The following is a 105,055-nucleotide window of genomic DNA, read 5'->3' on the forward strand; positions in this document are numbered from 1 at the left end:
TTATTTATCAGTGTATGAGGGTCATAGGTTCTCTTCTTTTTTGGGTGGTATTTTTTCTTTCTCAGCGGGGTGAATTTAATTTTTATTTTTATTAAGTAAAGGTCTGATGTCAGCTGCTTGTGGTCTCATGGTAGTGTTCTTGCTTCTTGAGCACGGGGTCCCGGGTTTGATTCCCGGCAGGGTGAGGGCCCCGAGATGACTGGGTGGTGGTGTGTCATCATCACCACCATTCATCCCAATTACCGTCAGAGGAAGGCAACAGCAAATCACCTCCATTAGCACCTTGCCTAGTATGGCAGTGCAGGTCTCAGACATGATCCAACTGCCATTCCCCTTCTGTCCAGTCTAGGTGTTCCCAGGTTTTAAGTTTATTTGGTCTTCTCATGAAGTATGTTGATTTTGAGATCATGTCATGGTTTCTACAGAATTTCACCAATCTCAGGCCATTTTGGTTTGTTCTGTATTGTGGTGGCCATTTCCCTATTACATCTCTGTACCTCTTTTCCCTTCCTACTTGGGCATTAATGTCTCCAATTACAATTTTGGTGTGATTTTTGTTGATGTTTGTTGCTGTCTGATCTAAAAGCTCCCAAAATCTATCCACATCTTCTCTGTGGTTTTTTCTATTATTTTTGTCATTAGTTGGGGCACTGGCATTTTTTATTGTGTATGTACTATTTGCCGCTTTTATAGTTAATGTTCAGAGCCTAGGAGATTGTGCTTTGAATTCTATTGTGGAATCTATCATTTTGAGGTTGACCACGAATCTTGTTCCAAATTGTGGGCATTGCTTCATTGCTCTTTTCCCTGGTATTCCCTTGTAAATTCTATGTCCTTGTGATTCCATTGGTTCTTGATCAGTGTTCCTCATTTCTTTAAGTCCAATTATCAGAATCCCCTGTCAATCCATTTCATCTGTCAAAATTTTGAGTTTATCTGGTTGAATGAGAGAATTTATATTGTCCACCTCTATGTTACTTATATGTCCTGTATTGGTTATTTTCAGATCCTCAGACTCATTTAAGTTATCTTTTAAGTGACTGCCCTCCATATCCAAAAGCAGTTTTACCTGGCTGTTGACAGGCGGTGGAATTTTCCTTAAAAGATTTCCTTCCATGGTTGACTATCAAAGGCGTTCAACCTTGTGTGGAGCAAGCTCCGAGTTACAACTACGGTTGTGAACTGCAGAGGGGCCCAGTTGTTTGGGGTTTATGTGAAAACACTTTGCAGTTCACAGTGTGAGATCAAAATTTATTACTACTTGTGGTTATTGGTTAGCTTTTAATTTTTTGCTTTTATCTTGCTTGTTAACATTTTTAGCATCAATTGCAGCCGATATGTGTCAACCCAATACATGTCAACTGATAAGCTAGTAGTTAAAGTACAAGGCTATATATGTACATCATTTCTTCTGAACAGCTAAGGTACTGCAATTCAGATGATGTTTTTATATGAATTAAGATGGGCATGTTACATTAACAGATGAAAATATAATAATAATTATTGAGTTTAATTGGTTACTCTAGTTCTTTATCAATGTAAAATTTTATAAAAACGTTTTAAAAGTATTAAATCTTTCCACATGTATGTAGTGGTTAATTCTCCACAATCTCAATATTTTTTAATTTTTATCATGTAACTTGCTTTATGTCAATTTTAGTAAAGGTTACTTGATTTTTGTTTTTTTTCTTTTTTTTACATGTAATACAGATACGAATTTTGTAAAAAAAACTGTAATAGTAATTTTAAGTTGGTGTTAGTGGTACAGAGGGTGTTGCTCTAACTGTATGATGCAAGCTGAGGCTGTTTGTACAGCTCTGTAAACAACAACCTCAGTTAGAAACAGGCAATTTACATCGCAAAGTCATATAATAATGCATGGTCAAAAGCTTGCCGAATCTACAGAACTCAGTTTTAATGGTATGTTACCAAACTTTGTCACTACAATTGTACAATGTGGTTGTAATTTATATTTTGGAAGTTCTTGTTATTTTTTTGCGCTGAAGACAGAAGCTCAACAGCTGAAATCTAAGTCCGGAATAAAAATACAGTCTGGACCTGCGACTGACTGCTGAAATCTTTTTCCTTTTTTGAAATTTACCATAGTCACTGTGCACAATGGTTCTGTTAGTATCAGATACTCTTTTTTTTTACAGAAGTCTTGAAACAGTAGGAATCTACTGGCTTCAAATTCCTCTGTATGTAAATGTGTGCTTTCTACTTCAGGGACAAATACCTTGATCTCTGGGAAGCAACCCTAAAACCATCTAAAATTGCTATTTCTTGTTAAGGTTTGTACTCCTTTTACACAGTGATACAACTACTCTTGGTTTTCTTTAATATTTATCATTTGCTTTTCTGTATGCCATAAACTTATACTTGAGCTGAAAGAATGTTAAATTACATCTGGAGTCACAATTCAAATAATCAATAAGTGAGATACGATTGAACGCATTATTACCAACCCGAGAAGATGGACTGCAGAACCTTCATCTACGTCTACATCAGTACTCAGCAAACCACCTGACAGTGTGTGGTGGAGAGCACATCTAGTACCACTAACTGAATAATCCCACCTCTGTTCCATTCCTGAAAAGTGCATGGAAAGAATTATTGTCATTGAATCTCTGTGTTAGTGTATGTTGCACTTGTTGCTGGGAGCAATCTGATATTTAGTAAATAGCAATACTTGGCAGCCAAGATTGCATGCTGTAATATTTCTATTTTTATTTGATGTCCCAATGATCAGTTTTCACAAAGTCAAACTGTCATTTTCGGATTGTCTGGAAATAACATTACCATGCACAAATCGCACAAATGTAATGAAGATCACACTCCACTTACAAAGCAAAGGTGCCGCATTAGCCTGTCAAATACATTAAACAGAGTAAACAAAAAGTCCATAGCACCAACAGCGTGCCCCAGAGTGGAAGTGAGTTCATCAGTAGAGCCATTATAGCTACAATGAAAGACTTCTTTCCTGATGTGCAATAGCTATAACAGCTCCAATGAGTTGCCTCCACTCAAGGGCACACTGTTGGTGCTATCACTTTTTATTTACTCTGTTTAATGTATTTGACAAGCCAACTTAGTGCCTTTGTTTTCTAAGTGGAGTGTGGTCTCATGTTTGTGCAATTCCTGCACAGTAATATTCCCAAGAGATCTGAAGATGACAGCTAGACTGTTGAAATCAGTCATCTACATCTACATCTACATCTATACTCCACGAGCCACCTTACGGTGTGTGGCGGAGGGTACTTATTGTACCACTATCTGATCCCCCCTTCCCTGTTCCATTCACGAATTGTGCGTGGGAAGAACGACTGCTTGTAAGTCTCCGTATTTGCTCTAATTTCTCGGATCTTTTCGTTGTGATCATTACGCGAGATATATGTGGGCGGTAGTAATATGTTGCCCATCTCTTCCCGGAATGTGCTCTCTCGTAATTTCGATAATAAACCTCTCCGTATTGCGTAACGCCTTTCTTGAAGTGTCCGCCACTGGAGCTTGTTCAGCATCTCCGTAACGCTCTCGCGCTGACTTAATGTCCCCATGACGAATCGCGCTGCTTTTCGCTGGATCATGTCTATCTCTTCTATTAATCCAACCTGGTAAGGGTCCCGTACTAATGAGCAATACTCAAGAATCGGACGAACAAGCGTTTTGTAAGCTACTTCTTTTGTCGATGAGTCACATTTTCTTAGAATTCTTCCTATGAATCTCAACCTGGCGCCTGCTTTTCCCACTATTTGTTTTATGTGATCATTCCACTTCAGATCGCTCCGGATAGTAACTCCTAAGTATTTTATGGTCGTTACCGCTTCCAATGATTTACCACCTATGGCATAATCGTACTGGAATGGATTTCTGCCCCTATGTATGCGCATTATATTACATTTATCTACGTTTAGGGAAAGCTGCCAGCTGTCGCACCATGCATTAATCCTCTGCAGGTCCTCCTGGAGTACGTACGAGTCTTCTGATGTTGCTACTTTCTTGTAGACAACCGTGTCATCTGCAAATAGCCTCACGGAGCTACCGATGTTGTCAACTAAGTCATTTATGTATATTGTAAACAATAAAGGTCCTATCACGCTTCCCTGCGGTACTCCCTAAATTACCTCTACATCTGCAGATTTTGAACCTTTAAGAATGACATGTTGTGTTCTTTCTTCTAGGAAATCCTGAATCCAATCACAAACCTGGTCCGATATTCCGTAAGCTCGTATTTTTTTCACTAAACGTAAGTGCGGAACCGTATCAAATGCCTTCCTGAAGTCCAGGAATACGGCATCAATCTGCTCGCCAGTGTCTACGGCACTGTGAACTTCTTGGGCAAATAGAGCGAGCTGAGTTTCACATGATCTCTGTTTGCGGAATCCATGTTGGTTATGATGAAGGAGATTTGTATTATCTAAGAACGTCATAATACGAGAACACAAAACATGTTCCATTATTCTACAACAGATTGACGTAAGCGAAATAGGCCTATAATTATTCGCATCTGATTTATGACCCTTCTTGAAAATGGGAACGACCTGCGCTTTCTTCCAGTCGCTAGGTACTTTACGTTCTTCCAGCGATCTACGATAAATTGGGGAAATAAAATAAAAATATTAGAACATGCGACCTTGCCTGATAAATATTCTTATTTGTCACCATATTAGCTCTAATTTCACGAATTTTCTCACTGTGGTCATTTCAAGAGTTGTATTTGGGAAGAAGTAAAATGTTGTCCAACACTTTCTGCAAAGTATTCTCTCGAAATTTCAATAGTAAACCTTTTTGTGATGCACAATGGAGTTTGTTGAGTGCTCTGTAATGCTTTTGCGGGGACTAAACAATCCCGTGACAAAATGCACCACTCTTTGTTGGTCCCCCCTCCCCACAAATCTGTCCCACTTGGTAAGGGTCCCTAACTGATGAACAATACTCAGATTCTTTTTATGAGTCTCAGTCTGGCATCTGCTTTTCCTAATATTTGTTTTATGTGGTCATTCCACTTAAGGTCACTCCGGATAGATACCCCTAGGTATTTTATGGCAGTTACTGTTTCCAGCAATTTGTTATTGGTAATATAGTTGTACTGTAGTGGGTTTCTTTTCGTATGTGCGTACAGTATAAACTCATTGGACAAAAAATTAGTCACCCCTAGAAAAATAATTACAAGCATCATTTAATAGTGTGTAATTGCACCTGTGGACTTCACAATCGCAAGGATTCAGTTAGGAAGTGAGTAAACAAGGTTGCGCCGGTACGTCACATAAGGTTGAGTCACTCACTGAGAATTTGATCACTCAGTTCCACCAAACTGCAGGGATGCTGACATCTGTGTTTTACCCAGAGTTCCAACATGTGCCACAGATTTTCTACAGGTTTCAAATAAGGTGATTTTGCAGACCAATTGAGATGTAATAGGGTGGGTAGTATTCAGAAAACCAGTCACATATTCTTCCAACCTGATGAACTCTGCTGTTGTTGCCTCAAAAAATAGGGGCATCAATAGCATACTCTATGCAGATGTTGACTGAAAGGCAACACCTTATCATTCAGAATGTTTAAATAAACATGCTGGTTCACGTTACTGTTCACTTCAGTCAGTGGGCCTAATTGATAATGAGAAAAACACCCCCAAAACATCATAGATCCACCCCTGACCTACACCAGACCTTGCACACATTCAGGACAAAATGTTTTATTTGGCTTTCAGTGCACTTGACATGTACCATATTGGCAAAAATGTGATTCGTCAGACCACACTGCGTTCCACCGTTCAGCTATTGTCAACATTCAACAATTTCCAGCCCACTGAAAATGTGCAGCTTTAAGTGCCTGTGTGAGCAAAGGCCCCTAGTAAGATGACCAACTCAAAATGTTCTTGTCACAATGTTTTTTTTTTTTGCTAACACATAGGGATGGAACTTCATACACTGCCTGCAGCAATTCCTGTCGGTTTGGAAGCGATTTTGATTCAAAAGCCGTGAAATGTGTCTCCAATCCCGCTCAGTCAAGATTTTTTTATGCCTACAATTCTGATGCGTTTCATGGCCACATGTGTTACACCACTGCATGTTGAACAGTCCATCGCAAAACACAAACAAATCCAGCAACTTCACACACCTCATGGCCGTGGGCATGGCGAAACAAAATTGCCCTCTTTACCACTCTACAGGGTATAGAAAAATTGTGTCACGAAATTTTAACCTTGGTAGCTGATGCCAGTAGGAACCAGAATTACTTACGCTGTGTAGGTTGACAATGCACAATTTTTAAACTATGGAAATTTAGCGCCACGCACTCCAACTGGCTGCAGGATTGTCCTGTTGCTGGATGCTCTGGACAATGCAAGACCGCGAATGCTTTGCCTGCCGGAGATTGCGATGTATCCAAGGCAGCCCGCATGCTCGGTGGTAGCACACCAGCCTTCCACTCTGGGGATGGATCGGCTGAGGTCCCGACACATCCATTGTAGTTTCATGATAAGACGTACTGGGAACAAATCCATCAACAGCTGTTAGTTCGGGTACAGAAATTCTTTTACAAATTGTGTCGGCCCTGAAAAGGGCCTTTTTTATAGCTTTGACATTGTTCACTTAAAGCAGGTGCTCGAACTGGCGACTCTCTGATGCAACAAGCTTGGTAACATTGCACAGTGTTTTGCCAAACTCTTTCAAAGATTCCTGGCATTGCCCTGGTGTGATTGGTGGCATGTTGAATATGATCCATTAATTCCTCTTCGTTTCTAGGTGGTTCGTATCTGGGGGTGAACTAGAACCTTGAAGAATCCCCACAGGAAAAAGTCGGTGGGGTGAGGTCTGGTGATCGCGGGGGCCATGTCCTACTAGCACCTCCGCCAATTATCTGGCTGTCGAAGAATTCATTTGAATACCCGCACACAGCAAGATTGTTACGTGCAGGCGCCCCATCATGCTGCAACCACATGACTAGCCATATTTCCAGGGGAACATCTTCTAGCAGGCCGCGTAGAGTTTCTTGCAAAAAGTTAATGTAATTTGCCCTGGTAAGTCGAGAGGGTAGATGGACTGGCCCAATCAGATGGTCACCCACAATGCCTGCCCAATGTTGAACGAAAATTGTTCCTGGTATCTGTGGACGTTTGTGACATGAAGGTTTCCCCTTGCCAAGTAATGAACGTTTCGAGTGTTGTGAAGGCCATCCTGATGGAAGGTGCATTTGTCAATAAAAAGCACAATGGTGGGAAAGTCAGGATCTCATGCAACACGTTGCAGAAAGCACCAGCAAGTTGCTGTGTTCATAGACCGCAACAGGATTTAGGTCTTGGACAGGGTGGAAAGTAAATAGATGCTAGTCGTCATCCCTCAATACCTCCTAGACTAATGTCATATCCAACTGTTTGAGTACTTGTTGTAGGTGCTTCCTCGAAGTACGCGAGAACAGCCTCTTCAAATGCAGCTTCCCATCATGTTAGAGGGCTTCCAGCATCACCATGGTGATGAGCCCGTTTCACCAAGTCACCCGTGAATTGCTGTAAACTTTTGCGGGCGTGGGCGGCATCTTGCTGGGTACCATTTCTCACACAACCATCGAGCTTCATGCACATTACCATCGGCTAGTCCATAAACAAAAACCATATATCGTTCTTCTAACAAATACTGTGCCGCCATGCCTACTGTATGACTTAATCGCAGGTGATGTGTGTGTGCTCTGAAGCGAAGCTTATGTGTGAATGCCTCTGACATGAGGTGAAGACAAACAGCAAGACCTATTAGACATGTGTACTTATCACGTTGGGGCAGTCACGGGGTGAGTGATGTTTGTATGTTTGAACCGACAACCATAGTGCTGCCCGTCAACTGATGAATGGCAACAGGGAAGTCCCACGGCCAATCGGAGCACATGGTGCCAAGTTTCTGCAGTTTAAAAATCATGCATTGTCGACCTACACAACATCAGTAATTTTGGTTCTTACTGGCATCAGCTATACAGGGTTAAAATTTCATGACAGTTTTCTCCACCCTGTATAATGCCCTTAAATTTTACCATATTTATGTACAATGTTTGCTTGAATCATGTGTGTCTCAGTTATCACTAATTCCTTATGATCGCACAGAAATGGTGTGCACACGGTTGAATACGTGACTTGATAGCTGCACCATCTGTAAAGACTTAATGAGTCATGTGCATGCACATTGGGGTCACTAATTTTTTTTTTTTTTTGTCCAGTGAGCTTATTTCATTTATTTACATTCACAGTCAACTCCCAGTCAGTGTACTATTCATCTATCCTATGTAAGTCTTGTGAGAAGGTCAGGATGGGAGCTGGCACTATTTTCCATCTGTAAAGTGGCTTGTCCAACTCTCAATCCTGAACCCTGAAAATACAACACTTTGGCCATATGTTGTGCAATCCTGCATGTACCACAGGTAAGTGCTACAAGAAACTAATTCACATTCCTTCATGGGGGCAGGAGCAGTGTCTGAGGCAGACTGAGCTCGGAATCTCCAACAGCATTGGCGATGCTGCTTATACAGGTTGGAATGACAAGCCTCCCATGCAGCCACACACTGTCCTCCTGACCTCAGTTCTTTCCAAAAGCTTCTCTGCCACAAGTCATGTGGCCCATACTACCCAGACCACAAAAACACAGTTTCTCCTGCTTCACATTTCTGCTGTTATTAGGTTACTCTTTTACCCACACACATTGTGCAACATTACAACTCTGGCTCCATACTCTTGACACTTCGTGCATTTCATTCAAGACACCACCTTCCATGAGGGAACATTTAGCCGTCTCTGTCCTCAGAGACGATGCACTAACAAACTGACAAAATTGCGCCGTCCTGCATGTACCCTGTGTGGCTAAGTGCCACGAGAAGCCAAATCTCACCCCATCCTAGTGGCAGAATAATGCAGACTCAGTGCTCTGAAGCAGAATGAGTTTCAAATCTCCAGCAGTGCTGCTTATAAAGGCTTGCATTATGTGCCTCCCATGTAAAGAGGCAATGGCCTCCTGCCCTTGACACTTTCCAGAGGCTTCTCTGCTACCAGCTAGGTAGGTAACTCTGGCTACTCAGTCTTAATACCTTATCCGGCTCATTTCCAACACTGTCTCTTCTATGCAGTCCATCTATTTTAATGTGTTTCATTTTCTCCCACTGTACACTGGATAATCTTCTCACAGCTACACCAAAAACAGGAGACAGCGATTCTGTCACATAATTTTTATTGATTTCTCAGATGAATTTTCCTTCTGATACAGCACCAGGAAGTTAAGCTGAGTCAACTGTTGTTTTTCTTTGTAATGTACGTCACTATGTTTTATAGTTTACTATCTATTTTTAAAGTGATATTTTCACTTCATATTGACATGATAAATAAAGAAATTACTAGTTAGCTCTAGAGATAAAGCTGCAATGTTTTGCAATGTTTGGTAGAGAGAGAGAAAGGGGCAGAGGGGGGGGGGGGGGGGGAGGGAGAGGGAGAGAGGGAGGGAGAGAGAGAGAGAGAGAGAGAGAGAGAGAGAGAGAGAGAGAGAGAGAGAGATCTGAACCACTAAGCTGTTATCAACACTGTCTTAACAGTAAATGCCCTGGTTTCAATTTCTAAACCTTCAACACAAAATATGTATTTTCAGTAGTTTTCAAATCCATCCAAGACAGATCTGCAAGAAGTTGACATTAAAAACTATAAGAATATCAAGTACAACCAAGAACGTTGATCATTAACAGTCAAGTACTGACATGAAATGTCTTGCGTTCTCAATGATGGCTTGGGCTTGTAATTGAGTAAGTCTAAATGAATTGCTCACAATAGGATTCCATTTATTTGTATACACATGTCAAGTAAACATACATCCATTTGATATAAAAGATCTGAAAAAGTAAAATTACAGAAGAAGTCTTAAATATGCAATGAACATCAATTTGCAATTTGTTTGGTACTCAGCCCAAATATCATGGGACCATATAATTTAAGTTAATGCTTTGAAAACAACTCTTGATGTCACAGGCAAGAGAGCTGCAGTTAGGACAAATCCTGCTTCCACACAAACTCTGCCTTGTATGGAGGTCCCATGTCACAGCTGGCAGCACAGGTAAACACAGCCAGTGTTCCCCAATCCACACTCCGCTCACAACTGTCAAGTCCAAGGTGGTTCAGGAGTTGAGGGAGAATCTGAGAACAGAAAAAAAATCCAAAACTTCAATTGTGAGCAAGGTGAGAATGTATTACTGCAAATATTAAAGTTGCAGAATTGATGTATATCAAGGGTGTCTGAAGCAGACTGAGCTCGGAATGTCCCACAGCATTGGCAATGCTGCAGGATGGGGGGCAAATCTTTATATCACAGCAGGGGGTAAGAACTAGCTGCCTATCAAAGGGGTTGGGGTGAGGGTGAGACAGCAGTGTAGCCCACAACACACAAATACCTACTTACTGACTTGCAGCAAACTTTACACATAATTTCAAAGCTTTATTAAACTCTTTCTCACTGACAATCCCCGCAAAATAATGAAAGGAAAAAAGTTTATCACTTACTACATTTTCAATGTTCATGCAATAAAACTGCAACATGAAATTGATGTTTTTATTTATTACTTCTTTACTACTAACGCTATTCACAACACATTTTGCAGACAGTATCCACCTATACTGCTGAATGTACCTGGAAAAATATGTCATTGTATGACACACAGTTCAGGAGATAAATTTCATACCATGACCTATGTGGAAAAAAGACAGCAGGGCAAAATTTGCTAGAGATACAGGTAAAATAACTGAACAAATACAAGTGAAATAGTTTAAACACATGTTGAATATGCATGTGCAGACAAATCCACAGGCAAAAAGTTCATTTCAAACCTGTGGAATGATTTCAACTAAATTTGGTGCACATATTAGTTATGACATGGGCAGAAATACTGTGGGTAAGAACCACCAGCCTCCTGTTCAAGTGGAAGTGGTAAAGTGAAGAGAGAAGGAGATGGACGGACAGAGAGATGGCAGAGGGGGTGAAAACCACAGGCGGGTGTGGCAGGAGGAGGCAGACAACACAGGCGGGTCTGCCAGGACGAGGCGGACACAGGTGGGTCTGGCTGTAGAGAGACAGACACAGCTGAGTGGTAGGAGGAGACTGACACACGGAACACAGGAAGACAACATGACACTGGCTCACTGAGGCAGAAATACTGGCAATGACAAATGTCTTGGACTATATGTTATTTCGAAACATTTGTTCACATTGTGAAGAACCAGTGTTAACAATGGAACAGTATACTAGGATAGTCACCCAACAGATAAACCTAAATTTATATTTCCCACCATACTAATCCTCTAACTGACGTCGTCGTCGGTACTCTACTGACTACTCTGTCAGCTGTCTCTAGTAGACAGTCTTAATCTCAAAATTGCCAAGGCACCAAAACAAAGTGCAGAGAGTGATAAAAGAGGTGTGATTGTCAAAGGCCTTCATACTGGATAATCAGCAGCAGCTGCAATTCACTTCTTTACATATGCCATACCTCTAGTTTATGATATATTGCTTCAGAACAGTTAAACCAAAATTGCAGTGTACTTTTGAGAAAGCACCTCCAGAAAGGTGCATTGTGAGGAACCCCCAAAGTTGGCAAAAAAAGCTCAAGTGCCGATTTTTGCAGAGTCCGAAGCAATCATTACCGTAGTTGGTTGTTCACATTGTGAAGAACCAGTGTTAACAATGGAACAGTATACTAGGATAGTCACCCAACAGATAAACCTAAATTTATATTTCCCACAATGACCACTGCCCAGCACATAATCATGGTTGCCACAAGTTTTCCCAAATAAAATTCCCTGATATTTCCCAGATTTCCAGACAAGTTTTCGCATTGTTCCCTGACTAATTTTGAGATCTCAAGGGTAAGTAAAGCCATAAATTGACACGAAAAAAAGGCTTCTTTATTTCTCTCCGATGTGAGCAAAAATCTCAAGTACTAACATCAACATCTCTTGTAATGAACTATTTTTAGATGTAGAAAGCAAGCCAAATGGTATATGACCACTGTTGTTATTTTATTTCAATAAAACTAAACACATTTGGTGACAAAAATATGAATTTCCTTGGAGCTGCAAGACAGATTTAAAACACCTTCACCAATTTCAGAAATAACCCCAGAAAATAGTAGGCCTCTTGAGGGCAGTGTATAAGGCAGGGAAGAGTTGTATAAACCAACACTACAGGTGACCACCAATAAAATGTTGGTTCTACTATGTTTGTTACTGTCGGTTATTACCCACTATGTTATGTCTATTATTTTACAGGTATTGTGCGATTTTTCTTTTCAGAAATATAAGAGTACATAGCTTACAAACCGCTGGCGACTTCCACAATTTTCTTCTTCCTATCACCCATACTTTCTAATATATAAATTGTTTTCCTAGTGCCAAAATGTAATAAAATATACGAAAAATGTCTTCGACAGCACTTCTTGGCATTTCATGTCGCGGACGAACAAACATGTAAGTCTCTGTTCCTTTCATGGATTTCACCTCAAATGTGTTGGTTGTTGTTGCAATTGGCTCCTTTGACAGATCCTGCGTCTTTGTCCTTTGCTGAAATGTGCTCACTTCTGTCCGTATATTTTCAAAAGCATACGCATGTGGTAGCCTCTCGTGTTGCCTTTTATCGTTGTCAAAACCAACCAAATCAGTCCTATCGCGCTTGGGCTGCTGAACTTCACGGCCTCAGTAGAAAAGGTCAATTTGTTACTGATGTTCACAGAGAATCCTATGCTGATTCCATATTACAGGATGCTATTATCCGGTCGGCACCCGACAAAGATGTTAGGGAATGTGCCCTTCAGTTGGCAAATCCGACTCTAGATGAAGTCCTATCCATCGCGCAGTCTTTTGAGCGCAAATAGAGGCATGGGGTGACCTCGGGGAAGTCCAACCTCTGTGCGCTGTTGACAAAGCGTGCAGCGTATCCCACCGGCCGACGTGGCCGCAATACGCTCCCAAGTGCAGCCTCGGCCTAACCATAAACAAACCTCTACGAAACTGCAGCAAAACACCCGGCAACTTCCTTCATGTCCGTGGTGTTTTATGAAACATTCACGGGAGGATTGTCCCCAATGTTGGGCCGTGTGTCACAAATGCAAAAAGAAGGGTCATGTGTCATCCGTTTGCAAATCAGACCGCATACCTGATGTTCATGAACGTGACGCTGATTCTGCTTCTGTGTTGTCTGTCAGTGGTACTTCTTCCCTTTCAGGGAAGTTATTCCTCACTGTCAAAATACTTGGTCGGGATGTTCGCATGCAGGTGGATACTGGTTCTGCTGCCACTATCATCAATTCTCAGATGTATCTTCAGTTGGGTTCTCCAATCCTATCACCTGTCACTAGGCAATTACAGACGTACAATAAACAGAAGATTTCTCTCTTGGAACAATTCGATGCTGAGGTATCTTACAAATCCATTGTTCGCACTGTTCCCATATTTGTGGTCGACCATAGTAACACAGAGAATCTTTTTGGTTTCGATGCCTTTCGCGTTTTTGGGTTCTCCATAGATGACTCTGTCAATATCGTATCTGATGATATTCCTTATGCTCAATTGGATTCCTTGTTTATGACATTTTCGTCCCTTTTTTCTCCTGGGTTAGGCCGTGCAAACGACTTTGAAGCTCATATCACGCTTAAACCCACTGCTCGTCCTAACATAGAGGAAGGGAAGAGGTGGAGATGTGGGGGGAAGGGTGGGGGGAGGATGGGGGATGGGGAAGGATGGAAAGATGTGGAAAAGGAAGGTACGCAGCCCAGAAAGGAAAGAGAGCCGCACTATCTCGGGGTCTTGGCTCGCCACGCACGTATCCACAAAAGAGTTGTGGATCCCCTGTAGGGTCTGATTTTGATAAAGGCCTTACGGGGCTGAAAGCTATATTTGACAGTCTTTTTGTTGTGCCTATCTGCGACTCAGCATCCCTGCTATATGTGAATAGCAACTATTCTTTTCATAATATTGTCACATTCCATACTGGATTTTCCTTTGTTTAGCTTTCCTACAACCTACAACATTTGGCTCTGTCAGTTGCTGGTGGGTGGTTGACTGCTAGTCTGATTTGTCCCGGGAAGTGGGGGGGGGGGGGGGGGGGGATGGGCTCCTTGGCAGGTGACCTCTTGTCTAACAACACTGGAGGAGGAGGAGGAGGAGGAGGAGGAGGAGGGACAACAGTCTTGTGGGTGTGGGGGTTGAGGGCGCTGGTGTCCCCTCCCTTAACAAAAAATAGAGACTGACCTGCTGCTAGGGCCAGGAGTTGCTGTTGTCGTTACGTTGGGTGTGTATTCTGTCACAACTTTTGCAAAGTTTGACATCATATCAATAGGTTGGAGTCATCCAACCATTTTCTTAGCATCTTGATAAGACAAGGATGAAGTGTTTTGTATTCCTTGATTTTCTTCTCCCTCATCAAAACTCACCTTGGCAGCACATGAGTGGAATGGTGCTCTGGGAGGGAGGGATACTGTAAAGGCTTCTGTCATGTGTTGCCCTGCCACTTGCCCCATGAGCACACTCACTGGTACAGCAGGAGGGCATATGTCCACACCTATGACACTTTAAACAGCTCATGGAAGAAGGTAAATGGTGCTTAACATCACACCTATAAGCTATGACCTTAAGTTTCTAAGGTAAAATATTTTCATTGAAGGCCAGGGTGAAAGCTTCAGTGCCCACCTTATTGTCCTTGGGTCCTCTCTGGACATAAACAAAATGGACTCCACACTTCTCAAGGTTAGTTCGCATTCTTGATCTGTTTGTAGCATTAGGTCATGATAGAAGATGACACCTTGAATCTTGTTGAATCTGTTATAAGGAGAGGGGTAACTGGTGTAACCCTGAGCTTGTCGCAGGTGGCATTCAATTTTTTGATCAATAGAGATCCATTTCTCATCTCCTCTACTCCAGCAACTTCTCTAGATCGATCCTCAATATTTTCAATGAAGAAGAGTGACTTTGTTGCACAGATACTCCATCTATTCTGAAGCATACCAAGAATTTAGTTATTTGTCCACCTCCATTTCTCCTAGCCTGACACTCATGCAATGGTGTGATCAAACACGGAAACATAATGGGATTGTATGGCTCTGCACTAAAATCTTGCTTTCTATCTGCTGAGACAGCTGGCACAGCCACCAGTATGGCTGAGTTTGATTCATTCTACTGTGGACTGTCCACCCTAATGGCACTCACTCTGACTGGAGGCTCTCCACACAGGCACCACTCTGGCACAGCGAAGGCTACCAGTTGCTCAGAGTCCCGGTGCCCAAGACTGGACAAGCACCTACTCCTTGGCACACCTGGGAAGGTAATAACTTAGGCAACAGCAGTGCAATTTCTGTGTTGTCAGGGGGCTACAATTGTGGTGTACATGCCGACCCCTCCCCAACAACAGATTGGCTATCACACTGGATTTTGGACAAGAACAGAAATCCATTCGAATAGTAAGTACAACAGATCACAGCGTATGGTGAAACCATGTAAGGTGCCCTTCCTCAATTGGCCTACACTTCAGTGAATTTGGCAAAGTGGATGTCAAACTTTAAAAAGCAACCACAAATAACTAAGCCAAAAAGGTTGAGTGAAAGGTTATGAAACAAGAGGAATAATAATGGTGGAGGTTTCAACATAAAAGCTCCATTAGGTATAAGACTCGTTTTTATCACCTCTTACAATATTTAAGGAGTGACTGCCAGTTTATTCTAGCCCCTGACACCACAGGAGGGAAGGGGGGAGGGGAGGGGAGTGGAGGGGAGAGGAAGGAAGAAGGGAAGGGACATAATAGCAACACTGCTGTGTTCCCAGTTTCCCTTTGACAGAGTACATGTTTTCTCATGTGGAGATGGAATAAACATGAATACAGCCATTTTGTTGGCACTGGATGACCTTTGTACATTTTTTCCACCTGAAGTGTGGACTGTAGCATCAAACTTTTTCCAGACGTTGCTCTTCCTCTACTAGAGCACAAATGCAACTCTATATATTGCAACAATTTTCATCTTACACTCTACACAGTATTATGAAACACATATTTGTTAGAGGCCATTTGATGTTGACAATCTGTCTTTTCACTCTGTCAGTGCTACTTCACAACAGCATGATTATGACTGCAACTTCTGTACTAAGTGATGACTACAATCACTCCAAAGTGCTTCAGTACGAGAACATTTGGGCATGCATAATTTCCTGGAAATGTAGAGCGTGCAACAAGCACATTGCTTCCCGCCATCAGTGGGAACCTTTGCACTTTTTAGTGGGAGACAGGCAACTGAGGCCCATGTGTATTTCATTGTGTAATGTGTTGAGGTTATGCTGTGAACTGATTTGTGTGCAACAATGTCTACTGACTCCAAAGGAAGCACACTTCAATTTATAGATGGCCACAGACAAAGAAACGTCTGTACGGAATGTTACTTCTAAAGATTTTTGAATAAAAATTTTAGATGTGATGCTCTGAACATCAAGTATTTGATAAAAAGTATAAGATCAAATTACTGTCAGGAATAAGACACCGTTAAGTTTCAGAAATAATAACTGAAATCCTTTGTTTTGAAATGCAAAATAAATAGTTCAAACTGGTATATAAGTCGACGGTTACTAGCTAGCAAAATGTTATTTCCAGCCTTCTCACTGCAGTTTTGCAAGCAGGAAAACTAAAATCTCGCTGTGACCTCCTCCTGAAATTTGCAAAACAAAACATTGTCACTTTGTATTTCCCATACTGGTGCATTTGCTATTTAGACACTACTTTTTTTCTACAAATGCTTTTGCATTTTCTTTTTCAGTCACCTTTTCATCTCAATTAATGCAGCACAAGGTTCCAAGCAAAGAAGGATGATGATGATGATGATGATGATGATGATTGGTTTGTGGGGCACTCAATTGTGCGGTTATCAGCAATCCTACAAATCCCCAATCTTTACACAGTCCAATCTCGGGAGGTTCACAAATGATGATGAAATGAAGGACAACACAAACACCCCGTCCCCAGGCAGAGAAAATCCCCAACCCAGCTGGGAATCGAACCTGGGACCCCGTGATCCAGAGGCAGTAACGCTAGCCACTAGACCACGAGCTGCAGGCAAGCAAAGAAGGGGATATGTAGCAGACTGCCTGTCTGGAATGGGGCAACGCATGGACATGTGAATATCCTTGCTTACTTGTGTTCTTTCCACCAATTTTTGTGTGTGCCCTTTTAATCCTGTATGTATGCGACTGCACTTGAGAAAAGGGAGATTGTGTGGACATGCCTTTAGATTTATGCTTGCTCTATTGATGATATTTGTTTTATGTCCATTACGCCATGATCCAAAACATAATTCTCTGCCTAAAATTTTGTCTTCCAATACGGGAGACATCATCAGAGACTCCAATGAATTATGAAGCAGTTACAGTCAGAAATAAGCTCAACAAGCTGAACTATTTATACACATCCATGCAACAGTTGGCTTGTGATACCAGACCACTGCCCAAGATTGCAGAGTCATGCCCATGTATATTGTGGAGCTTGTAGTGGAGCAGAGTTTAACAGAAAATAAAAAGGATTAAAATTAAACAAGTTGTGGACCTTAGGATTACATAAAATAAGCAGCACTAACTCTTTCCCAATACAAGCTCCGTAACACACCAGCGAGACACCATGATTTTAGGCAGTGGTCTGATGTCACAAATCGATCATAGAATAGATAAATATAATCAGTTTGTCTTCCTGAGTTTCAGACTAACTGCTTTCTAAGTTTTTAAAACCTCTGATGATGTCTCCAGCTTCGGAAGATGAAATGTCAGTCAGAGAATTATGTCTTGGACCACTTTCTCCTACCTCATTTCTAGCCTCCAGTGCACATGTGTACGCTTAATAACTGACACATACCTGAAACTCAAACTTCCTGTCTGCTCCACAATACTGACAGGGTGGTACTGTCAAAGGGTCTGCCACATTTGCAATCCACAGTGGCTCCCCGCCCCTGTCGTAGCGAAGCACTTGGCGTGGATGTCGATTTGTACATTTCTTGAAGTGGTGGAAAGTTCGGTCATCCGATTGCTCAGATCTTGCCATACGTAGGAGGTCTTCATCCACTTGACTGTTACCTGCACAACAGTCATTCATTTAAGCCAGATCCTAGTTTACTTCCAGCCAGTAAAATGTACACGTGTGTGTGTGTGTGTGTGTGTGTGTGTGTGTGTGTGTGGAAATGGAAAGCTGCAAAAACAATTAAATACAAATATAATTGATCCCAGGTTCAGTTCCAAAATTGACTACCCATTCTTTGGTAATCAAGATATTCACAAAGTACTTTTGGCTGTAAAAGATAAATAACCTCACCAGGAAAAACATTAGTTATCCCCTTAAAAGTAGACATAGTAGAATTGGCACCAGGTGTTTCTGTGACCCTCCACTGTGAAAGTAAAACATGGCATTCAAGTGGTGTGTATGTACCAGTCAGATGCATGAAATCAGCACGGTAAGAGGGAGTCATGATACAGTCACACAAAGGAGCTATTGTGTTTGGACGTGCCTACAATCACATCATGAAGGAACCTGCCCAATGTGTTGGTGCATCGACGTGGTCTTTCCTTAGTGTGTACAAGTAGTGGTGTAATACTGTCACAGTGAAAGAACATTGGTTGTAAAAAAGAATCCTATCTGATTGGGATCGAAGACAAGTGCTACCTCTTGATAGTGACAAGTGGTTTCAAATCCAGCAGGAACTGCTGCTGTCAATGGATGCGCGTCTATCTCAACTACTTTCTGATTGAACATTCCTACGGGAACTGCATGCAAAGGACATTAGGAGTTTGGAATGTCACAAAGCCGCTGCCCATAGTCACACAAGAAGCTGTAGGTCTTCAGTGGACCAAACAATACAGAAACTGGACAATATCTGACTGGAGGCATGTAGAATGGTCTGAGGAGATTCGATCTGTCCTATTTTCAAATCATACAAGATGATGAGAGCCTGAGTTGAGGCCTTTTTCAAGGCTAGAGGCAATGTTAAATGACACACCAGCCTAAAGACTGTGCTTTCATTTCATAGTACAGAGAAAGTTTAGCCTAGCTCAGCAGGTGGCGCCAAGTCTGCAGTAGTTCATTGTGCCACACCAGCACCACCTGGAAGCAGCAGGTGAAAGTCTGTGATGATGTGTAGTCAGTGATGCACCAAAGGAACAGTGGGGTTTAAGAGATGGCTGACAGCTGGCAACAAAAATGAGCAGTCCTGAAGGTTAGAACTATGGGCCAGCCATTGCTGCCTTGGTGTCAGAAGAGCCTTTTCCTCGTTGCTCCTTGACAGCACAGATAGTGGAGGAATTTTGTGCTGCGATGTATGGATCCAAGGTGAACCAAAGGCCAGAGCAAGTTTGTTTTGTCTGCCCACAGTGTGGCTGGCTGTGAGCTGACAACAAGCAGAACAGGTATGAGTGTAAAGGAGTTTAATTGGGTACTGATTTTGTACTATATACTGCCTTTAACTGACTTGTGTCTAGCTGGTTCTGCCTGGATATCCAATGATCAATGTTATATTATGAAACTCCCTGGCAGATTAAAACTGTGTGCTGGACCGAGACTCGAACTTGGGACCTTTGCCTATCGTGGGCAAGTACTCAATCAACTGAGCTACCCAAGCACGACTCACTCTGGAATGTTATATCTTCATTTAATTATATACCGTCTCAGAGCTTTTATGCATGTCTGCCTAGCACTCCATTTTTGTGGAATCTTTGGGCTAGTATCTAATGGTATTAATTTTGCTACTTTGGTACTATTGTTATTGACATTTTATTCTAAAATTTTGTTCTGCTCACTGGATTTTAATTCTTTGAATTGGTCTAGTGCAACTCTGTAATTTTGATACTGTCCTTTTTTTCTTTAGATCTTCTTCTCTCGTGGTTCCCAAGTTCTTCCCGGCTTGAATTTTGCAATAGTTTGTTATTAAGTGATTTCTATTAAGGTTCTGCCTATATATAGTGAACTTTTATCACTTATAGCAGAATATTTTTGTGATTCTAGTGTAATAAATTGCACAGTCTGATAAAGGTACATGCCATCACAACCCTCCGTCACTTCCATTCCTCAGCCTAAGCTGCTGTTAATACTACCTCCCAGGATCCACCCTCCTCTGCTGTTTCACACAGAGGCTAATGCAATGGCATTAGCTTTCCCATGCCATTCAAAAGTTTTGTCTGTAACATTCCTTTTGTTTGTTTGGCAGTAGTTTTTTCAAGCCAATTTTTAATCTTATGTTGTTGTTGTTGTTGTGGTCTTCAGTCCTGAGACTGGTTTGATGCAGCTCTCCATGCTTACAGTAAAGCTGCATGTCCTCGGGAAAAATTACGGCTGTAGTTTCCCCTTGCTTTCAGCCGTTCGCAGTACCAGCACAGCAAGGCCGTTTTGGTTAGTGTTACAGGGCCAGATCAGTCAATCATCCAGACTGTTGCCCCTGCAACTACTGAAAAGGCTGCTGCCCCTCTTCAGGAACCACATGTTTGTCTGGCCTCTCAACAGATACCCCTCCGTTGTGGTTGTACCTACGGTACGGCCATCTGTATCGCTGAGGCACGCAAGCCTCCCCGCCAACGGCAAGGTCCATGGTTCATGGGGGGAGGTTAATCTTATGCAAAACAGATAAATCATTTTCTTGTACAACACCACTAGCTCTTTCTACTGAAACAAATATAAATATTCAGTAATGGGTCACCAAAGTATTCATAAATTCAACAAAAAATGTTGGCAACATATTTACTTATTAATGAGTCTAGAATACTTTCAAAATAACAGCTTCATCTGTTATAACTGATAACAGTTATTTTTCTGTGGAACTACTAAAGGACACTAGGCATACTACATAATTCGTTTGCTGAACAATTGGTGCAGTCACAAAATGGTTGAAAATTTGTTGCAGTTTATTATTTCCCTAAATCTGACCTCATGTCACACAAAAACTGTGAATGATGCAGCCTTGAAATTTTAACTGTTTGAAGGGCATAAGTTTTGCATCTGACCCCAGTAAATCCTTTTGATAACTATTAGTTTCAATTCTAAGCATCTTAAATTTAGCCAAAACTGTAATAGAGATCAAGATTTAGCCACCCCCTATTGAAAGCCTCCTATAACCATGCTTTTTTTATCTATAGCTTAAATTTTTCACACATTGGTTTTCTTATACAGCAAAGTTCAGTGCAAAACTTCAACCAGAGTGGAGATGGCCACGTGGGGCCAATGGTCCACGTGATGTGGAACGATCAATATGCACATGTTTTGTCCCCTCCCACCAGTTCTCTTTAATCTACACTATCACACTAAGACAAGACATTGTTTAATGTTGCTACCAAAAATCTCACAAAGCTCTCAAAAAATTTACTCCAAATTCATGCACAATGCTCTAATAAACATTCAGATGTACACGGACTACATTTTTAACAATAATATACCGGTTTTCTGTTACAATCAATTGCGAGGAAGAACATTCTCTGCTGTGAAAAAGTATGGTTTAGTTTCCTTTCTCGCAGTCATTTTTAACTATGATAGCAGGACAATTAAACCAGTTGACAAATTGTTTCTCCCATACATATTCTCTCCCCTTACATATGATTTTAAACAAAGATTGTATACACAACAATGTGCTGTTTTGTTTTCTTCCTCTCAGTCAGTTTTAACAGAAAACAGGAAAGCTGTATTTATGGCTTACTGGATTGCAATTAGAACATTACTACAGAATCTGAATCGCCCAAAAATTTGTAATCATATCCATTTGCAGATTAAAACTATGCAAAATACCTTAGCATCATTGAAGCTACTATCATCAAACATTCAGCTGTTGGAGAGGTATCGTTCCCACCCCATATACCGATCAGCCCAACTGGTTTACCCACTCATTTTATGTGACTTCAGTTCCCAATCAAGGTTTTGTTTGCAATAACAATAAACAAGATTCAAGGAGGGGGGCGGGGGGGGGGGGGGGGGGAGAGAGAGAGAGAGAGAGAGAGAGAGAGAGAGAGAGAGAGAGAGAGAGAGAGAGCGGGGCCAGAGGAGGAGATGGACAGAGAGACTGGGCAAGGGAGGGCGAGTGGGAGGGGGAGGAAGAGGAGGAGATAGAATTAAAGGGGGAGGAGGAAATGGACAAAGAAAGGAGCGAGGAGGAGGAGGAGGAGGAGGAGGAGGAGGAGGACAAAGAATGGGAAAAGAGAAGGAGATAAGGATGTGTATCCAATTCCAACACTAATATAGCAATAGCCAAGTATTGCCGGGTTCGCTAGTCCACAAATATTATCGTCAGTCGTTTGACATGCACAGCTCCATAAATGCTTCCTCTAGACTTTTTTTTGCATTATGGTCTACGGTGATTCATGTCCAAGCCACTCCTGTATGTTTGCTGAGCAAGCCTTAGTTTTTGATAGTTTTCACGTTAAAAGCCCGCGCCCCACTTCCATTTGTCAGAACTTTTAATACACACTGAATGGAAAATTTCTGTTTCACACACATAACTATAGTCTCAGACACACTATTCACCACTACATTCTTTTGTTTACCTCCTTTCCTTTCCAAACCTTTTGCTACTTGGGACAGTGTAGACGCAGAATTGTTTACCTTACAGGCACCCAACTTTATAGGAATGTTCAGACTGTGCACTACAGGATTTGCATTGTTTGTAGTATTTGTGTCATGTCTTGCCTTTAGGTACTGGTACTGCTACAGGGACATGGGGCTGAAACATTAGCTTCAGTGTGCAGAACAGTTACAGACAATTAATATGGGTCTGGACAAGGTGAGCAAAGCTTAACTCATAAAGCTGTTTTATCAAAACAAGAGCAATAATGCTGCTGCACCTCATGAGTGTCAGCATATTAAAGGAATATGGAAGGTCCTCTTTACACATCAGGGTTGAAGAACATGATTAGAAAGTTCAAATTAACTGGTGATTTGGGAACTGCCCATTGGAGAGGCCACACAATATGTTGTTGAAGAAGTTGCTGTTGCAATGGCTGAGAATGCTGGATGAAATTTGTGATCTTCAAGCAGTGCATGGGCTGTGTCATGACAGCTGAACATTCCACAGTCCACTATTTGAAAAGTTCTGTGAACAATTGTGAAATGGCATCCATACAAATTTCACATTACTCATTCACTTTTGACATGTGACATAGACATTCATGTTGTCTTTGGTCTTACATTTTTTGCAAGTGTTGAAGTTGTTGATGTGTGACCTTTGAAAACTTTTTGTAGTGATGAAGCACACTTTATGCTCGCTGGGGCAGTGAACACTAAAAATTATCGCTTCTGGGGATCATCACCCCCAATGAACATTCCCGAACAGTTTGTAAGTCCACACGTGGATACACTGAAACAACGGTCATGTGTGCACAAGTGGGTACCAACCAACAACTGGGAATTGTGTTCTTTGTTCACAGGGTTATTGCTAACAGGCATAATTTAGACACCTCATTTTGAAATTTATTACTAAAGGATAGAAATTTTAAAAATACCAATTTTCCTAAAAGAAATGTGTATGCATTCACTCACTACTCCAATAAAATCCTTCATGAGATATATCAAAATAAATCAAACGTAACTTGTTTCCTTTCATTGGGCACATTAATTCTGCACTAAGCTTAAAATTGTTGGCAAGTTGCAATCCCAACAATCACTTGACTAGAGTAATGTCCACCAAAACCTATCGCATTACTCTCCACTGCAAGAAAGTGCCTTGAGGCACAGGAAGAATTACAAAGGTGGAAACAGGTAGTGGTGCAAGAATCAGTCAGTTCAAGAGGTTAATGGCAGAAAGACATCCCAAGCACAGAGGTTGGAAGCGACAAGGTAGGTTGGACTAAAATAAAACATCAAAAAGGTTGGATGGGTAAGACACATGTGCGCACCACTAGCCCACAAACAAATGTCCATTAAGTGTCTTCCGTCTCAGAAACCATTTGGAATAGAGCTCATTTCCATAAGAAGCTTTTTGCTTCACATGAGCATTCCTGTCACTTCTCTGAATACTGACCATTTCTCCTGGGATACCCTGCATATCTGAAAATACTATGCATGTTAAAACTGTGCTGATTTTTTTAACACACACACACACACACACACACACACACACACACACTCTCTCTCTCTCTCTCTCTCTCTCTCTCTCTCTCAGGATACAAGAATTAGGACTGATTATCATATACAAGGAATAAGTCTTCATGCAACTGATAAAATTCCGATAACTGCTTTGTTACAATGAACTCCCAACTGGCACAAAATACACAGGTGACATCACTGTTTGGAAGTAATTAAAATGTCATTAAAGAACATTGTGTCCATATAGTATTAAAGAGTATATAGGAGCTAGGTAATAAACCTTCAGAATAAAATTATAAGTGCATTAGTCAAAGAATGCAATTACTACTAATAAGTTTTTGTTCCTGTGTGCAAATATCTTCTGCTTTTTAAAATCTGTTTCATGCACAAAAGGAAACAAATACAGTGGTAACAATAGAAATGTGGACAAGTTGAAGTGCTGACAGCAGAGGAGAAAAGAATGTACAGCTATGAGTAGAAAACTGCATTTCTGGTATTGTGCATTAGTGCTAATTCACCTAAAAAAAAAAATAGTGTTTGCATTTTGTATAAAATTGTTTCTCAGTGATTTTGTTGTACGGCATACAAGAATATTTGATCTGCTTTGATATGACTTATAACTTATTGTCTAAGGTTTCCTTATCCCTAGCCAGAACCCAGTCCCACATAGTCATCCTGTGTTGTTGCTTGGCTCATAAAACCCTCCAAATGGCATTACCATCAAATTACCCATATCCAACTGCAACACCACCCCTTCCAAAATGACATCCAGCCATTCATGTTTGCAAAATCATGTCAATCAGGCCCAAACTTCCTTGCAATACCTCCTCTGCATCCATACAATTCTCCTGCTATGCAATGCTAAATTCGTGGATCCCATATCACATACAAACTCCTGCCCTTCACAAACTAGAGCAGCATGACCACCACCTCAAAAAATACTCTCCTCCCTGCTCACTTCCCACTCCCACCTTGGGAAAGCACTATCCACCATCTCTGCAACAACCTCCATGCCTCCCACACGCCCCCTCATAGCTGAAAAATGGTGCCTTCAAACCTACTACATTTACCCCATGCTCAAAAACTCCCTCCCGCCACCATACAGAATCTAGAACCTAAACAGACCGAAAACACAGTCACGAATCTATCCTGCAAAAGCCTTAGCCTCACAGATAGATCAGTCTCTTCCAAAGGTCTCACCTTTTGTCTGACTCCCAAATTCAGTCTGGCAGGACTTGCTAAAGACCTTCTCTCCTTTTCCTGGTCCTTATAGTGGAAACAGTTTCGCCACCAACTATACCAATCACACTAAACCAAAGACCAATGTTGAACCCTGCCTGACTCAGTTCACTCCTCCATACAACCTTGATCCATCCTCACTGTCCCCAAGAATCACCCCCTGTAAATTTTCCACAATATCTTAAACTCAAGCCTTGCTTCACCATCATTCCCCAAATTACTCAACATGCCAGCTAATCTTACATCTGCAGAAAGAACTGCAATCCACCAACTAAAAACTAACCATGACTTTATAATCTTACTTGCTGCTAAAGGCTCCACCATTGTTGCTTTGAACCGCAAGGGTCACCTGGCAGAAGGACTCCGCCAGCTGCCAGACTTCTCTCCAGTCACTCTTTAAATCCTTATGTCTATCCCAGAAGCTCTTCCCAAACTCCATCTCTCTCTTTACCCTTACCACTCCCCACACTCCTACCTTCTACATGCTTCCTGAAGTCCATAAACCCAACCACCCAGGACACCTATTGTGTCAGGTTACTGTGCCCCAAAAGAGAGAATCTCTGCTCTTGTAGGCCAACTACTTCAGCCTATTACCTGCAAACTACCCTCCTACATAAAAGATACCAAACATTTCCTCCACTGACTCTCCGCCGTTACTGTTCCTTTACCGCATGGTGCCCTGCTCGTCACTATTGATGCCGCTTCCCTTTACACTAATATCTGTAATGCCCATGGCCTTACTGCACTGAACACTACATTTCCCAATGCCTGAGAGATTTCAAACCATCAGCCTCCTTCGTAGTCATCATGACCACCTATATCCTCACCCACAATTACTTCTCCTTTGAAGGCATTACCTACAGACAAAACTGGCACCATCCTATGCCAAGCTATTCAAGGGCCATCTAAAGGAATCCTTCCCAAACACCCAGAATCCCTAACCCTCACTTGGTTCAGATTCACTGGTGACATCTTCGTGATCTGGATTAAGAATGAGGACACCCTATCCACATTCCTCCAGTACCTCAATACCTTCTCCCCTATTTACTTCACCCAAGCCACATTTCTCAATGTTGACCTCCACCTCAAAGGTGGCTACATCAGTACCTCTGTCCAAATCAAACCTACCAACCACCAACAGTACCTCCACTTCGACAGCTGCCACCCATTCCACACCACGACATCCCTTCAATACAACCTAGTCACCCATGCTGTCGCATCTGCAGTGACAAGCAGTCCCTCTCAAAATATACTGAGGGTCTCATTGAGGCCTTCACAGACCACAATTACCCTTATAACCTTGTCTCCTGGACCTTATCTTTCCAGTCACCCACCATCTCAGAAAGTCCCACTGTCTAGACACAGAGGAGCATTCCCCTCCTTAGTACCACCTAGGACTGGAGCAACTGAATTACATTCTCTGCCAGGGTTTCAACTACCTCTTGTCGTACCCTGAAATGAGAAATCTCCTATCCAGTATCCTCCCCACCCCTGTCACAGTGGTATTCCGCTGCCCACCTAAATTACACAATATCCTCATCCAGCCATACACAACCCCTGTTCGCAAGCTCTTGCCTAATGGGTGATACCCCTGTAATAGACCTATATGCAAGATCTGTCCCATACATCGTCCCATCACCACCAGCTACTCCAGTCCAGTCACAAACATCACCTATCCCATCAAAGGCAGAGCTACCTGTCAAACCAGTCATGTGATCTACAAGCTAAGCTGTGATCACTGTGCTGCATTCTACGTGGGCTTGACCACCAACAACCTGTCTGTCCGCATAAATGGCCACCGATAAACTGTGGCCAAGAAACAGCTGGACCACTCAGTTGCTGAGCACACTGCCCTCACAACATTCTATTTCAATGACTGCTTCACAGCCTGTGTCATCTGGATCCTTCCAGCCAACACCAGCTGCTCTGAACAATGCACATGGGAACTCTCCTTGCAGTATATCCCACATTCCCATACCTCTCCTGGCCCTAATTTAACTTGTCATTGTTTACCCACCTATCGCCTTCCCTGTTGCCATTTCAGCACTACACAGCCCCCTGTTCTACCAACTCACACACAGTCTATTTACTTATCTCCTTTTCCACTGCCCCCCCCCCCTCCCTCTAACCTTCAAACTGTACCTAGGTGTCCTACCTCCTCTCCACTATGTCCCTGTGTGCTCCACAAGCAGAACTTTCTGTCCCTCCACCTCTACCATGCTATCACTCCCCCATCCTGCCCCTGCCACCTCCTTACTCCCACCACTCACAGTGCTTCTCTCATCATGCACTGCTACTCACAGTCTAGCCTCGGCAGCCAGAGACAGTGGTCATGAGAGTGAGAGCTGCAAATGCGTGAGTGGATGTATATGTTGTCTAATTCCAATGAAAGCCTTTGTGACCAAACGCTTACTTGTTTGATAGACTGTTTGTGGTGCCTGTCTGCGACTCAGCATCTCTGCTATATGGTGAGTAGGTCTCTTACGCTTTTCATAATACTGTCATTATTCCATCCTGAATTTGTCATTGTTGTACATTTAGAATTTCTCCATAACATGAGTACCTGCACATGCACCCACACCCTGCCTCAAGAACTGGTTCATGCATGCTGAATTGCCTGCGACGGCCTTCTGGCGCTGTGGTGAATATTTTGGACATTGCAAGTTATGCGTTGTACAATCCGTACATCCAATCTCTCCAGTTCATCTGTGCTCTTAGTGCATGGTAGCATAATAGTTCATTCACAAAAGTTCGCAAAGAAAATGTGCTTGCTGTAAGACACTTTTGATGTAGATGAAAAAGTTTCAAGTACATAAAAAAATTAATTTTTCCCATAAAAACTTCAAGGACAAAAATCAGTGTTCTTGAATACAAAATCTTTCATTTACACTGAAACATTTATCAAATAGTGAAGAGACAAATCTTCACTATTTTTTATTAGCTGGCACTACGTATGCAGTACAGTTACTTCAGGCATGGAATATATATTGTTGCACATGAAGACTCACATCTATCTGTTGCCAGCATACAATGTCTGGAGAGTTACTTCAAACTCTGAATCTTTAAGTGTTTAAATAGCTTTTATTTTCAATTCTTTTTGACATCCCTATGCACCTCTCATGATCAAAGATCTTGATACTCAAATATCATTGTTTCTGTTATGTGGGGATAATTTTAGCATATTGTAAGCAGAAGAGTATGTACAGTTTTTGTTTCACTGGCCCTATGAATGCTGTTGTTAATTAATCATGAACAAGGAAAATATACAGCATCATCTGGAACAGCAAGTCTGTTTCTTGCCAGCATATTTCATCATTTGGAGAAATGCTCCACAGTAGGAAATTTAATTGTTTCAATATTTTTTACAATACTCAGTATGCATTTTCAAACCGTGTTTGCATTCACACACAACTTCCACAGTCAAAAAAATCAGAGTACCCATATTTAATTTTCTGTCATGTTGGAATAATTTCATGACATAATAAAGTGATTAACATTTTCAGTTTTTATTTAACTGGTGGAATGAATCCTGTGCATTTATGTCACATGCAGAATAGATATTTTAGCATCAGAAACATACAGTCTGTTTTCTGCCAGTGAAATGTATGAATTTTTTTACACCCACTGTACCTATTTTCCATCCTTTTTGATCCAGGATTTGTACCATCACTGGAAAAGTTAAAAATAGTTTTTGTGTTGTCCTTTTTGTACATTTTTTTGTTTCTTGTATTTTTTTCTTTTTTTAAAATAATTCATCCAGAAGTGTAAATTTCAATCATTAGGTTTAGCTCTCAATGATTAGTGATGCTTCTTTGTGTGGTAAAGCTTGAAACAGGTAACAACACATAATGGTACATTGCAAGTTTTGCCGTGGTATCTGATTTCCTAGTGCACTTTCTATTTCATCCAAACTACTCATCTATGCATTAGCATACTTTTCTTTGAATTTTGACCCACAACAACATCTAAAAAAGGCCTGCCTGTAAAATGTAGTGGATTCTCATTACTGGTACTCCTTCCTCTATCAGCTTTTTTCAGTTCTGTTGCCTACTTTTCCAAGTGTTTCCCTAAAACAAGAGAGGTGAATCTCTGAGTGCCTTTTCTGCCCTGTAATCGATCTGTGAAGATCTTGAGCATTTAAAATGCTCTAATCCAGGATGTAAAAAAATTACTTTTATAACATTTCACAATCTTATGTACTGATCCTACTTAGCTCTGTTGACTGCCACAACAGTCAATTGCACCCATAATAAAGTTATAATCTACACTACATAGGGGTTTCTCAATTTCTTTCACCAATATTACTATCAATCTTCCCTGTTTCAATCATTTGTATTATTTTGGATACTGACAACATCCATATTCCTCTTTTATTGCACCACTTCATAGCAAGCATCTTATTAGTTGACAAACCTGATTTCTCCTTGTTTCTATTTCCTCTGTAATTCTGGCATGCTACATCTATTTGTAAGGAGAGCGCCACATGCTGTTGTTCCGTGGCTGTAAAACCAAAAGAATAGGTCTGGGCTGGAATACCAATTTGACACACAAAGCTATGTCCTGTTTCATCTATAGTCTCATTAGTGTAACCCCTATATTGCCACTTTTCCCTAAGTTGTAGAACCCAATTTCTGTTGTTGCTTCTGTATATACAAGGAAATCCAAATTGAAACCAGTCTGACAATCATAGAGCACAAATGTGTTTACTCTGAATCGACATTCTTGGATAGAATAAATTGTTTAAAAGATAATCAACATTTCTACAATACGAGACTCATCAATGCAAAGTTTCTGATATGGGATAAATGTACTGTGAAACGTCTTATGAACTTTATCGACTACATCACAAATTTTAAACAGTTACCTCCAGTACCCACAGTGTCATTAAATTGCAGCATTGTCAAAAGTAAAATAAAATGATTTCAGGACATAATTTCACTGTAAACTAGACCAATGCAATCACCAGTTAGTTCCAGTTTTTTAACTAATCAAATAGCAACAAAACAATAAAGTTCCTCGAATGCAGTATCTTTCCATTTCGGCAGTTGAGATATACACATTCTGGAGTATTTGTGCTGGTGTATACATAAAATCAATTCGTTTCATCTGCTATAAACAGCAACAGATCTTCTGACAGAAACGTCATAATGAAATTGGTCAAACGCGAGTAGGACTTGCACTCTGAGGAATCCACACAAATGTAATTGTTTATATAGATTGATCATCAATCCCAGGAATTGACGATCTTGACAATTTTTGCCTGTTATCGATATCGATACCAGCAAGTTACCAGTCCCGGAAGTTCCAAGACATTCAAGAATGTTTTAATTTTAAGTTTAAATTTTTTGTGTAACGTAGCATTTGCTATTGTAATTCCTGAGAAAACGGGATCTTAAAACAGGGACGGACGGACGGACAGACAGACAGACAGACAGACAGACAGTCAGTCAGTCAGTCAGTCAGATAACAACCAACAAAAAATATGCATAATTTTATGTGATAATTACACATAAACAGTTTCTGTATTCTTCCTTTATTTATGCTATGAATCCTTGCTTATTGCCAAATTTCATGATTGTAGGTCATAGGGAAGTACCTATGGGTTTTGGTGAAAGTTTGTGAGTATCAAAACATGTGGCATAAATGGCTGTATCTTTTGATTGTATTGACTTGGCAGCTCATATTTTTTTACCTGTTAAGGGAATATATACCAGTATGTGATGTAAATTTCAACCTGATACGTCTACCCCTCCTGAGAAAAATGGTTCTTGACAGACACGTAGACATACAACAAAGTGAGCTTATAAGGGTTCTGTTTTTACCGACAGAGGTACAGAATCCTAAAACTGACAGAATGCTTATGACATTAACCAGTTGACATTTATGTCCTAAAGTCAAGTCATCAAACACATACTTTAATGGTTGGAAATTTGTTTGTTTCCAATCAAAAGTGTCACTAAGGGATGCTCTTTCCCATAACATTTTGCTGTCACTTTCTAATTCAGATCCTGAACAATTGTCGACAGCACCTCTTGCAGAAGCATCAAACTGGTGTGCTGTACCAGCCGATGTGCATAGAATGCTGAGAACTAATAATTCCAGATTCTGCTGAAGATTAATCACTGCTACAGACATGTGAAAATTCACACCTACTGTCTCCAGGATATTTCTATTAGTGCTTGGTAATCTGACATTTCTCTCATGGGCAAAAGAATGCAAAATTAAGTCTGATGAAAACACACAAGGTGAAGTCAAAATCTGCAACAAGTGATCACAGCAGCAAATGCAGATGCACATGCAAACTATGCAGCTGGAACTCTGAACAGCTACTGAAAGAATGGTGCAGAAATTCAGTTGTGTGTGTTAAAACATCAGATGTATGCACTGAAACATGTCCATAGCACTTGGGGAGCAACAGAACATGAGTTAACTTTTCCACAGGAGTGAAAAGGTTAAAAAAATGTTCTTGAATTTCTGTATGTGATGCTAATGTATAAGCAAATTATGTAGCTACCTAAAAATTGTATGAACTTGCTGGATATTATATCATTGTAGAACATTATTAATGAACAAATAAACTACTACTACTACTACTACTACTACTACTACTACTACTAGTTATAGATCTACATCTATACTCTGCAAACCACCATGAAGTGTATGCAGAGGGTACGTCCCATTGTAACACTTATTAGGGTTCCATCCCATTCCAGTCATGTATGGAGTGTGGGGAGAATGACTGACGGAATGTCTCTGTGCAAGCTGTAATTATTCCAAAAATATCCTCACAATCCCTATGTGAGCGATATGCAGGGGGCTCAATAATGCATATCATGAAGCAGAACGTTCAGGGATGTGGAACCACTCTAGTAATACAAGCATTACTGGCTGCTTCTGCATAGTTGTTAACAACAAATTATGACTATGGCTAATCTACTTAAATTATAATTATGGTAATTATTTCTTGATTACTTTGTACATATATACATACATGTAATATATTTCCACCCCAAGAAACTCAGAAACACACCCCTTGTCAACCAAGTACCACCCAGACTCTGAGTACCTCAATAATTTATTCCATCTATGCTATGACTTTCACAAGTCAAGTCTTGAAAAGAGGTCCTCCATCTCCCATCTTCCCCAAAGCACCTGTTGCCACCTTTCATCAGTTATCTAACCTCCATAACACCCTAGCCAAACACTGTGACATTTCCAAACCATTATCCTGATCCCTGTGCAGGTTGAGACATAGCAGTGTGCAGTCATAACACAGTGATTGCAAAAGTCAATGATTAACAAATTAAACAATTACACATGATAATTAAGAAAATAATTAGAAGAAAAACATATTAACTGATGTAGCATTTTTTATTACACTAAGAATGGTGAAAACTACATTATGATCCGAGTATATATGGAGATATTTGAGTTTTAATTCAGTAAGCCTATCAGAATTAACTCGGAGGAGGCTGGAGTGTGAGGAGGCCAGAGAGCACATTTGGGAGTACCAGAGGCGGCAGCCTTAAGTATTGCCAGTAAGCATGGCAAGCGAAGGCGGTGGGGTCTGGAAAGTTGGAGAGTAAATGCAGGGACACAGAAAAAGAACCTGAAGCAAAAGTTAAGATGCAGTTTACAGAAGGAGACATTCCTTCATTTACGTTCCTGTGTCCTTAGGTGGGCCCAGCCCAAAGGAAAAATAGTCCACCTCACATTTTATTGTAGCAGATACTAAAGAATTTCCTGTTTTAGTTAGTAAAGCTTAGAATTTGATCCCATGTCAGTAAATCGAGGATAATGATACAGACACAAGCAGAATTAATATTTTTTAACTGACATTATGGCCAGCAAGAATCAGGAAAGTGGGGTGATACACGATTGTTAGATGCTGCTTGGCATCTGGACCAGATAGACAAGTGCCAAGTGTCACTCTGTCATGGTTGCACAATGAGCTTTGCTTGTGCACATACTGTGCTGGTAATGTTGTCTAAGTAAAGTCACACAGGCAGTGATATTTAAGACTGTGTTTTAAGCATATTTCTGCTGGTTACAAACTGCTGAGTCTTAGATACAAGTAGTTAATCAGTAAAGATTATGGTATGTGTAAAGTATCATTAAACAGTCCTGCCAAAATGTGATAAGTCTCATGTGGCAAAGAGCATTAACTGCATATCCCCCAACATAGATTAGCTGTGGTGTGGTACTTACAAAAGAAAGTTCCATGTGTACCCTTTGCGCCACTCTCATTTGAGCAATCTCTGTAAATTTGGAAAAGCATCATTTTTTATTTTGTTTCAATGTAATTACGAATGTACAGCCACTTACTTTGAGGACACTGGGCCTCCACAATACAGATAACTTTTACAAGAATTAGTTTCTCTTTATTTGTGATTGTAGTAAAATTCCCCAAGTGTGCTTATGCTGGAAACTTAAGTAGACAGAATCCACATGTTGGATGGCAGCAGTTGCCCTACAGGTGAGTTTGACAGATTGTAATTACGAACACAGTACAGGCAGGTAGGTCAGTGTCTGTATATGCACATGCACCCCTGTAAAATGCTGCTTACTGTAACAGTGTGTTATGTCCAACAGTATGCCGTAAATTTGGGCTTGACATTCTAATTTCTCCCAGAGTATCCCAATGCATTTGAGTTGCGTTCATCAACAACATAAGTGTTGGATTCACAGTAAAAATTAATCTGACCACAAGACGATATTGGATATGTTTCAAATCATCATCAATATGAAACTTGCCCTGGACATCTGCACACTACAACCAACTCCAGCTCCACCACTTTTAAGATCCCACAATACCAAAGGCATGGTAACTTGTGAAACAACACATTATCTATCAGCTAAACTGTGTCCACTGCACACCATTTAATGTATGCATGAGAGCCATTAAGCTGGCTGATCACACAAAAGGAAAACTGTTCTGTCTTGGTCACATACGGTCCCGTTGTTCTGCACAATGTCTCAAAGCACCTGAGTGCCAGCTACTGCTACATGACACACAACATTTGTATGCTCCCATCCAATACTAGCTTCTCCCAAACTTTGGATATGGGAACTTGCCCTGCAACATGTCCTCACATTCCAACCCTCTTCACTGACATCCCCCAACCCCTTGTTGAGAGTAAAAATAAATTTGGCTCAGACCACTATTAAATGATCTTCCACTTCATTTTAATAATTTTATGTTAAATTAAAATTTAAGATCATTTGACTGCAGTCAGACATGAACTCACTCTTACTTTCAATTTACCATTTGACTGTTCCCACAGTTCCATCATCGATGGAAAGTTTGAACACCCTCCCTCTGCCCTAATTCTTAATTGCACTCTTCATCTCTATTCCCCTTAATCTTTCTTTACTTCTCACTCTGTTCTTATCACTGGACAAACAGGTAAAGTGGTCACCAAGGAATTGTCTCTTACCTCCACTCTCTCTGACATCCCCCCTCCGTCTTCGTCTATCTCACCCTGCTACAAGGGGTGGGGCCTGTCCTTACCCTGAGAACTGAGTGACCTGCCCTTCCTTGTAGCTTTTAAACCAGTCCCCATCATCTCTCTCTGTCCACCCCAATGACAGAACTACTAGTAAGGAAAATTAGGTAGTGTGACACTTTTTTATTTGTCTATCGATGGCACTACATATTTCGGCTCCCAATGGTAAGTGCTTGCCAACAATTCTGTCTTGTAATTTATACATATGTATATGGAGAAGAGATTGACATAAATCGTTAACTCTTCTCTATGTCATCTTTCGTGAAGAAGAAAAATTATAGCATGATTCACATTTTGTGGAATTGTCTTCCATTCAGACATTCTGTAAACAATTTGAAAAATCCTTCTGCATTAGTATGCCTCTCACTTTAATGATTTGAAACACATTCTCCAGACACATTGTCTTCATAGCTCAAATTGCTTATCATTTTATCTGACAATACTTCCAAAATGAAATTACTTCCATAATTCTTTATCCATGTTTCTGATTCATCTTCAGAAGTTTACAAAGATTTAAAGAACTCTGAATGAATGCTTGCACTATTTTCTCTCGTTACTGTGTCATTTTTAATAATGAAAGAAGTTGTTTTATTATTTTCATCATACTTGTATTGTTTCTCTAATCACATTTTCATTGTAACAATTTATTTGTACACAAAATTGAAGTACTTCATCATAATAGTCGATGGGACCAGTGGCCAACAGAAACAAGCATACTGAGTGACAGTTTGGAGCAGCTATATTGTTATCAGAATGGTTTTTCTGCCTCCAATTAAAAATCTGATGGGAAGAGAAAACTATAGCATGTGGCAGTTTGCTGTTTGAACTTACCTAGAACACAAACTGTTGTGAGATGGAGTTAATGGCAAAATACAAATGTAACTGAAATGTACACAAAAAGAGCTTAAGTTCTACTCTCTGTCCACCTTTGAATATATGTTTCACCTGCAAGATACCAGTACAGCTAAAGAAGCATGGGACAAGCTAAAGCAAGACTATGAAGCCTCTGTCCTCTTCTGACAAACAGGGTTATTAAAGACCCATCTGACAACCAGACCTGAAAATTGTTCATCATTAGAACAGCAGCTTGAAATTTTGCCAAATAAGTTCTGGGCAGAAGGACTATACCTAGGACAAAAAAGAAGCTGAATCTTTGACATCTCAAAATGTTTTGAAGCAGTGCATGTGTTCACATTCCGGGAAATCAGCTGGCAAAGTTGGGACGGATGTAGTACTTAGTGTGCATTGGTAGGATACTGTGAAGAATCAAAGGTACACAGGATTTTTTAACCAATTTGCAGAAGAATCATAAAAAACAGGGATGATGTTCTTTATGAAGATACTTCTAAACAGTGTAAAAAAAACTGAGTTACATGAACCAAGTTGATTGTACAGCTTGAGACTACTACATCAAGTTACAGGCCCAGCTCAATGAATACTAGCTGCATTGAGGTATCTAGTCCAGATGATGCAAATGATAATGAGCAACTGCAACAACACAAGCCAGTACAAAAGTCAAGAATTTCAAAGCAAAAAATCTGTATAACTTGAGTACTTGCCCATCTAAACAGTCAGCTGACTCTGAACCTTGGTCACTGGAAGAAGCAATGATGTGAGACAACACTGAAAATTGGCTGAAGGCAACAAAATCCCAAGCTGCAATCCCACAAAGGGAACCACACTTGCGACTCTCCCTGTTTCCCTTCGAGCAAGAAACCAACAAAAGCAAAACGCATCTTTAAAACTAAGAAAGATCTGAAAGGCTGCATTTTATATAATAGAGCAGGGCCAATAATAAAAGGTCATCCTTAGAAACAAAGCCTTAACTATGATGAAATGTGTGTTCCAGATACAGGGTACAACTCATTAATGTATTTTATTTGCTATGGCTTATGAACATGACCTAGACACTGATCACCTAGCTGTTGTCACAGCTTTCTTACACAGTGACTTAAATGAAGGCATCTATGTGAAAGCTTCGGAAGTAGCACCAGTTATGAAGACAGTGACAGATACTGGTATTAGAAGACTAAAAATGGCAGTATATGGATTGAAGGAACATGGCCACTGTTGAAATCTGAAATTAGCCAGAAAACTGTTGAACATAGACATTTTAATAAGTGCTGTTTGTGTGAATGGTATAGTTATTCTTAGTCACAATCAATAAAAGAAAAATATCTTCAAGAAGAAACAAGTTAATAATTCAAACTGAGTGACTCTGATAATCCACTAACTGTTTAGGTATCTGATTACTAGGAACTACAATGGATGTTTTCTGTGGATAGATCTGACAAACTGTGTGGGTTAAGTTCTCAACAAATTCAATAAGAACGACTTTAACGCAATCTCTGTGATTGCTCATTAGTCCAAAAAAAGAAGAAGACCAAGAAGCTATGAAAGATCATAACCTGTCATCAAGTGACAGGAAGCTTCTTTTCTGCTCAATTACGTACAAGTCCTGGCCTATCTTTTGATATCCCCAAGGTACCAAGAACATGAAGCTAGTGCTTTCTAAAATGGAGGACTACCACATAATATGTCACTCTGATAGGTTGGGCCAGACAGTCCAAGGGCAGAAAGTTGACAGCTGGGTATCTGTTTAAACATGAAGGAGTGGGAGGATTCTGAAACACAAAGGGACAGCCAACTCTAGCTTTAGGTGCAACTGAGGCAGAATATATGCCCCGACCACAGTGGGTCAAGAGGTTCCATGGCTTCAAAGATTAGACAGCTTGAAATACCTCTGAACCCCATGGAGGATCACACCAAATTACTGTGTGACGAGTCAGCAACTGACGTGTTAGTTGGTTGGTTTAAAAGAGGGGGGAAGGGACCAAACAGCTAGGTCATCGGTCCCTTGTTCCGAATAAAACAATGTCACAAGGGTGAGAATACAACAAGCAAGACTGACAACACAAACTGGAGAGAAAGGAAAAACCACAAGAATGTTGGAAGGGCAACAAACATTTAAATGGAAAAAAGGGGAGAAGAAAACCACAGAAACGCAAGAAACACGTAGAAGAGATTAAAACAACAAAGCAGATTACATGGCTGGCTGACCATGAGAATAAAAAGGAGAAGCCAGCCACTCTGCAACACATTAAAACCTCCACCCTAAAAGCACTGGGGTGGCGGACACAGAGGGACAAAGGACATGTGTTACAATTTAGATCAAATGATGATAAAACCCACCCTCACGAATAAAATGTAAAACGAAATCAGCCGAAGAGGCATTGTCAGATAAAATTGGCAGCAATGAGTCCGGTAACTGAAGATTTCGACGCAGGGCAGTCAAAGTGGGACAGTGCACCGGAATATGGGCCACTACAACCGGGCGCTGCATCAACACTGAGGCAGGTCTTCAGAGTGCAGGAGGTAGCCGTGGGTCGCCCGAGTGTGGCCACTGTGGAGCCAGCAGATAACCACAGAGTCTCTGCGAGAGGCCTGCATGGAGAACTGCCACACATTCGTAGTCTCCTTAATGGTGATGTAAAAACAAATGCAGGTCAGTTATTGGAATGCTCATCTCCATAAGCAGTTTCCGTGTAACCTGTTTGGCCAGCCTGTCAGCAAGTTCGTTGCCTGGGATTCCAGTGTGTCCTGGGGTCCACACAAACACTACTGCACCAGGGCTTACATGGACTCCTGGATGGTCGCTATCAATGAACGATGCGGGTAACACTGGTCGATAGCTTGTAGACTGCTCAAGGAGTCAGTACACAGAAGAAACAACTCCCCAGGGTATCAACGGATATGCTCAAGAGCACGAGATATAGCCACCAGCTCTGCAGTGAAAACACTGCAGTCATCAGGCAAGGAATGCTGTTCAATATGTCCTCCATGGACATACGCAAAGCCGATGTGACCATCAGCCATTGAGCCGACGGTGTTAATCACTTCATGGCCTCGGTACACATCAAGAATAGAGATGAAGTGACAGCGGAGAGCCACGGGGTGAACTGAGTCCTTTGGGCCATGTGAAAGGTCCAGGTGAAGCAGCGGGCTAGGTGTACACCATGGAGGTGTACGCAGTTGGACTTCGAGTATAAGTGGTAAAGGCAAGGACTCCAGTTCAGATAGAAGGGATCAGACGCAAACTGCAATTGTAAGCTCTGACCTGGGCCGCTGAAGTGGGAGATGCAGCGCCGTGGGTGGGAAAAGGAGATCGTAATTTGGATGCGCAGGAGAACTATGAATGTGTGCAACGTAATTGGTGAGCAGCTGAGCATGCCTGACCTGCAATGGAGGAACTCCAACTTCCGCAAGGACGCTGGTCACCGGACTCGGCCTAAAAGCTCCCGTTGCTAGTCGAACACCACAGTGGTGCACTGGGTTGAGTAAACGCAATGATGAGGGCGCTGCCAAACCATAAACCAGACTCCCAGAGTGAAGGTGGTATTGAACAAGGGCTGCAGTTGGTGTTGCTCAGGCAGCGGAGGGCATTGAGGTGGTGCCAGCACATCCACTTAAGCTGATGAAGGTGAGGAAGCCAAGTCAAATGGGCATCAAAAACCAGTCCTAAAACTCGATACGTCTCCACTACAATGAGGGAATCATCAGTAAAGTAAAGTTCTCGTTCCTGATGAACGGAATGATGCCGACAGAAGTGGCTCCCAAAACTGAAAGCTGTAGGCTAGAGCCCATGACTGTGCCTTGTGGGTGGCTCCCTGTAAGTGCCGCTCAGCAACACCAGTGCTGGTGGAGCAGTACGAAATGCAGAAGTCGTCTGCATACAGACAGGGTGAGATGGACAGCCCTACAGCTGCTGCTAGACCATTAATGGCCACTAAAAATAGAGATACGCTCAATACAGAGCCCTATGGGACCCCATTCTCCTGGATATGGGGGTACTATGGGAGGCACCAACTTGGACATGGAAAATATGAAGCGACAGGAAATTCTAGATAAAAATCGGGAGCGGGCCTCGGATATCCCACTCGTATAATGTGCTACGGATATGTTATCACCAGGTGGTGTCATACGCTTTTTGTAAATTAAAAACGACAGCAACAAGGTATTGGCATCTGGAAAAGGCTGTTCGGATGGCAGGCTTGAGGGCACAAGATCATCAGTCGTAGAGCGGCCCAGGCGGAAGCCGCCCTGGCATGGAGCCAGTAGGCCACGTGACTCCATGACCCAACCTAAATGCCGACACACCTTACATTCCGGCAGCTTACAAAGAATGTCGGTGAGGCTGATGGGCCAATAGTTATCCACATCAAGTGGGTTTTTGGGTTTGAGCAATGGTATGATGGTGCTCTCCCGCCAGTGTGATGGAAAAACGCCATCGCACCAGATCCAGTTGAAGGTCACGAGGAGATGTCGCTTGTAGTCAGACAAGAGATGATTAATCATCTGACTGTGGATCCGATGAGGCCCAGGAGCTGTGTCAGGGCAATGTGCAAGGGCACTGAGGAGGTCCCACTCTGTAAATGGGGCATTATAGGGTTCACTGTTGTGTGTAGTGAACAAGAGGACTTTCTCTTCCATCCGCTGTCTGAGAGTGCGAAAGGCTAGGGGGTAATTCTGCAACGCAGAGGCGCGAGCATAGTGCTCAGCAAAGTGCTCGGCAATCACGTTTGCTTTCGTAGATAACATGCCATTTACGTTAACACCAGGAACACCTTTGGGGTCTGACACCCAAAAACTTGTTTGATCTTTGCCCAGTCTTGGGAAGGTGACGTATGGCACCCAATGGTCGACACATACCTCTTCCAACACTCCTGTTTCCACCTTTTGATAAGCTGGCGAACGTGGGCATGGAGCCATTTAAAGGATATGAGGTGCTCCATGGAAGGGTGCTGCTTATGCCGCTGTAGAGCTCGCCGACACTCCTCAATTGCCTCAGCGACTTCCAGTGACCACCAAGGGACTGTCTTTCACCGGGGGCACCCTAAAGAATGAAGGATAGCGCTTTCCGCCACAGGAACGATCGTTGTAGTTTCCTGCTCAACCACCACATCAATGTTACCATGTGGGGGAGATTCAACAGTGACAGCAGAGGTGAAAGTTTCCCAGTCTGCCTTGTTTAAAGCCCATATGGGCAAGCATCTGTGGGCCTGATGCTGAGGCAATGACAGGAAGATAGGGAATTGGTCACTACCATACAGGTCGTCATGTGCTCTCCAGTGGATAGATGGGAGAAGGCCAGGACTGCAAACCAAGAGATCAATGGCCGAATATGTGCCATGTGCCATACTGAAATGTGTGGCGGCCCCAGTATTTAAGAGGCACAGGTCGAGTTGTGACAGTAAATTTTTGACATATCTACCTCGGCCAGTATGAACTGTGCCACCCCACAAGGGGTTCTGAGTGTTAAAATCTCCAAAAAGTAGGAAAGGTTTAGAGAGATGATCAATCAGTGCAGCCAACGCGTTCAAGGTTACTGCATCATCTGGAGGAAGATATACATTGCAGATAGTCATTTCCTGCGTCATCCATATCTTGACAGCCACAGCTTCAAGAGGGGTTTGAAGGGGCACAGGTTCACTGCATACTCAGTTCAGGACATAGACACAAACTCCACCTGACACACTATTATAGTTGCTACGGTTCCTGTAATATCCCTTATAGCCACGGTGGGGAGGGGTCCGCATTGCCAGGAACCAGGTTTCCTGGAGGGCAATGAAGAAAGCATGTGAAAAGCTTAACAGTTGCCATAGCTCAGCCAGGTGGTGGAAAAACTGCTGCAATTCCACTGGAGGATGACGTTACTGTGAGGCCGGGAAGGCATGAAGCACGCAAGAAGGCAGGTTATGCCTCAGGGTCACCTGCTGCCATTGATTATTTGTAGCCATTTCTATGGTGGATGAGGCATCAGTGAGATCCAGGTCTGCAGGGGACACTAAGATCTCCACTGCATCCTCAAGTGCAAAACTGATAGGGAGTGGTGGTTTTGGGGCCACAAGAAGGTCCTGTTTCTTAGCAGACTACTACTTAGTTTGCTTGCTCTCTCATTTCTCTTTAGGGGCTTGCTGGGAAGATTTCTCCAAAGCAACTTCAGGCACGGAGGAAGACCATGAAGCTCTTCGTCCAGCAGCTTTTGGCTCCTTGAGCCACTGGCGAGTGTCTGCCATGGCATTAGTGGAGACCTTGGAAGAGAGGGCCCCAAGGGACCCCTTCCGCACAAGAGGAGCCAGAGGAAGCTGTTGCTTCTCTGGCAGGGGGGAGGGGACCGATATTCCCTGCATTTGGAGGGACCTTGCTCCCAAAGTAGGTGCTTTGGGAGCAACAGAGGAAGATTTGCCCCCTACCACCAAGGGGCAGATGTATTCTGGTGGCCCGGAGGGACCACTGTTTGTGGCACAGAGTAAGGAACCACAGGCACTTGGGATGGCGACGGTGTTGGTGATGTAGCTGCAGCGTATGTTGACGCCAACCGAATGGGGTGTCATCTTTCGAATTTACGTTTAGCCTCTGTGTAAGTCAACAGGTCCAGGGTCTTATACTCCATAATTTTCTGCTCCTTTGGGAGTACTGGGCAGTCTGGCAAGCAGGGGACGTGGTGCTCTCCACAGCTGATGCAAGTGGGAGGTGGCGCACATGGAGTATCTGGTTGCAGTAGATGTTCGTAGTCTCGACATGTGGTGCTGGAAGTGCAGTGGGTAGACATTTGCCCAAACTTCCAGCACTTAAAGCACTGCATAGGGGGAGGGATGTATGGTATAAAATCACAGCGGTAAACCATCACCTTGACATTTTCAGGCAATGAATCACCCTCAAAGGCCAAGATGAAGGCACCGGTAGCAACCCTGTTGTCTCTGGGTCCCCAGTAGACCTGCCAGATGAAATGAACACCCTGCCATTCTAAATTGGCGAGGAGCTCGTTGTCAGACTGTTCGAGGTGGTCACAATGGAAAATAATCCCCTGGACCTTGTTGAGGCTTTTATGGGGAGTGACAGAAACAGGTATATTACCCAGCTTGTCAGAGGCGAGTAATGCTCGGGATTGGGCTGGGGATGCTGTCTGAATCAAGACCGCGCCATTTCGCATCTTGGACAGCACTGTCACTTCTTCAAACTTATCCTCAAGGTGTTCAACGAAAAATTGAGGCTTTGTCAGTAGAAAAAAAAGAGTCCCCATCAGTTCTGCTACAGACTAAAAACCGAGGCAAATATGGCTCTCTCCATTCTGTAGCTCTACATACCTCTCATTGTGTAGCAAGGGAGGGAAACGATTTAGGGTCATACCTGTCAGCATTGTATTCTATCTTGCCCTTCTTAGAGGCTGCTGGTGCCGTACGATCACCAGCAAGATACGACTTAGTCCACTTCACTGCGGGTCATCCGCACTGATGCCACCCACTCTGATTAGGGGCTCTCCCCACAGGCGCCACCCAGCCACAGCAAAGGCCAACTGGCATGATGGCCGTTGCCAAGAGTCCTGATGCTCCAAGACAGGCATCTACTCCTCGGCATACATGGGGAGTTTACAGCTCAGGCATCAGCAGTGCAATCCCTGTGTTGTCAGGGGGCTACCACCAAATGGGTACATGATAGCCCTACCACAACAGACTGGCTACCATGCTGAATATTGGGTGCAGAGAAATCCAATATTGTCATGGGGGCAAAAGAGGACAGGAGACAACGGAAGAAGATGACATACCCCGGAAAGTGTCCTCATACAATTAGTTGACTCGCAGATGGAGATGCAAAGCCATGACAAGAGATTCAGGAGTTCGAATCTAAGGGCATTCGTGCACCACGTAAGGCCTCCTTCCCCATATGGCCCGCACTTCTGTAGAATTTTGAAAGTGGCAGGTCAAACCATAGAATGGGACCTGAACTCAAAGGGCCAAAAAGTGTGAGACTCCTTTTAGTCACCTCTTATGACAGGCAGGAATATCTCGGGCCTATTCTAACCCCCGAACCCACAGGGGGAAACTGACTTATATAAGGTTATTTGCTACAATAGTTGAACAAAAAATACAGGCATAAAGCACCACTTTACACTTTATATGAGAGACAATAGTCACCCCAGGTGACTGGAGACAGAATGCTGACAGGCATGACGATCAAACCTCAGGCAATGTCTCATCATCCTCTCCTGCAAAAAGATTTTGGACTACATCCCCCTGCCCCACCTGGAATGATTCCATTGGGGGTCGTTTGTTAAAGTATCTTTCGCTTGCTAGAAGGAAGTATGGATACTTCGAGTTTTAACTTCTTGTATCAGAAGTTCACGATTACAGTTCTATCTCGTTACAATGTGTGTTCAATGTGCAATCAAAACTACAATGTGCATTCAAATCAAATAATACTTATAAATGACTTAACACAGATTGCTTACAAAACAGTCCTAGATTAAACCTTTTGCTAAAATGTATGCGACCCTAACCAAGCAATATTAAACACACCATCACAAATAACAGCAGCACAAAGATTTCTTACACCCACAGAAGAGGGTTATGGAAATGCTCAAAGACTAGAATAGGCAGATGTTGAAGGTAGACGTCAACAATCCAGCAAAACTCAGGGTTGCCACAAGTTTTGTCAAGTGAAATATCCTGATATTTTTCTGATTTCCACACAAGTTTTAGCATTTTTCTTCCCAAATTATGAGAGTTCAAGGGTAAGTTAAGACGTAAGTTGACAATCTGTCTTAGCAGCTACAGTACAAGAAACAACAGTGCAAACAAGGAAATATCTTAGAAAGCTTGCAAGCAGATGCATTTCCTGATGAGAGCAAAAACTTAAGTACTAACATCAACATCATTTGTGATGAACTGTTTTTCGATGGAGAAAGCAAGCCAACTGGTACATGTGTTTCATTAAGACCACTAATGTTATTTTATTTTAATAAAACGAAACACATTTGGTGACAAAAATATGCAATTCCTTAGCGTCAAAAAGACGGGTTTAAAATACCTTCACTGATTTAAGAAATAACCTCAGAAAAAAAGCAGGCCTCTTGAAAGAAGTTTATAAGTTGGGGAAAAATTGTGTAAACCAACACTGTAGGTGACTGCCACTAAAATGTTGGTTCTACTATGTTCATTATATCTACTATTTTTCAGGTTTTGTGTGATTTTTCTTTTGAAAAATATATGTCACATAGCGTAGAAACCACCAGCGACTGACAACTTTCTTCTTCTTATAATCTACACTTTCTAACATATAAGCTATTTTTGAAGTGCCAAAATGTACTGAACAAATAAAATTTCTATAAAACGCCACACTGTGCAACATACTTGCAGTGAGAGTCACAATCACTGAAATCCAGCACCCATGGCCTATAGCCTGCTCAGGAGCACCGCAGTCGTTGGTCCGTGGATAAACCACGCAAATCCGCTGCATTATGCCGCACACAAACAGACCCGACCTGCGGGCAGATCAGTGAGACTACATCTGACGAGCAGGTCCTGCTCATTAGTGGGAACTGAATGGCTTCAGATCAGGGCCAATCCATTACAGATACCCACAGAAATGATCTGTGGTTTTGGCCTGTCACAGAAATCCAGTCATGTGGCCAGCTATTCACAAGCCACAGACAGCATGTTGATGAAGTATGACCACAGTGATCAATCCGTGTAACAGATGACTTGTTCAAATACTCTGAGAATCAATAATAATGAGGATAGGTAGCAACTCACCATAAAGATGATTGCCGAGCCACAGGCAGGCATGTAGAAAAGACAATCAACTCTCACAACTAAAATTCCAGCCAGTTTTTGTCAGAAAACGAGAGCAGACACACAGTTACACAATCACTCAGACACAACTCATGCACACATGGCCACTGTCTTCAGCTGCTGTGTCAACATCTCTGAAAATCTGATCCAAAAAAACCATTCCTCATAACTACCTGCCTCTCGTCAGCAGCTGCTAGGTTAGTGGCAATAAGAGGCAGTAGCACTGACTACAAGCTGAGGGGACTGGCAGGAAAGGGAGAAGCAATAGTCATGAGGGAGTAGGGAAGTGGCGCACATACTCAGCTGCAACCAGCCAGCGACAATGAATGACACCGCAGTAAACAATTTCAGCTATTGAGACAAGGACGAGATTTTTCCAGCCCCCCCCCCCCCCCTCTCTCTCTCTCTCTCTCTCTCTCTCTCTCTCTCTCTCTCTCTCTCTCTCTCTCTCTCTCTATTCCCCCCCCCCCCCCCAAAAAATTTCCCTGACATGTTTAACTTCCAGACCTTGTGGCAACCCTGAAAACTGTACTTACAAATGTTCAAAAACTGGTATTAGGTGAGGAATCGAGAAATATACTATATCTCCCTACATATTGTTCCCACAGGAACCACAAAGACAAGCAAAGACAACACAACACTAATTACAGTGCACACAGACACATTTGAGCAGTAATTCTTCCCACACCCTACATGGAAACGGAATGGGAAGAAATCTTAAAACGTGGTACAATGACAGGGTCCCCTGCCTTACAGTGGTTTGCAAAGTATGGATGTATATATGTACCTCCAATCATCATCCGATATTTTAAAACAGCTTTGTTTTAATCAGCAAATTATTCTGTTACGTTTTAATTACAATTTGTTTGAAATGGTTTCCTTTTCCTCAACAGCAGCATACCTGCCATGACTTTAGCTTTAGTACCTTAATTAAATAATCACACTTGAATAAATTTTTGCTACATTTCCAATTTCTTGCCCAATGCAAATGTTTATTTCTAGTTTTGTATCTATTATCGCCTTACAACCACATGCAATTTTAAAGCAGTTAATGACTATTGCATTATCACATCTTGTAGAAATTCACAGTTGTTGCAGTAATGGCTAATGTATAACCTAATTTCTGTATCATACCTGAAACTTCCCACTTTTTGGCTTACTTTTACATTAAAAACTGCCACTATGATACTGTAATACGATCTGATGCCAGTTTTACCAGCTTCCATAACACTACATTGAGGTCTTCTACTTTCTCATCAAAATGTGAGCAAACCCGTGCACTCTTGAATGATTTCCATACAATGACTTGGTCATATTTTAAAGAGGTATTGATAATATTGCTTAGTGCAATAGACTGGTGATTAATTATTATGACTCTAATGGACTTAAATCTTATCCATCACTTTTATATAAGAACCCACTGCAAACGTCAGTTGCATTGCTTTGATAGAACAGTACTCTACAGCTTTTCAATTAATTGTTATAGATCTAAGAATCTATCATCAGGAGTAAAAAATTAAATAAATTTAAACTGAAAGTTATCACAAAATATCGTGGCAGTTACTTGGCTCTGTGGTAGATTATCATCTGCTAACCCTAACAGTTAAAAATTGCAGTGCATCAGTCAACTGAGGCTTCTGATCCCACCCATCTGCTTTGACCTGTGGCTGTGTGCGATGGTGCCCTGTGGTGGTGTAACGATTTCATTTGAACTTTTGTTTTGGTAGAGCGGAGTTGTTGGCAGTGTCTGTGACTGAAGGATTGAAATTGTTTTCCGTGAGTAATAAATTTTTCTGTGCGTTTGCATTTTCAATAGGTGTTATTGGTTTGCTGTTTGTGGTGCAGTAAGACATTTAATTTATTGGTGGCTGCTTTTGTTAGGTATGGATGTGACGATCCAGTTCAATAGCACAAGGTTGTGGGCAGAGATGGGGGAGGACACAATGTCTCTGTTTCTGCATATGTTTGGATTGATAGCAGAGATTGTCAAATTTAGTATCTACTGAAAAAATATGAGGTCGGCAAGAGTTCCGGCATCTCTGACCAGGGATGGGTACATGTGGCGGGGTCGAAAGGACAACCTCGCTCCATTACATGTGGTACCTGGTTCAAGAAATCTAGGTTGGCCACGAGATTGTTTTGATGACTTACTATTTTTGTTATTGGTCCTCTGGTGCACAACAGACTGGAGTGAGTGAGAGGACGGTGTTAGATTGGTTTTCTTTTTGTAGCGAAGTGTGTTCTCAGTATGTGAAGTATAGGGATAAGTTGGGTGTGCTGGGGGTGGTGGTTGAGATACACTAATCACAGCTTGGGAAGAGGAAATATGGGAGGGGTAAGTCTCTGGTTGTTTATGGGTGTGGGGGGTTGTTATATTTGGGGGGGGGGGGGGGGGGAGGGGTGGACTGATATTGTTTTCAGGGTTTGAGGGGGGGGGGGGTGTACTAAGAGGGAATTGGTGGGGTTAATTGAAGAGTATATTGAGGAGGGGAGTAGTGTAGTTTCAGATGCTTTTGGGGAAGAGGGGTTATGATCATATAGTTGTAAACCATAGTTTAGAGTTTAAAAATTACAAAACTGGGCATGACTAATACAATAGAGGGATTTTGGGGAGCGGTTAAATAACTGGTACAGAGTGGGAAGTGTCACTGTTCTAACCTGCAAGCTCATTTAGATGAGTACTGCTGGCAGGGGAGTGTTCTTGGGCGTTGTTGTATTTTTCTGAGGGCAGTGAGTAAGACGTATAGTTCAAGGGTGGTTAGTTGAGGGGGTTTGGTATGGGGGGAAGGGGGGGGGGTTGTGTGTAATGGTTGTGGATTTAGGTGAGCGGGTTGCAGGTGGGGGGGGGGGGGGGACATTTCATGATTATGTTGCAAAGGATCTTTTTTGTTGCAGTTGTTTTTGAACTGTAATATGTGATAGAGTTTTGTTTAGTTCGTGGCCTTTACTTGTTGGCAGATTTTTTTTTTTGGGGGGGGGGTTAAGTTTGGGAGAGGGAGCAGGGGCTGGAGTTGGTAGATTGTGGGTGGTTTGTGCTTTTCTTTGTGTGTGTGTGTGTGGTTTTTCTGTGGGTTATTGGGGTGACCAAACTAGTGTGTAGCTCGGGAATTTGTTGGTGGTACGTAGTTCCCCCCCCACCGCGAGTTGTGATGTTGTGTGGGAGTTTTGAGGTGCTGTGAGTTTTGTTTTATTTATCGAAGATGTAGGTGTTTGGTTTTTTGGCATCGTCAGCTGTGGTTGACCTACATAGCTGAAGGGAAGTTACAGATTCCTGTGGATTTTGTGGGTGTAGCGGAAAGTGGGAATTTTGTGCTGTGTTTCCTTTTTTTGTCGGGTTTGTGGCCGTCGTGCGCGTTTTTTATGTTTATATTTGCCTTGTCGCCACCCTAAAACCCATAGTTTCCTGCGCTTGCCACGTTAGTTGGATTATATTTTTGGAGGGAGATGTTACTGTCGTATTTATATGTATGTACGTTTTTGTTGTCGTGTTTATGTAGTGACGTCATAAGCGCCATATTGGAGACGCTGAGAATGGTCATTTCCGCCATACTGATGGCATCATGGGTCAAAGGAGATGGGTGGAATCGGACGCTTCTGTAATCCCGTTTTTGTGTTTTTCACTTATCTGGCGTGTTTCCAGCGACAGTCTCTTCGTCCTCCTCTTATGATATGTTGACACCCCCCCCCCCCCCTACACACACTGTTCTGCACACGACCCAACGGTTAGAAACGCTGTCTTCGTAGATGGCGAGAAAAGTATAGCAACAGAAAAAGACAGTAACGCATTAGGCGTACTGATAGTAATAAACACAAAAAAAGAAAAGCGTGTAACAATATATGACCGTCATATTATATTGGACATGAAACACTATTCCCAGGTTACTTGCCTTGGAAGGTGGCTTCAACTTTGTCAACTGAGGTAGGGGTCTCCTCTCCGTTCTCTTCGTCGCTGGGCGACGAACTACTTGAATCGGAAGAACCGGCCTCCACCCCCACCAATAACTCGAATTCTGGTAGTAACAATTCGCTCTTTGCAACTACTACGTTGTTTTCTGCATAAAAGAGTGTCCATTAACAATTTAATCTCTTTAGGAAACGAAGGATTGTTTTTTTTTTTCCAAATTACTACTTGCCTTCACATACTTCTTTGTGACCTGCTTTCCAATCCGAAACTTGGTGCTGCCTACTACAGTAATTAGCTTTCTTGCACTTTGCACAATGACTCGTACTTTTACACCCACATACGATGCACAGTTTACAGTATGTACTCGCACATATCTCTTTACACCAATTCTCTTCGTACACTGGTGGGTCATAGGGGTAAAAAGCATTTTTCCGTGGCAACTGACACCGAAAAACTTTGAGATTTACGTTGGTGTTATTTTCGCAACAGTCAGGACTCAAACATAAAAATATGAATATTGTACGATGAAAGCAATTTTCCTGCTCCTCAATAGGGGCGTACACTTGGCACAGAAAAATACAGGGATTCCCGCACTTCCGACACTTTAAATCTTCTGCATCTGGTATGTTAAAATCAAGCCAAGCAGGATATCCGCCAACTTTGCTCGGGAAGAATCTACTATCTAGTTTCCAACGATCAACACAAGTCTCAACATAACCTACGGACAATTCACACGAGTCTTCGCTGGAAGCTGACATCTTCACATTTCAAAGATTTTCCGCAGACGTCTGGAGATTAGAGTTGTGGCGATTCGTGAATGAGTCGTTCATTTGAACGACTCTAAATAAAGAATCGTAAGAATCGAATCGTGATACGGACGAATCGTCGTTCAAAAGAATCGTAAGAACGATAGCGTGTTTCCGAGTCGTGACAATTCCAAGTACCAACGATTCATCGATTCTTAGTACGCTATGCTTCGAAGGCAACTTCCCGAATCATGCCGGGTCGTGCCGAATGATTACGACCGCCAGATGACAGTCAAGTGGAGGTTGCGTGTGAACAAAGGAAGCTCGGAACGAACCAACGAAGTTCGTGGGTCGTAATATTACTCGTGAAAACCAAGCTGACATTTGGCGGTGGCTGACGGAAACGAGCGTAAAGGCATTTCCCATTGACTATCCCTATATAGTGCGCATACGCGGATTCGTGTCATCCTACGTTTTTCTGTGCTCTTTCCAATTCCACAGCACCTTATATTTCACAATAAAGCAACTGTCAGCCCTCACACACTGCAAATTTAGCTCAACTTTTGTTTCGCCAAAATACAAGGCATAGGTATTTTGCTTTTAATTTGTCTGAGAACTTGCTTCTGCCACTACTATTTATGTGAGAAGACGACATACTTCTAAAGTGTAGGATACAATCGTATACAGCGACATTACTTCACTGCTAATTTGCCAATTCTGTTAGTTCCACCAGTCCCGGCACTAAATGGCTGTCGCTCTAGACCAATATTACAGAGCCTATATAGAGAGAATGTAGGCACTCTAACCAATACCTTTCTTGGCGGATCGCCGTGTAATACCGTCTTTAAACAAAAGCTTTTTTATTAATAATTTCCAGTTCGAGTTTTCGAATGTTATCCTGTTCAGATTCATATTAAATTTTAGTGAAGTAATGTCGACGTATACGATTGAATCCTGTTGTTTAGAAGTATGTCGTCTTTTCACGTAAATAGTAGTGACAGCGGCAAGTTCTCCGACAAATTAAAAGCCAAATACCTATGCTTTGTATTTAGAAGAAATAAAAGTTAAGCTAAATTTGCTGTGTGGGAGGGCTGTCAGCTGCGTTATGAATTACAAGGGTGATGTGGAATTGGAAAGACATCTTAGCACAGAAAAACTTAGAATGATATGAGCCAAACCACGTCTGCCTCACTGCTAGATTTTATTATAAAACAGACGTCAGTAGTTAGGCGCGTTCAAGCCACACAACCAAACTGGCATACCACGTAATTTTGCACCACCTTCCGCACAAATCGACTCCTCTTTCCTGGCATACTGAAATAAAACAATAGATGCAATCAAATCAAACGTGACCTTTCAACAATTAAGGCATTACACGTATAAATCGAGAATCACACTTGTAACGTCATATGCATGTTTACTCATAAATAAACTATTTCTGGCATATCTTATCAGTTCGATTCTAACCCCATTGACAAGTTTAGACCTGTCCTGCCATCTGTGAGTAAGATGTAGAACTTTTTGCATTCAGTAAGAATCGTGCCATCGCAGACTAGAATGAATCGTGAAAGAACCGTGAACGAATCGTAGGAATCGATTCGCAATGTGAGATTGAATCGTAGGAATCGAATCGGGAAAAAGAATCGTGTTGCCCAACTCTACTGGAGATTGAGAACTAGCGTCTATGGGACTATCGAATGATCCGCCAGATGTCCCTAGGTTCGTTCGAGATACAGTTGCAATCCTTGGAACCACGCTAATGCGCTCGATGGAGGCATTCTCCCAGTTCCCGTGGTTCGTGACGGCGCGAAAGCTGTTCGAGTTGCGGCCAGTGGGCGGTTCCAACTAGTTTCGACTGATCAGAGGAAATTCTTCTTCCTAGCTCCAAAGCATTTCATAAACCTGCTCCAAAGAGACCATCCCTCGCATGAGCAGAGTTTTTTGTGTTCAGTCTCGTAGCATTCTCGTCGAAGGTTAACAGTTCTAGGTTCCTGCTAGCCTTGTAGAGGAACTGTATATTTGAAACTTGTGAAAATTTAATGCAGCCTTGTGCAATTTTATTCCCTTTAGGGATTTTTCTGTAGAAATGTGTTGCATATACAGAAGGGTCCAAAAAAAAGTATCCACTGTTCAAAAGTCCATAACTGGCAAACTAATTGACAGAGTTGTCTCATCTTTGGTAGTGTAATACCTGGGGTATCACAAGTAAAAGGATCTCATTATCCTTTAAACATACTTTCAAAATGAATAACTTTTTTCTCTTCCACACAAGGCTCCGATCACAATAGCCGATAATTGGGGGTCACACACCACAATCATTGCTATAAATGACACGCACACATTAAGTTGGCTCACTTTATAGAGGGGAAGTGGCATAGGTAGAAAGACGCATGCTATGCTGGTACACATATATTAGGGAAATGAAGCTGCATGCTAGATTCTTAACCAATGGACACATTGCGGCAATTGCCTACCAAATAAACCAATGATATTTTTTCTTCAAATCAGATAATTTCCGTCATTTGTAAACTTTAGGCATTTGTTACGTCGTCGTTTATTAACACTGATACTAATTATCTGCAAAGCATTGTCAAGCAGCAATAAAAGATGGGTAACCAAAATCAGTGAGGCAAGCGGATCAATTTTTTCATCATATGCATATAATCAAAATTTGTAAAAGAAAACAGGATCTTTATGAAGAAAGTGGTAATTAAGAAAGCATTCAGTTAACATTTTGTATCACTAGTTCTCCAGGAAGTGCCGATAACGAATGAAACACGACACCACTCACGTATTTTTTTATGCTTTGCACAATGCATTTCGAGAATTACTCGTCATCATGATCAAATATTTACATTAGTATTTTTGTGTTGTGCTGCCTGTCTTGCACTGTAGCCGTCTTTTAGTGGTTTTATGATACAGTCCCTTCTCTATTATGCAGAATACAAGACACAAACCAACACTCTTACTGATTGTTAAATTTCACAGTGTGTGTGTGTGTGTGTGTGTGTGTGTGTGTGTGTGTGTGTGTGTGTGTGTGCAGTACCATAACCTCGAAAAGATGACCCAATACAGCGCGAGAGAGGCACAACACACATACAAACAGCACACAAAATGTCCGCCCCCGGTAGCTGAGTGGATACCGAGCGACGCGGCGCAGTGGTTAGCACACTGGACTCGCATTCGGGAGGACGACGGTTCAATCCCGCGTCCGGCAATCCTGATTTAGGTTTTCCGTGATTTCCATATAGCTCCAGGCAAATACCGGGATGGTTCCTTTGAAAGGGCACGGCCGACTTCCTTCCCCGTCCTTCCCTAATCCGATGAGACCAATGACCTCGCTGTTTGGTCTCTTCCCCCAAACAACCCCAACCCCCGTAAGTCCAGGATGGCATGCCATGAAGGGAACCAAAACTGGGCGTAAAATGTAGTCACACTGCTTTGGGCATAACTTTTTACAGTTGCCCGTTAAGAACAATGGCTGCTAATTGGAAACAGGTGTTAGGAAAAATCAGAGGCAGCTTAATACTGCATGAAACGAGAGACTTAAATATCAAGCAAAGAATTAAACTAATAAACTGTGCAGTTCTTTCGAAAGCTGCATATGTCGCTCAGATTTTACCAACACCTCCAGACGTAGTGAAATCTATAATGAGCACAATCTGTCGATACATATGGAAAGGCCATATTTTTAGAGTAGCAGTAGGAACGACTACATCGAGACCCGAAAACGGAGGCCTAGGGCTGACAGACCTTCGGAGGAAAACACTGCCCTCTTCATTAAAAGAACGCTGAAACTTATAGAGACACAGCCGAACAGCGTAACTGCCGCTCTATTTGACCTTCTCGAACCCGGAAAAATGCAGCTGCCAGTAGATGTTCACAACATAAATTACAACCTGAAGCATATTAAGGATTTTTATGTAGAATTAAGCTACTTGACACGCATTTTATCAGACAAAAATAAGAGGACAAGTAAATATATAGTAGAGAACTTACGATCACGCGAAAACCAAAATAAAATGGAGCTGAAGTATCCCAAGAAAAACTGGGAAAAAATATGGACAAATATAAATAACAAAACACTGACTACGGAAGTGCAAGCGTCATGGTACAGAGTTGTCAACAACATTATTAGTACCAATGAAAAACTGTATTCAATAGGACTACAAACAACCAATGTGTGCCAAAAATGTCACAATTTGGACTCCTTAAAGCATCGCTTCATCTGTAATGGATACAAGAATATTTGGAATGAGATTGTATTGCAAGTCGCTTTTCTCAAACGGACCGATGGAAGAGAAATCACATTAAACGATATACTCTTCCCAGAAGAAATTTCCTTTCCACCACAAAAACACAATGTCATCTTGTGGCTATTCGGATTTTGTTAGTTATGTTGTTAACAACAAAGGCAATGATAATCTACAAGAATATCGAGAATATATGAAAGACAAATACTTCAAAATATACTGGAACAAAGACCATAAAAAGAAGTTCGGAAATATGATGCAAATTTTGTTTCAGAAACAAGGCATTGGTTAATATCTAAATTATATGAAATCGACCAAACAAGATAGACTGCCAAAGTAGGGGATTGCTGTTGAGGGTGAAGTACAGTGGGGACTTCGTGTGCCCCGGGACTGATACGGTAGCCGTGAAGGCCTCAACAGAACTCCAAAAAAGCATGTTTTCCCAAGAAATAACAGGAGTCATGCCACAGCACAAGAATAGTAAGGTAAAACTATTCTCATGCAAAAGACGCGCATCACTGAAGAAGTTTAATTTCCAATCTTACTTTTTATTTTTGCTTCTCTCTCACTTTTGTTTAAATTCTAATGGAAGAATATATTGCGTTCCGTTAATGCAGTCAATAGTATTATAGAGAGAGTTATTTTCACCGTAATCAATTCGGATTACAATTTACAATTTTCTAACATTGTCTTCAAGATGCAATTAAGTTTCGTAACCCATTAAAAACAAAGCAAAAAAAAGTGGGGCATTGAAGCTCGCCGAAGAAGGCGCATGAAGGAGAGCGAATGGAAGGGCTAGAAGGGGAGATGGGAGGCCCTAAAAAAAGAAAAGAAAAAAATATATAAAAAAAGGAAAAAAAGTGGTCAGCGCGACATAATGTAATCCTAAGGGCCCAGGTTCGATTCCCAACTGGGTCGGAGATTTTCTCCGCTCAGGGACTAGGTGTTGTGTTGTCCTATTCATCATCATTTCATCCCCATCGAGGCACAAGTCGCCGAAGTGGTGTCAAATCGAAAGACTGGCACCCGGCGAACGGTCTACCCGACGGGAGGCCCTAGTCACACGACATTAATATTATTAGCACACAAAATACGTATGCAAATATTTCCACAACCATGAAAGAATGACATACCTGTCGCACTATTTCATTATTTGAATCAGAAGCATTTGAGCAACGCAAAAAGAGTATTATACAGGTGTCAATTAGCACTGCCACGGTCAGGAAACGAAACATGCGAAATGTACATTCAATTTTACGTAAAGGGTTCCGACGGTCGATGTTATGCATTACTCAAACACTTATTGAGTATGTTATCTTGTTTGGTCACATTAGCGCTAGCAGACACCGATGCTCTCTTTGCATTGCTCAAACGTTTCTACTTCCCATTTGTGGTAGGCACTTCTTGGACTGATCACCTAACACCATGAGCAGCAGTGAAATAAAATAGTAACTGGAGAAGAGGTTGAGAAATCAGCCAAATGGTTACAAAACAAAGACTTAGTAGCCCCTGACCTAGATTTCTATATTTCTAAAAATATCTTCTTCAGAAGGAGAGGGTCTTGTTACACCACATGATGGTACATTAGATTAGATGAAGCTGAGTGGCCCTTGTCATACATAAAATTGACAGATGTCTTCAGATTTACACAGTTGCTGTTTTGCACCTATGTTTAAGATTTTTTTAACTAGAGAAATTATGAATTATTCTTGTTATTTACCATTTTCCTCAGTAACATCTAGTTCTTTTACATATTTTAATTGTAGGCACATGCCGACAAATTGGATAAAACTGTCTCATTGATACATATGATTTTGTTGTGGTTGCAATGAGTACAGTTTAGAAACGTATCACTAGTGCTAATGGCATTAACTATATTCATGAACATTGTTGCAGACTAGTGTCAGTGAATTAAAACCTGTTTCTTAGAAAACAACAACCAGAAAATGTCATATCAGTTTATGGGGTCAGTACCAACATGCTTGAGACGTACATTAGCACTTGCATGTCCTTCGACATTTTGTCGTTGCACTGGTAGGGCTTTGATAACAGGTAAATCAATGGCACTTTAATTATAATTAAGAGTGAATAGGTATTAGATCTTTCATTTTTGTGTGTTTCACTGCTGTAGCTTTAAAAGTGGGCATTAAATGTGCCCTTTTACACATCCAAACATTTTGAGGAGATAGTGCTTTGTGGCTCAATACCAACTGTTATTATAAATCTGAAGGCAGCTTCATTTCACCAGCATATAACGCATTGCTTGCATATTGATATAAATCGCGTTACTGGTCATTTTTGGCCTTAGGCCATTTTTAATGGTCTGAAATAATAATGCCAAACGTTCAGTAAAATGTGTAAGATACATCAGTGAAAAGCATTATACTAACACAATACTGCACAGTTCTTGTTTAAATTGGTGATGTGTGTGCTTCACTTAAAAAAACGTATTTCCAGCCACTTGTTCCTACACGTAAGGATGTTAAATGTTGCAAATATAATCTTGCACATACAAATTAACTTACTAACACAACTTTCACACCACTTCATGTAATCAAAAACATTACTCACATCTATTGTACTAATATCTGCACATTCGTTTAACAACGTATTAGTACTTTTACACACTTATACATAAATATAACTACAAACAATCCTGCCAGAGGAACATCCACAATTGAGCATTATAGTAGAGGCTGAAAATGCCACTTTGGTTGTAAGGTTACATCTAAAGCAGTACTTTGAACCTCTACTACAAACATAACTGTAACAAATCGTGGGAAACGCGCATCGTCCAAACAGTGTATTAAGGCCTGTCATTTTGCAAAGGCAAAGTTGTCGCCAGAGGAGCTGTGGTCATATGATCACAATATTGTGTATGTGACATTAACTCTTACCAAACTTCTTACATAATGGACTTTGACATTACTTACAACCATTACAGACAGAATCAAACATTCGTTATGGCTGCAAAGATACTATGAGGTCTTATCAAATATTTTTAAGAAGTTTCTTCCACTTTATATGCCACTGCTGAAAATAACTTCTTTGGCATTTGTCATTTCACAAAACACAAAGTGGTACAACGAAACTGTCTCTTGTCACTATAGTAAAATAGTGTGTATATTTGATTTAAGTCCAATGTGACACTCATCTGTGAATTGTTAAAATTGTTTTCAATGCTGTAAGGGTGTGTACAATACCGTCAAATGCTGAAATAATTTACATTCATTATTACTGTATACATATATGCATCATTATGGTAATATTAGTTGCTCACATGTTCATTTCCCTAAAGTAGTACAATAAAATTAATAGTTTTCATCATTAAATGAATTAATGACCAAAAACTGTCGGATCTTGTCATCCAATCCTTCTATAGCTGAAGGAAAAATTATTCATTTTGCTTTTCATACCTGTAATTCATATGCACAACACATTTCTACTGTAAAATCCCTAAGGGGAAGAAAATTGCTCTAGTACATCTGAAATGTTCACAGGTCTGAGATATACTGCCCCTTCAACGAGAGGGCTTCCAGCGTGAACACAAAAAGCTATGCATATGTGTGAACTTTTCGCTTTGCAGTAAGATTATTAAATGGTTTGAAACTGTTAGTAGAAATTCCTGTGACCAGTCGAAATAGGTCATGACCATCCATTGTCCAGCACTCAAACCACTTGTGGCTAGTCACGATGCGCAGTAGCTGGGAAAAAGTGTCGACCAAATGCATTCGCATGATTGTGACTGGTCCTGATCGTGTATCAAAAGAACCTCTTACGACAGGCAGAGATCTCTATTTGTATTATTATTATTATTGTATTGATTTAGTTTTGACTTCTAGCATACATACATCTTAGCAATTACAAATTAAAAGGATTTCCAAATATATTAAAGTAATATATTACCATATGCATACATACACTATAGGGAACACATTCCTAAATTTTCCTTCAGACTGAAGCTGTTATATGTATATTCAATTATATCACTCTAAAGAAGCTGTAAGCTAACCACATGTTTGCATAAAAATGTTTGATTCAGTTATATTAGAACAAATAAGCCCTCGGTCACAAATACTACGTCAAAATTGACCAGGTTTCGATGCCACTATGAGCATCGTCTTCAGAATTAGACTAACTGTTCTAAAACATATTAAGTATATAATACATTTCCAAAAGAAACTACTCATCAATATGAACCCTCAGCCCCCTAAACTTCGGTCCCAGTTCAAAATTCATAAACCTAATCATCCAATACGTCCAATCTTCAATAGCATGAATAGCGCGTATCACGATTTGGCTCGATTTCTACATGAAACTTTGAAAAAATCTTTCGTTTTCGAAAATAATTGTTCTGTTCCTAACAGCCACGTTTTGGTCCAAAATATTAAAAACTTAGTGTGCAATTCAGGCACCAAGCTCTTTTCCTTAGATATTAAAAATCTTCATACCAATGTCCCGGTACATGAGACGCTCATCATTGTGGAAGAAAATTTACGACAATTTAAAAAAGATCTATCAGATGAACAGATTACCGATTTATGAATCTCATTAATGTCATTGTCAAGTACAACTACTTTGAATTCAACGGACAACTGTACCAGCAGTCTGATGGGCTCGCTCTGGGCAAGCCTTTAGCCGGCATCCTTGCCGACATCTTTATCAATTCCTTGGAAAAAAGCTGTTTAACCGTGTCTCAGCCGCTTCACTAGGTATCCTTTGTTACACAAGATACGTTGATGATATTCTAGTCATCTATAACAGTCCCGCCGATAGAATTGATCATATATTTAAACTTTTTACCGACCTCCATGAAAAAATTTCTTTCACTATTGAACTCGAAAACGAAAACCTCTAACTGCATTATTTAGACTTGCCGCTTACAATAGAAGACAATAACATCACTTTCAATATTTTTCTAAAAGAAACGTATACTGACCAAATCATGCCTGCTTCCACCGAGCCACCTCTATACCACTTTCAACAGAAAAGTTTAATGAGGAGATCAATTTACTTAAAACCATAGCAGTCAATAATGAATATATGCCTAACATAGGGGACGATATCCTAAAAAAGAAAACTGCAAGAACTACCATGCTCAACACCTCATGCAACGAAATTAACCCAAAAAACGTTTTTCTATTCCTTTCATGGGATCCATTTCCTATCAGATTCAGCACATGCTTCGCAACAAATACAACTGCAATCAAAACTAGACATGATTGTCTTAATGGGAATTCCGCGATCGTTCATTACATAAAATATGGCGTTTCAGTCTTCGATCGCTATTCTTTATTTTCAATTACCGGTTTCGGGCTAGCTGCCCATCTTCAGATCATATATCGCAGTTACAGAGTAATTTGTCCGTATAGAACAATCGGTTCGCTGTCATAACCGATTGTTCTGTACGGACAAGTTACACTGTCACTGCAATACATGATCTGAAGATGGGCAGCTAGCCCGAAACCGGTAATTGAAAATAAAGAATAGCGATCGAAGACTGAAATGGCATATTTTATATAACTGCAATGTTGCTTTCTCTACTAATAATAATCTAAAGAGAAACTCTATTCATAATTTGAAATCCATTCGCTCCCCTACACAAAGTTCCGGCGTTTATAAGATCATCTGCGATACCTGTTCCTCCTGTTATATATGGCAAACTGGACGTGCTTTCACCATCAGACATAAAGAACATCTTTTGAGAAAGAACGGCACCAGTCCCCTAACTTCATCCTTTGCCGATCATCTCTCAACTACTGGACACGTGCCTAAAGCCATAGGCGATAACAATATTCTGCATACCGAAAAGAAGGGGCGTAGGTTACATGTTTTAGAGGAACTGGAGATTTTCAAACATCTCTCTCGTCATGATGGTCTCATTCTCAATGAACAGCTGCAGCTGCGAAATAAAAACTTTTTCGGCTGTATAAACCGATTGCTTGATCTTTGATTCAGATTTCCTCATGCAATTTACCGAAATGTTGTTTTCCTGTTACATCTTTGCTGTTTTCTTGTGTGTCATAACTAACGTTTTTTACGTTACGAAATGTATCTCTGTTTAAAGCAGATAAATACGTAACTTCATCCTATTATTATTAGTACTTATGTTATGCCTGAATCAGCTGCATCACAATTTCATGTGTCTAATTTTGAATGTACAGTAGCCTAGTTGTTTCTGCAGCTACTAGATAGCGCTCGTAGCAACACCCTGTTTACTTGCCCACACTTTCTAACCTGGGCACCTCAGTCTTGTTGCAACCCTTGTTCACTAAAGTACGAGCAGCCCTTAGCAGCTCGCCATCTTACTTACAACTATTCATGACGTCGCCTTTCTGGCTTAGATCATTTTTAATGTGTGACTTGTAAGTACTGCATCTTCTTCCAGACAGTACAAACTTTAATGTTATTAATGTATTATATACTTAATATGTTTTAGAACAGTTAGTCTAATTCTGAAGACGATGCTCATAGTAGTGTCGAAACCTGGTCAATTTTAACTTAATATCTGTGACCGAGGGCTTATTTGTTCTAATATAATTGTGACACGGTCACTGAACCTTAGCAGCTATGTTCAAATGTTTGATTCAGTTCTATAATTAATTTTTTGAGTCCATTGTTTGTTTTAGATTTCTGTTTTTTTTTTTTTTTTTTTTTTTTTTTTTTTTTTTTTTTTTTTTTTTTTTTGCTGTAAACCTGTGGTGGTATATGCACACCCTGTCGCATCTTCAAGATCTGGAATAGTGCAAAGCAACAAGCAGTAACAAGTCTTGGGACCTCCTTTAAAAAATTGATTCTGCTTTTCTTCCAGCGTTTGCACTGAAACAGGATGTGAACAAACTATGTTCTGCCCACTCTCCATTGTTGCCAAATTTATTCAAGATAGCGGCTCCAAGCTGGCAGTGGTAGATATGACAACATCGCAATGATGTTATGGCTGGAAGTTCAAATTTTGGTGGGAAGATAGGTCAATGGGGCTACCTCCACTGACATAACCCCCTCTCCTCCCTTCTCCCCTCCTCCATAAAATTGCGGGAAGTTAGAATTCCAGCAGGACAACACAACACACCACGGCTACCTCCACTAACCTAAGAAAATGGCGGGAAAATAGGTCACTTGGGCTACCTCCACTATCCTAAGTCATCCAACCGCCACCTCTTCCTAGGAATTGGCTGGGAAAGGACTGAGACTGTGCTGGATAGGATGGATGTAAGTGTTTATTTTGCACACAGTGTTTATTTAAACAATTTGAGGCAGTAGCTCCATCCAGTGTGTCCACCATAAGGTCCAGAATCCAACTGACCTAGCACACAGTACTGCCACCAGAGGGCATCATCGCCCCTCTGTGATGTAATCCAAGATGGCGGTCTGGGGGGGAAAATGGCGAGAAAAGGACTCAGTCTGCGCTGAGATTCTGGAGAGAGGAAGGAGTGTACTTTATTTATTTTGGAACAACTTATTTAGGGACGGATTTCACATAGTTCATTTATTACACTGATACAAAACACTCGCTCTGATGTGCTTGGGGTCACAATACATAGTTTACAGACTTGCAGACTACTCATAAACTGTCGAAATAATGCAGCACACTGATGTACAGACACGCAAACAACTCGTAAATTACCGAAATAATGCAGTACACAGCATATAGACCTGCAAACTACTCATAAAACATCGAAATAATGCAGTACATTCATGTGCAGACACGAAAACAACCCATAAATTCTAAAAAAATAATGCATGTAAAAGGCTCTGCAAACACGCTTGCAATGCTTCAACAGCCGAAAATAATACACTGGAGAAACACACATTGCATGTAAGAAACACTTTCGAACTATCATCAACCGCAACTATCAGAGGCTCCAATGCCCGCACGTGCAGACGCCGCTATGAGCCACCGCCAGACGCAAGCCAGCGCCGGAGTGCAAGCCACCACTCTCATGCTGCTGCCACCTACAGCAAGCAGGTGAAAGTCGCATCTATTTTCGGGTATACAGTTAGAGTTCTTCAAGTGTTATACTGACGTCACATGTGTGTGTAAATAAGAGGCAAGTCACACTCTGGGCTGCACACATGTGTTTACTGTTGCTGGTGTGAAACCTCTCTACCTATAAATACTGATGTCATAGGTCGCGCTATACAAATCTGTTCCAATACTTCGCTTGAATAGCACAGGGTGCATCGTTCCTAGCGATCCTAACAGGAGATACGAGCTGCGTCTAACCATGCACACATTTACCTGCCAAGCATGGCTGACAAATCGCCGTGAAATGTTCGCATGGTGACTCATCATCTAAAAGGTTCTCCATGTTATACTCACGTCACATGGCTATGTAAATAAGAACCATGTCGACCTCTCGGAAATTGTAAAGTGCTGCAGAAATAGTTAACAGTCACTTTTGTAAGAGCTTTCGTGATGTCTCAGCTTGTCTGCATGGAAATTCTGGTCCTAACAGGAGCTGTTAACAAAAATAGCCCAGAATAACACCGAATGCTTTCTCCCTCGTGACCATAATAGGACACCCTGTCCATTATTTATCAGTCCCTTCTAGGAATTGGTAAAGTGCTATCCCCATCGCTCTGACCCAGTAGCACTGCAACATACTCCTCTGTCATCATCATCATCATCATCATCATTATCGTATGAGCCTCGTCGGAATCAGTATAAACGCAAGGTATGTTTGCCTCAGTGCATACCGACTTGCCTCTCCCCAACACCATCATCAACTGGGAGGACTCAGAATAGTATTAATACTAATATAGATGATCCTGTGGCTAGTGGCAGTTCTCTCTCCTGTCCTTTTAGTGAAGGACATCAGGTCAGTGATACCATACCACAGTTAGAATACTCGTTGATTGCAGATGCTTTTGAGGAGCGAATCTTGTTCACAAAGATCGAGAATCTGGCAGGAGGGTACCGCGACTCTAAGGGTGTGCCTTCCTGTCGCAGAAACGGAGGTCTGCAGTATGCCGCCATTAAATGCAGTGCGGTGCTTTGCATCGAATTATCGCATGGCCCCCTCCCTCCCCCGCCCCCAAAGTTGAGTCTGGTGTTGAAGAGAAAACTCTTCATTATCTTTATGGGGGGAAATGGTGTGATAACGTGGAGCATGACAATCACAGAATGGTTTCGTAAATCCACCTTGAATGCTAAACTGGCCCGGTTTTCCGAGATGGAGGTCAGAGGGTTAGCTAAAGCACTCAGCCGAATATTACACCTGGACATCCATACACATGTCTATGATCCGGTAAATGGAGGGTCAAGCTATATCAAGCTCCCTAAAGGTATAACTAACAAGAAGACATGCATTAATGTAGAAAATAGAACCGATCAAGCTTGTTTTGCATGGTCAGTCCTGGCTTGCGAAAGAAATCACGATTGTAGGGATCATCTTGAGCTTCCCAGTACATACCATGTAGGTGATAATATTCCTTTGTGTTATAAATTTGATGCTATAGACTTCCCCCTCAAGATCCAGAACATACCTGGCATATCGGTTCGTATTTATGGCCTGTAGAAGAAAAGCAAGTCACATGATCAAGACAAGCATACTGTTATCGGCCCCCTCCATTTCTCAAAATATGCCTTTGAGTGTGAGCTGCATGTAAACATGTTGGTCTTCTCCGAAGGTCTAATTATCACTATGTTTGGGTCAAAGACTTGTCCCGACTCTTTTCTTCCCAACTATCAACAGATTGTCGTGTAAAACATATTTGCTTAAGGTGCCTGAATTATTTCTCCTCAGACAAGTTATTAGCGGCGCATCTAGTAGACTGTGCTTCCAAGGACCCAGTATGTGTTCTTATGCCTACTGAGAAAAACTAATTCATAAAGTTCAAGAATGTTCACCACCAGGAGCGATGCCCATTTGTAGTGTACACCAACTTTGACTGCTTCCTCGCTCCTGTGACCTGCTGTGAAGCTGACCCTACAACCTCACATACCACCTTTACAGAAAAACACGTACCATATGCGGCAGCGTACCAAACTGTATCGTCCTATGATTCCAGTCTTAACCGCTACAAATGTTATATCAGGGATAATCCTGCAGTTTGGCTGCTCACTGAGCTCGAAAAACTTTCATGGGAGGTAGATAAGCTTTACAGCGACAACGTTCCCGTGAGCAAATCGAAGGAGAATAAAGATTTGCATAATAACGCCGTTGATTATCATATTTGTGGACTGCCGTTAGACCGAAAAGCGGAAACTCCTCATAGGGACCACTGTCATCTTACGGGGAAGTTCTGAGGCGCAGCTGACAATGCGTGCAATTTGAAGTACCAGCTACCAACACACATACCTGTTTTCTTCCACAATTTAGGTTGGTATGACGCTAACTTTCTAGTTGATCACTTGGCTGATTTCGGTTTGGAGAAGTGTTCTACCTGAGAGTGACGACAAATACATTTCATTCTCCAAACGAATGACGCCAAGAATTATGCTCCGCTTCCTTGATACGCTACATTTTATGCAGGCACCATTCCAGAAACTCGTTCAAGCTCTACCTGGGGGGGATATGCATGTCACTCGAGCTGCATATCCCGACGAGGAAAGGTTTCAACTTGGGACTAGGAAGGGTGTTTCCCCATATGAGTATGTGGACAGTATGGCGAAACTCACGAAACCAGGCTACCTGTCATAGCTGCATTCTCCAGCAACCTTACAGGTGATGCCATAATGGATGCAGAGTATGAGCATACCATGAATGTCTAGCAGGAATTCAGTATTTCCACTTTAGGAGAGTATGCACGGCTTAACATGGACACAGACGTGCGCATGCTTGCGGACGTTTTCGAGAAATTCTGGAGTCTGTGCATGGCCACAAACGAGGTGTGATCGGAAAGTTTTAAGAATGGGCTTGTAATTGTACAATGGTGGAACTTACATGCTACTGTGATGCATCTCCTTCAAAATAGTCCCCTTCTGACTGAACACACCGACTCCAACGGCGTTTTCTCTTTTGGAAACATTCCTGGAAACTTTTTTCGTGAAAAGTGTTAAGGATGCTCTCCGTATTTGTCTGTATGTCTTCAATCGAGTAAAGCAGCTTTCCTTTCATGAAAATTTTAGATTAGGAAATAGGCAGAAGTCCACAGGGGCCAAATAAGGGGGCTATGGCAGTTGTGGAAGCACAGGAATTTTGAATTTGGTCAAAAATTCGACGATGGAGAAGGCATAATGAGCCAGAGCATTGTCATGGTGTAGCATCCAACTCCTGTCTTTCCGCAATGCAGGCCTTTTCGTCTGCACCTTTTCGCACAAACGCTGAAAGATACATTTGTAGTATTCCTGGTTAAATTCTGTCCTCCAGGACACCGGTAAAATAAAAAAAAATCACCAACACTGTCTTCACCTTCGACCAACGTTGCGGTGTTTTCTTCGGTCATGGTGAACCTGGAGTTTTCCACTCCTAAGACTGCATTTTTCTATCTGGATCATATCCATATACCCACGATTCGTCACCTGTAGTCACCCTATTTAACAAATCTGGGTCATTTTCAGTCCGATTAATCAGTTCTTGGCACACTTCAAGTCGGCATTGTCTCTGGTCACTTGACAACGCTTTCGGAATGAATTTTGCGGACATTCGATGCATGTTCAGATCTTCAGTTAAAATTGCTTGAATTGCATGCAAACTTAAATTACGTTCATCAGCCATCTCCCTAATTGTAAGTCTACGCTCAGAGCGCACTAAGTCGCGAACTTTCACATTTTCATTCGTTTTTGAGGTGGAAAGACAGCCGGACCATGTTTCATCTTCAAATGATTCGTGGCCATTTTTAAATCTGTTGAACCAGACCAAAAACATTTGACTGGCTCATACAGTTATCTCCGAAAGCTATTTTTAATAGTTTGTAAATCTCAGAAGATGATTTATCGGTTTTAAAACAAAATTTCACACAAACTCGTTGCTCTGTTTTTACATTCATTTTCACACAGACAGAATCCAGCAACAAGCCCTAACAGACCTGCACACAACCTGCTGCCACAACGAACTGAATAAAGGAAACGCAGTTTCCTGTCAGAGGGCGTTCAAGGACAAGGCAATGACTCACTCCCCACCATACATGTACCTGCCCGTCAAACCAGTAAGCAGTAGCGGATCCATTCTTAAAACTTTCAAACCACACCTCGTATTCTCTGGATCCCAACTTTTATTACAAGGCACCTGGGTTGTCTTGGGATGCAATGCTCAATTATTGACCAATGCTGACATGCTTCTTTTCTTTGAGTGAGGGATCCATGGGGGACTTTGCCAATGCGTCCATAGGCACACGAAGGCAAATAACCTGCAGATGGGTGACAGGTTCAATGCATTCCCTGATTCGAGTTTCATAATGTACCTGGACGTAAATAACTCATACAGGTACTCCATGCAGCAATCACTGCCGATTGGTGAGTTTCGATGGGTGCCTGAAGACGAATGCAAGGGATCAGGTGGAAAAATCATGAGGGGTATGGCAGCTGATTCTGATGCAGGGTATGTGGTGGAGGCAGAACTCGTGTACCCTAATAGTTTGCATGATGCCCACGCCAATTTACCACTGTGTCCAGAGCAACTAGTTCCGTGAGGAGTCTCCACGCCAAAACTGATGACAACGCTGGGGGATAAGCAGAGATATGGTATTCATACCGTAATCTCCATCAGTGTCTCATCTTGGGTATGCTGGCCACGGTGGTCTAGCGGTTCTAGGCGCTCAGTCAGGAACCACGCGATTGCTACGGTCGCAGGTTCGAATCCTGCCTCGGGCATGGATGTGTGTGATGTCCTTAGGTTAGTTAGGTTTAAGTGGTTCTAAGTTCTAGGGGACTTATGACCACAGATGTTGAGTCCCATAGTGCTCGGAGCCATTTGAATCATCTTGGGTATGGAGCTGGTTAGAATCACCTGGTCAATCTCCTTCAAGCAGTCCCTCTGGTTGAAGAAGTATATTGATTTGAATATGCAACAGAGAGCTTCCATGACTTTGAGAAAGCGTTTTATAAATTAATGAATAATTCAATTTTCGTTAAAACAATGAAGAATTCGAGGGAACGACGTGAAATTTTGATTAGAACCGAATGGATGGGTGTTATGGCGTAGAAAATGCATTGCCAGACCAAATTTTAAGTGGGTCAATATATTCAATAAGAACTTTGTTGCTGTGGAGATGGCGAAGACTGCAGTAGAGTTTACAAAACCTATTAAAGTGGGCATGTTCATACTAGATCTGTCCAAACTCCACATGTACCGCTTTCATTATGAGTTTGTGAAAACTCATTTCACAGATCCTAAACTACTTTACATGGATACAGATAGCTTCATCTATTGGATGAAGAACTGTGATCCATATGAAGCAATGAGGTACCACAGTAATGAATTCCACACACCCTCATACACGGCCGATAATTCTTATGGTATTATTCCACAGAACAAGAAGGTTATCGGTCTTATGAAGGACGAGGTGAATGGATTGCCGATTGAGGAGCTTGTAGGTCTACGTTCAAAAATGTATGCATATCACACGTTGGAAAGTGCCAGCCAGAGGTGGGCTAAGGGTGTGTGTCGTATGGCATCGAGAACCCTCTCTATTGAAGACTATTCATAGTGCCTGTGTAGTGGTGCTGCACTGCAGCCACCACATATGGTATGGCAGACCAGTATTCGATCGAGAGGACAAGAGGTGTACACTGTGCTGCAGTCTAAAATGTCTGTCACCTGATGACGATACAAGGGTCATTTGTGATGATGGAACTGAAACTCTCCCATACTCACACTACTCACTTGTAGCAAGAGAAGGAGTGGGGGACTCTGATTGAGAGATAGAGAGTGTCTGCAGAGTAGTAGTATGACCCATTTATATATATATATATATATATATATATATATATATATATATATATATATTAGCTTGTAAGTTTTTCACTTGCCCCTAGTCATCCAAGTTAGAATAGTTTTGAAATATATATATATATATATATATATATATATATATATATATATATATAGTGTGGTCATAAAATGTCTGAAACGCTTGTAGGGATGTTGCAGGGCAGGTTGTACTGAGATATGAATGTTACAAAAAAAAATCGATACATTGTGCCGTTTCCGAATTATTTAGCATTGATGTTGACCAATCAGATAGTCGAGTGTGTGAATTAAAGTTTCAGCTAACGAGACAAAGCACTCATTGGGAAACACCGCCCCTGGCAGGCTGCTTGAATGTGAGCACGCGACGCCCCGATTGGCTAAATTCTATGCTAAATAACTCGGAAACGGTGCAACGTATCGAATTTCTTTCTTAACATTTATGTCTCAGTACAACCTGCCCTGTAACATCCCTACAAGCATTTCACACATTTTCTGACCACGCTGTGTGTATATATAGCTCGCAGTCAATCAGAATTGTTATTGCAAAAACCTTTGCTGTTGGGGACTGTTGAAATTAGATTCTAAGCGTGCAGAGTCCATCATAATTATTGTAAAAGCTATGCTACTGGCGCTGTGGAATTTAGTTGTAGTAAAGAAAGTACAGCAGAGTCCTGCTAATCCGAACCCCGGTAATCTGAATGTTCGGTTAATCTGAACACGAAAAATGTTAGTCTAAGTATGGAAAACTGTGCGGTAGACTGCTGTACATACACACTATTTTAATTTACACAGTGCAGTAAACATGTATTAGAAAAGCTGACAAGAAAATAATGCATAACAATGAAAGAAAAGCTGTCAAACTTACTAAAATACAGCGGACATTGTATACCTATTTTTTAGATGACAAAAACTCAGTCACTGTTTTTTGGCGTAATGAAGACAGTCTGTTATCTGACGCATAGTTGCGCCATCGTCTCATAAACGTCAAATCAGCAGGGGTAGAAGTGGCCTGTTGCTCCACATAACGTAGCGCGAGGTCAAGGCGTCTGCTGCGTCAATGTGTGGCACCAGATCTCCTCTGTCGCTTTCAGGCCCATTGTCACTTCTGTCACAGCAGTCCACTTCTTCCTGGTTTTCAGTCATAGCAGCAAGTAAATCAGCGTCAGAAAGGTTCTCCACACGTGCCCCATCCGCCGCCATCCACTCATCTACGTCTCCTTCACTAGCTTCTTCACATCCAGGGAGTGTCTGTGTCATTTGTAGTAGAATGTCCTCTCCATTTTCAACTAGGTTGTCCTGAAATACAAGAAATGTTCACTGCTTTCTCCACAATTTTCTCAGAGTGTTTTCTGAAATATTCTGCCATGCCCCAGTGGCCCAATGAACAACATTCTTCACATTGGTCTTTTTTATTTTGTCCACTAAAGGAATGCTATCATCTTGGATCAGCATTCTTAAAAATATTGTCTTCTGTAAATCAGTTTTAATGTTTGCAGTACACCCTGGTCCATCAGCTGTAGACGTGGTGTAACATTTGGTGGCAAAAACTTTGCTACAATTTCTCCATAATTCCTCAGTGCTGGGGTGAGATGTCGTGCTATCAAGCAAAAGGACTGCATGGGGAGACAAAATTTTCCTTAGAAACCCATCGAACAGAGGGAACAAAGCTGGCCATTGTGGCCGTCCGGTTCTAGGCGCTGCAGTCTGGAACCGAGCGACCACTGGGGTCGCAGGTTATAATCCTGCCTCGGGCATGGATGTGTGTGATGTCCTTAGGTTAGTTAGGTTTAATTAGTTCTAAGTTCTAGGCGACTGATGACCTCAGAAGTTAAGTTGCATAGTGCTCAGAGCCATTTTGAGGGAACAAACTGGCCATGAAACCATTCTTTGAAAAGCTTACCATCCATCCATGCTTTTTTCTGGTTGCGATAAAATACGGGCAGGGACTTCATGTTGCAATTTTAAAAGCTCTGGGCCTAGCAGATTTGCCGATCAGCATTAAAGACAGCTTGTGATTACTAACAGCGTTGCTGTGCGCTAATATAGTCACATGTGTTGAGTAGTGATGTATTCCGTACTGCTGCATCACGGTCTTGAAATACCTGTTGTAAAACGTCCCGCCGTGATCGGTTTGGAGGTTGTCTGGGCATCGATTCATCCCTGTCTGTAGCAAACGCTCAAAAACATCCTCGACATTTCTACCCGTTTTTGTTTTAACAGGTAATGCCCAGGCAAATTCGGAGTGTGTATCAATAACCATTAAAATATAATTGCATCCATTCTTCTCATGTGAATGTTCCCTCATATCTACAAGATCATCTTGCCATAAATCATCCAAACCTTTAATCATAACATGCCTACGAGAGTATGTTTTGCGTGCTGGTTTGTGCAGTTCTCAAGCTACTGTCTCCATGCTTATTCGATGATACCTCTATCTCTAAGCTCAGAGAATATTAAAAAATCCTTATTCGAATGAGGTGTATTACCTGCAGCAGCTGAAGCTATGAGCAGCTGTAGTCTGTCTACTAGCTTGTTGGGGTCGTCATAATATATATACTGCGGGATTCGATTGTTCACTGCTTTATTTTCAATGTCAATACCATCACCACTGCTACTGCTGCTGTTGTTATTGTTTTCGCCATCGGGGTTTTATATTTCTTGTTGCTCAGGCTTTTCGAGATCTTATGTACATCAATCATGTGCAGTATTTCACGGTATGTTTCCCTATCATTAACTGAATAAATTATAGGTTTTTTGGTAGGTCTTATGAAAATAAGATTAATTAAGCCAAGTGTTCTTTCAAACCGCCTGTCACCAGTCTGTATTGTGTCATCAGTTACAGTCACAAGACGCGTGCCCAACATGTACGTTCTTCCCCTGCTAACACCGAATGTTATATCTATCTGACCAGGGGCGTGACAGATAATGAATTCGTCAATGGCAACATCATCGTTATTGCATGTTTTTGTTTTTGCTGAGAGCTGTCTGAGAGATTCAGTAACTGGCTTAAAGGTCTCTCTTAGTGTTTGCTGTCGATCCATATGACCTACCGTCAGCAACGCTTGAATCTCTTTCTGCTTCATTGACATCTCGGTGTATACTACTGAGACATCTCCGCAGCGTTAGGCTTTATATATCTGCTCATCTTCTTCCTCTTACTATGTACTTGCTCCCCCTTCTCAACAACAAGGATCTCTACATCTATTTTCCCCTGAGTAGCCTCGACCTTTTCAGTTAAGTCGGCTAGTTTCTTACCGACTTCATTAACTACTTTATTTAATGCAGTCACCATTCTCAGGAGAGTCTAGCAATACGTCTCTAGTTCCCTGCGCATACCTCCAACTTTATGCACAACAGCCTGAATTTTCGCATCCATGTACATGTGAATGTTCTGTCTGTGTACACCCATCCTATCGGGTTGAGAGCTAGACATGAGCGCGAATTTGTCCATGGTGCAGCATATACTGATGAACTAACCTCTCTTACCATGCTATACAAGCAGAAACTTGTGAAAGTTTCGCCTCTACCTACCATAACTCAGTTTACTTGTTTTATCAATAACGGGAAACCCATACTGTGAATGATTCCAGCAATCAGCACATATCTTTACAAAATCATTGAATGACATGTCACTTCCTACATGTGCCTGGTAAATGTGTTTTAAATTCAGATTGTCTTGTTTGAAGGCTATAATGTAGTTTGCATTTTCCCTAAGCAACTATTTCGGTATTATGGAATATGTTTGGCTAGGATAAAATACATCAGCACCTATATGACGACCGAAACAGAAATATTTTTGAATTTTGTCTTGGTTTTCCACAGAAACATCATCAAATATGAAGACAGCGTTTGGCTTTGCTTTTTCAGGTGGATGAATATCACCACTTTCACTGAATGTTGTGTATGTAATGCCATCAACACCGCGCAATGTCTCCTGTAATACTTCAACTTGCGTTGAAACTGTGTTTTTGAGAATATACAAACATGTTCAAATCGGACTCCACCTACATGTGTTTGCAGCGTCATGAGGACATTAGTCTTGCCATAACTGGATGGTCCTACAATAATTGCATGTATATTATCAGGATGGAGAATTCTATTCTTCTTCTTCTTCAGGTCTTCTTTTGCATCTTCACAGGACCAGTCACCAACAAGAAAGTTCTTGTGATAAGGACGTTTCACCCAACCTCCCATGATACTATATTATATATGTAGCTGATTTCTCTGTGCACACAATATAGCTCAGTTGGTTAAGTGATGAAGCTATAGTGGCTACATATCCCATGAAGAGTAATTTGATCATTCATTATGTCAACAACTGGTGAGGCCATGTTTGGGGTAACTGTCTACTGCTGCATCGTTATAGGTATAGCATTGAAAATATAATGATATAAATAAGCTTTATATTTTGACTATAATGAGAGCAGTATGAAATAAAAGACAAACACAGTCTGAGTGTATATATATATATATATATATATATAATTATTTATTTAAATATCATACTTAGGATGCAGTATTCCAAGAAAATCTTCTTTATCTTCTTCTTTGCACCTGTACAGTATTTCCCAAACAAAGCTTTTTGACATGCAATATATTCTGTATTCTGTGTGTATCTCCCTCAAGACAATGGATGCCTCACAATACTCATGTTTTTCACACCCACATTTAATCTGTTTATCTTTCGATTCAGTGTTCATGTGCAAACGAAGATACTGCTTCAAATCATCAACATGTACACTGTACACACATAGGAAGTTTACAACATCATTGTATGCAGAGTATATGATTGGCAACCAACTCTCTCTAATGCAATATGTAGTTCAGTATCCAGATCGTATAAGTTCATAACTGAGGCTTGCCTTAGATGAACACAGCTGTCACCCAATTTCACACAAAGTGCATAGTCATCATACACTGTTGTAATAGATAGTGTCACACCATTTAGGCGAATGCCTGGGGGAGAACGAGTTGGATAATACTCTGTAGTCACCTGCTGATTGATGTAGCCCTCTGTAAGACATATTTCGTCTCAGTCGAACTCAGAAACTGGCACTTTTACACCTTTTGATGCATTTTCAATTTCTATTCTTGCATGCAAGCCCCAGACATGAATTGCTTCTATACCAACGTTTACACGTTTCATTCCACTGGACGTTAAAATGTATGTAGAACTGAAAAGCATGGGTACACTCGATGCCTTCTTATCCACAGCATCTGCACTCTGTGGCTGCACTAGCACAGGGTTGTTCTGCTGGGATGGGTCATATGTTGGTGACCAGTAGTGTCCTCCATCTTGCTGTTGTTTAGGACCACCAGCAGCATTCAGTGTGTTGGGAGCAGACTGCATGTCCTCATCACACAAATCGATGAGTGGGACAGACAACAAAAGCTCTTTGTCCTACTCCAACAAGTGGGCTATGTGCGTTACAAGACCCCATGTGGTCGCTACAGGCTCAGACTTGATGGAGGTTGTTACTGCCACAGGTCCAGAGGTCGGTGCAGGTCTCAACAAGATGACAGCCAAGTTTGCTACAGGTCTGGACGTGGCAGAGATCGGCATGTTGGCGCTCTACCCTGCAGGCTTGGACACATCAAGGACTACTGCTGAACAAAGACGAAGAAGCATTACATGTGGACCAAGATGTGAAAACAAATAATAATAATAATAATAATAACAAAATCAGCATGGCAACACAGGCTGCAGATCAGAATAGAAAAACTGCGAAAAGTCATCGGACAGCCTGTAACGTTCCCTGGCAGCACACACACTATTAATAAAATGAAATGACATTTAATTGTACTATGTACGCCACTATGAAGCAATTCGTATGTACTGTAATTGTTTAACAAACAAATATTATTTAATTTTGTATAAAGGACATTCGTTATTATTGTAATATTTTCTGTAATAATATTCTCGATGTATTGATGATGGTAATATTTCAATACTCATAATTTAATTACGAAATATATTAATATCTGCGATAAAAAAAATGTAAAATACAGCCACAGAGGGAAATAATGTTGTAAGATTACAAAGAGAAATTAACAAGCAGCAATAGTATAAATAGGGATACATAATGTGCATTCTTTGTCGTCTTCCTCGAGAGCTGAGAGAGAGAGGAACCTGTGACGTAGCATTTTATGAATGAGTAGACTTCTTTTGTCTGTATCTATCTTTAACCGCCATTAGAGGAGAAATTACAAAGTAATGTAAGTTTAATTATTGTTGTGGTCTAAATACATTATAATTTATCAAAATTGTGTATTACTAATGTAAATTAGCTTGCCCATGTCATCTATAATATTTCTTTAAAGAATTTTCAGCATTTTTAGCGATTATCGTTGGTGTTGCTGGGCTGTGCCATGATGGAGCGATTTGCAGCGGCGGCACATTTAAAAAATTGTTCCGCTAAAAAAATTAACCAAACCCGTAAATCGGGAGCACATAAAATTAGCAGTGAATTACGAAATATTTTTCTTTTACAGCGATCCTCAGGCTGATGGAATTTATTACTGGTTTTACATTTGTGCATTCATAGGCGGATAATTAACGTTGAAGTAGTTAATCTGTTGGTTCTTTCAATTTCTAAAGCAAATAACTTAATGTATAGTGAAGTATGTTTTGTCAATGATAATTAAACGTTCAGGTCGGCTTGGCAATATTTAACCATTTTCTGCTAACAGAGACAGTCTTTTGTTCCATAACTAATGCCGGGAAAGAATTCAGTAAATATTAAAAAAAAACCACTGCATTTAGAAAATGTGTGCCAAGGACGAAATATGTAAAAAAATTTAATTTATATGATTTTCAACTAAATGTTATTAATCAGTTAGTATGAATTTATCAGCATGGGAGGGTTGCTAAGGTTCACGTAATTTTAAATGTGCTTAATTCTGTCTAAATGAATTTTTATTACCACACGTAAATAAGGGGTTCTACAACAAAGTTCGTACAGAAAGAGCGAATAACAAAAATTTTCAAATCCATTTTCGATTGATTTTGATTTTTTTACTTAATAAATAATAAATAAATATTTTCTTTTTTTATTTCATTAAAAGCTAACACAATTTATAAGAAATGAAATATCAGAAAAAAACGAAAAAGGTTAGGTAAAATCTCACAACAAGAAGCGATAGAGCAATTAGATGAAAAGAAGCAGAAATTACAAGCATTGGCCAAACGACTTAGAAGATACAAAAAAAGTGAAAATAGAAGGAAACAAAACCAAACATTCAACACAAACCAAAAGAAATTTTATCAGGCAATAGATAACACACACTTTAAAATAGACAACCCATCAAACATAACAGACATGGTACACTTCTGGAGCAACATATGGTTAAACCCGATACAACATAACAGGCATGCATGTTGGATACAAGCAGAAACAGACACATACAAGATGATACCACAAATGACCGAAGTGATAATTTTGCAACATGAAGTCACCCGAGCAATTAATTCTATGCACAATTGGAAAGCCCCTGGAAAAGATAAAATAGCAAATTTCTGGCTAAAGAAGTTCACCTCAACACATTTACATCTAACTAAATTATTTAACAGTTACATTGCAGACCCGTACACATTCCCTGCTACACTTACACATGGAATAACTTATCTGAAACCTAAAGATCAAGCAGACACAGCAAACCCAGCAAAATATCGCCCCATAACATGCCTACCAGCAATATAGAAAATATTAACTTCAGTCATTACACAGAAATTAATTACACATACAACACAGAACAAAATTATAAATGAAGAACAAAAAGGCTGTTGCAAAGGAGCACGAGGATGTAAAGAGGAACTGATAATAGATGAAGAGGTGACATATCAAGCTAAAACTAAACAAAGGTCACTACACTACACATACATTGATTACTAAAAAGCTTTTGATAGTATACCCCACTCATGGTTACTACAAATACTGGAAATATACAGAGTAGATCCTAAACTGATACAGTTCCTAAACATAGTAATGAAAAACTGGAAAACCACACTTTTATCCAAACAAATTCAAATAATATCACATCACAGCCAATACAGATTAAGCGTGGAATATACCAAGGAGACTCATTAAGTCCTTTCTGGTTCTTCCTTGCTCTGAACCCACTATCCAACATGCTAAATAATACAAATTATGGATGAAATATTGTAAATAGTGAGAGCACATCCAGGCTGACTAAAACATCGTTTGCGCCAACACTAATCTGTTTAATTTTCTCTATGAACATCTGAGAATTTTTGATGCGATGTTCATAGCGGTCGAGTATCGGAGTCATCAACTTAGTTAAATATTTGTCCAGCCTTTAGGTAGCAGTACCGATGGCGCTAACAATTGGCTCAGAGGAATACCTTCCTGGTGGACTTTAGGTAAACCGTAAAACTGTACAGCCTAGGATATCTAGGAGCTTGTGCTCTAAGATTTTTGATTACATCCTCTGTTAGACCAGAAATCTTCAGGAGCTCCACCGTTTTTCTACTGGATGACAGAGTTGGGTCCCGTTTTAGGCATTCGTACGTCCTATCTTCCAACAATATTTCCACTTTGCCGTGATATTCAGTGGTATTAAGAACAACCGTGTTATTTCCCTTGTCAGCTGGAAGTACCACAAGATCTTCATCTTTCTGTCTCTCTCTCTCTCTTGCTCTTCTCTACTAATGTTAGACGATGACGATGATGGAAATCGTCGAATGCTCGAGATTTTACCCTGATCTGACGTGGCAAGAAGTCCGAGAATGTTTTATACATCCGACAACTCTGTCAATCAATGCCAATCCGAATAACTGCTTCCACAAGGGTGGAGATGGAACAATGCATTTTTGACTTGCTCAATTTGTGAAGCACTTTCTCTTGAATAAACCATCCCGTTTTTCTGAAATTGTACTCATTTGTTTGTCTGTATATGTACACCACATCTACCGATTTACGTCCCCTTTGAATATTCATTCGTTGTGCGTTTTTTTTTTGTCGCGTATTATTTGATTATGTCTGTCCTCTTTTGTTACAAGTACAATGTGAGTGAAAATTGTTCGTACCCTTTTCCTTTGCTGAAACAAAGGGACATTAGTGGGAAGAAGAAAGCATAGCTCCATGACACATGTGTAGGCTGTTTCTACAGTAATCTGTCCAGCAGTCCTAGGACTTTTTATCGGTGTTGTGGTAGACCTTGCGTTCATAATCTTTACGTCAACTTGTAACCCCGCAGTACAAAGGAAGCAGAATATTGGAGTGAGCTCCCAAACATTATATTGTCACTGATCTCATAAGGTTCAACGCTTTTCATGAGTCACTAGAGATCGTTTTTATACATAGTCCCCAACTAACTCGTGAATCAAATGTAATGTAAAGAAATATAGCCCAGGATTTTATTTATTTTCAATGAACAGTCTTACACTATTCGAAGAGCATGGTATAGCTCGTTTTGCGAATGGAACAATTACTTACATTTCCGTTCAGATCTTCAACCCTCAACTGTGGCATGTCTTACCTAGTAGGCTCATTGCTTAGATAGCGCACATCCTGCCTGATCCAGAATGTTGGATGAGACGTAAATGCAAACATCATCTGCACAGTGGAAATTTTCACATGGGGAGGAATAACTTTCTAGATCATTAGCATAGAGAGGAAAGTATAGTGGACTAAAGTTGGTGATACACGACACATGTATCATATACAAGTCTGCACCAGTGCCTCAAGTCTACAAGTCTGAAACTGCTGACTTTTTCGTTACCTATATTGTACAATACATCTGACGTTTAAGTCTGTACCAGCGCCCAAAGGGTGCATATTTGGAACTGCAGGTTTGTTTACGCCATTGAGAGTGAACGCTGATACTTTTGTAAAGCTGCTATTTACTCATACTGGAACTTTTGAGAGGTTTAGGTTCGTATTTATTAAGCAGTTAATCTTGTACAAGGAGAATGAAATTACGTTATGATTATACAGAATTATGGAATTACGTCATGCTGATGAAGCAAGTGATTATCTATGTTTCCGTTTCACCACATTTTAGACATGGAGGACGCAATTATCTGGGCAGTATTTGCTGCGACAGTGTCAGTCTAAGTCGTTAGAAAAAGGGCAGAACATCAGTGTAATGCCAGGAACAGAAAATGAGTTCGTCCCTTACTGGGAAGAAATTGTGAAGGCAGGGACATATACTTCCTATTAACGAAGGAGCTCAGGCCCATAGATCCACAGGAATTTAGGAATTTCGTCAGAATGGAGGTGTCTTGTTTTCACAAGCTGCTGTCGATCGTTCATGACGAGATTCGCGGAAGTTCCACGGTAATGAGGGATCTATTTCACAATGTCGCAACCGCAGAGATGCGAAACAGATTTTACGGTCCTCATTGGTCACGTCCACCACAACTGCTCTGAGTGTCATGTCTAGTCTCTCAACACGTTCTTCCTGCCATGCCGAACTAATACAAAGGATGCAACCAAATCAAAGAGGTGTGGCACTTTCTCCAAGTAAGGTGACACATACACATTTCGACAGTAAAATTACAAGCACATTTACGTAAAACATATAAACTCAGAGTTAAACATTTGTAGACATACCTTATTAAGGTACAGCGTACCTAGAGGTTCAAATAGACACCTTTCCTTACTGTATGCCTCAGTCACCAAGCTTATACTTTCTTTGTTTTGTTCCATAGGATGCTATCATTAGTACACAGCTTTTCTAAATGGCAATTCGAAAAAGAGAATGTTTATTTGTTTTATTACAGTATTTACAAAAAATTACTCACTTAAAAATGTGTTGAATATCTCGCTCAATAACCAAAAGTGTCCTCAAGAGCTCATGTATTGCTAATCTGCTGACCACAAGTGAAAACAATAATAAGCAGAAAGCCCACTCAAAAATCTGCGTTCTGCACATGTGCACATACTTCTCTTCTCCAGCACATGTGCAGATCCATGGCAAAATAGGCCAGTTCACATTTCTCCCCCGTCAATGAACCATCCACTAAAATCGCAGCTCCAGGCCGCCTACACCTGATTTGTACATGTTATGTGCTTTGTGTAATACTGGCTTAATGATGACTCCTTGTGGGAGACCTTTTGTAAGACTATGTGAATCAATTCATTCATTCTGGATGTGCACTCATATGTTTCTTTTGGCGAGAAAAGTGTTAATTTCGTAAATGAAATGTGGCATGATTCCATTAGTTTACAACTTCCTAGCAAAACAGGTATGTGAACATTACCACATGCTTCAATGACGTCAAGAAAGACAGATGTTACATTATCTTTTCTTGTTGCTGTATTGTGTCAGAAGCCAAGATATTTCAGTCATCGATTATTCACTTGCCTTTTATAAACCCAAACTGACACGATTGCAAGATATTATTTGAATCCAGTCACCAAACTAAACGATTTTTCACCAGATGCTCTAAATTTATGCCTATGCATGAAGAGAGAGAAATAGGTCTGTATGATGTGCTTTTCAGCTTTATGTGGTTTTAATGTAGGTATCATTATATGAATTTCCAAGTGCTCTATTAATTGTTCATTCATCCATATTTGTTTAAATACCTGTAAAATTTTTCTGAGCGTTACATTAGAGAGATTCCCTGTCATTTGTTACCGAATTCTGCTCATACCAGGTGAGGGACTTCCCACTTCATTGATGACTTTCATCAGTTTTACATTAAAAAATTGTGCCACAAGAGGGTAACTGTAATCCGTTTGCTTAGGGGACGAAATGTCTGCTTGACTGTGGAAGCTATAAACGATCATTTCAAAAATTCTTCAAGTCATGTATCATTTAATGGCTGGTCATTATTTGAACCCCTGGTTTTTTTAAACGTTACTTTCCTTCATAGTTCAGCTATACTAATATAATTACTTAAGGATTCACAAAAAATTTCCATGTGTTCTTTTAACATTGTTTTAACTTTCTTCGAACTCTCTAGATACTCTGCTGTCCACCATGCTGTAGGCTGTTGAGTCAACAGAATGACTTCCTTTTTTCTTGGAACTGAAGTTGATACGACTTTTTCAGGAACTAAAATGAGCTGTTTATACCCATCATTCGGACCTCATAAATTGTTAAAGGGTTTAAAGTCCTCCTGGGTTGTAGTTACATAAGTCAGCTTCTTTGATTTTACACATACCTTTGGACAGATAATTTTAACTGGATTTTTATTAAATCTATTACGATTTCCAGAGGGGGGGGGGGGGGGTCTGAGACAAGAGAACCACATTTGACTGTCGACTCCATTACACATTGGAGGTGAGCTGAGAAGAGCGTCAGATCCATGGTCGATATTCTGTGTGGATTAGGTGTAGTGGTAGAAGATCCACCGTTTACAGTTGTCAAATTGAATTTTTGTATAAGTTCAGTCAAATCTCCGCCATTTGCACATCCCCATGCTGATTGGTGTGCATCGAAGTTTGTGCAAATGAGAAACGGCGTTTGAAGGTGGGTAATAATTTGATACAGTGCAAAGTTTTGTATTTTACTGTTAGAAAGTTCGTAAATGGGACGATGGTAATTGCATCTTTAGGAAAATAAATTACAGCAGCTACTACTTGGTAGTCTGCCATCCTAAATTTGATGTCATATTTTTAAAGTGGATTGTTTCTTTAATTAAAATGGCTGTACCTCCTTTCCCATTATATTTGTCGTTTCTAACTGCTGCATTACCTTTGGAATGTATTCGACTGCATGGCTTAAGTTTCACATTTACAAACAACTGACATCTAGCTGCTGCTAAGTTTTATATAAAGGCTTTCTTTATTTGAAATTGCTCACCACACATTCTAGTTGAGCATTTTAAAGACCATTGTCTTCAATAAAGTTCTATATAAGAGATTAGTTGTGTACATACCACTTTAATTTTTTTAGGGAAAGAAAGATTTGCATTATTAGAACACAAAAACTATTAACAGCAGCTTCTCAGTCAGGGTGAAATGTGGTAAAGACGGCTGAAAAAATATGAATTGTTTTGTATAGAACCATTTGGACCCTGAAATTCATATTTCATATTGTAATAGCCAAGCTCATACAGACTGTGAGCGGATGTTTCAAATCTGTCAGATCTGGGAGTTGTAACCAATGTAACTGCATGCTTTCGTCCCTGCTGCAGCTGTTTTTCTGCCATATTCATTCCTTCTGGTTTCTCACGTACTTTAAGTGAGTTACAAGTAGAGAGATGTCATGACGTAGGAACATTAGCAGCAAACTGAGCAAATGACAGTCACAGTGATGAGGTGTCACACATGTAATAAATGCTCTAGGCTTCAGTGACCATCTGCTGTTGTGGGTGTAGGATAGTTGAGCGGAGGTATGGAGGTGTGGTTCTGTGATGAGCCAAAGCTCTAATAAATGGCCATTCAACTAACAGTCATTTATTTCCGAGAGTTTTACAATCGCTCTGCCTTCTTCCCAGTGCAGCCAATGCCCATACTGCACAGAGGTGCAGTAAGGTGTGACAGCCAGAATGTCTCTGAGCCTGCCATAGCTGTGAATGGCTGTTGGAGCCTCAATGCTCTCGTTTGCTTGATCCTGCTGTTGGTTGTCATGATGGCATGTAAGTGGACGACCCAACAGCAATGCAGAAGGCAGGCCGAGAGGCAATGCGAGCATACAGTTGTCAAGGCAGTATATGTAAGTAATGGGGCAAGGCCAGCATAAGGACAATTTGCTAGTGAGGGTTGCCTACATCAGGGGCAAATGTACATTCAAGGCCATCACTATAGTTTTCTTTTGATTGACAGGTCCTTAACCTATTGTTCTGCTAATTGGACTATGGTCTCTGGGGATAATCTGACCTTCTGAGAAACATCCCCCCTCCCCCACACCTTCCTCCTCCCAACCCCTCTGTAAACCTTCAAACCACCCCCACCCCCCACCAGTACAAGTACACTTTCAGGCCTAAGTTATTCGAATAGCCCCCTCCTGCTCTATTAATGTGATTGAGCAGTTAATTAAACTGATCGATTAATTAACCCCTCCCATTTGGAAAGAACCCCAGCCCACCCCTCTCACAACCTACCTGGAAATTTATTTATTTATTTATTGATCCTGACAAGATTAGGGCCATCAGGCTCTCTCTTACTTGGTGGGTGTGTGCTGGAGAGGAAATAACTCAAGACAGGAAACTCAATTACATAGCAGAGAGTATATTATTTATTTACAAAAAATTCAATCTGCAGAGTTTGGATCTCTCTTGCTCATCATTCTCTGCTATCTGGGAAGATGTAGTTCTTGTAAAACACATCAAAAATCGATCGCTTTTTTTACTCCGATCCCACAAGGAATACTATTCTGAAACACACATCACACACAAGTACACTGTTAAAAATACTTCAGTCACGAAGCACACGCCGTCTAAAGACGCAGCAGCTAGCTGGAACGAAGAGTGTGGTGTCCAGTAGACTGCACTGATTCTGCTTGCGATCTCGCGACTGCTGTCATCCACTGCCAGCAGCCTCACAGACTGGATGTCATGCTAATCCCTGAACAAAAGCGTCAGGTGGCGGCATAATTTTAATATTTGATGCCTGATAAATTTCCATTGAAACACATACTCTCTCTCCCTCTCCTCAAGCGGTCACGTACTGTAGTGTGCCACAGCTGGCCTTGGACACACCATCAGTCGTGATCAGACCGAACTGCAAAAAAGTCAACATGTACCTGGGAAACTCTTTGCTGTGGATATCTTGGAAATATCGCTTCACTCTATCAGATTGATTGACTAATTAATTAATCGATACCCTATGTGTGGGACACTTTTTCCATACTTCCTACTGGTGGACACTAGGATGGGAATATTTGGTGGGATTCAATCCTGCAACCACACGGTTTCCAAACCCTACTGGATTTCTTTTCCCTAGCTTCCAGTTGGTGGATACTAGCACAGTCAGGTCATTTGGTAGGAAGTGCATTACTTTCAAATTTCAACTTAGTTGCTTGCTATGTCCTTAAACAATTTGCAGGAGAGGCTGGACAGATACGTGCTCATAATGCAACAGAAACAATAAACTGGTCAATCGGTAATTTGATGTGGAGATAGGGTTTTAAAGCACTATAGAGTTCCCAACAATAGATACCTCCGTAAGGCAGAGTCCACTGTGATGTATTGAGAAGCACTAAACATGACACACTTAAGCCGTGGTCCAATCCGTAGTAATAAGTTGTCATGGTTACATGTCAGAGATCGCTATCAATCGGGAATTTGATGTCGCGATTGGGTTTTTAAAGCACTATCGAATTCCTAAATTATTTCTATCCTCTACATTCCCAAGGGGGAGGAAGGATCTACCACGTAACCGGATAGTGACAACAGCAACACATACTTCTGCAAGACAGAGTCCACTGCAGTGTATTCAGAAGCACTAAACACGACACACATAAACCACAATCAAGTCCATAGCAGTAGTTGTCATGGCTAGATAACAGATATTGCTGAAACACTCGCGCATCCCTCACGCTCACGTATCAATGTCCACACGCAGTGTGCCAATCTCCTCATATCCCGCTGGTGCTAACACTCAGAGTCCTGTCGAAAACTACCACCTCCGCCGCAGCCTGACTCGTAAGGGGACAAAGCAGGAATCTGGGCATATTGTGGATTGCCTACATCAGGGCCAAGTATACAGTCAGGGGCAAACCTGCTGGTCTCTTTTGATTGACAGGTCCTTAACCTATTGTTCTGATAAGAGGATTGAACCCCCATGGGGATAATCCATCCCATTCATTGACAGGCCCTTAACCTATTGTTTGGTTAAGTAGTTTTTCAAGTCACCCCTAACTCTCCTAACCTCTTGGAAGTGTAGCAACATTTCTGATATCAAATTCATTGACAAATTAGTTAAACTGATTTAAAAAAATTGCTGAGAAATAGCTCAATTGTGTCACTTCCGGTATTCATGAGCTGCTTCAGGTTATTCAAATACCCCGCACTGCACCCCTACCACTGTAACAGTTTGATTGACTAATTAATTAATTAAATCGACATCCCTCAGTTTTCCTTGCCTCTCTCCCCCTTCTGGAAATATTGATTGATCGATTGCATTGTGCCAAATATTGTTTAAACAATTTAGACAATGTGTGAAATATTGTTTATTTTAAAAAAATTAGCAGTACACAGGGTGGTGTATGGAATATAACTTATTTAAAGAATTTGTCAGGAAATCGATTGCAGTGTATGGAATATATAAGCAATTGCATTCTGATCGCATAAGGAAACACGTAATTACACCTTCACAGATTGCTTAAACATATATGAAAAAGCTTCTTGCGTCTCGTCACCCACACAGGTTGCCACAGCCATGCCCCGCCGGGCTGCGCCACATCAGCGAGAGCCTGAGAAGCGGCAGCGTGCTTGGGCATACACTAATCCTAAGCACACTTCCTGTTGGCATCAAAAGCCATCTGTATGCATGAATCTACTTGTCGTTACCAGCGCACAGGAGAGTCGCCTTCGTTCCAGAGCAAACGACTGACTGGGAATCGATCCAAAAATACTGCTAAAGTTAATAAATAATTAATTCCTGCTCCATTAAATTTCGGGAATGCAGCCGCATAAATTCTGCTTCTTCTTCTAATATTTCGGCTGTATATCTTTCAGCCATCTTCAGAGAGAGCCGTACGACAGTCGTACGGCTCTCTCTGAAGATGGCTGAAAGATATACAGCCGAAATATTAGAAGAAGAAGCAGAATTTATGCGGCTGCATTCCCGAAATTTAGTGGAGCAGTCTTTGCGCCGCGAAAACCTGAAGATTCACAATTAATTCCTGGTCACATAATCGTGATGCAGAGGAAATAAGGCGGACATGGCAGCTATATCAAACAAGCGAATTGACGATGTCACAAAACTTGTAACAGACTGATTCGAAATAGACTTTAAAAAAAGATCGTTGCATACAAAGAGAGAGACAGAGAGAGAGAGAGAGAGAGAGAGCTGTAGTTTGCTTTGCATATGACGTAGGAACTAGCATGAGGTATTTCATTCCGCCATGGACTCTAAACTGCCCCAGCTTTCCTGGTGCACTTTTCATATGGTACACTTCACGAAATGCTTGAGGAGTTATTAAATCTGGTGCGGAATATCACATCTTGAAGTTTTCACAAATGTTGCTTCAGAAGATGTGCCACAGGAAATGTTAATTAAATCGTTAATATAGGCATTTAAACAATTTGCTTCACACAGTTTAAAATTACTCGAAATAAAAACAATGTCCGACGCTGCACAGTAGATTGCGTGCATAAACAACAGCGTTATGTTTTTTTCACGAGAAATTTCATTGAATAATACAAATCTATTATTATTTGACGTCACGACTGGAAGTCTCAAATGATAGTCGGAATTTATACCATCACGGTTATTGAGTTCCCGACCACTACAGATCTGCTAAGTGTATTTTCCTATTAAAAGTACTGTAACATTCCTAAATTGGTCACTTCTATCTGCTACACCAGAACAAAGAAGGAGAGAGAAAAGGGTCTACCGCGTGATAGTATAGTAACAGCAACAGTACCGCTACGAAGTATTGAGAAAAACAATCCATTCACGGCTAGATAATCAAGACCGTTCGAAACACCCTTCCGGACACCCACGCGAACCGTGCCCTAGTACGGCGTCAACAGACGAAACTGCTGCCATAAACGCGGCCCAGCATGACAGCTGCACAAGTGTGTCAGCCAGAGAGATGCCCGCCAGATGTGGAGGGTCCCTATCCCAGGAGGACCCAAGTGGTAGGAGTTCCAATGCTATCAGTAGTCCCAGCGCGAACACTCATCCTATTGAACTTTCTCAAATTTTCACGGAGATACACGCGATCCCGAAGACGGCGCAACACAATCTGGGTATTAGTTCACTATTCACCCGTCTAGGAGGAGTCGGAGGCCAAATCATCATAAGCCGAAAGTTCGCTCTGAATCTCTGAACTGTTGTAGAAAGGATGGGCCAGTCCCAGTCCAGAACAAAGGCGTCCACTGAGATATTGTTTCGGGCTCTGACCTGCTTGTTTGCTGGTAAGCTTTCTACGTTCATCTCCAGACCCACAAGAATATTGGGAACCAGACACATACTTATCCGTGTTACTACAAGTAAAAATTACGAATGCTGCTGCAGCCTGACACCTGTCGATGTACTGGAAATGTTTCCTCTTCATAGCTGTGGCTCTGGAATTAATCTCACATTGAAATTGCAATATCCATAGCGCACATAATTTTCTACATAAAATCTATCTCATATCCTTATGGCTATCAATGTGCTGAATCTATACCTCCCTCATCATAGAACATACACTCATTTTCTTTGGACATGCCGGAACATAAACCACAGTAACTTTACACTGCAAAATAGAGACATTTCACACTAGCAGTGCAGCTATCGTTGACATGTTTACAACACCCAAAAACATTATGGCATGCCCACACTCACACCGGCTGTGTGTCTCGATTCTCCTCAGTTCTAGGAAATTATTCTGCGATGTGCTGCATCCTGCCAAGACTCTCTCAGACAAGTGCTCTAAAAGCACAGGCATCCAGAACTATGTGATAATCAACAGCGCTCCAGCGGACGAAAGGGTTCGAAAGATATCACCACTACAGGTTGGCGTACTGTAATCAACGTCGGAGTCGATAGCGCAACAAAGAAAACGTGAGGATACACTTAGGGGAGCTGATGAGGGGACGTTCTTTGTATCCATTTAGTTACAGCCATGTTGCCCATCCCGTTTGTGGACTATAGCAGATCCAATTGAACCCTCACATTGCTTTATTGTGCAGCAGAAATGAATCTGTCTCTCCTTACATTCGGATCTACCCTTCAATGCATTGAAATCACAATTCACCAAGTCAAATCAATCATTCCCTTATGACTAGACATGTGTAATTATTTTTACATGCATAGTGGCCTGATTACTTCCCATAAACGTCTGGCAATATGTCGGAACATAAGCCTCATTATCTTTATGTTCAAGCAGCAACATAACATTTCTGACTATCTGTTGTAAGTGTATTAAGTGGGATAGAACGTCAAACGTGCCGACTTGGAGCAGAAGAAGCACAACAGAAGACTTTAATTTCCACTGTCTATACTTTTACAAATAAATTCATAAAACTTTGTCAGCATGGCCAGGAAGGATTCAAGACTCAGACTCACAGCAGTAGAAGTTCAAAAACATAACAAAATAAATTTGTTACATATGAAATTTCATCATTTTTTCTGTTACTATTGGCTGCATTTGTTGCTATAGGTACACTTTTCTTCATAAGTAAGAGAGATTCTTCGATGAATTTTGCACAGTATACAAACCATACTTACAGGTCTATAAAACTCTAGAATTTATTTAATTTATGAAAAACTGAATGAGCTGTTATATTTTAAACTTTATGTTCAGAAAAAACTCAAATTTTATAATTAATTATCTCAATTTTTACCACGGTTTTTAATAGACTTGGTAAATTCCAGAGTTACAAACAGCTGTGAGTATGGTTTGTATGCTGTTCAAAATTCATCGAAGAATCTCTCTTACTTAGGAAGAAAAGTGTACAGCCAATAGTAAGTGAAAAAATGATGAAATTTCAAATGTAAAAAAATTTATTTTGTTATGTTTTTGAAATTCCACTGCTATGAGTGTGAATCCTGACTCCTTCCTGGTCATGCTGACAAACCGTTACGAATTTATTTGTAAAATTATAGACAGTGGAAAATAAATGTCCTGTGGTGCCTCTCCTGCTCCAAGTCAGCCTGTTTGACGTCCTACCCCCCCCCCCCTCCTCTTAAAAAAGCTTAAAAAAGTAGTGATACGTTCACACTTGCACCAGCTGGGTGTTGTTTTCACACTGCAAAAAAGCCTCCTGCCATTACATTTTTGTCGATGGATCAAGAACGTTACTACAATTTAAAGAAGCTCTAACATCTTTTGCTTTGCCAATTTCATCAAGTCCACGAAACCTTTTCGTAATTTTTGATGCTTATAATCCAGCCAACACATTTATTTTATTGTATTGCGAGTTCCGTTGATCCTGATATCAATGGAGTTGCAAGAATATGAAACGAGTTAGTATTTTTACAATGTTAGCAATACAGCAGCACACTATATGGTTAATTCATGACAAGAATCATAGTAACAACATGGGACACTAGAAGAAATAAAAACATATTACATAAATCAGAATTAACGCATATGTGTGTACACTCTCAGATTAACATGTCAAAGTATTTGAGGAACAATATAACATTACAGCAACATATAGTTCACATTTATGCTTACATTGCATGGCTAACTGGGTTGTATAATAAGAACTTGCTCCTATGCACTAAAAATTCGCTAATTGAATAGAATGACTTTTGTATTGGGTATTCCTTCAGATTTCTCTTGGACTTTGGTGTTTCAGGAGCAAGGCTTTTGATGACACTGGGAAGAGCATTGTAAGCTTTGATGCCTGTATAATAATTTACTAATTTGTGTACAAGGGTATGGTTTGACTCGTTACTATGAAAGTCCTCTTTTGATAGTGTGTTGTGACCATGATATTCACTAATGGTTTTGAAGAGAGAGTGGTTTTTATTAATGAAACATACAAGGGAGTATATGTACTGAGATATCATTGTAAATACATGTAGTTTCCTAAACAGATACCTGCATGGGTGCCTTGGTTGCACACCACTCATGATATGTATAGCTTTCTTTGAGCAATAAAAACTTTTTTTGCCAAGGTCTGGATGCCCCAAAAGATAATTCCGTAAGACAAAAGTGCATGGAAATAACCAAAGTAAGCACGTCTTATGGCCTCCTTATGTGTGGTTGATGCAATTGTGCATAAGGCAAATGTTGCAGAATGTAGCCTTTTTTCCAGGTCTAGGATGTGGTTGCACCAATTTAGTTTGCAGTCTATGTACACGCCCAGGAACTTAGCTGAGTTGACTTGCTTTATTTGTTGTCCATTACATTCTGTATTTACACTATGTGGTCAAAAGTATCCGGTCACCCCCAAAAACATACGTTTTTCATATTAGGTCCATTATGCTGCCCCCTACTGCCAGGTACTCCATATCAGCGACCTCAGTAGTCAGTAGACGTCGTGAGAGAGCAGAATGGAGCGCTCCGCGGAACTCAAGGACTTCGAACATGGTCAGGTGATTTGGTGTCGCTTGTGTCATACGTCTGTACGCGAGATTTCCACACTCCTAAACATTCCTAGGTCCACAGTTTCCGGTGTGGTAGTGAAGTGGAAACGTGAAGGACACATACAGCACAAAAGCGTACATGCTGACCTCGTCTGCTGACTAACAGGGAATGTGAACAGTTGAAGAGGGTTGTAATGTGTAATAGGCAGACATCTGTACAGACCATCACACAGGAATTCCAAACTGCATCAGCATCCACTGCAAGTACTATGACAGTTAGGCAGCAGGTGAGAAAACTTGGATTCCGTGGTCGAGCGGCTGCTCATAAGCCACAAATCACGCCAGTAAATGCCAAATAGTGCCTCACTTGGTGTAAGGAGCGTAAACATTGGACGATTGAACAGTGGGAAAACGTTGTGTGGAGTGACGAATCACGGTACACAATGTGGCGATCCGATGGCAGGGTGTGGATATGGCGAATGCCTGGTGAACGTAATCTTCCAGCGTGTGTAGTGCCAACAGTAAAATTCGGAGGCGGTAGTGTTATGGTGTGGTCGTGTCTTTCATGGAGGGGGCTTGCACCCCTTGTTGTTTTGCGTGGCACTATCACAGCACAGGCCTACATTGACGTTTTAAGCACCTTCTTGCTTCCCACTGTTGAAGAGCAATTTGGGGATGGCGATTGCATCTTTCAACATGATCGAGCACCTGTTAGTAATGCACAGTCTGTGGTGGAGTGGTTACACGAAAATAACATCCCTGTAATGGACTGGCCTGCACAGAGTCCTGACCTGAATCCTATAGAACACCTTTGGGATGTTTAGGAATGCCGACTTTGTACAGGCCTCACCGACCGACATCGATACCTCTCCTCAGTGCAGCACTCAATGAAGAATGGGCTGCCATTCCCCAAGAAACCTTCCAGCACCTGACTGAACGTATGCCTGCGAGAGTGGAAGCTGTCATCAAGGCTAAGGCTGGGCCAACACCATATTGAATTCCAGCATTACCAATGGATGGCGCCACGAACTTGTAAGTCATTTTCAGCCAGGTGTCCGGGTACTTTAGATCACATAGCGTATATCCTCCAATTCTTTACGTGCCATATGAAACTTTATGTAATGAGTTCTTTTTTTATATTCAGAGAGAGTCCATTACTGTTAAACCGTTTCAGAATGTCATCAAATGCATTGTTTACAAACGTTTCCCAGTGTTCCCTGTTTCTTTATCAACTAGAAGAGAAATTTCTGCAGTGAACAGGATGAACTTGCTCACTAACGTGGTGCAGTGTGGGAGGTTATTTATAAATATAAGAAACAGTAAGGGTCCCAGTACCAAGCCTTGAGACACTCCAGTGTTGACTGTGCCCCACTTGGACAAAGCTGAGGTTCCATTACTGCCAGTACTTATTACCCTTTGTTTCTTATCTGTTAGGTAGGACTTAATCCATGTCCCCATTATTCCACTTAACTCATAATAGTCTGCTTTATTTTGCAGAATTACGTGGTTGACACAGTCAAAAGCTTTGGCTAGGTCACATAAGATTCCAGTTGGTATCAGTTTCCACCTAAGAGATTCGAGAATTTGGTCAGTGAAAGAGAAAATAGCATCATCAATTGACAGGCCTTGCCGGAAACCAAACTGACATTGACTGAGAATGTTGTGGCTGTTCAGGTGATTAACAATTCTCCTGTATACCAGCTTCTCACAGACCTTTGTAAAACTTGTTAGCAGGGATATTGGGTGGTAGTTTGTTACATCATTTTTTTCACGTTTCTTGAGATGTGGTTTCACACAGGCATATTTTAATCTAGGTGGAACAATACCTTTTTTCAAGGATTCATTAAAAATGTGACACAAGACTGCACTTAGCCATGACAGTGCTTAAGTATCTTAGTTGTAATATTATAAACCCCACAAGAGTTTTTTGACTTCATCTCTCTGGTTGCTTATTGATCTCACTAATTGTTGTGGGGTTATCTGCATCTGGCGAACACTGGCATTGTTAGCTTTATGCAGAAGTGCTATCACATCACCCACTGAGCCTTCACAGCCAATTTTTTCTGCAGCTGTTAAAAAATGTTTATTGATGATATTAGGAACTCCTCAGCATTTGTACAATATTTCCATTCTGAACTGATTCTATGTCAGTCATGTACTCTACTTTTTTTACCACTCTTCCTTTTTATAACTTGCCAGATTGTTTTTGGTTTGTTGATTTATCAATTTCAGATGTTATATGCATCGTTTTGGTTTCTTTTACTCCTTTTAAAATATTACAATACAATCTATAGTCCTCCTTTTTGATGGGATCATCACATAGCCTTAGGGATTCATGTAAATTTCTTTTGTTCTACAGGAAATTCTGATCTCTCTAGTAATCCAAGGTGTCCATTTCGCGGCCTGAGGATTGTTTCTCAAAATTATTTTTGGAAATACAGTTTCAAACATTGACACAAATTCATTAGAAAACAGATTAAGTTTTTCATTAATATTCAGAGAAGTTTGAAGATTTATAAGTTATCATTATTGACAGGCCTGACAGTTTTAAAGGAGTGTTTCGGTTTATCACACAGTTTGATATCGTTAACTGTAAGCAGCTGACCATCATGGTCAGTGGCTTATGTGTACACGGACCGCAAGTCAAGGTATGGTTCAGTACTTTCCATTCATAGCTACCATAGATCTATCTAGCACCATCCAGATCATACACATTTCCCCTGACTAAAGAATGTTTGCAAGTGCAATATACACTAGAGTACGTTCATTCAAAGCTAATTTTCGGGGGCCAAGCGAATGGGTGGAGAAACTGCAAAACAGTTATAATTTAATCACATTTTTAAGTTCCAGTTGCTAAGCATTGTACCCCTTTAACACTTTGGATCAGGGGAACGACCATCACGAGACTGGTATGATGTTACAGCTGGCAAAACTGAGTTTTAAAAAAAAAAAAAAAAAAAAGAGCCAAGAGCCTGCTAAGGCGTCATACAAAGATTTTGTTTGTTATATGTGTCAGAAACGGTGACTTAACGATACAGACCTGTTTAGATCATGTAACATTTGTGTGTGGGATCCGGATTTTCGAAAAGGAATAGCATGTTATGTGAAAACTTCCGTAGACTTGAATGCAAAGAATGCTTTATTTCACTTTATTTCAAGCATATAATGGGCTTCTGTTTGTCCCTTTCAGTGCACCAGCTGTATGTAAGTGAATAAACACTATGAAGCCATCGTCATTCAGTCATTCAACTTCAAGTATGTGCTGGATGTCTGTGAATAAGGTAATGCCGTAATTCTGATGATGAATTTGGGGAGTTATAGTTAGTGCATTGTGGGAAATATTGTCATGCTTTAGCTATCACTACTAAAGGGGGGAGGGGGTTGTGACTGTTCAACTCTGCCTATTCAAGAACAGCTGTAGCCACACATTGGTTACTGCTTACCACAGGTTTGAGCGGCTGAAACCAAGAAATATGTGTGATGTGCTCTCAGATATTTATATGAAACTGATTAAGAGTCGTTGCCACATGAACGCTTTTGATTACGATATGTTCCCTACACAAGTCGTACCATTACTATGTGATATATATTTTATTTTCTACCCAGCGTATTTAAAAGGGATGAACTCATTTCAAGGTATGTGCCCTGATTCAAACATTATCACTCGAACGAGCGATGTGATGCTGATGGACCACCATCAATTAATATGTCTCGTATTGGGTGTATAGCTGAAGAGGTCAATAATAATAATGTCTGTTCCACAGCCAAGTGAGATGCTAGTACTTTTTAATGATCTAGTTCTTTACTTCATAGTTTCTATGATGATGAGCGTAGACAGTTCGTATTTAAAGGTGTGGCATGCACAGAAGATGCTAGAATAATAGACACACTCTCAAGTAACTTCGCATTGCCGAGGTCTTTCAAGGATGTGAAGTGCGCTAAACAACAGAAGAGTGCAATGTGGTTAACGCATTTCTACCATGGAATTCACTGGGATGGTCCTGGTATATCCTGAAAAGATATGTTGACGTCGGTTCGATTACTCGACCATCAGTTATGTGAAGGGGAAGGAGGAAATCTCATGGATGCGTCGAATCCTAAAGATTCCTGCTACTGAAGACCTGAAATTCTACAGGTGTCCCGCTCTCCAACTCAAGAAGAAGAAGAAGAAGCAGAAGAAGAAGATGTCTGAAAATAGTGTTGCTGATTTACCTGCTTATGAAAATATAACATTACTTTGAAAAAACCGAGCGAGGTGGCGCAGTGGTTAGCACACTGGACTCGCATTCAGAAATATGAAAATACAGTTATCCTAATTTAGGTTTTCCGTTATTTCCCTAAATGGCTTCTGGTTCCTTGAAAGGTCATGGCAGACTTCCTTCTCCATTCTTCCCTAATCTGATGGGAGTGACGGCCTTGCAGTTTGGCCCCCTTCCCCAAATCAACCTACCAACAAACTTTGAGAAGTAAATGAATTTCTACCTCATAATATACACACCAAAAAAGTTTTCCATCATCACAGTATCACAGACACAGTCCCTTTGACCTGCCCAAAGATGTAAACAACCATCCGTGAGCAGCGACTATTAGACGGAGGGGGTCCAACAGCCGATGAGTTCCAGTCATTCCACCAGGAAGGAGATACACGGCTCGTGTTGTCTGTAGTTCAACAATGCCTATATGTTGAATACCGTGGTTCGATTGCATCCGCATTGTTACCTTGTGCCAGGAAGGGCTCTCAACAAGGGAGGTGTCCAGGCATCTCGGAGTGAACCAAAGCGATGTTGTTTGAACATGGAGGAGATACAGAGTGAAAGGAACTGTCGATGACATGCCTCGCTCAGGCCGCCCAAGGGCTACTACTGCAGTGGATGACCACTACCTGCGGATTATGGCTCGGAGGAACCCTGACAGCAACGGCACCATGTTGAATAATGATTTTCGTGCAGCCACATGACGTCGAGTTACGACTCAAACTGTGTGCAATAGGCTGCATGATGCGCAACTTCACTCCCGACGTGCACGGCGAGGTCCATCTTTGCAACCACGACACCATGCAGTGCGGTACAGATGTGCCCAACAACATGCCGAATGAACTGGATGCGTCGAATCCTAAAGATTCCTCCTACTGAAGACCTAAAATTCTACAGGTGTCCCGCTCTCCAACCCACGTGAACCGCTCAGGATTGGCGTCACGTTCTATTCACGGATGAGTGTCGCATATGCCTTCAACCAGACAATCGTCGAAGGCGTGTTTGGAGACAGCCCAGTCAGGCAGAACGGCTTAGACACACTGTCCAGCGACTGCAGTAAGGTGGAGGTTTCCTGCTGTTTTGGGGTGGCGTTATGTGGGGCCAACGTACGCCGCTCGTGGTAATGGAAGGAGCCGTAACGGCTGTACGATACTTGAATGCCATCCTCTGATCTACACTCCTGGAAATGGAAAAAAGAACACATTGACACCGGTGTGTCAGACCCACCATACTTGCTCCGGACACTGCGAGATGGCTGTACAAGCAATGATCACACGCACGGCACAGCGGACACACCAGGAACCGCGGTGTTGGCCGTCGAATGGCGCTAGCTGCGCAGCATTTGTGCACCGCCGCCGTCAGTGTCAGCCAGTTTGCCGTGGCATACGGAGCTCCATCGCAGTCTTCAACACTGGTAGCATGCCATGACAGCGTGGACGTGAACCGTATGTGCAGTTGACGGACTTTGAGCGAGGGCGTATAGTGGGCATGCGGGAGGCCGGGTGGACGTACCGCCGAATTGCTCAACACGTGGGGCGTGAGGTCTCCACAGTACATCGATGTTGTCGCCAGTGGTCGGCGGAAGGTGCACGTGCCCGTCGACCTGGGACCGGACCGCAGCGACACACGGATGCACGCCAAGACTGTAGGATCCTACGCAGTGCCGTAGGGGACCGCACCGCCACTTCCCAGCAAATTAGGGACACTGTTGCTCCTGGGGTATCGGTGAGGACCATTCGCAACCGTCTCCATGAAGCTGGGCTGCGGTCCCGCACACCGTTAGGCCGTCTTCCGCTCACGCCCCAACATCGTGCAGCCCGCCTCCAGTGGTGTCGCGACAGGCGTGAATGGAGGGACGAATGGAGACGTGTCGTCTTCAGCGATGAGAGTCGCTTCTGCCTTGGTGCCAATGATGGTCGTATGCGTGTTTGGCGCCGTGCAGGTGAGCGCCACAATCAGGACTGCATACGACCGAGGCACACAGGGCCAACACCCGGCATCATGGTGTGGGGAGCGATCTCCTACACTGGCCGTACACCACTGGTGATCGTCGAGGGGACACTGAATAGTGCACGGTACATCCAAACCGTCATCGAACCCATCGTTCTACCATTCCTAGACCGGCAAGGGAACTTGCTGTTCCAACAGGACAATGCACGTCCGAATGTATCCCGTGCCACCCAACGTGCTCTAGAAGGTGTAAGCCAACTACCCTGGCCAGCAAGATCTCCGGATCTGTCCCCCATTGAGCATGTTTGGGACTGGATGAAGCGTCGTCTCACGCGGTCTGCACCTCCAGCACGAACACTGGTCCAACTGAGGCGCCAGGTGGAAATGGCATGGCAAGCCGTTCCACAGGACTACATCCAGCATCTCTACGATCGTCTCCATGGGAGAATAGCAGCCTGCATTGCTGCGAAAGGTGGATATACACTGTACTAGTGCCGACATTGTGCATGCTCTGTTGCCTGTGTCTATGTGCCTGTGGTTCTGTCAGTGTGATCATGTGATGTATCTGACCCCAGGAATGTGTCAATAAAGTTTCCCCTTCCTGGGACAATGAATTCACGGTGTTCTTATTTCAATTTCCAGGAGTGTATAATGCAACCATATCACAGCATATTGGCGAGGTATTCGTTTCATGGACGACAATTCACGCCCCCATGGTGCACATCTTGTGAATGACTTCCTTCGGGATAGCGACATCGCTCGACTAGGGTGTTCAGCATGTTCTCCAGACATGAACCCTACCGACATGCATGGGATAGACTGAAAAGGGCTGTTTATGGATGACGTGACCCACTAACCGCTCTGAGGGATCTACGCCGAATTGCCGTTGAGGAGTGGGACAATCTGGACCAACAGTACGTTGATGAACTGGTGGGTAGTATACCACGACGAATACAGGCATGCATCAATGCAAGAGATCGTGCTACTAGGTGTTAGAGGAACTGGTATGCACAGCAATCTGGACCACCACCTCTGAAGGTCTCGCTGTAAGGTGGTACAACATACAATGTGTGATTTTTATGAGCAATAAAAAGGGCGGAAATGATGTTTATGTTGATCTCTATTCCAATTTTCTGTACAGGTTCCGGAACTCTTGGAACTCAGGTGATGCAAAACTATTTTTTATGTGTGTATATGTATGATTTCTCTTCAGCTTGTTCCCACTTTGATAGGATTTAGATTCGTAGAGATACTATGTCTGTGGTTTTCCTAGATACAATTTTGGACTTGTTTGCTGTATGTCTTTGAAAGCAGATGCAGTCACATGCCTCTTGCTCCCGTAATCCAATATATGCTGCACAATAGGCATAATTCCATGCAACCATTCTATATGTTTTGTTATTCTCTGTCTTCAACTTCAGCACTTTAATAGCGCTCATCTTCAGAAAAACTAATGTCATTTGTGTCCTGCACAGCATTCACATATACAGGGTGGTCCATTGACAGTGACTGGGCCAAATATCTCACGAAATAAGCATCAAATGAAAAAACTACAATGAATGAAACTCGTCTAGCTTGAAGGGGGAAACCAGATAGCGCTATGGTTGGCCCGCTAGATGGCACTGCCATAGGTCAAACGGATATCAACTGCGTTTTTTTAAATAGGAACCCCCATTCTTATTACATATTCGTGTAGTATGTAAAGAAATATGAATGTTTAATTGGACCACTTTTTTCGCTTTGTGGTAGATGGCGCTGTAATACTCACAAATGTATAAGTATATTTTATCACGTAACATTCCGCCAGTGCGGACGGTATTTGCTTCGTGGTACATTACCGTGCTAAAATGCACCGTTTACCAACTGCGGAAAATGTCTATATCGTGTTGCTGTATGGCTATTGTGATCAAAATGCCCAACGGGCGTGTGCTATGTGTGCTGCTCAGTATCCTGGACGACATCATCAAAGTGTCCGGACCGTTCGCCGGATAGTTACGCTATTTAAGGAAACAGGAAGTGTTCAGCCACATGTGAAACGTCAACCACGACCTGCAGCAAATGATGATGCCCAAGTAGGTGTTTTAGCTGCTGTCGCGGCTAATCCGCACATCAGTAGCAGACAAATTGCGCGAGAATCGGGAATCTCAAAAAAGTCGGTGTTGAGAATGCTACATCAACATCGATTGCACCCGTACCATATTTCTATGCACAAGGAATTGCATGGCGACGACTCTGAACGTAGTGTACAGTTCTGCCACTGGACACAAGAGAAATTACGGGACGATGACAGATTTTTTGCACGCGTTCTATTTAGCGACGAAGCGTCATTCACCAACAGCGCTAACGTAAACCGGCATAATATGCACTATTGGGCAACGGAAAATCCACGATGGCTGCGACAAGTGGAACATCAGCGACCTTGGCGGGTTAATGTATGGTGCGGCATTATGGGGGGAAGGATAATTGGCCCTCATTTCATCGATGGCAATTTACATGTATGCTGATTTCCTACATAATGTTCTACCGATGTTACTACAAGATGTTTCACTGCATGACGGAACGGCAATGTACTTCCAACATAATGGATGTCCGGCACGCAGCTCGCGTGCGGTTGAAGCGGTATTGAATAGCGTATTTCATAACAGGTGGATTGGTCGTCGAAGCAACATACCAAGGCCCGCACGTTCTCCGGATCTGACGTCCCCAGATTTCTTTCTGTGGGGAAAGTTGAAGGATATTTGCTACTGTGATGGACCGACAACGCCTGACAACACGCATCAGCGCACTGTCAATGCATGTGCGAACATTACGGAAGGCGAGGAATGTCGTTACACGTATTGCCAAATGCATTGAGCTTGACGGACATCATTTTGAGCATTTATTGCATTAATGTGGTATAACAACATGCGTTCTCAGAAATGATAAGTTTACAAAGGTACATGTATCTCATTGGAACAACCGAAATAAAATGTTCAAATGTACCTATGTTCTGTATTTTAATTTAAAAAACCTACCTGTTACCAACTGTTCGTCTAAAATTGTGAGCCATATGTTTGTGACTATTACAGCGCCATCTATCACAAAGCGAAAGAAGTGGACCAACTAAAACATTCATATTTCTTTACGTACTACACGAGTATGTAATAAAATGGGGGTTCCTATTTTAAAAAACGCAGTTGATATCCGTTTAACATATGGCAGCGCCATCTAGCGGGCCAACCATAGCGTCATCTGGTTTCCCTCTTCAAGCTAGAAAGTTTCGTTCTTTGTAGTTTTTTCAATTGACGCTTATTTCGTGACATATATGGCCCTATCACGAACAATAGACCATCCTGTATAATACAACTACTCGCCTGACGAAAGATCCGTACCCAAGATTGGAAAGTTGCACAGGTCACACCAATATTCAGGGAAGGTGGTAGGAGTAATCCCCAAGATTACAGGCCCATATCATGAACGACGATATGAAGCAGGATTTTGGAACATATATTGCGTTCGATCAATGTGAATTACCTTCAATAAAGCGATCTAATGAGACACAGTCAACGCGGATTTAGTAAATATCTGTCTTGTGAAACACAACTACCTTTTTACACACTCGGAGTGTTGAGTGATATTAACGAGTTATTTCAAATATATTCATTATTTCTAGATTTCGAAAAGGCTAGTGAAATGGCGTGCTTGTGGAACATCGTCCCCGTTATGTCACTGGATTCGTGATATCCTGTCTGAGAGGTCCCCTGTCGTTTATCGTCTAGTAAACTTATCAGAAGATCAAAACAAATTGCAAAACGATTTAGAAAATATATATAAATGGTGCGAAAACTGGCAGTAGTCTCTAAGTAATGAAAAGTGTGAGGTCATCTACATGAGTGCTAAAAGGAATCCATTAAACTTCGGTTACACGATAAATCAGGCCTTAAATTCAACTAAATACCTAGGAATTACAATTAAGAACAATTTAAATTGCAAAGAACACGCAGAAAATTTTGTGGAGAAGTTAAACTAAAGACTACGTTTTATTGGGAGAACATGTAGAAAATGTTGTGACAGATGGTTACATTGGGGTGAATGTAGTGGCATGGGAATTGGGGAAGTAAATGGGTCTCTTCCATGGTATTGCAGATTATGTTCAAGGGATAGGAAAATAGCGGAACAGGAAGGGAGGATTAGAGCCCTTCAGGTTGAACTGGATAGTGCTAGGGAGGAACTGATGAGGTTAAGGGGGGCAGAGGGTGAAGACAGGTGGGAAGTGGTAGCAAGGAACAGGGGCCACAGAAAGAGATCAGTATCAGACCGTTTCATCATTGGCACAAACAATAGATTGGCCTTGCTACCTCAGTCACCTAAGGAAGAGGCTCAAGTAGATGTAAGTGTAGTCAGCACTCAACAGGCTTTCACTAGGAAACCAACCGTTGCGAAAAAAGTAGAAAGTAGGAGGAAAGTTCTGTTGTTAGGTAGTAGCCATAGAAGAGGCGTGGGCCAGACCTTGCAGGAAAAATTAGGTGACAGGTACCAGGTCACAAGTATTTTCAAGCCCAGTGCATGTCTTAGCCAAGTGATAGAGGCTGTAGGATCATTGTGCAAGGATTTTACGAAGCAGGATCATGTTGTGGTAGTGAGTGGCGCGGGAAATAGTACTGGTAGGGATCAGGGCTACAATATTGAGTGTGACCTGGTAAAAACAGCATCTGCAACAAGCGATAAAATGTTGGATTAGCCCCTGCTTTCATGCGGTATGACCAGCCCCAATTGAACAGCTCTGTCAGGAGGGTCAATATGGAGCTAGATCAGCTGCTTTGGCCGGCTTCTTTGTCAGGCATAGGTTTGGTTCCTGTTGATGGTATTGGTAGGTGGTACTTCACATGATATGGCCTGTATCTCAATAGAAAAGGGAAGGGTAAACTGGCTGGGATGTTAACAAAATTTTTAGGGGGGGGGGGGCACTGAAACTCATGGGAGTACTTTTTTAGGCTAAGATCAGTGTCCAATGGTCCTACATTGATTAAAATTAAGTTTAAAGAGAAGTTCAGACAGGCAGGTACTAGAGATGCGAAAATATCACCAGATCCTCATAACAGTACAGTAAAAAATAGTGTTAGTATGTAACAAGATTCACATAAAAGCACAGTGAAAAATAATGTTAATATATTGCATCAGAATATCAGGGGATTAAAAAATAAAGTAGCTCAGCTTCTTATTTGTTTAGAAGATTTAGAGACTGAGGCTGGAATACATGTGCTATGCCTGTCTGAACATCACATAGTCACAGCTATGGAAATGGTAAATATAGGTGGATGTAAGCTTTCAGCACATGTAAGTAGAGACACTATGGAGAGAGGAGGAGTCGCCATATGTGTTAAAATCAGTCATAGTGTGAAAAATTTGGAAACTAAAGAAAATTTGTGTAGAGCAACATATAGAAGCATGTGCATGCGAGCTTAAACTAAATAATGGCACTTTTATAAATGTAGTCGTGTATAGGTCCCCATTGGGAAATTTTTCAACTATTTTTGGAAAACTTGGATTCTTCATTGTGCTACAAAGGAAAGCAAATTATTGTTTGTGGGGATTTCAATGTAGATTTTCTGAAAGAGTCCGAGAGAAAGCTTGACCTTGAAGTATTACTTGGTTCTTTCAATTTGACATCAGTTATTGATTTTCCTGCTTGGGTGATACAGGAAAGCAGCACACTGACAGATGACGTTTTCATAGACCAAGATAAATTTAATCAAATAAAAACTTTTCCTGTTAAGAATGGTCTGTCTGATCACAGATGATGCACAGCTAGGTACAGTATATGATATAGCTCCATACAATAATGCAAAAGAGTCCTCCAAAATAGTGTGTTCCATTAACGATTTAACAATTCAAAATTTTAGGGAAAGCTTGCAACACTTCGACTGGGATGAGGTATACAGGGAACATGATGCTAATTTAAAATTTAACCTATTTGATGTTACCTTTGTGAGTATATTTGAAAACAGTTTCCCTAAGAAAACAGGGAAATATAACTGTAAGAAACCATGTAAAAAGCCTTGGCTTACTAAAGGGATAAAAATATCTTGTAAACAGAAAAGGGAAATGTATCTTATAGCTAGGAGGAGTAATGATCCCAAAACAATGAAACATTCTAAAAACTACTGCACTGTATAAAGAAAAGTTATTAAAAAGTCCAGAAGTACATGCATTATCTCTGAGATTAGCATATCTGATAGTAAAATAAAACAATTTGGAATATTGTGAAAAGGAAAACAGGGCAACCAAGAGCACAGGAAGACTGTATTTGTATCAAACACAAGTAAAAGTTTGTTAACAAGAAGTCAGAAGTAGAAACTATTTTTAATAATCATTTTTAAGTGTTGTAGAGAAAATAGAATCCAGCTATTCATTAGAAAATGCAAGGCAGTATATAGAAGAGGCAGTACCTATACAATTTGATAAAACTGAAATTCAACCCACCTCAACTGAAATTAGGAAAATAATAAATTCACTTAAAAGTAAAAGCTTACATGGAATAGATGGCATTTCCAACAGAACACTAAAAGCTTGTTCCCAAAAAATAAATAGGATTCTCAGCCACATATGTAGTACCTCACTGAAACAGGGCATTTTTCCAGATAGACTGAAATACACTACTGTTAAACCATTGCATTAAAAAAGTGATAGATCTGACACTAACAACTACTTTCCAATCTCACTTTATCCAAAATTCTTGAAAAAAGAATGTATTCAAGAGTAGCATCACATATTTGTAAAAATGAAGTACTAACAAAATGTCAATTTGGTTTTCAGAAAGGCTTTTCGACAGAAAATGCTGTATATGATTTCACTGATATTAAATGCGTTGAATAACCGAACATCACCCACTAGGATATTTTGTGCTCTCTCAAAGGCTTGTGATTGTGTGAATCATGAAATTCTTCTAGATAAGCTTAAGTATTGTGGTATGAGTGGGACAGTGCACAAACTGTTTCATTCATACTTAATTGGAAGAATGCAGAAGGTTGAAATTAACAGTACAGAAAGTTTGCAAAAACCAGTGGAATCCTCTAACTGGGGAGGTATCAAGAATGGTGTCCCACAGGGTTCAGTCTTAGGTCCCTTATTGTTCTTAATGTATATTAACTACTTGACACTAATTATTCATGAGGATGCAAACCTAGATCTTTTTGCTGATGATACAAGTATAGTAATCACACCCAAGTAGCAAGAATCAGCTGAGGAAATTGTAAATAATGTCTTTCAGAAAATTATTAAGTGGTTCTCTACAAATGGACTGTCACTAAATTTTGAGAAAACACAGTTTATACAATTATGTACAGTAAATGGCATAACACATTCATAAATATAGACTATGAATGGAAGTCTGTTGCTAAGGCAGAATACGCAAAATTTCTGAGTGTGTGCATTGATGAGGAATTGAATTGGAAGAAACACAACGATGATCTGCTGAAACAGTAAAGTTCAACTACTTACACTATTAGAGTGATTGCAAATTTTGGTGATAAATATATCATTAAATTAGCCCACTATGCCTATTTTCATTCACTGCTTTCATAAGGCATCATATTTTGGGGCAATTCGTCATTAAGAGAGAAAGTATTCATTGCACAAAAGTGTGTAATCAGAATACTAGCTGGAACTCACCCAAGATCACCTTGCAGACATTTATTTAAAGAACTCAGGATATTCACAGTGCCTTCGCAATACACATATTCACTTATGAAATTTGTCATTAATAACCCATCCCAATTCAAAAATAATAGTAAAGTGTGTAGCTACAACACTAGAAGAAAAGATGGTATTCACTATTCTGGATTAAATCTCACTTTGGAACAGAAAGAGGTGAATTATGCTGCCACAAAAATCGTTGGTCATTTGCCAAATAATAGGAAAAGTCTGACAGTTAGCTAACCAACATTTAAAAGCAAATTAAAAGAATTTCTGAATGACAACTCCTGCTACTCAATAGACGAATTCTTATACATGAAGTAGTAACTGTTAAAAATTATTTAATTAATTAATTAATTAACAGATCTATGTATGTATATATGTATGTATGTATGTAACATATCTACTAACGAGACTTCCTACACTCCTCTCGTCCATCCTTTCTTGGAGTACTGCTATGTGGTCTTGGATCCTTACCAGATAAAATTAGTGGAGTATATCGAGAAAATTCAAAGAAGAACAACACATTTTGTATTATCGCGAAATAGGGGAGAGAATGTCACAGTCACAATACAGGACTTAGGATGGACACCATTAAAACAAAGACGTTTCTCGTTGCAGCGATATCTTCTCACGAAATTTCAATCACTGACCTTCTCCTGCGAATGTGAAAATATTTTGTTGATGTTGACTTATGTAGGGAGAAACGATTACCATAATAAAACGAAGTCAGAGCTCACAGAAAGATATAGGTGTTCATTCTTAACATACGCTGTTGAAGAGTGGAATAATAGAGAATTATTGTGGTGTCAGGCACTTAAAGTGTGATTTGCAGAGTATCCATATATATATATATATATATATATGTGTGTGTGTGTGTGTGTGTGTGTGTGTGTGTGTGTGTGTGTGTGTGTGTGTGTATGTATATATATATATATGTATATAATTTTTGGCTTAAGATACAACCAATAATAAACTGTCCTGCATTGAGAGGAAAAGGATGTGTTTTCAGTAACAAACTTTTGCTTTCCCCGGAGATATCTGGAGAGGATAAAGATTTGTATGATAATTAAAATAGATCATCCTAACCCACCTTCCAATAATTGAAGCACAACACTATTAGTAAAAAAAGGCAATTTGATGGTGGTGGAAAGGTAAGCCTAGTATCTTTTCTGCCAATTGTTTCGCCTATTATCATTATATGTAAGCACATGAAAAGGGAAAATGTGGTGGGTAATGAGTTACTAGTGATTTCACATGATACTTTACATAGTTCCTGTTTGACAAGTTTATTGTTCACTAAGGATGTGGTGAAGACTAAAATGTTATAGAGACTAATCTAACTCCAGATTTTTTAAATATCTTCAAAACTAATCGTTTGAAAATGGTGTTTTCATTGTTATATGCCCACGCAACTTTCTCAAGGTAAAGATAGCATGGGTAAAATGCACAACATATGTGACTGTTTGTCCGGATGCTTCACTAGCACAAATGACAGAGATAGCTCGATGCTAATACTCCTGCACGAAATTTTATTGCCAAATGTTTGCATTGAGCAGGTCTGAACATTTCTGAAGGTATACCATTCTGCTCAAACTAAATGAGCAATATCTGTCCTATCCATAACCGACATTTAATTTTTAAACTTAGAAAAAGAAAATTTGCTACTTAAAAGGTACACAACTAACTTCAGAACGATAATTTCAGAAAGCAGCTGCACTATTCCGCACCTTTATTAAACTGTGCCATCTGCTGTAGCGCCAATGTGGTGACGCCACAAGGAACACTGCAGTCCAGACTTTCCCTATGTAGACCATATTACTCACAAGTGACAACAATTTGAAAGCTACAACTGGCAT

At 41.1% G+C, this 105,055-nt stretch overlaps 1 protein-coding gene across 1 annotated transcript; it reads right to left on the reverse strand.

The window, feature by feature from the left end:
• Positions 1–9,779: 9,779 nt before the first annotated feature.
• On the reverse strand, positions 9,780–51,975 carry LOC124619569 (programmed cell death protein 2). Its single transcript, XM_047146058.1, has 5 exons — positions 51,777–51,975; positions 49,590–50,157; positions 49,344–49,508; positions 17,889–18,106; positions 9,780–10,156 (listed from the first exon to the last, which is right to left on the reverse strand). The coding sequence occupies exons 2-5, from the start codon at positions 50,116–50,118 to the stop codon at positions 10,007–10,009; spliced, it is 1,062 nt and encodes a 353-aa protein (XP_047002014.1). The 5' UTR covers positions 50,119–50,157; positions 51,777–51,975; the 3' UTR covers positions 9,780–10,006.
• Positions 51,976–105,055: the final 53,080 nt, after the last annotated feature.

This window comes from Schistocerca americana, chromosome 6, assembly GCF_021461395.2.
Source record: "Schistocerca americana isolate TAMUIC-IGC-003095 chromosome 6, iqSchAmer2.1, whole genome shotgun sequence".
Taxonomy (NCBI): domain Eukaryota; kingdom Metazoa; phylum Arthropoda; class Insecta; order Orthoptera; family Acrididae; genus Schistocerca; species Schistocerca americana.

Excerpts from the sequence above, each read along its gene's own strand:
- LOC124619569 (XM_047146058.1), bottom strand. The coding sequence starts at position 50,118 with ATGTCAGCTTCCAGCGAAGACTCGTGTGAATTGTCCGTAGGTTATGTT. Across the intron at positions 18,107-49,343 it reads AGTTGAAGCCACCTTCCAAG|GTAACAGTCAAGTGGATGAA; the intron begins GCAAGTAACCTG and ends ACTGTTGTGCAG. Across the intron at positions 10,157-17,888 it reads ACAGGAAGTTTGAGTTTCAG|ATTCTCCCTCAACTCCTGAA; the intron begins GTATGTGTCAGT and ends TTCTGTTCTCAG.